This window comes from Triturus cristatus, chromosome 5_2 (genome assembly GCF_964204655.1).
Source record: "Triturus cristatus chromosome 5_2, aTriCri1.1, whole genome shotgun sequence".
NCBI classification, from domain to species: Eukaryota; Metazoa; Chordata; class Amphibia; order Caudata; family Salamandridae; genus Triturus; species Triturus cristatus.
In genome coordinates this window covers 771963421-772107599 of record NC_140588.1, presented here as the reverse complement: position 1 = coordinate 772107599, position 144179 = coordinate 771963421, and positions in this window count along the sequence as shown.

Sequence of the window (144179 nt, the reverse complement as noted above, 5' to 3'; positions counted from 1 at the left end):
GTCTGTAAAGGAACTGTCACAGAGTTCACAACAAGCTCTTCCTAAGCATTTTGAAGAAAGAAAACATGCTGAGCTGACGTTGTTTTTCCTGAATGTTAAAAGTAACTGGACTGTTCAAAAATTCTATACAATTCCTAGAATATTGGGAGTTGTAAGTATATAACCATTATGAAATAAATTTGTGTTTCAATCATGAGTACTCCCTGGGTATCTTGCCACAAAGCAAACACAAGGAGATGATAGACGGAGCGCTGAAACTTTTCAGACAATCACCCCCAGTCACAGATTTGGATTGAATCCATCATCGTTCTTTAGCTCACTTCGCCACCCCAGTTCAGACCCAGCCATATGCAAATCAGTCTTGACCCTGTGCCTCATGGGAACAGTCCACATCGAACTGCCAAGCCAGGCCTTCACTGGACCGGAAACGAGCATCCTGGGATGGGTTTCGGTGTTCCCATGAGGCACAGGGTCAAGATTGATTTACATATAGCTGGGTCTGAACTGGGGTGGCGAAGTGAGCTAAATAAAGATGATGGGTTCAACCCAGATATGTGACTGGGGGTGAGTGTCTAAAAAATGTCAGCGCTCCCTCCATCATCTCTTTGTGTTTACTTTTATCTTGCCACAAGGTCAGTATTAGGTTTTCAAAATTGCATACAACTTGTTTGTTTAATTGGTACTGGTTCTTGTGATTTGGTAGAGGTATTCAATGGGAAGGGAGGGTAAGTGAGGGCAAATGATGAAATATTTTCAATCAACGCATCCTATCAAGTGAGGAAAATGTATCATTGCAAAATAGTTTCCAAATGTCCTGAATTTCTACAGTAATGTGTAGGAAGTAAATATGGGTAATGTTCCTGGCTAGCAAAGAATCCATAAAAACATTTAAAAAGTTTGGCATGGCACTTTATGATACACCTCCAGCTGTTGCTATGTCCTGATCCCTGCTTGAGGCAATGAGGCCCTTATAACGCAGTGAACATAAGGAAGTAGGCATAACCTCACTTCTTCAGATTTTCCTGCCGCATACTCGGTCCAGGTTATTAATGAAGACATGTATCACCTTTCTGCTTAGCCTGTACTTCCCAAATGTCTCTGCCTCTGCTTCTTCAAACATTGGGATTATGCTCTTAAATGTCCTCTAATTCCACCACAATATCCAACTCACCATCACATACACTGCAGATATTTAATACTAAACAAAAATCTCTGCTCACCTTTTCCCCCATTTGGCTCTCTGAGCCATTGAGTTCAATAATTCAAGATATCTTTAATGATATGTGCAATCGAAAAAAGGGGGGCTTTACTACTATTATTGGGCTGGTCTTTGTACCACCAGCCTTCTGTTTGTGGGATTTTTTGTACCTAATAAACACACTGTGCCCCAAACCATCTACAAAATTGGTCTACGTCATTACTGGGTATCCTTACGCCTAATCCTTTTCCTTTTAGTATACTAACTTCAACTACTGATGGGTCTAATACAAACTGTGCTATGACATTCCCTGGTACATTTTCTGGAGCTCCAAATTTAATCCCTGCATTTCTGGCACAATAGCAGTTACATTTTATAAACAGACACCCATTAGTTCAATAATTATAGGGCTTAAATTTACTGTTTCCTGTCATACCAGACTAATGACAAATTGATGTGTGCTATACACTTAATACCGAAGAAAACCCACTAATTTTCTAGCCACGTTTCAGGTCATATTTAAAAGATGACAGATTACTCAGGAAGCACATATGAAGTTTTTAACTCCTCTACAAGAATCCCATGAATTGCATTGATTACAGCAAAGGAACACAAAAAATGAGGAGTGGAATGGTTGAATTAATCTCAACCACTAGTAGTTACTCTGGGCCGCATCACAGTCCATAGTTTTTGCTTACCATGTCGCCTTAGTCAGGAATCAAACATATGCAAATCTGCCTTGGTCCTACTCCAATGAGAACTGGTAGGCCTTGGAATAGAAACACCTTTAAGGTCTCTTACATGATGTATTGCTTATTTATTCTGGCTCAGTACACACTGGACTCACTTTTGGGTATACCCATCACTTTTAATTATAGAGCTCTAAAGGCCAGGTTATGACTTTGGTGTAGCGGCGATGGCACAATGCCGCCTCCACTGAGACTGCCAACCATATTAAATGTGCAACTCGTAATACTGTCAGCGGTTCTTTGGCCTTTTCCATGGCGGTGCCTTGAAAAAAGGCACCACAATGGGAATGGTCAAAAAGGTCCTGCACAGCATGGATGGAGACATCCATGCCTTGCTAGAACTGGGGGGAATACAGACAGGGGGCACATGTTGTGCCCCCCTGAATGTATCCCCATGGAGGGGGAGGACATGGGGGCCCTGTAGGACCCCCTTTGTGCTTGCACCGCCACCTTTCTTATGGTGGAACTCCGCCATGAAAAGGCTAGTGATGCAAGAACTCAAAATATGCTCAGCAGGGCTGCGCCAGTCCCTGCTCAGCATAATGCGTTATGACACTCCTGCGCTACCGTCAGGGAATGACTGTTCCCTGGCGCACCCCCGAGTCTGGCGGTCGCAAGACCACCAGACTCGTAATCAGGTCCTTAATGTCTTTACTGTATGCTATAGGCATCCTTTGCTTTAATCTCTGTGTTTCTGGATCAACTATGCTTTGCTCACAATATTAGATCTCTGTGGAGCCTACAACAATGTGCAAATTAGAAACGGTGATGAGTGGATGATCACTTTTTAACATCAAGTGTGTAATGCCTTTTGGCATTTCATTAATGATGTATTCTAGGCAACTTAGATCAATTTGTGTAGTCTACCTCAATTACTTCTTCATAGGTTCTGCCACTGTACAACAACATTGACATAATGTGAATGGGAATTCTTTCAGTTGTCTCAGGGTAATCAGGGGTAAATGGGAGTGCGTCATTATGTCGAAGGTGCAAATTATGAAATCATAGTCTGACTGACCCCAGGAACGTGTGCTTCCTAAACCTATGAGCTGTGAAAACTACAGACATTCCATATTGTTGTAGTCTGAAATATCGAGCACAGGAATATCACGTCACGATCTCTTAAAAACATAGCCAAACTATCGAAAGGTGAATTCATTTAGGGAATTACAAATGTACTATTTTTTCCTGAACCTCTACATACCTTGAAGATGTATATAATCAAGGTACATATATGTGGAGTTAGATATGGAAAATCTATGCATACTTACCTGTCGATATTTTGTCCCTTTATATTGTGTCTGCGAGATTAAGGAATAGCCATAATCTCTACTTGGAATTCAGTAAGCACACCTGACTTTAATGTCCTGTTTTTTATTTTGATACCAACGATAGACTAGGAAACTAACATGGGAAAGGAGATGCTCTATTCTCTAATTTTGAAACCGAGAAATACTTCAAAGCACCCTTGGTTTAGCACATACACATCAACAACTGAAGCGCTTGTGCAGCAATTTAAGAAAGCAATTCGATCTATTAATATCTGCAAATGGTTGCAGGAAAAGGCCAGACACATGGGAGATGGCTTTTTGTACCATCACAACAAACTGTACATAATAACAGCAATTTCTTCTAAAATGGTACAATTATTCACAAGGTGCAGGTCATGCAGGAATAAAAAAAAGATATGATTTTTTTCAGTCACTTCTTTACCTAATATTAAAGTCTCATATCTAGGCCCCCAGTTTTCCCTTAAGTTTCTGGTGAACCTTAATGACATTGGTGGGAGTACAAGCATATAAATCCAACAGTTCCCATTCTTATTTGATGAACACTGAACATTATCCGCAATATTTCACATCACAAGGGGCATATGTATAAGAAAGTGGCAGAACAGGGGTTAGCTCCAAAATTGATAACTCCATGCTCCGTCAGTTTAGAAATGCATGGGTGCGCCGTATTTGTAATAAAACGGTGACCCCTGTGTTTCTCCCTGCGCTGCCTAGCACCAACACAGGCACTCTTGCACCATAGTGTAAAGGTGCCTGTGTTGAGAGAATGATTGTTTATGTGCAGGAAGGCGTCCTTCCTGTACATAAATAATCCAGAATAGAAATTTGTAACTTCTATGTGTGCTGCATTGTGCAGCACACATAGAAGTTGCAAATCATCATTTTTTAAATGATTCTTTATTTGCAGGGAGGGAAACCTTCCTGCACATAGACAATCATTCATGGCAATTTCCTGTTTCTGTGTGTGCTGCACAATGAACCACACATAGAAACAGCAAACATTAGGAGAAATAAAGCATTTCTCATTGTTTCACTGTGTTAAGACCATTAACTGCATAGTTCATTTCTTTGTTCTACCACACCTATGACTTCATGTCTGTACACTTTCATAGACATTCCTTTTAATGCTATTCTATTGGCCAACGTCCATGTGTCCATAACCAAGGCCTTGCACAAGATACATTCAGATGCCACACTCGTGCTTAGTCTGACATGCTTAGTCTTACATAGAAGGTGGGGAATTCTTTATAACTCTCAACTCAACATTCATATTTACCTAAACATCATTCTAAGCTCAGGCCTTGATTTGTAGGACTTTTTTGAATCTCCAAGGTTATCAATCCTCTGGCTCTTTACCTTCTCTTACCCACTCATAGGTATAATATCCATCCCGTATTTAATGTGTCCTTTTTGAAACCACATCCAGCTCTACCTCTTCGTAATCCTCCTTCCCTCCTCTGATGATCTAACGTGAAGATCCTGTGTCTGATGTCCATAGTATTTTTGATTCCAGATGAGTGAGAGGTAGCAAAAGGTGGGTACCAGTAGTTGAGGAGTGCATACAATATGTCAAGTATTACCACAATTATATCTGTACAAGCATTAATTATAAGTGGGCATCATCATGCCAAAAATGCCCACCCTATGTCAAGAATTACCACTACTGTGCAGTGTGAGATTTTGACTATCATTCGCTAATATTATTATTATTATTATTATTATTAGTTCGATTTATAGCGCGCATGGCTGCCCCAGCAACGGGGCGTCCCAGCGCGGCCCTGACCCAGAGCAGACAACCAACGACAGACACAGCAAAATACACAATCTATAAAGGCTTAGCAGGACGAGAGAACAACCAAGTCTTTATCGCTTTACGAAAAGGAAAGTGCTGTTGAATAGATCTAATAGAAAGCGGTAAGGAGTTCCAGAGTTTGGCGGCCAGGTTCCGAAAGGAACGACCTCCAGCTCTGGCCTTATGGATACGAGGGACACAGACCAGAGCACAGCCCGCCGACCTCAGGGGGTGGCTGGGAGTGTAAGTTGTTAAAAGATTGGCCAAGCTCAAAGGGGCCTGGCCCGCTAAGTTTTTATGGGCCATACAGAGAGCCTTAAATTGAACACGCTTTTCCACCGGAAGCCAGTGCAGTTTAGGGAGCAAAGCCGTCACTGAGCTAGACCTAGGAAGCCCTACCAGCAAGCGTGCAGCCGCGTTCTGAACCCGCTGCAGACGTTGAATGCTGGTTCTGTTGGTACCCAAATAAAGTACGTTCCCATAGTCCAGTCTAGACAGGATTAAGGCCTGGACTATGGTTTGTCGTACCTTTGGAGGAAAAAAACCAATCACGGGTCTCAGGCCACGAAGGAGCCCAAAACACACCCCAGCAACAGACTTAGACTGCGCATCAAAGGTCAAACCTTGGTCGAACCATATCCCAAGGTTTTTTACGACCTTCTTAGGAGAGGGTGCAGGTTTAAGGCGATCCGGCCAGCATCCATCGGACAATACATCTGGGTCCTTCCCGAGCAGTAATATCTCGGACTTACTGACGTTAAGCTGCAAAAAGTTACTCGTCATCCAGTCCGCAACTGCTAGGAGATCCTCCTTAAATTTCTTTACGTTATCATTACAATTCTTAGAAAAGGAGATCAGCAGCTGGGTGTCATCAGCATATGACACCAATACAAGGCCTTTGCTCTTCGCTACCGCAGCCAGGGGGCGAACATAAAGATTGAACAGCAGAGGGCTAAGAACAGAGCCCTGTGGAACGCCCTGCGGCAGGGTATGCTCCTGGGAGGAAAACGGGGGCATAGACACTTGAAACGACCTATCCTTCAGAAAGGAGTGGAACCAGTCCAAAGCCACACCTTCAACACCAATTTCCCGCAAGCGAGTAAGTAAAATCGCATGAGAAATGGTGTCGAAGGCGGCACTGAGGTCCAATAGGACCAAAGCCACGGAATCACCCCTATCCAGACTGTCCTTGATAGCCTCCGACACTGTTAATAGGGCAGACTCAGTCCCATGATGTTCACGAAACCCATGTTGCGAAGGGTCAAGGATAGCATTATGCGCTATGTACTCTGAAAGAGCAGCATTAACGTGGGACTCAGTCACCTTGGCCAAGAATGGAAGAAGGGAAATAGGCCTGTAGTTAGCCGGTTCCAAGGGGTCCAGGGAAGGCTTCTTAAGCAGTGGCAGAACTTTTGCATGTTTCCACGCTCTGGGAACTGTTGCAGAGGAGAGACACAAGTTTACCAATCCCCGAGCCCAGGGAGAAATCACAGAGTGAAGTTGGCAAAATATTCAATACATACTGATATTTGCACTATCACTCAATAAAACTGCCACATTCGATTAGTGACCCCATCAACAAAAACTCCACATTTGCTAAAATTGCAATACACATTTTCAAAACCAGATGAAATGTGTTCATGCTGATGATGCTACATCTCTCCAACCTTATCAACAGAAATGTTATTGTCTGACTCTTCATCATTGTACTACAAAGGTCTCAAAGGTGTGGTACCAAATGGTGTTACTAATTCCCCTCTAAAGTCAGCAGAAAGGGTACTGTACCTGAGGTCTTTAATAGAGTTCTCTCGATAAATCAGCGGAACCATATAGTACCTTGAGTTATACTAGAGGCCTCTTCAAAGTCACCTAAAGAGGTGTGGTCTTTCATGTACTGTAGTTGGATCTTTCTGAGTGTTACTTAATATGCACAACTTCACAGCTAGGTGATGGCATGTGTGGAACTTTACGACCCACTTAATTCAATAATTTTATAATGTAGTGCAGTTCACTGGGTTTTTGATTTCATGAAAACATTGCTAGATGTAGAGTCATCTCAATAGAGAGTCACTGTCTTATGCAGTAGTGCTACTATGATGTCTTGATTTAATCTTTCTGTTCTTGTGATTGCATTGTTGATCATTGTGAAGTGAGACGTGGATTTCCTATACTTAAATAACAGAGTTTGATGTTGAATAGTTTTAAATCAAGACAATTGAAAGCATCTCTAAATAAATAACATATTCTCAGATTGTGACATGGGATCCTTTTGTCTACCACTTTGGGGTGGTGGGAGTTGCAATATAGTTAAAATCTGCTCAGGGTGAGTAGTCAGGTAAGCGCCTCTAGATCCTAGAGGCAGAATGTTGATGGCAGTGCTAAAGGTTCTGGTAGGGGTTAGGTTATGATATCCAGCATTTGTATACCATATGTCAACAACTCATCTGAAAGTTACGAGGTAAGTTCAGCTTTGCCTGAGGTTTAAGGTCCCTATGTGGTTATATATTGAAGATAGTAACTTCCCAAGATCAATGAAAGAACTGCATCGCATTTGGGGATGCAGTGCACGCAGCGAAATTCGTTTTATTAATTTATATGTTAACTTACCTGTAAACCTCAGTAATCCATAGTTTACTACCCCCCACCCTGCCCCTCCCCCTCCCCACGTTACCGCCCTGCAGTTACTCCTACTACCGACCGCGGCTGCAAGGAACTCTGGGTCATAATTAGAATAGAAGGGGCAGAGTGCGGCGTTAGCCTCCTTGGCTTAACGCTGCGCTCTGTCACTTCTGAAACGAAGGGCTGCACCATATTTACAATAATATGGCACAACCCTATGTTTCACACTTCGCTGGCGCTAATTTTAGCAGCTTAGCGCCAACGCAGGCACCCTTGCATTGTAGTGCAAGAGTGTCTGCATTGTTTATGTGCAGGAAGGTGTCCTTTCCTGCACATAAACAATCTTTAAATGTGGTTTTGTAACTTCTATGTGTGCTGCTTAATGCAGCACACATAGAAGGTGCAAAACGTCATCTATTAAAAATAAACAATCAATGGCGTTTTGCTGTTTCCATGTGTGCTTCACAACGCAGCACACATGGAAACAGCAAAAACATGGAGAAATTCAAATTTTTTCCTCGTTTCGCTAGGTTAAGGCCAGGTATTTCCTGGTCTTGATTTTTGGCACTGCCGCATATTTATGACACCCTTGTAAATATGGAGCAGCGTCAAATTCAATGGGTGATGCAGTGGAGCACCCGCCACATCACCCATTGCCCTCCCCTTTCATGCTAAGTATAGGTATGAAAGGGTGCCTTATTTACAAGGCAGTGTTAATCCACGTTAAGTGGCTTAATGCTGCCTTGTAAATAGAGCAATGCCCCTATCGCCACCACAACATCTAAAAAAGTGATGTTGTGGTGGCGATAGGGGCTTGTAAATATGCCCTTCTGTTCCTTATCTAGAAGATATTTGGTGAAAGAAAGATCCTTTTCAAGGTGGCATGTATAATCACATACTGATATTTTTTATACACTTTAAATGAGTTGCATCAGTCTGCAATATAAGCCTTTGTCACTGTCTCTAATGTGCTTTTATTTTTTATTTATTTGCTTATGTATATACTTTTGTTTCCACTGTAGGTCAACCCACCCCGGAGGGAACAATCCCATCAGGGGGCTGTGATGTGAAGTCAGATCTCACCTCAAGCAAACAGCTCTTTAAAGGGCCTCATATGTCCTTAGGCCTCGACGTCTGCGGCATTGTGGTAGCACATAGATCATAGTTTGTGTTACAGTAAATGAGACTGTTAAGTCAGGCTTTAGTTGTTGGAATGAATCTATTGCCCCACTGTAGTGCTAGTTCTCACTTAGCTAAAAACAAGGCAATGGCTACAAATCTTTGCACTTGTTTTGGGAAATTATGGACATATCCCAATAGGGCTATCTCTGGCATAGGGTTAATCTCAAGTTGTATAATACATGACAATATTGCATACACTGCCTTCCAATATGCCCCTACCTTAACACAAGTCCAGGTCATGTGGGTGAAGTCTGCTTGTTGTGCTCCACATTTCGGGCATAAGTTTGATCGCAAGGGATCTATGGAATGAAGTTTGGCTGGTGACATGTATGTCCTCCATAGATATTTAAAAGGGATTAGTTTATGTTTACTGTTCAAGGAGACTTCCTTAGTCTGGGTACAACAGAAAGCTTAATGTTCATCTTCTATTGGGTGGTATTGGTCGCGTTCCTAGGTCTCACGTATCTTGGCGTCTCTCCTTGGAATTAATGCCATGGAGGCCCTATACAGCTTGGAAATGAGATCAGCCCCATCTTGATTTGTAATCAAAGGGGTCAGTTGTGGAAAGGAGGCAGGCTCTAGCGGGAACTCAGTTATTCGTGCCCTCAGAGCACTACGGAGTCTCCTGAATATGAAATGGTCCATGAAGAAGGCTTCACTAAACCTGTCTTCCTCTGTGCTGGAGAAGACAGGTCCTCCTGGAAACAAATCGCCAACCTTATCTAATGAGTATGCACTGAGTGTACTCTGTACAAGCTTTTCTTCTGTAATGGGCAGCCATAGGCTGTTAACTACCGGTAGGATTGAGGAGTATAGAGGATGTTGTCCAGTCATTCTCACCAGTCTCTTCCAAGCCCAGCTGGTGGTGGATACTGTCTGCATGTCCTGTGAGTCTCTAGGGAACCCCTTCGGTAGGATCATTCTGAGTGAGGCAAGGAGCACTAGATCAGCCTCCGGTCTAGAATAGGGTATTCTTGCATAAGGGTGGTACCAGGAGTGCGCAAAACTACATTGCGCTACTAAATAATAAATGTGGAAGTTGGAGATCCCCAGACCACCCCTCTCACACGGCAGTGTCAGCGTGTCCCAGCTAATCCTCGCTCTGCGGCCACCCCATACCAATCTTATCCAATGGGACCATATCATACGGAAGAAGTTGCTAAGGAGTGGGATGGGGATATTATGAAACAAATATAAAAATGTTGGGGGTACCACCATTTTAATGAGAGCTGCTCTCCCATCAAGCGATAGGTGGAATTAATCCATCATTCGACCTGTTGCTCCAGCATGTTAAGTGTGGGACCATAGTTCAGTAATATATTCTGGTCGACCTCCCTATGTAGCTGTATTCCCAAGTATCTGGTGGACTCATCAGACCACGTCAAGGGGAATGTACATTCCCACCTAGTCATGGATGTTGTCAGCGGAAAGATTTCTGATTTTCCCAAGTTGATGCCCAATCCCGAGATCCTCCCAAAACGAATAACCTCTCTGATTAGCGGATCAAGATTCTCCTGAGGGTGATGCACATACAGTACAATGCCGTCAGCATAGAGGGATATAAGTAGGGGGCCAGTATTGAATTGGAGTCCCCTGTTTAAATGCTTTTCCTGTAGATGTCTAACCAAGGGATCCAGTGCCATGATAAAAAGTAGGGGAGACAAGGGTCAGCCCAGTCTGGTTCTGCAGGAAAGCTGTAACTGGGAAGACAAGGTACCGTTTAGTCGAGGCCTGATCGTCGGTGAGGTATATAGTAAGGCAGTGACGTTGACAAACCCCTTCGGCATGCCAATTCTTTGCATTATCGTGAAGAAAAAAGGCCACTCCAGGGAGTCGAATGCCTTTTCTGCATCGAGTAACACAGCGGCGGCCGGTACTTCCGGGGCTATCCTGTGAAGGACCGCAAATAACGTACGGAGGTTGAGGGCAGTTGACCTGTGCGGGACGAATCCCGATTGGGGGGGTGTACTGATCTTATCCATCAGTAGTGCCAATCTAAGTGCTAACATTTTTGCCAGGATCTTGTAATCAAGATTTAACAGGGACAGCGGTTTGTACAAACCACAAAGAAGCGGGTCCTTTCCGGGCTTGTGGAGCAATATGATCACGGCTTACCACAGTGTGGGAGGGAGTATTTGCTGTTCAAGTGCTTCATTATATACTTCTAATAGATAGGGAGCTAGGGTGCTTTTGTAGGCCTTATAGAAATTTCAGTTGAAGCCATCGAGGCCAGGGACAGTTGCACCATTCACGGCGTCAATGGCGCTAATAATTTCCTCTGCAGAAAATGGTTCCGCTAGGAGCTGCTGCATAACATTATCTGGCCACACTAATGGAATTTCTTCCAAATATGCCGTCCGGGTCTCATCACTATGTCTATCTTGCATCATGTACAGACTGGAGCAATGATCTACGAACTCGTCCTGGATATTTGGGGTACCAGTAATTTTCCTTCCCTGTGATAAGCGGAGACTGGTGATGTATGCCCAACTCGAAGGGGGCCTCAGGAGTCGTGCCAATGTGCGACCCGGTCTCTCCCCTTCTCCAGAACAATGTGCAATGGAGTACCTGCTCAAGAAGAGTGCCTCTTGCACCGCCGCCTCTTTAAATTCCGCCAATAGTGCTAGACGGCGTGCACCTGTTAACTGATCAGGGTTTCTGGCCTGTTCCTGGTCTAATAAGGTTAGCTGTCCTTCGATGCTTGTGAGTGTGAGCCGTAGGTCTCTCAGCACCCCGGCATGCTTTGAAATGCACCCCCCCCTAGCATAGGCCTTAAATGCCTCCCAGAGTATAGCCCAGGACTGGACCGACTCCACATTCAACTCAAAATATTCATTGATTGCCTCCTGCAATTTAGCATGGAAGACCTTGTCCAGTAAGGCCTGGCTGGGGAATCTCCACTGTCTTTCAGTACCCTCCGGGCGTGGGACTTTGCGTGTCATTGTAACTGGAGAGTGGTCAGATAGCGTTCTAGGCAGGTGCTGGGAGTCTTCTTACCAGGCAACCAAGTTAGGAGATACCAGCCAAAAGTCCAGTCTTGTCAGCGTGTTGTGTTGTGCTGAGTAGTGCGTGTATGCGCTGTCGCCTAGTCGGCAGTGCCGCTATATATCTATCAGACCGAGCTCATCACATAGGGCCAACAGCGCACGCCGAGCATGAGGCTTCATGGCTGAGGATTAGGATGTGCTATCTTGTGCGGTATCTAGCAAAAGGTTAAAGTCACCGCCCATGCAGACATAGTCCGCATCTAACTGTAGGATCTGCACGTGTAGGTCCTGGAAGAACTCTGGGTCATCTGTGTTAGGTGCATGCACACATATAAACGCCATTGGTCTGCCCATAAGATTTCCCACTACCACTGTATACCTGCCCCCTTTGTCGGGTCGAAAACTGATGACTTGAAAGGGTAGGTGCTTGTGTATCAGTACGGCCGTACCTCTTGCATACGTAATGTAATTTGCAAAATATCTGTGAGACCCCCATGCTTTGGCAAAATGTGTCTGTGCTGATTTAGGCAGGTTTGTTTCTTAAAGAAACGCTACCTCAATCTAGTGGCACTGTAGAAAGTTTAAAATTAGCTTACACTTCTTTGCATTATTTAATCCCTTAACGTTCCATGGTCAACGCTAACCTGGAGTGGAAGGTCAAATTACCCCCTGTTGCCATGTGACGTACCCTGCAACATGACTGTCTATGCATTGCAAAACCACTGTGCAACTGCCACGCTGAGTAGAAAACAAGAAATGAATGGTAGTCAAAATAAACAAACAATCCCCTCCCCCAACCCCCACCCATCCCTGCACCCACAACCGCAGGGAACTGCCCTGTTGCCCAATACACAGAGTGTACCATGTATGTCCCCAATTGTGATGAGCAGTGGAATAGAACATTAAACAGTCAAAGTGGTATAATCCAATCAACGTGATACACACATGGGGTGTGGCAACGCCTCGCCAATCCACCCGAATTTGCTAGGATAAATATATCAATTAAACAACGACATATGTAATTCCAGCATATTAACATATCGATTAGCCAAGACCGAAATAAATCCCAGACCAATTCAGACGATATGCACCACTGAATCAAAAGTTAGCATTATTCTGTGGAGAATAATTCCACACTGGCCACTGAGCCACTGCGTGGGGGGAGGCCCCAGCCGGGTTTTCTGTTGGGAGCCTTGTTCCTTTTTACTTGCGGCAAAATTCTTTGACATACGAGGGGGTATCAAATCCACGAGTTTTCCCTGCCACGTCAACACGCAAGCGAGGAGGGTATATCATGGCTTACATCAATCCCAGATTTCGGAGCCTGGCTTTCACGCCTGTGTACTTCCTTCTTGCCTCTTAGACCATGGCCGTGAAATCCGGGAACAGCGTGATCGTAGAACCCTGCCAGGATAGGGTACCATTTTCTCTTGCCAGTCGCAGTGCTGTGTCCCTATCTTGGAAATTGAGTAGACGGGCCAAAATAGGTCTTGGTGGGGCGCTTGGGATGGGGTGAGGGCCAGTGGTGTGATGCGCCCGCTCTACAACAAAAGTGGTGGTAAAAGGTTCCCTACCAAATAGGGCCGTCAGGAGTGACTCCACAAAAATGTCCATTCTACCGGTGCTTGTAGTCTCCGGGACCCCAAGAATGCGCACATTGTTGCGCCTACTCCTGTCTTCTATGTCTTCGTTTTTCATGGCGACACCCTTCAGTATTTTCTCCACTTTTTCAAGTCGTTTAATAGCTTGTGCAGCACCGTCCTCTAAATCGGACACTCTACCTTCAACTGTGTCTAAGCACAATTCGTGTACGTCTAATTTAGCCCCCATGGTGTCCAAGTGTTTTTTCAGAGAGTCAAAGCGTCCATCTAGAGCCTTGAATCCTGCTCTCAATTTACTCATCAAGGCATCTAGGTAAGAGAAGGTGCCCTCCTCAGGTCTGGTTGCTTCCGCACCCCTCTCCGCTATTTCTGTGGCCGGGTTTGTCTGTGCTACACTTGGTGCGGAAAACTGCAATACCCTTTGTTTAGAGTCTTTACACCCCATGACCTCCCGGTCGCAATGGAGTGAGCTGTACCACCAGTATAGGAAGGGTGCCCAGTGTCCTTTCAATCGTTTAATCTGCGCCTTCTTTGATGACAATGGCCTCTCTTAGCCCAACTGTGTGCTGGATTCACTTCACCTAAAGTAGCGGGAGAGTCTGAATCTCTGCCTCGCCGCCACGTGGTATGCACCGGCCCAGCACCTAAGCAAAAATCAGTGTGACCTGGGCCCCCCCACTCAGCAGTGCGCTACAATGTCCATGGGGTCTGCTGTGCACCACACCCCACCCGGCAGCCAATTTACCCAGGGCCAGTGCGCACTCGAGTACGGTGCGGATTAGACTCACAGCCTCACTTCAGCGGCGTAGGCCTTCTGTGTCACTCCTGCAGCTCATAGTCTCCCGGGATCTCCACTGCTCACATGCGCCTCCCGGCCCCGAGCCCACTAAGGCCGGACAAGCCAGTCAAGTGACCGGCCCCCAGGCTCACCCGTGGCTCCTCTCGCCGTGGGGCCTCCGGGGCTATGCGGTCGGCTTACCTGTGGGTCCGGGAGCTGGCGGAAGCAGTGCCGGGGATCTTCCTCACGGCGGAATCTCTTCCCGGCAGACCCTTCTTCACCACCGCAGGCCAACAAGCGATTCCTCCATAGGTTACCGAAGTGTTCTGGATCACTGTGCACAGGCCTCAGTAAATGCACCTCCAGTCTCCGCTCGCACGTTCACGGCTCCTGCAGCAGCTGCAGGGGTTGGGACGCCTCCATTCGTCGTGGGGTATCTTCCAACTTCAAAATCTGTCTTCTTGAGGTAAGATAGCTGAATATTTAAGTCGAATGAGACCCAGGATGTCTCGTCAGATGGCGGAGCTGCAGTGCTACGCGGCCATCTTGGTCGGTAGCCTGGACACGCCCCGTCTCTAATGTGCTTGATATTAATCGGGAGATAACTTATAAAAAGGGAGAAGGAATGGGCCTGCACCCAAAACTTACTACAGGGTCCTGAACTCCTAGAGTGATCATCACTAAAGATCCTTGTTTTTGTTTTTTGTTTTTAGGTCGAGCATTCAAGACTTCTTGTATATACTTTAGTATATTCTTATTATATACTTATATGTGTATATACTTTGTGGGCTCTGGAGATCAGCCCTAGGACTTGTCTGCTTCCGCTTAGGGACTTTTTTTCTGTTCAACTGCCTCTATTTAACTGTCTTGCTAGAAAACGACCAGCAGAGGTTATTAAAATACCAGAATTGCCTTCCTCTGAGAGATTTTCTTTTAAAAAAAAATTCTGACAACTGCCTCTATTTAACATTCTTGATAGAAAACGACCAGCAGAGATCAATAAAATACCAGAATCACTTTAGCATTCTCGAGTTTGCAGTCCATAGAAATTGTCTTCCTCGAGAATCCGTGGGCAATAATATTTTTTAAAAATCTTGTATTTTCAGTGATATGACCACCGAAGGCCCTGATGTTATAATACAACTAGAGCTTTGGACTATACCATTTTCTGCTGAAAGGCACTATTTCTCTTCATGTGTTCCCATACCCCGTTTTGTCATGCAGTTTGGTGCTTACTTTACCTCCATGTTAAAGAACAGTAGATGTTTCAGCACCCAGGCTAATGTGCGGCATAGCTAAATACATATAAGGTCTCAAAGGCGAGACCGATTGCATTGCAATTGCTTGTTTTAATAATTAGGGCTCGACTGAACTGAGGGTTATTAGAACACTACTAAGGCATTTTCCTGAGGGTTATTCTCTCAGTTGCAGGTAAGGTAGGCACTGCTACAAAGGCGATAGAAGCATAAGGAAAATCCTATTGATGAGATACTTCAACTTGAAAGGTGCCATGTAGCTGCTAGGTCCGCAAATCATAGAACTTTTATTTTACATAGGTATTCTGCGATGCCAAAAGGAACTTAGGGACATAGCATAAGGTAAGATAACTCATGTGACTGAGTCCAGTTAGGCATTATGAACGGTCAGAAGACTGTGTCCAATTGCTTCCCATTCAGACTAAAATGCAGGATTGTCATTCTAGTAAAAGGAAACTGTGGATAGTTGACAACATATGCTACGATGTGGCAATTGCTCATACATTTGGTGTGTTTCATTTTAAGATCTACAAGACAGAAATTATTTTAATATGCCATTTTTGAAGATTTAATAAAGGGTTATAAACTGACTGCTTGAGTCAGCATGGCCAAACTGCATCTGGCTATATGATGCTTGAAAAATGCACATACGTCAGATGGACTCCCTTCTGAATTGTTTAAGACATTCTCTGTCACGCCCAGGCCACTTTTACATGAATATTCTAAATGATGGTATGGATTCCAGAAAAACCCTGGTAGAGGATGAGATTATTATATCAAACGTCAAAAAACGAGGAAGTACATTTGGCCACATGTACAAAGATAATCATTTGCGATTACCAAATAGCGAATTTTATGCGATTCGCTATTTGGTAATCGCAAACACCAATGTACAAATGTGTCTGTAACCTACATTATGAATATTAATTAGGTAGGTCTCGGTTTGCGAAGCATTGGGAATTGCTGAAATTACCGGAGTGGTGGCCTGCTGGTATCAGCATACCACCATGTCTGTGATTGCTTTAAAATAGAGCGATCTTTTTGGGGTAAATTGAGCCCGTTTTCCATTAAGGAAAACGGGATGCATTTTTTTTTCTTTAAAAGAAAAGTTTGCTTTTCATTTTTGTAGAGTAGGCAGTGGTTCATGGGACCACTGCCTGCTCTTAAAAAATGTTTTTACAAACTATGGGAGTCCATTTGCGAATGGACTCCCATATACTTGAAGTAGGTGGTAAAATGTGAAGGCTTTGCGACCGCATTTTATTCGTGAAACATTCACACATACCACTGCGATTTGATATTAGGAATTGATGCCCTAAACACACCCCTTCCTAATACTGAATTGGAAACCCAATTTGTGATTTGATTATAGGTTATCGAGTTGCAAATAGGGCTTTGTACTTTAAAAAAAGCCTTTAAGCGTTCACAAACGGGTCGATTCTGCAAATCAGCTTGCTTGCGACCACAAAAAGCCTTTGTACTTGCGGCCTATTGTTCTTTTTTTCAGCCTAGATGTTTGCTGAATTGGGATACCAAGATCTTTGCTGACAACTTGTTGATGTTGATGTCTGGAGGGAAGTGTTTTCCCTGTCCTTCGGCGGATGTTAGTGACCTTCGATGGACCATTTGGATAAAAGGTAAATGCAGTAAAACTCAAGTTTTATCTTGGGAAATAAATAACACAGATGTTGGACTGTTTACCACAAGAGCTAAGCATTTGGGGATTATGATCCATTCTGAATATATATATTCAATATTCTCAAGAATTATGGTCCAAAATATGTGATATAATTAGTAGAATCTTCTGCCTTATTGTAAAATATAATAATCCTGCCAATCTCACTCCACTGGGTGTTTTTTTCATATGGCAAGTGATTATGAAAGTAGAATCAAAATTAAATTGCTTAATTGGGAGCAATTAACGCGTACACAGCTCCTGTAAAAAGATGTGCCACAATTGTTCACAAAACATGACTTCAGAAGTACGTCTGAGTGTCGCTGCTTATGGCAATTCATTTATGTTGGCTTCTAAGATGTCTGCATGACCTTGATAATATCAACTGACTTTGTGTCATCCTCATCCCCAGAGGAATTTTTATATACGTTTGATTCATCATTGTTTTTATTTATTTTTATAAAGTGAGACATAAAAATAATGAAGAATCCAAAGCACCTAGTGAATTATTATGGCTAGTGAATTCCTTTTTAATCCAAGAATGATACCGACTCCAATCATTGAGTTGCTGCAGAGGGAGAAATTATTCAAGGGTTTGTGGTTTCTTTGTTTTGATCTACGATCCAGTCGTGGCTATGAGAAAAAAAACTAAAAAAAATAACACATTTCTCATCTCTATGGTGTGAAACCTGGAGTTTTATGGTCTGAGATAAAACATCATTATCAAGTTGTGAACCAATCTTCCAATCAATCGCACAGCAAGGCTTTTCAGCAAAATCACGAGACGCGCACACATACATGTATCTTATCACAGAAACCAAAGGAGAACTTCTCCTTCACATCTGTCAATTGCAAACTTCTTCAGACTGCAAATACACAAGACTGGCATCCAGGTAACTCGCATGCACTCACCCCAATCAGACATGGAGCCACTTCACATACTATCAGACCCATGAGCTATTCTGTGAGCAATGAGGCTTAACCGCACCTCTGTTGCATAGGCAAACAATGACTATGCCCGCCACTCTCATGTCATACGTGACATATTCCTATCTCTGTACCAGTCATACCCCCTTCCAGACAAACTAGATAGGCACAAAGCATAAGTATTCTAAGGAGAATCTCTGTGAATTAGTGGGACTTACATCAAACCCTTCACTGCATAGCAAGACATATTTACAAAACAATTCTGTCGAACAATTGGCTATTAATTAAAGTCTCTGTTGGGCATTCACACAAACAGTAATTCATTGTTTCAGAACTCCTGTTCCTTAATAGACAGCAAGAGATTACAATTATTTTACACGTTTCATGCAACAGTCAGCACAAGGCTACATTCATCTCATACACACCGGTCTGAAGTCGATGCATTAACCCACTATGCTATAGTGCCAGCCTCCCGAAGCAGGAGGAGGAGGCTTTACTATGCTTCCTCAGCATTTGAAAGGTGGGATTAAATCCACGGGTTTCAAGTGGCTTTTAGTAGGACTTCGATGGAATCACCCATTTTGACTGATTTTTGTTCAATATGACATGCCCTCAAATGCCATTAGCCGTGCCTCATTGCTTTAGCCTGTGGGGGAAGCTTGACTAATCGAAGCACACGAGTCACCATTTTAGAAAAGCTTGAGCGGAGATGTGAGGAGACATTTTCTTTTGCTCATTACATTGGACGGAAGGGTGCAGTTCTTCTGTGGTGTCAGTTAGTAGAGCGAAAATAATCTTGTAATGTACTCGGTGCCACTGAGATAAATGCTGCTGCACTGACAGCTTGACAATTGAGTCCAGCACATTAAAGTGAAACAAGGGAACAGGGCTGAAGGTCAAGTACCTATTTTAAGAACTGCAGCACACCACAACCCAGTTGTAGGACTGTGCATTATCAGATATTTATTCCCTATTACTGTGTGACCATTTCAGCATCGATGCCATATAATTTATCCTTAACTCCCTACGGAACGCTTGCATGAATATTCAGATGAAAGTTAAATCGTCAGAATTAATAAATTTTCCAATCTAAGCCCACAAAATCAATACTTGTTCACACTCTGGTTGAAAAGTGGATAACATCTTCACGGTTATAGACCAAGGGGTACTGGGAACAGAACTGTCAGAATTAAATGAATAACCATGAGTACAAATATAGAACCTAATTTTCTGTGAGGCAAAATTGTAATAATAAACATCTATCTCCTATGCTCAGTGCAATTTGAATCGCACTACGGCGCCAAATGCTTTATGGTCAAGGTCCTATATTAGAATGTACCTGATATTGTCGTTTACTACTGGGTTAAACTTGCCTAATCATGAAAATGTGTGAGCTTTCATGAAAGGTTATTATTTAAACAACTTGTTTCTAAAACCTGTTTTCAAAAGAGTGTTAACTGAAAATCAGCAACATGGAAAAGAGAGGAAAAAAGAACACTAGTCAGTAGTGTTCTTTACAAAAAACGCACAGGGGCTCTTCGAGCCTGACAGTTTGTTTAACAAATTTGCATCGGCCCCCACTTTAGTTTAAATGGTTTCTCTGCTCTTACTTATTACATGTGCTACTCGGTGTTTCCAAATAATCACTTTGAAATTGTACTTCTCATATAAACATTCTATATGTTTCCTAGGGGGAAGGGAAACAAATGAATATAACATCTGTATGCTAATTTCCTACAGGCCTCGTTTTTGGATGACAGGTCGCCTAAAAACATCCTGTGGCTTCTAGCAATTTCATCCTATTTGTTAGTAATTGGGTTTTTGGTTGGCTGCGGCATGCACTCTGTGGGAGTAGGAAGCACAATCCTAGTCAGGGTAAGTCAGATACACACCCTAAATTAACCTGTGCTCACCCTCTGTATATTGGAACCGAGTAGTCAGGCCTAACTTAGGAGGCAATATGTAAAGTATATGTGCAACTCTTAAAACAGAAAAACAGTGTAAACACCACACAAAACTATACCAGAATAGAGCTTAATTTATTGAACAGTACAAGACCAAATCAACAAAAATCCAATAAGTAGAACCACAGTTAAGAATTTTGAAAGAATATGTTGATATATAGTGCTTAAAAGCTTAAGCTTAACGCACCAACCGAGGATATCTGGTTGCGACAAATCCAAAAGTTCAGGTTAACCATGATGGAGCATGGGCTGGATACAGGGACCAGCTTTGGCCCGCTGAAACAGTACCTTGGTTCAGGGTTGCATCAATGTCGAGGGCGAAATATGACGACCAAGAGGGGCACTGCATCGGCGTAGATCCTGGAGATGTAGGCAATGCAACAGGTATGACTGGCGCAGATTGGAGATGCGCTGTCGTTAAACCCCTCTGATGTAGGCGAGGCGTCGCCGTCGAGCCACGGAGCCAGTGATATGTTGTCCTTGATCCTGACAGCAGCAGCGATGTGTCAGCATTGAAGTAGATACACCAGTTTTGAGCTGCACAATGAAGGTGATATGTGGGTTTTGCAGTTGCAGCACTTTAAACCCATTTCCAAGGGTCCAGGACTGGATTGGAACCTCCTGGCAGGGCAAGAGTCTCAGATGGCAGAGTCCAGGTGCTGGTCATGAGTAGAGTGAAGTCTTTGATGTCCCTGAGACTTCCAACAGGAGGCAAGCAGACAAGCCCTTGGAGCAACTCTGGGTTCAAGTGTTGGAGAGATGCTGGTCCAGTCCTGCTCACTCCCAGGCAAGAGGGAAGCAGGCAGCAGAGCCCAGCAGAGTGACAGTCCTTTCAGCAGCACAGCAGACTTTCTTCCTGGCAGAGTATCCACAGGTCCAGAAGTGTAGTGAGCTGGTGGTGTCAAGGGTCCAGTACTTATACCCAGTTGTGCCTTTAAAGCGGGGGAGACTTCAAAGAGAGGCCTTTGAAGTGCACAGAGTCCCTGCACTTCCTTCCCTGGCTCTAGAATCACAACAGGGGGTATTCAGCCCTTTATGTGAAGACAGGACACAGCCCTTTCAGGTTTAAGTGTCTGCTCTTCCCTCCCATCCTGCCCAGGATGGCCCATCAAAATGTGGACGGCCCATTAGTCCAAGCTCCCTTTGTGTGTGGCTGTCTGGAGGGAATGTACAAAGCCCATCTGTCACCCACTGCAGATGTGTATTCAGAGACAGGCAGAAGGCACCAAATGGTTAAAGTAAGAAAATGCAACCTTTCTAAAACTGCCATTTTAAGAAGTAAAATTTAGAATCTTACTTCACCATCAGTTAGGATTTTAAATTGTGATTCCAGAGACACCAAACTTGGGGGTCCCCTCTCTTGCAGTAGTGAACAATGAATTTAATGAGTTTTTCTCTACCAGGACATGCAAAACTTAAAAATAAATGTCCTACTGTTTAAACGCACTACACCTTGCCCTTGGACTGTACAGGGACTAACCTAGGGATGCTTTCTATGTGTTAAAAAGGAAGGTTTGGGCCTGGCAAGAGGGTTAACTTGCCAGATAGACATGGCAGTTTAAAACTGCTCACACAGGCTTTGCAATGGAGATGTTTAAAGGGCTTCTGAAGTGGATGGCACAATCAGTGCTGTAGGCCCACTAGTAGCAATACCTTTAACGGGGAACAACCTTTACAACGCAACTTTTACAACGCACTACCTTTACAACGCATTTTTTACAACGCATAATCCATTACAACGCATGACATTACAACGCATGACACTACAACGCATTTTTAAAAAATACCTTTACAACGCATTCCATTACAACGCATACTACCATTACAACGCATACCATTACAACGCATAATATTACACTACACTATCCAACACTTACCCTACTGTTGCACCCCCTGGAGTTAGAATAGTAATTTTTACCCCTATACTATCCAACACTTACCCTACTGATGCACCCCCTGGAGTTAGAATAGTAATTTTTACCCCTATTCTATCCAACACTTACCCTACTGTTGCACCCCCTGGAGTTAGAATAGTAATTTTTACCCCTATACTATCCAACACTTACCCTACTGTTGCACCCCCTGGAGTTAGAATAGTAATTTTTACCCCTATACTATCCAACACTTACCCTACTGTTGCACCCCCTGGAGTTAGAATAGTAATTTTTACCCCTATACTATCCAACACTTACCCTACTGTTGCACCCCCTGGAGTTAGAATAGTAATTTTTACCCCTATACTATCCAACACTTACCCTACTGTTGCACCCCCTGGAGTTAGAATAGTAATTTTTACCCCTATACTATCCAACACTTACCCCACTGTTGCACCCCCTGGAGTTAGAATAGTAATTTTTACCCCTATACTATCCAACACTTACCCTACTGTTGCACCCCCTGGAGTTAGAAAAGTAACTTTTACCCCTATACTATCTAATACTTACCTTAAATGTAATTTAATATTATGCGTTGTAATGGTATGCGTTGTAAAGGTAGTATGCGTTGTAATGGAAATGCGTTGTAAAGGTATTTTTAAAAAATGCGTTGTAGTGTCATGCGTTGTAATGTCATGCGTTGTAATGGATTATGCGTTGTAAAAAATGCGTTGTAAGTGCATGCGTTGTAAAAGTGTGCGTTGTAACGTCATACATCCCCTTTAACAGGCCCTGGGTACAGGTAGTGCACTTTACTAGGGACTAATAGGTAAAATAAAATTGCCAATTAAATATAAGCCAATTCTACCATGTTTTAAGGAGAAAGCACAAGCACTTTAGCACTGGCTAGCAGTTGTAAAGTGCGCAGATTTCTAAGGCCAGTAAAAAAACAATGTCAGCAAAACAGGAGGTCTGAAGGCAATAACGTAGTAGGTAAACTGCTCCAAGGATGCAAAGTCTAACACATGTCTCCCCAGCTGAAAGTAAGCAGAACAACCCAACCATCAGCGTTATCGAGGTCTGTTCCAGGGCAATGTTCCAACGTAAAGTCTATTCCCTGTAGGGAGATGGACCACCGGAACAGTTTGGGATTCTCACCTCACATTCGGATGAGGCTGAGACAAGCAGGATCTATTACGAACCTGCACTCAATTTTGAGGTGAACCCGTTCAAGTGGTCGGGTCGTCTTTCCTTATCTATGAGGCCTTCCACCCCACTCCTGGGAGGTGGAACGTCAGTTCAAGAACCCTAAATTTAGGGCATTGTTATTCAGAAGGGTAGATTACATCCTTTGTCTGACCATTGAAGGTCATTACATATAGACTTCTACCCCTCGGTCCTGAAGAAGTGTCGCTCTATCTTGGAGCACTAATACACGAAACATGTTGACCCAAGTCAACTAAAGGCTACCTCAATACCTTTACTCATTAACGTAGCCTCACTGACTTTTAATTAGTCCCAACCTTGAACACTTATTAAAGAGAATCAACAAGGTTTGGGCCTATTTTAAATCACTTTCCGCACACATCAGAAAATATTGTCTTTCTAATAGCCCCACACACCTCACTCACAAAACGGCGTACCTCAGATCAGAAGATCTCCGCTAAAGATGCCACCAGGCCCGTTGGACATTGCAGCGCCGGTCCGACGAGGAGCGCCCAATGATGAAGCATGACACCCTAACAGGTGTGTGAGGGCATTATGATCTGAATTTGAGATCTCCCCAGATACCATTTATAATCGTGTAGAAAGCCATTGATACTCTCTACTTAGGCCCCAAGAGAGGAACTGTTCCCTTCTGATGTATATTGGTCTTCTCACCCATCATCTGCATTAGCCATCTGAAGGGTCCGTGGTCTGTATGAAGCCAGGAGTGAGCACCAAACAGGTATGTTCTCAGCTTCTTCAGTGCATAGACCACTGCAAAGGATTCCCTTTCTATTGCACTCCACTTCTGTTCATGGGGAAGTCACCTCCTACTGATGAATGCTACAGGTTGATCCAGGCCCTCTTCATTCAGCCGTGAGAGCATGGCCCCTATGCTGTGTTGTGAGGCGTCTGTCTGTACAATTAACTTCTTAGAGCGGTCAGGGGTCTTGATCACTGGTGCTGAGCACATGGTCTCCTTCAGGGTGTCAGAAGCATTCTGGCACGGGAAACAACCTTTACAACGCAGTCATTGTATCGCAACATCCTTTACATCGCATGTCATTACAATGCAGCCATTACATCGCATGTCACTACAACACTTGTCATTACAATGCATGTCACTACAACGCAGGCATTACATAGCAAGTCATTACAACGCATACCATTACAACGCATAGTACCCTTACACTATCCGACACTTACCCTACTGTTGCACTCACTGGAGTTAGAATGGTATTTTTTTTACCCCTACACTATCCAACACTTACCCTACTGTGTTTACCCCTACACTATCCAACACTTACCCTACTGTTGCACTCACTGGAGTTAGAATTGTAATTATAACCCCTATATTATCCAACACTTACCTTAAATGCGATGTAATGGTATGCATTGTAATGGTATACATTGTAAAGATATATTGTGATGTTCTGGAATGCGTTGTAAAGGTAATTTCTGAAAATGTGATGTAATGGCATGTGATGTAAAGGAATGCATTGTAAAGGATGTTGCGATGTAAAAACTGCGTTGTAAAGGCAGCACTGAAGTTCTCCAATCCATCCAAGACTTGATTAACCAACCTCTGGATGCTGGCAGGGGTGTTCTTCAAAGCAAATGGCATTACCCGAAACTGCTAGTACCCTTCTGGGGTAGAGAATGCAGATCTCTCTTTGGCCCTCCCTTCAGTCAAGGCAATCTGTCAGTACCCAGATTTCAAGTCAAACGTGCTGAGAAACCTGACAGCATCCAACTGATCTATGAACTTGGCAGCTCAGGAAATGGGGTGTGCATCAGTCTTGGTGACCGCATTGAACCCCCGGTAATCCACACAGAACCTACACTCTGGGGTGGCAACTGGAGGAGCAGCCTTGGGGACCAACACCACCTGGATCAAGGGCTGTTTGAGGGCGCAAGACCCCCTAACTCCAGCATTCTGGAGACTTCCTCCTTAATACTGGCTCTCACATTAACAGACTGCCTGTAGATTTACTCTTCACAGGCATGCAGTCCCCAATACTAATATCATGGGGGCACCATGTAGTGAGCCCTGGGGTAGGGAAGAAGAGTGACGTCATGGCAAGAGAACGCCCCATTTCCACCTCCAGGGTTTCGAATAGACCCATGATTATGCCGTTTAGGGTCTTGTTGAACTTCTCCACATGCCATTAGTTTGGGGTAGTAAGGATGAAGAACTTGGTCACCCAACACTCCTTCCACATGGACTTCATGCATGCAGAAATGAAGTTGGTACCACGGTCAGACACCACCTCTTTGGAGAACCCCACAGGGATGAAAATCCCCATCACTGCCCTGGCCACCATGAGTGCAGGTGTATGGCCTCTGTGTAGCGGGTGGCATGGTCCACCAAAACCAGGATGAACCGGTTGCCAAGGGCTGCCTTGGGGTCCAGCGGCCCAACATTGTCGATGTCCACCCATTCAAAGAGAGGGCAAATGACAGTGAGTGGCTGTATGGGAGTCTTGCACTTCCTGCCTGACTTGCCACTGATCAGGCAGATAGGGCATGACCTGCAGAACGCATCTGAGGCCACCCTCATCTGGGGGCAATAAAGGTGGGTGACAAGCCTTTCAAAGTTTTTTTCCTGCCCTCGATGACCTGCAAGGGGAACATCATGAGACAGCTCCAGTAGGAAGGCCCTGTAGCACTGTGGGAACACCCACACATGGTTTGCACTAGGCTCAGAAACCTTAGGCTCACTATCCAGGAGACCATTTTCCCAGTAAATCAGGTGATTACTAGGCCTCTGACAGTTGTCATGCTGGCTCCAATGTCTTTTAGAGCTGCCAACCTCTGCCAATTGATGGTGACCCACTGCCTGTATTTCCTAGAGTTACTAGGCATGGGATTTTTCTGCACCATCTCTTTGTTACCCAGGGACACTAGGGTAACCTGTATGCTGTACTATACACTATCTGAGGCAATCTCTTCTCAAAACTCTACCCCTACCAACCCCATTGTCTGCCCACCTGTGAGGGCTGTGCCTGCTTGGGACGCTTGGCATCCCCCTTGTAGATCCCAACCTCTTGACACTAATAACACTTATGAGGTTTCTTCTCTGAAGGCTCACTATCAGGGAACCATTTCTTCAATAGTTCAGGTGGGGATTGGGGCTCCTAACCCTTAAAACTAGTTTGGAGACTTTTAGAGAACTCCCTCTTTTTATGTTTGTCTCCTCCCTCCTTCTTCTGCTAGGACCCTGCCCGCCATTGTGGTGATCTTCCCAGATACCTACTCATGGACCCTGGTGCTTAGCTATTGGTCCCCCTCCTTGGCAAGCTCTCTGGGCGAATAAGCTTGCTATTAATAGGTGTTGGCACAGATCTACAAAATAAAGACTGAACATGTGCTTTCTTGCAATCAATTTCTACAGCCCCTGACAATCCTTAACTTCATTGACCTTCCCACAATCATCCAGTGCCTTGCAAAACGAGCCAAAAAATACAACTAGGACTGCTGGTGCAGATTCTGGCTGTCCCTAAACCTCTGCCTGCGCTTCCCAGGGTTAAGGCCATACTTTCTGACTAAGGTTTCCTTCATGGGGGTCACCATATTCTGCCCTCCCTTATCTATGGCCAGTAGGGCATCCCTCTACTCACTCACGGAGCCTATGAATCTTTAAAGCCACCTCATAAGCTTCAAACCATTTGTTGATGGAGTCATTAACAACAAAGTCAGGAACTTTGGTAATATGGACCCTCTTTTCTCCAGAGGGTACGTAGGAAATGCTGCCACCATGATTGCTGGACTCTGCTTGCCCAGCCCTTATGCCCAGCTCTCTGAGGCTCCTCTTGAAAGCCATTTTCCTTTCTTCTGCTTCCATGGGCAAGCTCTTTTGCTCCATCCTGATTTTGGCCATCTCCAACCTGTAATCCCTTTCTGCCTTCCTGTCCACCAGCACCTCTGGGGACAGGACCTGGGAAGGCATGCTACTCTCTTTTCTGTCAAGGGGTACATCATCCCTCAGTAGACTGCTGCCTCTCAGGTCAGGGATTCAAATCCTCTTCTTGCCTGTCCACATCATCATCTCCTTCCAGTGACTGGTGGACTTCCGCCCAGGCATTCCACGCCTTTTGGAGCGCCACTTTCACAGTATTGGTCTTGACTGGAAACCCCCTCTCTTTGGAGAATTCCATAAGCTGGGAAACAGTTTAGGCATCCATGTTGGCCAGCTCAAAATCCATCCTTCGGGTAGACTGAGGCACAACAGTCAGAGAGAGAATCTAGGAAAATCAAAAAGGTCAATCAGGGAGAATTTAGAACTCAGATTGGTCTCAGATATGGGATGGTAGTGTAGCATAAACTCACTCTATGGCACTGCCCAAACACAAGTACAAACCATCACTCTGATCACCAATGTAAGAAAATGGGTTGTTGGTTGACTGGGGTGTGAGCCAAGCTCAAGCAGCAACCACAATCCTTGTCATGGTGAGGCACAAGCCAACCCTTAATTAACCTGTGCTCAACCTTCTGGTAGCTTGACACAGAGCAGTCAGGGTTTACTTAGACACAATGTGTAAAGTATTTGTGCAATATTTCAAACAGTAATAAAGTGAAAAACATCACACAAAATGGATCCCACATCACGTTAGAAAAATAGAGTGATTTTAAATCAATAACACAAGCCCAAAATGACAAAACTCCACTAAGTAGAACCGGAGATGTGCTATTCTAAAGATTTCAGCAAAAATAATGCCAAAAGCTCTGCAGTGCCAAAGGGCCACCTGTGGATATCTGGTTGCTCCGGGCTGGGAAAAAGTCTGAGTTCAGGATGACCATGATGGAGCGCAGGCCGGCTGCAGCAACCCAGTAAGGCCCACTGAACAAAGTACCTTAAATCCTGGTTTATGGAGCATTGTGAGGGTCTGCAACAATAATGCATTGCGCAGTCGAAGAGAGGCATTGTTTCTAAGATGAGGTGAAGCTGTGGTGCAAGGATCTGCATCTCCGTCGAAGATACCGTTGACGGGGGCTTATGATGCGAAGACCGGTGTCAAGGATGTGTTGTGCAGTCAGGACAATGCATCGGTTCTGTGGAGCTTTGCTGCGTAGTTTGGCGGTGTTATGGAGGCTGCCGTCGATGATGGATGCACCGAGGATGCATTGCACATTGGCAGTTCCTGTGAGGCTTGCGATGCGATGTCAGACACTGTGACGGGGAAACCCCCAGCGCGGTGATGATGTGTCTGTTCTGCTCGGGGTTGCACTGCGCAGCAGAGAAGATGCATCATTTCCACTGGATCCACTGATCACTTTAGGCCCACTTCCAATGGTCCAGGATTTGGGTGGCACTACTTGGCAGGGTAGACTCATGGATGGCAGAGTCCAGGTGCTGGGGACTAGGTTGTTGGAGTGTTCTGTCCCTGAAGCTAATGCCAGGAGGCCAGCCAACTAGCCCTTGGAGTCAGTCTGGGGTCCAGGGTTCAACAGATGCAGGTCCAGTCCTTCTCACCCAGGCAAGAGGGCAGCAAGTCAGCACAGCAGGACAGCAATCCTTCGCAGCAACAGTCCAGTAGACTGTCAGTCCTTTCGGCAGCGCAGTAGTCCTCTTTTCTTGCAGAGTATCCCCAGGTCCCAAAGTGTACTGAAGATTTGGTGTCTGAGGTCCAGTATTTATACCAAGTTGCACATTTGAAGTGGGGAGAAGCTTCTAGAGGCATGCCTTGAAGTGCCCTGCCTTCCTGATCCTGGCTCCAGACTAACTAGAGAGGGTATTCAGCCTTTTGTGTGGAGGCAGGACACAGCCTATTCAAGTGTAAGTGGGGATGTCCACAGCTCCTCCCTCTCATCATGCCAGTGATGGCCCATCCACGCACACCTAAGTTCCATAAAGCGCGTGACTGCATAAGAAGACTACATAAAACCCACCAGTAAACTACACCCAGTCATTTGACCCAGAGACAGGCTGCAGGCATCAACTGGCTAAGGCAGGACAATGTCAACTTTCTAAAAGTAGCATTTTCAAAATGTTAATTTAAAATCCAACTTCTACATAAGTTAAAATTGTTCATTATTATTCCAAAGATTCCAAAGATGAACTGGTTACCTGCTCCAATTTGGAAATTACAGCTTACTAAATCTAATAAGGTAACCCCAATGTTGTCCTATGGGAAAGGTAGGCCTTGTAATACAGAAAAAACAAATGTAAGTTTTTCACTATCAGAACATGTAAAACTGAAAGGTACATGTCCAACTGTTAGAATCCGGGTTCTCTGGTTGGCACAGGTAGGTACTTGTGACAAGCAGGGAACCTTTCCTCTAGTCAGGGTAAGGGGTTACACTCCTAAAATAAACCCTGCTCACCCTCTAGGTAGCTTGGCGCGAGCAGACAAGGCTTATCTCAGAGCGTTATAGGTTAAGCATTTGTGAACACATACAGTAACCAAGTGACAACACTACAAATGGACACCACACAGGTATTTATATTAAAAATAAGGATTCTTTATATAGGATTATCACAAGACCATTAAACGATTAAAAATGCACAATATGGTTGCTTAGTTGGTAGAAGATTGCTTAGTTTCTCTTAAGTTCTTAAATGCGACACTTTAAGTCAATGTACCTTAGATGCGACACGCAGGGCAACAAAAGTGTTGCAGTGATGCAGATGCGTTGAAGTTCTTGGTGCAAAAGAAATAAAGACGGGATCTTCCAGATGCATTACGCTTCTCCGATGTTGCGAGAAGGCTCGACTCGATGCGTCAGCTACAGCGGTGTCACCTTTGGCGAGATGCGACGACAGCGGCCTTGGCAGCGGCACTCTTCTCCGACGTTGCGAGACGCTTCCGCTCGATGCGATGCTGCAGCGGCGACACCCCTTATGCGAGATGCGACAACAGCGGCTCCGACAGCGCTGCACGCTTCTCCGTGGATGCAAGGCGCTTTTCTGGATGCGGTGCAATGCGACAGCTATGATGGCTGCGATGGCGACACGCTTCCTCCTCGATGCGAGACTCTCCTCTCGATGCGGTGCAATGCGACAGCTACGATGGCTGCGATGGCGACACGCTTCTTCGGCGTTGCGAGACACTTCCGGAATGATGCGAAACGCTTCCGCTCGATGCTGCAGCGGCGACACTCTCTGCGAGATGCAACGGCAACTGCTCCGACGGCGGCACGCTTCTCTTCCTTGCGTCGCGCTCCCAGCTCCTTGAGACACGCAGTCCCTCAGAAGGCCCAACAACAGCAGCAGGCACTTCCAAAAGACTCTGGGGAGCTTGGGGTGAAGTCCACTGCTCCTTGGACTTCGTTCAGGGGGCAAGCTCAGTTCAAGCCCTTGGAGATCTTTTCAAAGCACAAGTTGAAGCAAAGTCTTTAGTAGTCTTTCTCCTCTCCTTCAGGAGCAAGGCAACCACTGCAGGCCAATTCCCCAGGTCAGGCACAGTACTCCTCCTACAGCTTTCCCAGTTCCTTCTCCTCAGGCAGAGGTTCTTCTTGTTTCAGCAGGATCTAATTTCTTGGGAGCAGGGTCCCAATACTTATACCCCTACTTCCTTTGTTCCTCTGGGGTAGAGGGCCTTTGCCCAGTCCAAACCAGTTCTTGAGCACTCTGTTGACATGACTCTGCCTTTCTATTCAGGGTGCAGGGCAGAGACATCAGCCGCTCCGCAGGAGGTGGAGCCAGCATTGTGGTATCAGAGCACAACCCTATTCAGAGCCCAGGTGTACTCCTCCCACCCATCTGACTGCCAATCTTCCTATTCACCACCAGGCTACCTAGCCCTGCCCCTCTGGGTTTCCCCAGGCCTGTCACTCACACATCCAGACAGGCAGATACACATCATAGCAGAGGCGGGCTGAAATGGTCAGGCAAGCAAATACCAACTTTCTAAAAGTGGTATTTGCAAACACAGAATATTAAAATAACCTTTACTAAAAGATGTATTTTATTATTCTGAGTTCAGGCATACTAAACTCGAATTTCTACCATGTTCCATGGGTCTGTTAGGATCATAGGATGTAACAATTCTAACAGCCCATTCTGGCCTATGGAGAACAGGTAGCCTTACAATAGTGAAAAACGAAAATGGCTGTAATTCACTATTAGGACATGCCACACACATCAGGGCTTGTCCTACCATATGCTTACAATGCACCCTGCCCTTGGGCCTACCATAGGGGTGACTAATATGAAGTTAAGGGAAAGTTTAGGGACTGGGAAGTGGGTGCACTTACCCAGTCAGCATGACAGTACCAGACTGCACGCAGACCTTAGATACATTTTACCAGGCCGCTTCTGTGGGTGGCACAACCAGTGCTGCAAGCCCACCAGCAGCATTTGTATTTACAAGCCCTGGGCACTCCTGGTGCACTTTACTGGGGTCTGACGGTAAACCAAATAAGCCAATCATGGAATCCAACCAACATATACATTTTAAATAGGGAGCACTTGCACTGTGGCCCTGGTTGGCAGTGGCACAGTGCTCTGAGCAGCTAACACCAGCAAAACACATGAGGCACAGCGACAAAAAGTGGAAGGGAGACTCACGCCAAGGTGCCAGGTCTAACAGGCGTCCCCTCCAGCTGAAACATGGGGAGAACTACCCTACCCCAGGAGTTCCTCATCACTAAGGCGGAAAAATCTGGACAGACCGTCAGCATTGGCGTGATCTGTACCAGGGCGATGTTCCACCGTGAAATCCATACCCTGTAGGGAAATGGACCACCTCAACAGCTTTGGATTCTCACCCCATATATGCATCAATCATCTGAGGGGCCTGTGGTCTGTCTGACCCCGGAAGTAAGACCCAAACAGGTATGGTCTTAGCTTCTTCATTGCCCAGACCACAGCAAATGCCTAACGCTCAATAGCACTCCATCTATGTTCCTATGGTAGTAACCTCCTGCTAATAAAGGCTACAGGTTGATCTAGGCCCTCTTCATTAATCTGTGAAAGAACAGCCCCCACACCATGCTCTGAAGCGTCTGTCTGAACGATAAACTCTTTGGAGAAGTTGGGAGCCAAAAGCACGGGCGCCGTGCACATAGCAGCTTTCAGGGGCTCAAAAGATTTCTGACAGGTGTCAGTCCAGATCACCTGGGCTGCTTCCTTGAAGTCAGCGCTGTCAAGGGGGCAACAATGTTGCCATACCCCTTGACAAACCTCCTGTAGTACCCGGTGAGACCTAGGAAGGCTCTCACCTCTGTCTGGGTTTTGGGCGACTCCCAATTCAGGATGGTTTCTATCTTGGGTTGAAGGGGTGCCACCTGGCCACTCCCAACTTGGTGCCCCAAGTACACCACTGAACCCTGTCCGATCTGGCACTTACTCGCCTTGATCGTGAGGCCTGCCCTCCACAGCGCCATCAACACTTCCCAGAGGTGGCGCAGGTGTTCCTCCAACGTGGAGCTGAACACTGCGATGTCATCCAGGTAGGCGGCACTGAACAAATCCAGCCCAACCAACACCTGGTTGACCAACCTCTGGAAGGTGGCAGGGGCATTTTTCATCCCAAAGGGCATAACCCGGAACTGGTAATGCCCATCAGGGGTGGAAAATGCTGACCTCTCTTTGGCCCCCTTGGTCAAGGCAATCTACCAATACCCAGACGTTAGATCAAACGTGCTGGGGTAGTTGGCAGCCCCTAGCCGATCTATGAGCTCATCAGCTCTGGGGGTGGGGTGTGGTCAGTCCTGGTGACTGAATTGAGTCCTCTGTAGTCCACACAGAACCGGAGTTCGGGTGTGGCTCCCGGCGCTGCAACCTTTGGGACCAAGACCACTGGGCTGGCCCAAGGACTGCTTGAGGACTCAATTACCCCAAGGGCAAACATCTTGGAGACCTCCTCCTTGATGCAGGCCCTTACCCTGTTAGTCAACCTGTAGGCCTTGTGCCTCACAGGTGTACTATCCCAGTGTCCACATCATGGACGCACCAATCAGTGACACCGGGAACCAGGGAAAACAGATCAGAAAATTGTCCCAGCAGCTGGCGACAATCATTCTGTTGCTCAGGGGTCAGGGCGGAAGAGAGGATGACACCATCCACTGACCCATCTTGCTCCTTGGCTGACAGGAGATCAGGAAGAGGCTCGGTCTCCTCCTCCATCCCAGCATCTGTCGCTAAGAGCATGCCCACTTGCGACCTCTCCAAGTGGGGCTTGAGGCGGTTGACATGTAGGACCCTTAAGGGGTTCCTAGGAGACTTCAGGTCCACCAAGTAGGTAACAGGACTCTTGCGCTCCACAACCTCAAAGGGACCGGTCCATTTATCCTGGAGCGCACACGGCTCCACGGGGGCCAAGACCCACACCTTCTGTCCAGGCTGAAGCTCTACCAGAGTGGCATTCTGGTCGTACCACCGCTTCATCTCCTCCTGGCTGGCTTCCAGGTTTGCCTCAGCAAGTTCCCTGAAACGCCTAGTCTGGTTTCTGAAGGCCAGCATGTAGCTATATACATTCTGGGGAGGTTTCCTGGGAGATTGCTCCCAGCCTTCCTTGACCAGACTTAGAGGTCCTCTCACTAGGTGTCCGTACAGAAGCTCAAAGGGACTGAACCCTAGAGACTTCTGTGGCACCTCTCTGTAAGCAAAGAGAAGGCATGGTAAGAGGACGTCCCACTTACGCCTCATGGGTTCCTCAAGACCCATTATCATGCCTTTTAGGGTTCGTTTGAATCTCTCAACCAACCCGTTTCCTTGGGGGTGGTAAGGTGTGGTGAACTTGTAGGTTACACCACACTCTTGCCAAAGGGATTTCATATATTTAGATATGAAATTGGTATCTCGGTCAGACACCACCTCTAGAGGGAATCCCACTCGGGAGAAAATTCCCATCAGCGCACGTCCCACCACGGGGGCCGTCACTGTCCTCAGAGGGATGGCTTCCGGGTACCGGGTGGCATGGTCCACCAGGACCAGGATGAACCTATTGCCCATCGCTGTCCTGGGGTCCAGTGGCCCTACAATGTCAATCCCCACTCGCTGGAATGGGGTACCGACCACAGGGAATGGTTGGAGTGGAGCCTTCTGCTTCCTTCCACTCTTCCCACTTGCCTGGCAAGTTTGGCATGTTCTGCAGTGAGTATCTGAACTCCTGCGCAATTGGGGCCAAAAGAAGTGGGTGACAAGCCTTTCAAAGGTCTTTTCCTGCCCCAAATGTCCTGCTAATGGTACATCGTGAGCCAGCCCCAGTAGGAAGGCTCTGAAGCGCTGGGGTACCACCAGCACACGGGCTGACCCAGGCTCAGCAACCTTAGGCTCAGAATACAGGAGGTCATTCTCCCAGTAAATGAAATGTGTTCCGGACAGATCACCGTTGGCCTGGTCTGCAGCCTGCTGCCGCATACCCACAAGAGAAGGGCATTCTTTCTGCTCCCTGCAGAACTCTTCCCTGGAGGGTCCTCCTTCTTGCTGCCAATGGGTCAGCTCAGGCAGGTCCCCCAGTTCAGCTATCTGTTCCCCTGTAGGTTCCAGGGCATCCCCCTCAAGGTCTGCTTCCTCCTGGACCGTGGGAACTTCAGGAGCCAGTTTCCCGCGCCCCCTCCTCCTTCTCTTTAAGGCCGGTCCCTGGGCCTACCTCTCAGGCTCCAGGACCTCTTGAGTACCTCTACTGGCTGCCATGGACCGTGTGGTGACACACGCCCAATCCGGCATACCCAACTTCTCCAGGTGAGCACTCCGCTCCACCTTAGCCCAAGGTGAGCTCTCCAAGTCATTTCCTAACAGACAGTCTACAGGCATGGTGGGCCTCACAGCTACCTGAAGAGTACCAGAGACCCCCGCCCCACTGAAAGGGAACCTGAGCCACTGGGCAGTGACTCTCGGTGTTGTCGGCGGCAACAACCGGATAGAATACTCCTGGGACAACCTGCTCCTGAGACACCAGGTGGCGCTTGACAGCCGTCACACTGGCTCCTGTGTCTCTGAGAGCTTCAACCCTATGGGCATTTATGGTCACCCACTGCCTGTATTTTTTAGTGTTCTCAGGCAGCTGGGTTTGGGGGACCACTTCACAGTCTCCTAATGAGACAAGGGACATCTCTGAGGGACCCCACCCACCTTGGACACCCATCTCCTCCCCCAGGGCTACACTAGTCACCTGCCGGGAGGGAGCACCAGTGGGTGCTGGTTTACCAAACAATGGACACTTCACATCAGAGGCAAAATGCCCCATGTTACCACACCTGTAACATCTGATGGGCCCCTTCTGAAAAGGTGTACCTGTCGGGGCCCCGGTCGGCTTCTGTGGTGGGGGAGGCTGAGAACCTTTCCCTTGGTTCCCTTGGGGATTACTTTGGGGCCTCTTCTGGAACTCCCTCTGTTTACTCTTGTCCCCCCCACTCTTCTGCTGGGGACCCTGCCCACCTTTGGCGGAATCTCCCACTTGACCCTTGTGGACCCTGGTACTGACCCAGCGGTCCGCCTCCTCAGCAAGCTTCCTAGGGTTAGTCAGCCTACTATCAATCAGGTGTTGGTGTAGCTCAGGAAAACAATTACTAGACAAGTGCTCCCATGCCATTAAATCAAGAAGCCCTTGAAAATCATTAACTTTGCTACCCTTCACCCAACCATCCAGTGCTCTGCAAAAAAAAGTCACATACTCAACATACGTACTGTTTGGAATCTTGGTGCAACCCCTGAACCTTTGCCTATACAACTCTGTTAGACTTGGGGGTCTCTGGTTGGCGCAAGGTTGTCCTTGTGTCAAGCAGGAACCCTCTCCTCTATGTCAGGGCGCAGGATAACCCCCTTGTGAATGACCCTTGCTCACCCTCTAGGTGCGTGGCGTGAGCAGCCAAGGCGATTCCTCAGGCGTTGTTGGTTAAGCACTTACAATCGTACACACAGTAAATACATCAATCCCCCCAGAAACGGACACCAGACTTGGATATGTAGAAAAATACGCTTCTTTATGTAAAAATAGGTATATATATCTCAGCAGACTTATCACAAGACCAATAACGTTTTCGCTATGCCACCAGGTTGTAAAGCAGGCAAATGTTCTTTGTTCGTAGTTTCAAATGGATACTTTGTAGTCTCTCGCAAATGTTACTTGTGGTTCCAGTACTTACAGAGATCGGCTCCGGCGAACGGGGAAATAAGGCGTTGCGGGCCCCGAGCCCGATACTGGAATTCTTAAGAACGTGTAGTTGCTTTTGGGAGTCGGCACGGGAGGGTGCGACTCAGCAGTGATGGGGCACCTTTGGATCCTCTTGAGCAGGTGCGTGTAGTCAGGCAGGCGCGGCCCACGACCCTCAGCATGGCAGTGCGGGGGTCTCCTCAGCGGGGGCGGCGCGGCCTGGTCTCAGGGCGAGATCGCGAAGCGGGGTCACAGGGCACGGTCCGTGCAGCTGGGGACCCGGCGGGGATCACGATCGTCGGACAAGAATTCCGGCGGGAGGGGTGATAGCGCTTCAGCTCCAATAGCAGGCGGTGGCAGAGGTGCCGGCGGCCTAGCCCGGGGTAGAGAGCGACTCCGGTCGGAGCAAGGCAAAGGCAGGCAGGCTCCCGAGTGTCACAGGCCTAGGAGGGGCGATGAGGGGCGCAGTCTTCCTCAAGCGGGATACACACACGGCTCGAGTTTCAGGACGAGCAAAGGCACAAAGAACCCACTGGTCCTGGGGTTCTGTTCAGGGGGCAAGCTCAGATCAAGCCCTTGGAGAATGTTTAAAGCACAAAGCAGCAAAGTCTTTTCAGTAAGTCTCTTCCTCTCCTTTCTCAGCAAGGCAAGCAGCAGGCCAGCTCCTCCAGCGTCTTCTTCTCCTTCTAGTCGGGCAGAGGTTCTTTGTGGTAAAACAGGATTCTGATTTCTTAGGAGCCAGGCTCCTACTTTTATACCGTGATTCTTTTGTTCCTTAGCGCCAGAGGGCCTGGGCCTGGCCCAGTCCAGTTCTGGAGCACTTTGTTATGGTGACTCTGCTCTTTCCTTTCAGCAGCAGGGCAGAGACATCAGCCGCTCCACAGGGGGCGGAGCCGGCTTTGTGGTGGCAGAGCACAGGTCTATTCAAGAGTCAAGGTGTACTCCTCCCACCCATCCTGGTGTAATCTCTCTACCCACCACTTGGCAGCCAACCTGTCTCTGGGGATTTCCCAACCCTGCTCCTTACTGTTGCTAGGCAGAACACACACACACAGCAGAGGCGGACTGAAATGGCCAGGTCAGTAAATACTAACTTTCTAAAAGTAGTATTTACAAACCCAGGATATTAAAATAAACTTGACTACAAGAAGTATTTTATTATTCTGAGTTCAGGCATACTAAACTTGACATTCTACCATGCTCTATGAGTCCACTGGGGTCACAGCGTGTAGTGACTCCAGCAGCCCATTCTGGCCTATGGAGAGCAGGTAGCCTTCAATAGTGAAAAACGAAAATGGCTGTAATTCACTACTAAGACATGCCACACACATCAGGGCATGTCCTACCTTATGCCTACAATGCACCCTGCCCTTGGGCCTACCAGAGGGGTGGCTAATATGTAGGTAAGGGAAGGTTTAGGGACTGGCAAGTGGGGGCACTTGCGCAGTCAGCGCGACAGTCCCAGACCGCACGCAGGGTCTGCGGTGGCAGACCCTAGACACATTTTACAAGGCCGCTTTCCGTGGGTGGCGCAACCAGCGCTGCAAGCCCACCAGCAGCATTGGCATTCACAAGCCCTGGCACCCCTGGTGCACTTTACTGGGGACTGACAGTAAATCCAATAAACCAATCATGAATATCAATTACAGGTACACTTTACCTAGGGAGCACTTGCACTGCGGCACGGATTAGCCATGGCGCAGTGCCCTGAGCGGACAACACCAGCAAAACAGTTGAGGCACACCATCAAAAAAGTGGAAGGGAAACTCACGCCAAGGTGCCAGGTTTAACACGTGTCCCCTCCAGCTGAAATGTGGGGAGAACTACCCTTGCCCAGGGGGTTCCTCGTCACTAAGGTGGAAATACCTGGACAGACCGTCAGCGTTGGCGTGATCTGTACCAGGACGGTGTTCCACCGTAAAGTCCATACCCTGTAGGGAGATGGACCACCTCAACAGCTTTGGGTTCTCACCCCTCATTTGCATCAACCATCTGAGGGGCCTGTGGTCCGTCTGAACCCGGAAGTGAGACCCAAACAAGTAGGGTCTTAGCTTCTTCAGCGCCCAGACCACAGCAAATGCTTCTCGCTCAATTGCACTCCACCTACTTTCCCGTGGAAGTAACCTCCTACTGATGAAGGCTACGGGTTGGTCCCAGCCCTCCTCAGTCATCTGTGAGAGAACAGCCCCTACACCATGCTCTGAAGCGTCTGTCTGCACTAGGAATTCCTTGGAGAAGTCAGGGGCCAAGAGCACGGGTGCCGTGCACATGGCAGTCTTCAGGGTGTCGAAAGCTTTCTGACAGGTGTCAGTCCAGATCACGTTCCTGGGCTGCTTCTTGGAAGTCAGCTCTGTCAAGGGGGCAACAATCGTTCCATAGCCCTTGACAAACCTCCTGTAGTACCCAGTGAGCCCCAGGAAGGCCCTCACTGCGGTCTGCGTCTTGGGAGGTTCCCAGGCCAGGATGGTCTCAATTTTGGGTTGCAAGGGTGCCACCTTGCCACTCCCCACTTGGTGTCCCAAGTACACCACGGAACCCTGCCCGATCTGGCACTTGCTTGCCTTGATCGTGAGGCCTGCTCGGCGCAGAGCCATCAACACTTCCCAGAGGTGGCGCAGGTGTTCGGGCCAGGTGGCACTGAACACTGCGATGTCATCCAGGTAGGCGGCACTGAACGCATCCAGCCCAACCAGTACCTGGTTGACCAACCTCTGAAAGGTGGCAGGGGCATTCTTTATCCCAAATGGCATGACCCGGAACTGGAAGTGCCCATCTGGTGTAGAGAATGCTGACCTCTCTTTGGCCCCATCGGTCAAGGCGATCTGCCAGTACCCAGACGTTAAATCAAACGTGCTGAGGAACCGGGCAGCCCCTAGCCGATCAATGAGCTCATCAGCTCTGGGGATGGGGTGCGCGTCAGTCTTAGTTACTGAATTGAGTCCTCTGTAGTCCACACAGAACCGGAGTTCAGGTGTGGCTCCCGGCGCAGCAGCTTTGGGGACCAAGACCACGGGGCTGGACCAAGGACTGCTGGAGGACTCAACCACCCCTAGCGCAAGCATTTTGGAGACCTCCTCCTTGATGCAAGCTCTGACCCTGTCAGTTACCCTGTAAGCCTTGTGCTTCACAGGTAAGCTGTCTCCTGTGTCCACATCATGGACGCACCAATCTGTGACACCAGGAACCAGGGAGAACCTATCTGGAAACTGCCCCAGCAAGTGGCGGCAATCTTCCTGTTGTTCGGGCGTCAGGGTGGGTGAGAGGTTAACTCCATCCACTGACCCATCTTTCTCGGAGGCTACTAAGAGGTCAGGAAGTGGCTCGGTCTCCTCTTCCATTCCATCATCAGTGGCCAGCAGCATGCCCACTTCGGTCCTCTCTAAGTGGGGCTTAAGGCGGTTAACATGTAGGACCCTCAAAGGGTTCCTGGGAGACTGCATGTCCACCAAGTAGGTGATAGGACTTTTGCGCTCCACAACCTCAAATGGACCTGTACACTTATCCTGAAGTGCACAAGGCTCCACTGGGGCCAAGACCCACACCTTTTGTCCAGGTTGAAGCTCTACCAGAGTGGCATTCCGGTCGTACCACCGCTTCATCTCCTCCTGGCTGGCTTCCAGATTTGCCTCAGCAAGTTGCCTGAAACGCCTAGTCTGGTTTCGGAAGGCCAGCATGTAACTGTATACATTCTGGGGAGGTTTCCTGGGAGATTGCTCCCAGCCTTCCTTTACCAAACTCAGAGGTCCTCTTACCGGGTGACCATACAGAAGCTCAAAGGGGCTGAACCCTAGAGACTTCTGTGGCACCTCTCGGTAAGCGAAGAGCAGGCATGGCAAGAGGACGTCCCACTTATGCCTCATTGGACCGTCTAGGCCCATGATCATGCCTTTGAGGGTTCGGTTGAATCTCTCAACCAACCCATTTCCTTGGGGGTGGTAAGGAGTGGTGAACTTGTAAGTTATCCCACACTCCTTCCACAGGGATTTCATATATGTGGATATGAAATTGGTCCCCCTGTCGCTCACCACCTCTAGAGGGAATCCCACTCGGGAGAAAATTCCCATCAGTGCTCGTCCCACCACGGGGGCCGTCACTGTCCTCAGAGGGATGGCTTCAGGGTACCGGGTGGCATGGTCCACCAAGACCAGGATAAACCTGTTGCCCAGGGCTGTCTTGGGGTCCAGAGGCCCCACAATATCAATACCCACTCGCTGGAATGGCGTACCGACCACGGGGAAGGGCTGCAGAGGAGCCTTGTGCTTCCCTCCGCTCTTACCACTTGCCTGGCAAGTCTGACAGGTTCGGCAGTAGGAATCTGAATTCTTGTGCATTTGGGGCCAGTAAAAGTGGGTGACAAGCCTGTCATAGGTCTTGTCCATCCCCAAATGTCCTGCTAAAGGCACATCATGAGCCAGCCCCAGTAGGAAGGTTCTGAACTTCTGGGGTACCACCAGCACACGGGCTGACCCAGGTTCAGCAGCCTTAGGCTCGGAATACAGGAGGTCACTCTCCCAGTACACGTAGTGTGTTTTGGCCTGAACACCATTGGCCTGGTCTGCAGCCTGCTGCCGCATACCCACGAGAGAAGGGCATTCTTTCTGCTCCCTGCAGAATTCCTCCCTGGAGGGACCTCCTTCTTGCTGCCAATGGGTCAGCTCAGGCAGGTCTCCCAGTTCGGCAATCTGTTCCCCGGTAGGCTCCAGGGCATCCCCCTCAGGGTCTGCTTCCTCCTGGGCCGTGGGAACTTCGGGGGCCGGTTTCCCGCGCCTCCTGCGCCTTCTCCCTAAGGCCGGTTCCTGGACCTCTCCCTCAGGCTCCAGGACACTCTCAACACCCCTACTGGCTGCCATGGACCGGGTGGTCACGCACGCCCAGTCGGGTAGACCCACCATCCTCAGATGCGTGGTCTTCTCCACCTTTTCCCAAGGGGAGCTCTCCAGGTCGTTCCCTAGCAGACAGTCTACAGGCATGTCAGTTCTCACAGCGACTTGTAGAGTACCAGAGACCTCCCCCCACTCAAAGGGAACCTGAGCCATTGGACAACGACTCTCTATGTTGTCAGCATTGACAACCCTACAGTAGGCATTGGGTACAATCTGCTCTTGAGACACCAGGTGTTGCCTCACCGAGGTCACGCTGGCTCCTGTATCTCTAAGAGCCTCAACCTTCTTTCCATTGATGGTCACTACTTGCCCATATTTCTTAGTGTTAGAGGGCAAGTAGGTTTCAGTGACCATCTCACTGTCTCCTAGCGAGACTAGGGTCATATGCGCGGGACCCCCACCCCCCTGGACTGCTACCTCCTCCCCAAAATTAACATTAGCTACTTGCCGGGGTGGAGCACCAGTGGGTGCTGTCTTACCAAACAGGCGACACTTAGGATCAGAGGCAATGTGACCCGGGTCACCACACCTGTAACAATTGAAGGGCCCCTTTGGAACAGGCCTACCTGTCGGGGTACCGTTCTGCTGCGGGGATGGGGGAGGCTGAGAACCCTTCTGCTGGTTCCCTTGGGAATTACTTTGGGGGCCTTTTTGGAACCCCTTCTGTTTACCCTTGTCCCCCCCACTCTTCTGCTGGGGACCCTGCCCACCTTTGGCGGAGTCTCCCACTTGACCCTTGTGGACCCTGGTGCTGAGCCAGCGGTCCGCCTCCTCAGCAAGCTTCCTCGGGTTGGACAGCTTGCTATCAATCAGGTGCTGGCGTAGCTCAGGAAAACATTGACTGGACAAGTGCTCCCATGCAATTAAATCAAGCAGCCCTTGATAATCATTCACTTTGCTACCCTTCACCCAACCATCCAGTGCTCTGCATAAAAAAGTTACATACTCCACATACGTACTCTCAGGGATCTTCTTAGTCTCCCTGAACCTCTGTCTATATAGCTCAGGAGTTAACCCATACCTCGTCATTAAAGCTTCCTTCATATGGGGGTATGAGGTCTGGACTTCTAGGGGCAAATCTAACAGTGTGTCACGCCCTTCAGCAAGGAACCTTCCCCACAACCCCGCTCCCCAGTCTTTCTCAGGGACCCGGTGTGAAGACATGGCCATCTCATAGGCTCTAAACCACTGCCCTATGTCATCCTTTCTAAAATACTCCTTTACTACATCTTTGGGGATGTACACCTTGGACTCTACCTGCACCGGTGGAGTGCTGCCACCAGAAGGAGCGGTGTCCAAACTTTTCGCCTTCAGCTCCAACTCCTTCAATCTGATATCATGATCCATTTGGCGTTGTTGTGCCTCCAAGGCCAACTTCTGCTTTTCCATTTCCATTTGTCCTGCCAACTTTGCCATCTCCATTGCATGCGCCCGGTCTGCTGCCCTGTCTGCCAGCTCCTCTGGCGACAGGACTCTGCTGGGCTCCCCCAGGTTGTCGGGTGGAACGATGTCCCCCGCATTCTGTGGGTCTCTTGACTCCTTCCAGGCTCTCAACGCCTTGGTGTACTGGACCTTCCTCTTGAATCCAGCATGGGGAACCCGGAGTTTCACACTGTAGCCTTTCAATTGCTCTACTGTGCATCCCTCCAGTCCCTCCCAATCCACCTCATCTATTCCAGAAATCACAGAGAGTGCTCTTCCAGCAGGGAGTGAGCCAGGCATGGCTGTCGCAATGGTCGATGTCTCAACAAAGTTCAAAAAATAAAAACCTGTGGCTGCGTTACTTGGTCTGCTCTCACTATCTGGTGATTAATAATTCACTGTATGCAAATTACAAATGCAAATCCGAAATCCCAGCCGCTGCCAACAATGTTAGACTTGGGGGTCTCTGGTTGGCGCAAGGTTGTCCCTGTGTCAAGCAGGAACCCTCTCCTCTATGTCAGGGCGCAGGATAACCCCCTTGTGAATGACCCTTGCTCACCCTCTAGGTGCGTGGCGTGAGCAGCCAAGGCGATTCCTCAGGTGTTGTTGGTTAAGCACTTACAATCGTACACACAGTAAATACATCAATCCCCCCAGAAACGGACACCAGACTTGGATATGTAGAAAAATACGCTTCTTTATGTAAAAATAGGTATATATATCTCAGCAGACTTATCACAAGACCAATAACGTTTTCGCTATGCCACCAGGTTGTAAAGCAGGCAAATGTTCTTTGTTCGTAGTTTCAAATGGATACTTTGTAGTCTCTCGCAAATGTTACTTGTGGTTCCAGTACTTACAGAGATCGGCTCCGGCGAACGGGGAAATAAGGCGTTGCGGGCCCCAAGCCCGATACTGGAATTCTTAAGAACGTGTAGTTGCTTTTGGGAGTCGGCACGGGAGGGTGCGACTCAGCAGTGATGGGGCACCTTTGGATCCTCTTGAGCAGGTGCGTGTAGTCAGGCAGGCGCGGCCCACGACCCTCAGCACAGCCGCTCCACAGGGGGCGGAGCCGGCTTTGTGGTGGCAGAGCACAGGTCTATTCAAGAGTCAAGGTGTACTCCTCCCACCCATCCTGGTGTAATCTCTCTACCCACCACTTGGCAGCCAACCTGTCTCTGGGGATTTCCCAACCCTGCTCCTTACTGTTGCTAGGCAGAACACACACACACAGCAGAGGCGGACTGAAATGGCCAGGTCAGTAAATACTAACTTTCTAAAAGTAGTATTTACAAACCCAGGATATTAAAATAAACTTGACTACAAGAAGTATTTTATTATTCTGAGTTCAGGCATACTAAACTTGACATTCTACCATGCTCTATGAGTCCACTGGGGTCACAGCGTGTAGTGACTCCAGCAGCCCATTCTGGCCTATGGAGAGCAGGTAGCCTTCAATAGTGAAAAACGAAAATGGCTGTAATTCACTACTAAGACATGCCACACACATCAGGGCATGTCCTACCTTATGCCTACAATGCACCCTGCCCTTGGGCCTACCAGAGGGGTGGCTAATATGTAGGTAAGGGAAGGTTTAGGGACTGGCAAGTGGGGGCACTTGCGCAGTCAGCGCGACAGTCCCAGACCGCACGCAGGGTCTGCGGTGGCAGACCCTAGACACATTTTACAAGGCCGCTTTCCGTGGGTGGCGCAACCAGCGCTGCAAGCCCACCAGCAGCATTGGCATTCACAAGCCCTGGCACCCCTGGTGCACTTTACTGGGGACTGACAGTAAATCCAATAAACCAATCATGAATATCAATTACAGGTACACTTTACCTAGGGAGCACTTGCACTGCGGCACGGATTAGCCATGGCGCAGTGCCCTGAGCGGACAACACCAGCAAAACAGTTGAGGCACACCATCAAAAAAGTGGAAGGGAAACTCACGCCAAGGTGCCAGGTCTAACAAACTCAGGGGTCAACCCATACCTAGACATCAGAGCAGCCTTCATATGGGGATAGGAATTATAATAATCTGAAGGCAAATCCAGCAGTGTATCCCGCCCCTCGCTAAGGGACCGTCCCCACAACCCCGCTCCCCAATCTTTCTCAGGGACCCGGTGGGAAGACATGGCTACCTCATAGGCCTTAAACCACTGCCCTATGTCATCATTCTTGAAGAATTCCTTAACCACATCCTTGGGTATGTACACCCTTGATTCTGTCTGCACTGACGGTGTGCTGCCACCATAGGGAGTAGACTCTAAACTCTTAGCTTTCAGATCTAATTCCCTCAACTTTGTTTCATGCTCCATTTGTATTCTTCTCTCTTCCAGAGCCAGCTTTTTGCTCTCTAGCTCCAGCTGCCCATTCAATTTGAGCTTTTCCATTTCGTGCATCCTACCCTCTCTTCTATCTGCCAGCTCCTCTGGAGATATACTTTTCCTAGAAACACTGCTACCAGCAGGGGAAGGGCTTCTCCTTCCTCTTGGGCCCACTGGCCCATCCAGTTGTTCATCTGCATTATCATCATCAGTGGCCTTCCTTGCTTCTACCCAGGCCCTCAGTGCCTTGTAGAGCTGTGTCTTGTTTTTACATCCAGTTGTAGAAACATTAAGCTTCTTGCAAAAGAACTTTAGCTGCTTGGCAGTGTAATTATCTATTTCCTCTTCTTCCCATTCGAATTCGGTACCAACAGAGACTATGGATGCTGCTTTCTCCACCATGGTAAAGCTTGGCAGTGCTAAAAAATAGACAGTCCCAAAAGAAATCTACCAGCAAGTATTGGTTGCGTTTAAGGTCTGCACTCACTAAGTAGTGTTCACCAATCACTGTACATGAGTCACAAATGCAAGTCCAGAATCCTCACCGCTGACCACCAATGTTAGAATCCGGGTTCTCTGGTTGGCACAGGTAGGTACTTGTGACAAGCAGGGAATCTTTCCTCTAGTCAGGGTAAGGGGTTACACTCCTAAAATAAACCCTGCTCACCCTCTAGGTAGCTTGGCGCGAGCAGACAAGGCTTATCTCAGAGCGTTATAGGTTAAGCATTTGTGAACACATACAGTAACCAAGTGACAACACTACAAATGGACACCACACAGGTATTTATATTAAAAATAGGGATTCTTTATATAGGATTATCACAAGACCATTAAACAATTAAAAATACACAATACGGTTGCTTAGTTGGTAGAAGATTGCTTAGTTTCTCTTAAGTTCTTTAATGCGACACTTTAAGTCAATGTACCTTAGATGCGACATGCAGGGCAACGAAAGTGTTGCAGCGATGCAGATGCATTGAAGTTCTTGGTGCAAAAGAAATAAAGACGGGATCTTCCAGATGTGTTACACTTCTCCGATGTTGCGAGAAGGCTTGACTCGATGCGTCAGCTACAGCGGCGTCACCTTTGGCAAGATGCGACAACAGCGGCCTTGGCAGCGGCACTCTTCTCCGACGTTGCGAGACCCTTCCACTCGATGCGATGCTGCAGCAGCGACACCCCTTCTGCGAGATGCGACAACAGCGGCTCCGACGGCAGCACGCTTCTCCGTGGATGCGAGGCGCTTTTCTGGATGTGGTGCAATGCGACAACTACGATGGCTGCGATGGCGACACGCTTCCTCCTCGATGCAAGACTCTCCTCTCGATGCGGTGCAATGCGACAGCTACGATGGCTGCGATGGCGACACGCTTCTTCGGCGTTGCGAGACACTTCCGGAATGATGCGAAACGCTTCCGCTCGATGCGATACTGCAGCGGCGACACTCTCTGCGAGATGCGACGGCAACAGCTCCGACGGCGGCACACTTCTCTTCCTTGCGTCGCGCTCCCAGCTCCTTGCGACACGCAGTCCCTCAGAAGGCCCAACAACAGCAGCAGGCACTTCCAAAAGACTCTGGGGAGCTGGGGGTGAAGTCCACTGGTCCTGGGACTTCGTTCAGTGGGCAAGCTCAGTTCAAGCCCTTAGAGATCTTTTCAAAGCACAAGTTGAAGCAAAGTCTTTAGTAGTCTTTCTCCTCTCCTTCAGCAGCAAGGCAACCACTGCAGGCCAATCCCCCAGGTCAGGGACAGTACTCATCCTACAGCTTTCCCAGTTCCTTGTCCTCAGGCAGAGGTTCTTCTTGTTTCAGCAGGATCTAATTTCTTGGGAGCAGGGTGCCAATACTTATACCCCTAATTCCTTTGTTCCTCTGGGGTAGAGGGGCCTTTGCCCAGTCCAAACCAGTTCTTGAGCACTCTGTTGACATGACTCTGCCTTTCTATTCAGGGTGCAGGGCAGAGACATCAGCCGCTCCGCAGGAGGTGGAGCCAGCATTGTGGTAGCAGAGCACAACCCTATTCAGAGCCCAGGTGTACTCCTCCCACCCATCTGACTGCCAATCTTCCTATTCACCACCAGGCTACCTAGCCCTGCCCCTCTGGGTTTCCCCAGGCCTGTCACTCACACATCCAGACAGGCAGATACACATCATAGCAGAGGCGGGCTGAAATGGTCAGGCAAGCAAATACCAACTTTCTAAAAGTGGTATTTGCAAACACAGAATATTAAAATAAACTTTACTAAAAGATGTATTTTATTATTCTGAGTTCAGGCATACTAAACTCGAATTTCTACCATGTTCCCTGGGTCTGTTAGGATCATAGGATGTAACAATTCTAAAAGCCCATTCTGGCCTATGGAGAACAGGTAGCCTTACAATAGTGAAAAACGAAAATGGCTGTAATTCACTATTAGGACATGCCACACACATCAGGGCTTGTCCTACCTTATGCTTATAATGCACCCTGCCCTTGGGCCTACCATAGGGGTGACTAATATGAAGTTAAGGGAAGGTTTAGGGACTGGGAAGTGGGTGCCCTTACCCAGTCAGCATGACAGTACCAGACTGCACGCAGGTTCTGCAATGGCAGACCTTAGATACATTTTACCAGGCCGCTTCTGTGGGTGGCACAACCAGTGCTGAAAGCCCACCAGCAGCATTTGTATTTACAAGCCCTGGGCACTCCTGGTGCACTTTACTGGGGTCTGACAGTAAACCAAATAAGCCAATCATGGAATCCAACCAACATATACATTTTAAATAGGGAGCACTTGCACTGTGGCACTGGTTGGCAGTGGCACAGTACTCTGAGCAGCTAACACCAGCAAAACACATGAGGCACAGCGACAAAAAGTGGAAGGGAGACTCACGCCAAGGTGCCAGGTCTAACACCAACATTATAAATATACTGCACCCTACCCTCTGGGCTATCCAGAGCCCCCTACAGGGGTAATTTATATGTATTAACACAAAAGGTTTGGGCTTGGCCAAAGGTTCACACATGGGCTGCAATGGTAGGCCTGAGATCTGTTTAAACTGCTACTTACATGGAAGGCACAATCAGTGCTGCGGGCCCACTAGTAGCATCTAATTTACAGGCCAAGGGCACAGGTAGTGCCAATCTACTGTGGGCTTACAAGTAAATTAAATATGCTAATTGGATATAAGCCCATTCTACCATGTTTTAAGGAGAGAGAACAAGCACTTTATCGAGTGTTAGTAGTGGTGAAGTGCACAGAATTCCAAGGCCAGCAAAAACGAAGTCACCAAAACAGGAGGTCTGAAGGAAAAAGTAAGGCATGCCAAGGATGCCACGTCTAACACTAACACTTCTCCAAAAACCTAGGACTTAGAACATTTTTCTCCAGAAAGTGCTGTCATGTGCTTTCTATGTGCGGGCACAGGGAACAATAGAAAACTTTGCACTGAAGTAGGCTGGAGGCTGTGGTGCTCTAGCCATCGTGGTGTCCTATTCATGGCCCTGTTTCCGGGTCACCACATGTTATGGAAACATCTTGACGGAAAATTGACTTTCATGTGCAAGGTGGTAAAACGACATATCTTGAGCCATTTCTGGTGAGGACATGACAACCTAGCTTGGTAATCTCTGCATTGTTTATGGTCAACAACTCACCCACCCACTACCTAGTGAAAAGTGGAAGGCATCCTCAAGATCGATGATGCATATCCTATTTCTTGGGGGAGGCTGCAATTCAGTTATTCTTACTCTCATATTACACCATTAATAATGTTGAGGCTGTTTCTGATACTTCTTCATGCTGAGAGTTTATGGAATCAGTAGCCAGTTGTCCAAAGAACGTTTGCAGTCTCAAACCCTGAGATCCACAAAACCACAGGATTTACAAGCGCAAAAGGACTTTCTATATTGTACAAAAGGACTTTTTTTAGTTGAATATCTTTTTCTGACTCCTAAAAGGATTTTTGCAATCCTTTCTAAATTGGAAGTAGCGGAGACATGAAAGGAATGATTCCCTCTGACTTGTGATTCAGAGAGGAATGTAACAATGGTTTGTGACAGTAATCGCTGACAGAAAATGTTGATGAGTCGACAACGACAAAGTAGACTGATACATCTAGCCCTTGAGTAGTAAAAATACACATAACAGAAGATTACAATAGTGAAGATGGTCATTATATAGCAATAGATTGCAGAGCTAAGAAGGGCAAAATACTTAAATTGTAAGACACATCCATTAACTTTTCAATTTTTTTAATCACTTTTACAATTTGAAAATATAATTTTACATCAGGTCTCTACATCTCGTTAAGAAAGACACGCTTTCTATGTCTCTTCAGGGATAGCTTTTTAATAGAATGCAATGGATTGTAAATGCTATAATTCTCCATAAAGCACATGCATTTTTTACACATTACATGTTTAGTTCCCTCACTAGGGCATTCTGGGGCACAATTCACTGCCCTTTAGTTATCCTATCAGTGGCAGGAATGAAGTAAAACGTGGATGCCATGCTGGAGTCTCTGCAAAATATTTGAAAATGTACCCCCATGTTTTTTTTTGTCTTTTGGTAGTTTACACATAAGCACTTTGTTTTTGCAACTGAATGCATGTTCAAGGATGGTCCGTGCTTCTAAGTTTGTTTTTAAAATTGTCAGGGGAGGGGTTGGAGGTTCTACTTACCGTTAAGTCTGATCCAAGTGTGAGGAAGCAGTACCTTGAATCTATGCCATTCCGTGAAGTAAAGGTTGTTAGTCATTTCGGAGTGCTAGTGCTAACAGAGTTTAGGCTCCGCATGGAGAGAACAGGCTATGTGGCACAGCACCAGGAGAGAACTGCTCTTCTTCTTAGGCCACAAACATGTGTGTGTCTAGAGAGAAGTCAGCCATCTTGGATCTTCATGCTACAATGTTGATGAAGCCAGAACCTTGCTACAGGGATGTTGGATTTGAAGTGTCAAGACCTCTTGCTTCCTAAAGGATTGCACTATGGACATGTTGGTTTGCAGTGAAGTATCCTAAAGTTGTGTGTGATTTAAAACACACTTTGAACTATTTATTGTGCATTTTTTTGGAACTCTTAACTACTGTGTTATATGTTTCTGCACTCCACTCTTATGACGAGGGTTGTATGTTTTCCTAAGAGTACATGTGAAGGTGCTCGATGGACTCTTAAGGGGACCTTGCACGTAAATGCACACGGTGTACAAGCTTTTAGAATTCTAATCCGTGTATACATTTCTAACAGTAGGGAACCACAAGATGTTAATGGCATTTTACAGTAGTACAGAAGTCACATAGAAACTATGTTGATCTTCAACAAAAAATATATATTGACAAAGCTTGAAGTAGTTATTACACATAGAGAGAAGTGTGAGTGTACATGCATTTTGCAAGGTATTTATGTTCTCTTGTGTTTAGCTTTCAGGAAATCCTAATTACCTATCAAAGCATAGAGAGTTGGTTATACAAATATGTTGTCAAGATATATCTATTCACATCTTCAGTTGTCTTTAGTATTCCAGTAGTAGGTTACTTAAGACATTTATTTATCTTGTACAGGTTCACTATAACCTGTGCACCTCCTTGACCCCACATGTGACAAGACAGAGTGGTTTTCTTTCTTACTATCAGGATTCTACGGGATTCTCACAACAGTTACCCTTCTACTGTAAATGTCCTTGCCAGTGTACGTAAATTCAGAACATCACTTGTCAAGAGAAACATACAACACTGATGTACACACAACATCTCTTTACTACAGATTGTATGCAAGAGTATTGGCATTTTTCTTATTTGATCATGTTACTTTTTTGCTGGTTTCAAGGTTTCTCAACCTGTTAGCATGTTTCACTTACTCCTGTATAGGATGTCCTGCTGATTCATTCTGCCTGTAACGCATCTACTCAGCGGCAGCCGGTGACGTTTGAGAGTGGTGAGGCTGGGCTTGGCAAAGGTGGTGGTGGAGAAATATGAAATAAGAGTGACATGGGAGCATGGTAAGTAAAAGTAAGTTATTGGTAGGTGCAAGCGCTGTGCAGGCGAAACCTAAAAAGTTTATTTCCTTCTTGTGGAAGAACAATCTGTAAAACAATATTTTAATGGACGTTCGCAAGACTATTTTAGACCCATGCCATGTACACCTTTACTTTGCATGAGTGACATGATGTATAACTGTACAATGCCATGGGCCCGCACATACTCTCACTTGTCCACGTACAGTGTTATGTGACAAAATAGTGTCAAATATGCTTCAAAAAATGGCAAGTGCCCCTATAGAGCCACATACTCCTGTGCTTTGCCTTGAATAGCACCATAAGTTCTCAAAAAGTGCCACACGCCCCCCATATCATCACACAATCACACTACGGTCTGCCCTGCCATGATCCCGCTTCACATACAGGTCTAGTGCACATGACTCCCATACAGTGCGATGCGCCAACGTGAGTCCACAAGCCCCTATACTTGTATTATACTACCTTTTGGGGGCTTTAAAAGGGCACAGGGGCCGGTATATTGTCAATTTCAAGCCATGCCAGGCAGCACCTGGCCTCACTTGTGCTTGGGCATAGCCATGAGAAATCCAGCACCAGTCCTACATGCTATTAGAGGACACCCCTCTGTGGAACAGAAAGGGAAACATACGGAGTGAGCCAAGGGAAAGGCCAAAATATCATAGGCTGCATAGGGAGCTATGCTCTGCACTCATGAAAAACATACAGGGCCATAATGAAATGTTAAAGCCCTCGGATAACTTGACATTTGTGATTAACAAGCACCGGCAATTAAGAAATATGAGGTAGCATTGATGCCATGTACCGCATACATGTGCTGCAAGGCCTTACCATGAGAGCTGTATAAATCACTACAAATCATTAAATAGCACAAATGGTCAGTATTTAGACTCAACTATCTGTGCACATACAGCTTTTACTGGTCATACACGGGGCTCTTTGGACAGGAAAAACACATGTGGACTGTGCAGAGCTCAATTGAGGCTTCCTGCAATCAATACTCCAAGCCCATCACACCCAAACTGATCTTAAATCTGTTTTATCCACTGAAGCAGTTTTAGGCAATATTAACATTATTAATACTTTATATTTAATGATTGGAGTTTATTAACCAAGGCAATGCTCCTTATAATATGGCCACAACAAGGCTGAGTCAGCCTTGCCGGGCCTCAAGCATGTGACACACATATCTACACCTAAACCCTAGATCAGATGAGCCAAGACTGCCCTGGTCCCACACAAGGCAAGGCTGCTCCAAGTCATGCTTCAGGAAAGTGCTTCTGAGTCCTTACCTGTGGCGTGAAACCATCTGTGGTGGTCAAAGATGCACGCCATGGTTCCTGGCAACTCGGCGGGTGGTTCAGTTGGTAAGTGGGGTTGAGGGGTGCATTTCAATGGTGAACACTACAAGCCACCATCCCACTTGACTTAGATTCAAACACTACTGTCACTAAAGCCATATTTTCGGCTGTCACCTGCAGTGGATCACTCAATAAACTAATGCAGTATTTTATTTATTGTGTTGCTCTTGGGCACGGAGTGATGCGTTGGAAACTGCTGGGTCACCTGTAACTCAAGAGCAAGATAGTATCCTCCCGGGAGCACAAATTCAAATTAACCATCACCCCCTGAGGCAATACATTAACATTAACCTAGATAACTCTTCATATTGCCGGCCAGCTGGGCCCAGCTTCTACATTTTGTTTTTATTTTACTTTCCTCACATGGTGATGGCCCACTCACTGGGTAGGTGGGCTGCTGAGAATCTTTGGAACTGTCACTCGACAGAAGCTTCACGGTGATGCCAACAACCATCTGTAGTGCACAACACCTGTACAACACGCAGCTGTAGCGTGCTCCTCAACTCCTGGCTGCCAGTGGCAGTAAAACACAGACACCAAAGCTGGAGCTCAAATGATGGCACCCATATGGTCTTGCAATTAAAGAAGGACTAACTTCACCCTGGTGCCCCTGAATTTCCCCATAAATCTTATCACAAATATATATGAAGTCCCTCTTCTACCTCCCACCTCATAATTAGAAACCGAATTAGGAGTACTAGAACACAAGCTTCTCTTCTACATCTAGATTTGGTGGGTATCTTGGAGTGAGTTGGTGCCAACCTAAACGGAACTATATGATCTACACCATCTACGTTTGCTAAGTGCTTCCCCTTCTACTCACTACAGAAACCTCTGAAATTACTAAGTTCCCATCTACTATGTCTATTTTATACCATTATATAAGATCCGAAGAAGTCACTCTGCCCCTACCCTTACTATCCTCACCAGCCCTCGACTGCCTCTTTCATGCCTGCAGCTCTCCTCCTGTATCTCCTTAAACCTGAGCTCCTCCCGCACACTCTGATAGCATCATAGATGTACACCCATCCCAATTAGGACCATTGCATTAGAAATTTGACTCCACTCCACACCCTCCAAAACAGCAGATACCCTGGTTATGAGTGTTTTCCTTCCAATAGCACCTGTCCTCCACTCTTCCGCCACCAAAATCTTATTAATTCCCCCATTCCTATTATACCAGCTCCCACCTGCCCAACAATATTTTCATCATGGTTTCCACTAAGACAACGATCCCTCTACTATCTCCTGCCAGAAACAACTCACTCAAAATTGAGTATCCACCAAACGTAAACAAATGACCGCAAAAAAACAAAAACACAAAATGCTCAAACAGAACACAGAAACACTCATCTTATTCTCCTACTTCTGAGTCAACAGGGACTCAATATTAAATCAACCATCACGCTTAAGGGAGGAAAATCTTATCCTCCACACTCATGGTCTCCTACTCCAAGAATATACCGCATGACCTCATGCACCCTCTTCAGTATATAATACAGAAACCTCCATTACCATCTATAACAACAGCACTGTAGACAATCCTCCAACAGCAACTTGGAAAACTTTGAGGAAGCAATTCCCATACTCCCTCCCCACCCCTACTCCTTCCCCACAGAGAGATCCCCATATGCTTCTAACTACTTCCCTCACCTTCTCAAACCCTTCTATTGGACCTCCCACCATTGGCCCCATTCCTTCCCAGAGTCCCCCTCACCCTCTGAGATCAAAGACCCTATTCCAATTCCCCACTTTAACCACCTCCTTCTTCTTAACATCCCCCCTCCCAACACATGAATGAACCGAATATTAATCTTGACCACCGTAATGAAATTAGTACCTTCCCACACGATCACTTATCTGACATTGTGAAGCTGCTCACCACAACCATTAATACCAAACCCTGAAAACACTAGATCCCCCCACAACAGCACTCTCCCCACTCGGAACTCAAGTCAACTCAACTTACTTCCCCATACCCACATCCTCCCTACATCTAACCCGCGAGCCACGCAACATCACATGGTCCTTCATCGACATCCCACCCCATACCTTACGATTTTCCCAATCCACCTTTATTCCCACTATCTACCATTACCTATCACACATCCCCTCCATGCCAGTCCCACTACACCTCCACTTGCTCGTCTACGCTCCACAAACTAAAAACTGAATTACAATTAATGAGGTAGACATCCAGGGGCTTATTTACAAGCCCCTTGCCCAGCTGGTGCATCACTTTTTCCCATATTAAAAGGGATGCATCGGTGGCGCAAGGAGCTTGTAAATAAGCCCCCCAGAATCTAATTTATACTACCTCTAATCTGGAACACAAATATCTAAATCTAAAAAAAACATTATGGGACACGAAATACCCCCCTCAAACGCCCTACTAACATTTGCCCTGTCAACACAAAAATCCCTATTCCTGAAGGGAGCTACAAACTGAACCTTGACTGCTCCTCCTGACCCAATAGACGGGTCAGTACCATATCGAACAATGATATCCTCTCCCTACTCACTTCTATAACCAGGCACCCATGAATCACTCCTCATCCCTAGGGAAAATCCAAACCATCCAGACAATCAACAACTATCCATTTAGGGACCCCATCCCACATTTAGGACCATCACTAAATCCAGTCTCACACCAGTCCCCATCTTTCATTCACCCACAGCTGTTACGAAAACCAACCTTTAATGCGCTACTCAATTGCTGATCTGCAATGAAGCATGCTAATGATATTGCCCACCTTTTACTTACTCATGATCTGGACCTCTTACTACTCACTGAAACATGGCTCTTCAACTCCTCATCCCTTGTTAGTTCCTCCCAGCTAAGACATTATCCGCTTGGGTTGCTCTGACCGCATGGGCGGGAACATTGCCTGTAACCATCAGAACAATCTCTTAATTAAAGAATCTAATACTCAACCCTTGCCCTCATTCGAATAACTAGGGATAAATATCTCAACTAATGATAATACTGTATGAATGTTACACGTGACCTATGCCCCTCCTGGTGATAATCACTCATTCATAGAACAAATCATGGAGATCATCTCTACCAGCATCAGCTCACACTATAATCAGATTTTCCTTGGTGACTTTAAAATTCACTTGAATGTCATAAATGATCCTCTGGTAAATAGCTTCAAATCCTTCCTCCACAAACTCAACCAGGCTCAAACCTGCCACTGCCTGACGCACAATAAAGGGGCAACTCTAGACCTAATAATAGCACAGGAACATACCATCGCAATTGAATCTGTTCTCCAATGTGATTGGACAGACCACCATTGCATCCTATTCTCCATAGCAGAAAATGTAATCACCTCTAAAGGTCAACCAGTGAAACTACTCTTAATAGCAACATTCTACGTCCACCCACTAACATCTTATACACACAAGACCTCACTAATCATTACATCAACTGCATGTATAATATCATGTATGCCGCCGCTCCCAATCAACTGAAATGAATCCAGATCAGAATATAAAACCCTTGGTTCGACCATACCCTTAATAATTAACGCCGTTCACTAACAGCAGCTGAAAGAACTTGGTGAATGTCTTCCCCTCTGACTAACCTTAATTTACTGAAACTAAAAAGGAAAGCCTACAATAGGCATATCAGAAGTTCCACGGCATCATTCTTCAAACTACAACTTGATAGAGCAGAGACAGTCTTAAAAACAGTTTGAACTTGCCAAAAATCAAACCAATGGACAACTCAATCCCCTTTCTTCCTCTACAAACATAACTCCACCCAGTTGCGATCTTTTAGCCTCCTTCTTCCTTGAGAAAACTAAACAAATTGACACGGAACTCAAAGATGCTCTAAAGCTTCTACCCATCACCTGCACACCACCACACCCCCCCATCTCTCAAGGTATCCACCCTGAATGCCCATCCCCTACACCATAAAACAACACCTCTTGGTCCACCTTTTAGACATTTAAAGAATTAATATTGAATTATTATTGAACTGGCCACCCTATGAGGCAAAGAAAAGAAAAGTAAACCAACTACTATTGACCAAATTCCACCCCAATGATGTTACAACCTCTCCAATGTTACTCTATATATTCTTTAAATGACTACCTTGATTCATACAACTTATAGTGACCCTCTTCCGCACTTACTACCTTTTTTTGTTTCCTCGCATTTATATATTCAAAATTTGTTTATTTCTCCTATTGTACCGCCCTCTGATTCTCAAGCGGGTCATTTGTATATGCTTAACTAACTGCCTCCATATTGTACAGCGCTCTGACAGCCGAAAGGGTCATGTTCGCGCTTTATTAAACTCAATAAATAAAATAAAATAAATCCTGCAGTGCTGGAAGCTGACACCTTGAATCTACGCAGTGTGTCTTCAAAAGTTCTGATGACGAACTGCGCAGACTCGCTTTCTCAGCTTCCCGCAAGCCTGCTGTCTTTATCCCACACTTTCCCAACTTGTTACAGGGTGGAACCAAGCCCTACCCCATGTGACTAATTGGAAAAGGGTGGGGTAACCCTCCTCTCCACTCCGTGATTGATGTGAAGCCCCACTGCTACAGGGATTCATTCTTAAACACCTGGGGCTACTTTTACTCCCACGTCATCAGGGGTGAAGACTGGTCCTTAAGGCTATGACTTTGCTGAGCTGATGACTTCACAGGCCTCAGGGTTGTGAGATCATCATCCCAGGAAATACTGTAGACTCTGGGCATGCCCACAGGCAGCAGGTTTAGGGAATGCATCAGCGTCGCTGGCAGTGTGCCATGACTCATCACAGCAACAGCAGCCCCAGCCCCAAGCAAGAAGTGTGTGTAAATTTTTTGGGAAACAGATTTAAAAGAGTTTGCTTTCATTTTGGCAGTGGCCCACCCTGGAGGAAACAGTAAAGGGGGTGAAACCTTGATGCCGTCGCTACGAAACCACCACTGCCTCCAGTGGATCTCATACATATGTATTCTATTTGCTTTGCTTCATTGTACAATATCAAGATTAATCGGTTCGCGTGAATCCCCAGGTGGAATTCATGTTAAATAACTCTCAGGAGAATTTGCAAAAGATGTTATCATTCTAATGCACTTATGTATTTCATCTGCAGATGGCCCCTCTATAATTGACTCAGGCCGGTGTTCCATCAGCTAAAGCCCTGGTACTCTCACTAAAACAGATACCTAAGACCATTGTTCAATATCTACAGATGACAAAGGCTGCATACAAGAACTATGCAGATTGTCATTGCTTCCCCTCCCTGCTAGAAAGTGGGGGAGTCTCTTTGTTTATCCACACACTTCCTTTGTCTTCCTAGTTACCATGAAAGTTAAAATCTTGTTCAAACCTTGTTTCGTTTGGTTTCAGAATCCCTTTAAGAGGGCTATATGGCATGCATGGGCTACTGGACCCAACTGTGGGAACTGAGACCTTTTGCTTCTCATTTCCTAGGGGTCGGACTATTATGGATCCTAAGTAACTTGCCCAATTGCTCCTTCTGTACTGGACTGTCAGTAGAAATTTGGTAGAGCAGTCCAAAGCTCCCCCAGGGTGACGTGGATACAAGATAGAGAACACAGGCTCACAATTCAAAATGCACGCAGCAGCAGCAATAAATCATCGTCCACCCAAATACTCACTTTTAAAAAAAAAGAGAAGTGTTTTATTTTTACTACTAACCAACACAAATGAAAAATGACATTCACAAACAATCACAAGGTGCCGTCTGAGGTTGGGGCTATAGAGTATCCTTGGTGATCCCCTGTCACATTCACTGCTTTATCTAGTTATATTCCTCAGTCACTACTGGTAACATATATAGTATGCCCACTAGTAGTCCGAGACTCAAGAGTCCACTTTGACTCTAATTTAAAGTCAACAGTTTTCCAGCACTGCAGTGGTAACTAGCAGAAAGTTCCCCCTGGGCCGACAGGCCTGAAATCAGGGTTTTTCTAAAAAAAATGTTATCATCTGTTTTTATTGGTTTTTTTAACACAGTTACAGCAATTCGGCTTACTTGCATATGAGTACCTTTGTCATAACAACTTTATACATTACACATGATAGGGACATAGTTGGGTTGCAGAATGGTAACTCTACCCAGTGGCTCTGAACCTCTGATAAAGTGCAGATTTAGGCCTGAAATCAGTGTTACCTGCACATGCAGGCATGAAGCATCTGGAGTTCCTGTGTGCTCCCTGGCCACAGTTGCTGATGATATCAGGCAGCAGCTGATTTCAGGTGACCTTGCTGTGTGCAGCCCTGGTAGGCTGCATTCACTGGGTGCAGAGTTTCTCTGACATTGTCGCTCTCCCAAAGTGCCCAGAGGTTCTTTATGGTTCCTCTTGCGGGGTATCTGATCTGTCTCCCAGTGGGGCTTGTTCTGATGATCTTGACGTGAGTCTCTCACCTGGTTGTTGGTGTGCAGGCGCTCCCATGGTGTCCTCACTTCTTTGATGGGGGTTGAAGATCAAGTTGCTGGTCTTGATGCTCCTTTTGACCCGCTCTGGCATACGGGGTCACTGTATCCTCACAGTGCACGGGCTCTTGCCCAATTAGCACAGTGAAGTCTTTGACAGCAGCCTCTCCTGACATACATGGTCATGTCCCACTACTGCATAAAGTTACAGCCCTTCACACCCTTATCATGGCAGCCCTGGCATACGTGGTTCCCTTCTCTTTTTTAACATCAATCAGCCCCGGGGGATAGTGTCCCTGGGGCCTACAAAGGCTTGGGGAGGAGGTTGTGCACGCCCCTCCCCTCCTCTTTTTGGATGGGATGTGGTCCCCGAGGCACACATCAGCTCAGGAAGGGCACCCACTCAAGCCCCCTCCCCAAAATATTGCACAAAATGGTGGGCTGACATTTTCTTTTTGTGAAGCAACCAAAACATTATTCTCATTTTGCTGGCAGCCAGCCTAAGCGCTCGCTCATGCGGGAGTGAATTGGCCCAAGGGAAAAAGGCTTCCTGGGCCAATTAGAGCACTCAATTTTGGAATTGGCGCTCCCTCAAGACTCTCGTGGGAGTCCCTTAGACCCATCCATCTAGATATACAAATATTTCTAAACCTTAATTTCTCAACAACTACTCAAAAACGGTTTTACACCAAATCACAAACAGCACAATCTGTGATGACTATCTAGCTTCCTGCCAAAGTTGGTGTGATTCCATTCAGCAGTTTCTACGGCAGTGCTTTGTAAAGATGTCTATAGAAAATGCATTGGGATTTGGCTGTTTGGGCCCTCATTTTTTTCTCTCCCCCTCCACTTAACGGATCTCCCCAAAACTTTCCATGCAAGGTTCATGAAGATTTGTCAAACGGCGCCAAATTTATTAGCAAACCAATAAAGGCAGAATAAGTGCTACAGACCCACTAGTAGCATTTAATTTACAGGTCTTGGATATATGGCATACTACTTTCCAAGGAACATACAAGCAAACTAAATGTGCCATTTAGGCGTAAGCAAATTCTACTATGTTTCAAGGAGAGAGCACAAGCACTTTAGCACTGGGTGGCAGGGGTAAAGTGCATGGAGAGCGAAGGCCAATAAAAACTATTTTAGCAAACAAAGTGGAGAATAAAGGCCAAATGTTTTGGGAGTGAATGCGTAGAGGGCCAGGTCCAACAGTGGGCTTGGTCACATTTACTAACAGAGAAAGGTAGAGGGAGTAGTTGATTCCATTTCAAACCTCTTTCACCAAACCATGTGAGCCCAACTACTTCACCACCTTTCAAACTTCATTCATTTTCAAAACCTACTTGTCATGCTGCCTGGCCTAAAAAACTTAAACTGTGCCCAACAACATAAACTCTAACCATCCTGCACATACATTGATATACAAGAATAAGGAACACAGACCATCATACCAACAACTGAATTTTGAATGGAGGGCAATTATTTGCTTAAATTCAATTTGGAATACTAATGTAGCACAATACTACCAACATCCAAAATGAGATAAGAAAATAAACTAGCCTGCAGCAATGAAGTTTAATAAGTAATAAAAAAACATTTGACACACACATTTGCAGCCACATGACAATGAAAATAAATAAAAAACTACATAAGAATTAAAAGTACGAAGTATTGTCATTATCACGTCATTCTGAAAAGCCTACCCGAGATTGAATAACTTGCTCATTTGATCCTACAAATGAAGATATTTTGAAAACAAATATGTTGGACACATACTACCCAAAGTGATGTCCATTGTTAGAGAAACTATGCCTTTATGAAGTTGCTCAGTTCTACACATACAGTAACATTGTGACAGTAGATATCAACACTGGTAAATTTTGAGTAAAAGGTACCAATGGTTGTTTAATACATCATAGTAAACCTGCCTTTATTAATTATTGTAAACTAAGTTGTGACACAGGAGAAAAGAGTGAATTTTAATAGTTATGTACTTCTTCAACTATTTGAAGATGGGCTTAATATTTATAAAACTGGGATTGCAATGTCTGAATTTCAAACATACGTACAAATGCTAAATCAAGAAATAGAAATAGAAAGCAATATTAATGCAGAAATTCAAAGCAATACCCCATCTACTATTAATGCTCCTACTTCCAGGACTGCTGACCCACTTGGACAACCAATTATTGATAATGAAGCTGTGTTTGCCGTGGACGAGGTACAAAATGCAATGAATGAAGTCAAAAAGGATGTAAATATTTTGCATAACTTAGTATCTCAATTAACTAGTGTGAGAAACTGGGTTATTGGTTGGCTGGGGTGTGAGTCCTAGTCAAGCAACAGCCACCTTGCTGGGTGAACCACAAAACATCATTAAATTAAAATGTGCTTAAACCTGAGTAGCTAGGCAAGAAAAGCAGGCAGGCTATGTGTAAGTATTTATGCAGCACACAAACAGTAATAATGTGAAAACACTACACAAGAAAAATCCTAAACTGATTTAGAAAAATTTAGTACATTTTAATAAATTATTTGACACCCAAATGATAAAAATCCAATCATTAGAACTGGAGTTATGAATTTTTTCTGATAACAAGTGCCTAAAAGTTCAAAGTGCCTATTGCAAAATCTAGTTGCGCAGGCTGGGTCAAAGTCGAAAAATATGACAAACTGCGATTTGGTGAGACTCAGATACAAGAAGTGGATTGGGCCCAGTCAGCCCTTACCTAGGGACTTAAAAGAAATTCTGAGAAAAAGTGTCTTAGAAGGTCAAGATCAGCATAGCAAGGGTGCAGGAGATGTCCGAGGAGGGAGCGTCTTTGTCGGATGGCCATGGGACGAAGCTGCAGGGAAGATTTCTACGTTCAGACTTAGTCACTGAATTGTCGAAATTCTCCAGCAGGATGAGGGATGTATCCGAAGTCAGTTCCATGAGGTCGGATACCCCTTTGGCAAAGGACTGCTGAAAAGGATCTGCTCCTTTAGTAGCTGGAGAATGTGTAAAGTCAATCTGACAGGCGATGCACCTTGGGCGGACAGGCAAGCAGGTTGATCCCAGTCTCCTTCTGGTTCTCAGAGCACTTTAGGACCAAAAGTTGTCTTCAGTTTTGTTTTCTTGCCATCTGGGCATCTTTAGCACCACAATCAAGGGTCCAGGACGGGTGGGACACCTCTTAGGGGTTCAGGACTCACTCATACTGGGTCCAGGTGCAGGTTCAAAATGGAGGGAACCTTTTATGTCCCTGTGGCTTTGAACAGGAGGCCAGAAAATTAGGCCTTGGAGTTACTTCTGGTAGGCCTGGGAGCAGTTGAAGATGATATGCTTGGCAGCAGGGCTGACGTCTTAGGGTTCAAGGCAAGCTACAGGAAGGCACAACAGTACCTCCAGGTACAGCAACAGGCTGGCAGAGTGAAGAGCAGGTCCCAGCAGCAGGCAATCCTCTGGGAGTCCTTCGGCAGATCCAGTAGTGAACTGAAGAGTGAGCCTGAAGGTTGTTTATACCCTGGTGCCCTTCTGGAAGGTGGGGGAAGGTTCTGGAAAAGTTATTTGAAGTGCACGGAATTTAGTGACTCCCCTGCCCTGGCTCCAAGCTGAATGCAGTGACAATACAGGGTCCTTTGTGTGACGGTAGAACACAGGATATTCAGGTTTAAGTAGGGCTGTGCTCAGCTCCAACCCTATTTTGCCAAGCAAACCTAATCCCTCTATTGTCTGACTGTCTGGTAGGAATTCACAAAGTCTAACTGTCAGCTATACCCAGGCATATGACCCAAGACAGGTGAATACACAAAGGGCTATATGCTGGAAAATGCCAGCTTTCTAAAAGTGGCTTTTTCAAAATTTTATGAAAAATCCGATTTTACCATTAAAGAGGGTCTATGAATGCAATGTCATAGGTCCCAAACATTTCATATCTACTTGCTTCCAATTAGGAATTACAGCGTATTAAATATAAAAAGGAATCCCCAATGTCATCCTATGGGAGGGGAAACATGAATGTAGGGCTTTTTCACTAACAGGACGAGTAAAACTTAAAAGTACATGTCCAACTGTTTAATTGCACACCACTTTAGCACTGGTTAGCAGTGTTAAAGTTCTCAGAGTTGTAAGGCCAACAAAAATGAATTTCAGCAAAAATGGGAGGTAGTAGGCAAAAGGTTTGGGGGAACACCACCCGAAGGCTGATAGGTCTAACAAATAGCAAACAACTAGAAATTAACAAATACATAAAAGAATCAGTAGATCAACATGAAAAAGGAATAAATGAATGCGCTACTTATGAACCTACATTACAAGATGTTAGTGGAAAAGCAGGCACATGGTAAAGCTTTCCTATTAAAGTAATTACTGCTTATGTGCATAAAGTTACTAGCTCTAGTGTATCTTGTATAGTTACTGCACCTACTGACTTACCAGCATATGACATCAATGGACTTGCCTTACATCGTCTAGTCTTACTACCTGTGGAGCATGGTAACAAACTTGAACACTTAAAATGGCAAGAACTTGGAAGATCCTTAAATAATTAAAAGTTTGTGATGATTACTACCATACGATCATCTTATACTGTGAATGTTCTAAATGATGATATAGTAGTGTAACAGAAATGGTTGTTTTGTCTGAAAACACACAAAAAGGAAAACAGTGATGGATTGACTTTGAGTTATGTTTATTAACTACAATTAGATTTCACTGTAGTAGTCTATCTTTAACTTACCATTAACTATGAAGCCACCATAATGCACATTTTTCATTTTCCTCACACTTACCATTTATCTCTATATTAATTACAATGTAGTATGTCTGATAACTGAAAAAATATGATTAATATTGGTAGAAGCTCTTTACTTTTAGAGACATGTGGTTAGTTCTGAAAATAACTTTTTTCGAAGATAGTTTTTTTGTAATTTGTAATTGTTTTACAAGGTTAACATGACCAACCAAAACAATAGTCTCAACAGGAAACAGGAGGAAAACAAAGTTAAAAAAAAACATAATAAGGCTGTTGGGGAGGACGCTAGTTAGCCATGACAAGCTCCCAATGGCTGGCCATATCTTTCTCTCCCGCTACAATGACAGTATGGCAGAGGAAACAGTATGTCACTGTACTGCCATGTTGCGCTATTATCTTGCAATTCTGCCCCTAAAGATGGATTTAATCAACGATCTCTGTACTGGAGTGAATGTTTGACATTGTTCAACATTCTGTTCATCAATCATTCTTTTTGCAGTTGCCACCCAGAGTGGGACGGGTATGCCTAAACGTGGGTCCTGTCCTCTCTATGCCACTGGAGTCAAGCAGGCCTGGCTGATGAGGGGTGAAACCCTGAAACCGGTCCCTTGATGCTTGTTTCCTGTCCAGGGAGGACCTGGCCTGGCAGGTTGGGCTGGACTGCTCCCATGGGAAGCAGGGTCAAGACACATTTGCATACAGCTTGGTTTAAACTGGAATGGCGTAGGGAGCAATAGAACGATAGATTTAGGCCCAGATCTCTGTACTGGGGTGAATGTTTGCCATTGTTCACCATTCTGTCCATCAATTGTTCTTTTTGCAGTTGTCACCCCGAGCGGTACGGGTATGCCCAGACGTTGGTCCTGTGCTCTCCATGCCACTGGAGTCAAGCTATCCTGGCTGATGAGGGGTGAAACCCTGAAACCGGTCCCAGGATGCTTGTTTGTGGTCCAGGGAGGAACTGGCCTGGCAGTTCATGCTGGACTGCTCCCATGGGGAGCAGGGTCAAGACTGATTTGAATATGGTTGGGTTTAGACTGGAATGGCGTGGGGAGCAAAAACACAATGGATTTAGGCCCAGATCTCTGTACTGGGGTGAATGTTTGACATTATTCAACATCTGTACATCATTTGTTCTTTTTGCGGTTAAAATATATATTGGCATTGTGGTACCAGGTACTTCTAGAGGGATAGATGCACCAGTTGTTGTTGGAGGTGCTGATTAAGCACAAGAAGTAGATGGTGCGACTCGAGGCACAGATGCAGCAGGTATTGGTGGAGGTGCTGATGACGTAGAATGCGAAGGTGTTGCAGTAGCCGAAGAAGCCGATCTTCCTCTTTCAGCCTCTTATGCCGCCTTCTTATGCCTCATTTTTGCACATGCCAACCTGATGGAATTAATTATCTGTGGGTGTTTTCATGTGATTCACAAACACAACCTACAGTTACAATACTAACACATATAGCATTAAATAACAACACTACTCATTAAACCCTGGTTTCATATTTGAAATATAAAACAATTATTTGGTGAAAATATAATTTTTTTACTGAGGTACAAGGATACTATCGAGGAACCACTATTGGAAGCAAAATAACCACACAGACGATGTTGATAATGAATTTTGACCAGCCTCGAAAGTACTGCGGTATCAAAACAAACAATTACAATAACTAATAGCATAATAAAGAACATAATCTGATTAGAAACAATAAAAAATAATACACATTCAATGAAAATAACAAAGGCTTAAGATATGTTATAGTTAGACAAACATAATTTATTATTTCCATACAAAACCATCTTAAACTACACAAACTTTAAAATTTCAAATATATAGTTATAACTTAAAGTTATAATTTGCACCCTACCCAAAACTGACTATAACTCACGCACCTCCCTACAGAGTGTTTTGAACTCAATAGCCAGAGTAAATTAACTATAACTCATGACTTTCCCATGCACTGCTTATACCCTTCCATATGACATCACTCATAGCATTTAAATCATACTATTTATAACACCATTTATAACCTCTCTATTGACATCAAGGGTCAGGTCGAGTCTTCTTCCTTAGTGAGCATGGCAGGCCTCATTCAGCAGTAATATCCACAGGTCCAGGAGTGTCCTGGAGAGTTGGTCTGAGGGTCCAAAATGTATTATTTGCACCAGCTCTGGACTGAAAGAAATGCCTAGACTTCCCCCACATCTGATTCTTGAATTTCCTTCCTTCCCCATCCCAGGCCTCAAGGGAACTGTGGTAACAATAGGCTGGTGCCAAGTTCTTTGTGAGTGTACTGGAGGCAGCCCCTTTGAAATGTGTTTGTGGCAGTGAACAGCTCCGCCCCTCAGAAACTGACAGGATGGCCCATCCTGCCAAAAAATGTGTCTTTCTTTGTCTCCCTCTCTGGAACGGAATATACAAATGTCAACTACACTTAGTCATGTGATCCAGGATACAGGCTGCAGGAGCCAAATGGTTAGGACAAGAAAATGTCAACTTTTTAAAAGTGCAATTTTCAGAATTGTTACTTAAAATGTGTCTTAATCTTTAAAATTATTTTAAATTATAATTCATTTGTGTGTAAACATAATATTCCTATCTGCTATCAATCAAAAGTTATCACCTATTAAATGTAATAAGGTATTCAAATGTTATTCTCTGAGGGAGGTCGGCCTCACAGTAGTGAATAATAAATTTGGGAGTATTTCACTACCATGATATGTAAAACTTATTAGTACATGTCCAACTTTTTAAATACACTGCACCCTGCCCTATGGGCTGTTTAGGGCCTACCTCATGGGTGACTTATATGTATTAAAAAGGAGATTGAGACCTGTCAAAAGGTTTATCTTGCTATGTCAAAACTGCACAAAGTCTGCAGCGGCAGGTCTGAGACATATTAAAGGACTACTTAAGTGGATGGGCACATTAAGTGCTGCCGACCACTAGTAGCATTTCGTTTACAGACTCTAGGTACATATTGTACCACTTTACTAGTGACATATGAGTATATTAAATATACCAATGAGGTGTAGGTCTGTTTTACCATGGTGTAAGGAGTGAGCTCAAACACCTTTACACTGGTTAACAGTTTTAAAGCCCACATGTAAAACCAACAAAAAGAATTTCAGTAACAGGAGGTAAGTAGGCAAAACATTTGGGGGAAGATTACCGTAAAGGGCCGTCAGGTCTAACAAGTGTCAGTTCCATTTTGTGTGCAAACCTGCAACCTTCCCAGGTTACTAAATTACAGCAGCCTTTGTCTTGTCATATTTATGTTGGTATGCAGCCATTTTGATTATTCCATTTAAAGAAATAAATAATACTTTATTTTAGCATTTTTCAGCGTTTTGATGTGGAAGTTGTTTTATATGACATTACATAATGTTTCCTTAGATACAGGGTTGTTTAATTTTAAATAAGCCCATCAAGATGTACTTAGTCATGTTACCTAATTCAATTGATTGATAGTTGAGTTTGCTTGGCCAGAATTAAAGAGGGCATCTTTATTTTATCAAGACTCTTGAACTGAGTTGAAAGATGTCTTAGCACAGGTGGGTAATCCTCCTACCCAATGTGATGAGTTTACAGAATTAGTGCACAGTTGGATATTTCATCATAACATAAGTCAGAAAAGATAAGAGAATTACTAGTCTGGCCGAAAACAGAAATGAGTAGAATTTTGGAAACTACTGAGCCCTTGCAGTCACTACAGGGGTTATATTCGAAGAAGAGAGAGAAAGAAGAAGTGTTGATGGTCTGTGTTTGTACTGAGGAAGTTCAGGACATTTTGTAATAGGCTGCAAAATTAAATTCAATAATTTTAAAAGTCAGGTGATGGCAGTGGAAAAATAGATTCTATGACAATGACTGCCTTGCCAAGCAAAGTCCTTAAGTCAATTCCCAAATAGATTATTCAGTGAATCATCAAGAAAATAATTGGTAATGGTCTTATAGACGCCCCTCAAATACATGTAATTCTGGGTATCCCATAGTTAACCCTATATATTCCTTTTATTGATTTTGCAGCCAGGAGAGGTGGTTTCAATTTATTCTGAGGTGTACTGAATGTTGCTATGATTCCGCTGCAAGAACAGTTCAGTTGAATTCTGATTATTGTCAGAATAGCTGATTCCATGTCCATCAAGAGAAGATTGTTCATCCATGATTCTTGCAGGACTGGGTAGTTTAAAAGCTACTGTGTGCGCAATTGCTTTAACGTATTCTTACGAAGAATTTAGTGATACATTTGATGAGAAAAAAAAGCAAACTTTTTAACTCCGCACAGAAGTTATGAGGGAAAGATAGATTTAGACCCTAAAGCACAAATTCTTTGTAGTTGAATGTTTGCATTCACAGAGTCAGAAACAGAATATCTCAGAGATAATCTAGATGAGGTCTAGCTAATGGCTTTATTAGACCTTTATAGTTTGCATCTTCTTCACTATTTGTTTTCAACAAAGAACAGTGGACAGTTGAGGGCATGTATAGAGTACAGAGCTTGCAGTAGAAATGCTGTGAAGACCCATTACCACTTGCCCTTGATACCTGTTTTCTTAGATCAGATCAGAAAAGCTAAAATATTAATTAGGTTGAACTTAAAAGGACTTACCATGTAGTCAGAATCAGAGGGTGATGAGTGGAACACTGCTTTCCTAGCTAAATTTGCATTGTTTGAATACTCATTCTTGCCTTTTGTACTCCGCAATGCTACTTCAGCTTTTCAGTATTTTATTGATAAGACATTGAACATTTTTTGGATGTGTTTTGCTTGTCTAGCTAGATGATATTTTCATCTACTCTGAAAGCTTGGAATCTTATATACCACATATTAAGGCAGTATTGCAACATTTAACAATAAATCACCTTTTTACAATAATGGATACCTGCCTTTTTCACATCACTTCTATGTAGTTTTTGAGGTACATCATTACACCTGGAGGCATCATGATAGATACAAATAAATTAGCAGTAATATGTAATTCCCCACATCACTTTAGTTAGGCCAATTCTGAGATTCTGAAATTTAAGGCCCACTTCTATGTTGCTGCAGAAAGGAGTAACAAAATGCTGAATGTATTGAACATAGAAGAAGCATTATTAGTGCACCTGGAGTATTGCTGTGAAAACAAGCAATTAATTAAACACCAGTGCCCACAGGTGTGACACATAATTTACAGTAAAAAGAACAATTGATGGACAGAATGAAGAACAATGTCATACATTCACCCCAGTACAGAGATCTGGGCCTAAATCCATTGTTTTCTTGCTCAGCATGCCATTCCAGTTTGGACCCTGCCATGTGCAAATCAGCCTTGACCCTGTGCCCAATGGGAACAGTCCAGCCCGAACTGCCAGGTCAGGTCCTCCCTGGACTGGAAACAAGTATACTAGGACCGGTTTCGTGCTTTCAGCCCTCATCAGTCAGGATAGCTTGACTCCAGTGGCATGGAGAGCACGGGACCCACGTCAGGGCATACCCATCCCACTCTGGGTTACAAATGCAAAAAGAACAATTGATGGGCAGAATGCAGAACAATGTCATACAGTCATCCCAGTACAGAGATCTGGCCCTAATTCCATTGTTTTTTTGCTCACCATGCCATTCCAGTTTGGACCCAGCCATATGCAAATCAGTCTTGACCCTGTGCCCAATGGGAACAGTCCAGCCCGAACTACCAGGCCAGGTCATCCCTGGACTCGAAACAAGCATCCTATGACCGGTTGCGGGCTTTCAGCATTCATCAGCGAGGATAGCTCGACTCAAGTGGCATGGGGAGCACGGGACCCACATCTGGGTACACCCGTCCCACTGGGTGACAAATGCAAAAAAGAACAATTGAGGGAAAGAATGCAGAACAATGTTATAAATTCACCCCAGTACAGAGATCTGGGCCTAAATCCATCTTTTTTTGCTCACCATGCCATTCCAGTTTGGACCCAGCCATATGCAAATCAGTCGTGACCTTGTGCCCAATGGGAACAGTCCAGCCTGAACTGCCAGACCAGGTCCTCCCTGGACTGGAAACAAGCATCCTAGGACCAGTTTTGGACTTTCAGCCCTCCTCAGCCAGGATAGCTTGACTCCAGTGGCATGGACAGCACGGGACCCATGTCTGGACATACCCGTCCCACTCTGGGTGACAAATGCAAAAAGAACAATTGATGGACAGAATGAAGAAACAATGTCATACATTCACCCCAGTACAGGGATCTGGCCCTAATTCCATCGTTTTTTGCTAACCATGCCATTCCAGTTTGGACCCAGCCATATGCAAATCAGTCTTGACCATGTGCCCAATGGGAAGAGTCCAACCCGAACTGCCAGGCCAGGTCCTCCCTGGACTGGAAACAAGCATCCTAGGACCGGTTTCGGGCTTTCAGCCCTGATCAGCCAGGATAGGTTGACTCTAGCTGCATGGAGCACACGGGAACCATGTCTGGCCATACCCGTCCCACTCTGGGTGACAAATGCAAAAAGAACAATTGATGGGCAGAATGCATAACAATGTCATACAGTCATCCCAGTACAGAGATCTGGCCCTAATTCCATTGTTTTTTTCCTCACCATGCATTCCAGTTTGGACCCAGCCATATGCAAATCAGTCTTGACCCTGTGCCCAATGGGATTAGTCCAGCCCGAACTGCCAGGCCAGGTCCTCCCTGGACTGGAAAAAAGCATCCTAGGACCGGTTTCGGGCTTTCAGCCCTCATCAGCCAGGATAGCTTGACTCCAGTGGCATGGAGAACACAGGACCCACATCTGGGCATACCCGTCCAACTCTGGGTGACAAATGCAAAAAGAACAATTGATGGACAGAATGCAGAACAATGTCATACATTCACCCCAGTACAGAGATCTGGACCTAAATCCATCGTTTTGTGCTCACCATGCCATTCTAATTTGGACCCAGCCATATGCAAATCAGTCCTGACCCTGTGCCCAATGGGAACAGTCCAGCCCGAACTGCCAGGTCAGGTCCTCCCTGGACTGGAAACAAGCATCCTAGGACCGGTTTCAGACATTCAGCCCTCATAAGCCAGGATCGCTTGACTCCAGTGGCATGGAGAGCACGGGACCCACATCTGGGCATACCTGTCCAACTCTGGGTGACAAATGCAAAAAGAACAATTGATGGACATAATGCAGAACAATGTCATACATTCACCTCAGTACAGAGATCTGGGCCTAAATCCATTGTTTTTGTGCTCACCATGCCATTCCAGTTTGGACCCAGCCATATGCAAATCAGTCTTGACCCTGTGCCCAATGGGAACAGTCCAGCCTGAACTGCCAGGCCAGGTCCTCCCTAGACTGGAAACAAGCATCCGAGGACCGGTTTCGGGCTTTCAGCCCTCATCAGCCAGGATAGCTTGACTCCAGTGGCATGGATAGCACGGGACATACGTCTGGGCATACCCGTCCCACTCGGGGTGACAAATGCAAAAAGAACAAATGATGGGCAGAATGCAGAACAATGTCATACATTCACCCCAGTAGAGAGATACTGTTTTTATAATCTTTTGTTCTCTCCATTACGTGCTATAATACATGGGCTACGTGTGCACAGGCCACCTGCCTATAATTTGTTACAGACTCCGGTCTATTTGGGGGGTTCAGGGTTTTTTCCCCCTGCCTGTTGCATCGTCATACTTTGAAACTATTTGAAATTTTACGTACACACAAGTGGGCGCCATCGCATACCGCATTTTTCAAATCCTTCTCTGTTACTCATTCTAAAAAGTTGTGTTTTTCCACAAATGAAGACATTGTGCTGTCAGAATTGTGTCACAAATGTAAAATTGGAACAATGAAAATAATTATATGGTAGGGAAATTGTAAGTTTTTTTTCCTATATTATTCATATGAAGAAGCTTTTAGGTATTTTCTCCCATTATATAATGACAGATATCAGTTGCTACTCATGGTCTTGTGAAAAGGCGAGAGACTGAAAAGTGTTTTCTGGATCTGTTAAATGCGGCCCAATAACACAGGTTATTTAGAGCAATTGTACTAATAAACACACATTCAGACATTAAGTTCTACTGTGCAAAGGTCAAAATCGTGTTTATTACCACAGTACAGCAAATGTATGACATTACAATGCATACATTTACAATGCATGCCTTTACAACACAGTTTTTACATCGCAACATCCTTTACAACGCATTCATTTACATCGAATGCCATTACATCGCATTTTCAGAAAATACTTTAACAACGCATTACTTTACATCGCATTATACCTTTACAACGCATACCATTACAATGCATACCATTACATCGCATTTAAGGTAAGTGTTGGATAGTATCGGGGTAATAATTACTATTCTAACTCCGGTGAGTGCAACAGTAAGGTAAGTGTTGGATAGTGTAGGGGTAAAAATTACTATTCTAACTCCAGTGAGTGCAACAGTAGGGTAAGTGTTGGATAGTATAGGGCTAAAAATTACTATTCTAACTCCAGTGAGTGCAACAGTAGTGTTGGATAGTGTAAGGGTACTATGTGTTGTAATGGTATGCATTGTAAGGACTTGCAATGTAATGCCTGCGTATTAGTGACATGCGTTGTAATGACATGCGTTGTAGCGACATGTGATGTAATGGCTGCGTTGTAATGACATGTGATGTAAAGGATGTTGCGATGTAATGACTGCTATGTAAAGGTTGTGTAATGTAATGACTGCATTGTAAAGTTTGTTTCCCCAGTACAGCAAATGTAACATGAGGAAAGGTTTTATCACCTCACAGACTACATTTAACCATCATTTTGCACAACTCTTCTAATAGTCACAATATCTTTGAATTTATTTACCTTGCTGCACAAATATAACCGCTCAATCAATAAATCAATCAATCAAACCATTTATAGAGCGCGCTACTCACCCGTGAGTGTCTCAAGGCGCTGAGGGGAGGGGCGTGTAGCTACTGCTCGAATAGCCAGGTCTTGAGGTGTCTCCTGAAGGTGGGATGGTCCTGGGTCAGTCGTAGGTGTGCGGGGAGGGAGTTCCATGTTTTGGCTGCCAGGTAGGAGAATGATCTTCCTCCGGTGGTGGTTCTGCAGATTCGTGGGACTGTGACCAGGACGAGGTTGGCGGAGCGGAGCTGGCGGGTGGGGGTGTAGAACGAGAGGTGGCTGTTGAGGTATTCGGGGCCTTTGTCGTGGAGAGCTTTGTGTGCGTGGGTGAGGAGCCTGAACGTGATCCTCTTGTTGACGGGGAGCCAGTGCAGGTTTCTCAGGTGGGCGGATATGTGGCTGTGGCGGGGGATGTCGAGGATGAGTCGTGCGGAGGCGTTCTGTATGCGCTGTAGTCGTTTCTGAAGTTTGGCTGTGGTTCCTGCGTATAGGGCGTTTCCGTAGTCCAGTCGGCTGGTGACGAGGGCTTAGGTGACGGTCTTTCTGGTTTTGGTGGGGATCCACCGGAAGATTTTTCGGAGCATGCGCAGGGTGTTGAAGCAAGAAGATGAGATGGCGTTGACTTGCTTGTTCATCGTGAGGGAGGAGTCCAGGATGAATCCCAGGTTGCGTGCGTGGTCCGTGGGTGTAGGTGCGGTGCCCAGCGCTGTGGGCCACCAGGTGTCGTCCCAGGCCGATGGGGATTGTCCGAGGATGAGGACCTCCGTCTTGTCTGAGTTCAGCTTCAGGCGACTGAGCTTCATCCATTCTGCGACGTCTTTCATTCCTTCCTGGAGGTTGGTTTTGGCAGTGGCTGGGTCTTTGGTGAGGGAGAGAATCAGTTGGGTGTCATCGGCGTAGGAGATGATGTTGATGTTGTGTTTGCGTGCGATGGCGGCGAGGGGGCTCATGTAGATATTGAAGAGGGTTGGGCTGAGCGAGGAGCCTTGGGGTATGCCGCAGATGATCTCGTTGGCTTCTGAGCAGAAGAGAGGGAGGCAGACTCTCTGGGTTCTGTCGGAGAGGAATGAGGTAATCCAGTCTAGGGCCTTTCCTTGGATCCCGGTGTGGAAGAAGCGGGTTATTAGGGTGCTATGGCAAATTGTGTCGAAGGCTGCCGAGAGGTCTAGGAGGATGAGAGCGGTTGTTTCTCCGTTGTTCATCAGGGTCCTGATGTCGTCTGTGGCTGCGATGAGGGCGGTCTCGGTGCTGTGGTTGGCTCGAAATCCGGACTGGGATGGGTCGAGCAAGTTGTTTGCCTTGAGGAAAGCAGTCAGCTGTTTGTTGATGGTCTTCTCGATGACTTTAACCGGGAAGGGAAGAAGAGAGATGGGGCGGAAGTTCTTGAGGTCTTTGGGGTCCGCTGTAGGTTTCTTTAGGAGGGCGTTGATTTCTGCGTGCTTCCAGCTCTCAGGGAAGGTGGCTGACGTGAAGGAGTTGTTCATGACTTTCCGGAGATGGGGTGCGATGATGGTGTTGGCTTTGTTGAAGATATGATGGGGGCATGGGACAGAGGGGGAGTCGGAGTGGATGGAGTTCATGACGTTGGTGGTGTCTTCAGTGCTGGTGGGGGTCCAGGCGCTGAGGCTGTTGGTGGGGGTTGTTGGTTCAGTGACTGGAGGCAGAGTCTGGGGTCCGAAGCTGTCGTTTATATCTGCGATCTTTCGGTGGAAGAACGTTGCAAGGGAGTTGCAGAGGTCTTGTGACGGTGTGATGTTGTTGCTGGCGCTGGGGTTGGAGAGCTCTTTGACGATGTTGAAGAGTTCCTTGCTGTTGTGGGTGTTGTTGTCCAGCCGCTCATTGAACGATGTCCTTTTGGTGGTGCAGATCAGCTGGTGGTGTTCGCGAGTGGCGTTCTTGAGGGCTGTCATGTTTTCTGTTGTTCGTTCTTGGCGCCAGGTTTTTTCGAGGGTGCGGCAGGATTCCTTTGAGTGTTTGAGGGTATCTGTGAACCATGGGGTTTTCCTGTTGCCGGTCTTGCCTGGGTGGTTCTTCAGTGGAGCGAGGTCGTCGGCACATTTGGTGATCCACTGTGCGAGGTTGTGGGCAGCGTAGTTGATGTCAGCGGTGTCGGTTGGCGGGTTCTGGCTCAGTGATGCGAGGAGCTGGTCTGTGGTGATTTTGCTCCAGCATCTGCGGGGGATTTGTTGCGTGCGGTGGTGGGATGTAGTCTTTTTGAAGGTGAAGTGGATGCACCTGTGGTCGGTCCAGTGTAGTCCGGTGGAGTGGCTGAAGGAGACGTGGTTGCTGGCGGAGAAGATGGGGTCAAGCGTGTGGCCAGCGAGGTAGGTGGGGGTGTTCACCAGTTGTTTGAGTCCGAGGTTGGCAAGGTTGTCGAGCAGGGTGGTGGTGTTGTTGTTGTTTTTCCCCAGGTGGAAGTTCAGGTCCCTTAGGAGGATGTATTCTGGTGAGGCTAGGGCGTGCGGGGTGACGAAGTCGGTGATGGTTTCGCTGAATTGTGTGCGTGGGCCCGGGGGTCTGTAGATGAGCGTTCCTCTGAGGGTGGTCTTGGGGTCGGTGTGAATCTGGAAGTGTAGGTGTTCGGCGGCGGGAGTGTGTCTTCGGCGTCGGTCGTGATGTTGATGGTGTTTTTGTAGATGATGGCGATTCCTCCTCCGGTTTGGTTGATGCGGTCCTTCCGGGTGATCTTGTAGCCGTCCGGGATGGCTATTGCGATATTGGGGGTCGAGGAAGCGTTCATCCAGGTTTCCGTGAGGAAGGCGACGTCTGGTGCTGTTGTGTCGAGGAGGTCCCAGAGTTCGACGGCGTGCTTGTGGACGGAGCGTGTGTTGAGGAAAATGCACTTTAGGTGGTTTTTGTTGATGTTAGGTCCGGGGGGGTGGTCTGCAGGTTCGGAGGCAGGTGAATTTGCAGGCTTGACAGGTGAAGGGTCCGTGTGTTTGCTTCGGGGTGGCTTGGTAGCTGGCGGGTGGTCATCCGGTATTGAGTGCGTTGAGGGCAGCGGTGTCGTATCTCAGTCGAGGTCCTTGGCTCCGTCGGGGTCCAGGAGTTCTGGCGCTGGGCGCGGTCCAGGCACGGACGGGCGCAGATGGGCTTGCGGCGCGCCCGCTGCGCACGTTCGCTGCGCACATCCGCTGCGCGGCCACTGCGCGGCCTCCATATGAGGGGCTGTGGGAGGGAGGAGCAGCTGGGAGGTGGGAGCAGGGTGGCGAATGGGAACAGCGGGGGTGGGGCCGCAGGGCCGCAGCGGCGGGAAAATGGCACAGAGGGAGGCGGGGGAGGGAAAGGACAGAGAAGCAAAACGGGGGAGGGGGGCACAAGGGCACAGAAAGCAAAAACTAGGGAAGGGGGCACAGGGGCACAGAGAGCAAACACGAGGGAAGGGGGCACAGGGGCACAGAGAGCAAAAACGAGGGAATGGGGCACAGGGTACAGAAAGCAAAAACGAGGGAAGCAGGCACAGGGGCACAGAGAGCAAAACGAGGCAAGGGGGCACAGGGGCACAGAGAGCAAAAACGAGGGAAGGGGGCACAAGGGCACAACACAGCAGTACAGTGAAATGCGAAATGCGAAATGCAACGAGAGGACAGGCTACACCTGAGATGGCAAGGACTCACGCAACAACAGGCAGCGGGAGCAGGCTACAGCGTCACCGGGGGTCTGTGTGGCGGCTGGGGGGGGCGACCTACCTGGGGACAGGTCAAGGGTCGCTCCCTCTACCGCCGCACGGCCTCCATATGAGGGGCTGTGGGAGGGAGGAGCAGCTGGGAGGTGGGAGCGGGGTGGCGAATGGGAACAGCGGGGGGCGGGGCCGCAGGGGCGCAGCGGCGGGAAAATGGCACAGAGGGAGGCGGGGGAGGGAAAGGACACAGAAGCAAAACGGGGGAAGGGGGCACAAGGGCACAGAAAGCAAAAACGAGGGAAGGGGGCACAGGGTACAGAAAGCAAAAACGAGGGAAGGGGGCACAGGGGCACAGAGAGCAAAAACGAGGGAAGGGGGCACAGAGAGCAAAACTGAGGGAAGGGGGCACAAGGGCACAACACAGCAGTACAGTGAAATGCGAAATGCAACGAGAGGACAGGCTACACGTGAGATGGCAAGGACTCACGCAACAACAGGCAGCAGGAGCAGGCTACAGCGTCACCGGGGGTCCGTGTGGCGGCTGGGGGGGCGACCTACCTGGGACCGCTTGCATCTTGGTTTTGGTTAAGCACATTTTTTTAACCAAATTCCATGGCATAAACAATATATGTAGATTACAGAGCGTCATTTGCTATTTATTACCATTGTGGAGGGAGGGGTGGTTTAATTGAGTCTGGTGATTGAGGTCAGTCAGGATTCCATGTGACAGCCGCCAATGTCAAAAGTAAGCTGAAGGAGTCTCCGAATTGAATTTGGGTGTAAAACGGCCCAGTGCTCAACTTGCTGATCAGCTTAGACAGAATCATATATGTACAGTCTAATTATGTTATGTCAATAATGTGGTAGCATTTTGTGACATCTGGGCATGTGATGAAGGGATAAACTGGTTTGGGTAGATATGGGGGAAGAGTAAGCTAGATTAATTAAACCCATGGCACAAGAGCAGGACACTACAGGATGAGCTTCAGGAAGAATGCACCTATAACATCGAACATTTGAATACCTTTAGGAAACAATTGGATGATCGTAGGTATTAAACCAGTCCAGACAATGGGCAGTCTTTCTAAACTGGTATTAAGAAGACATGACACAAAAGAACAAAAATCTGAGGTGCAGGGACTGAAAGACTCCCACAAGAAATTAGCTATTTGAAGGGCAGAGTTAGGGTCTGGATGCTTGCTGTATCGCCACCTTTGTATATATTTACAAAAATTGCTAGTAAAACACCAGAAATAGTAGAAGAAAGGGAGATAGGCATGCCAGATATTTTAAGTTTTCTCATAAAGCATGAGATGAAGGGATGCTCCAAAAGGATACCTTGGACCGGAGCAGTGCTACCATTCTACCGTTCATATCAGTGGCTGCTGCATCGTTTACTGTTGTAGATTTGTATTCTTCTTTCTTCTCTATACCTATACATCCTGATAGCCAATATAATGTTGTGATATCATTTTCTGGGAGCCAAAGCTAAGAGTCTTGAGCGCCTCAATTGTGTGTAGAGTCACTTTCACTATTTTCACAGACACTCAAAATGGATCTGAATACGCTCCACTTCCCAGAAAGATACTTATTGGTTCAATATCTTGATTTCTTGGTTGCTTCTAGGTCATTGGATCCAGCACAAGGTAGATTCACTGTGTCTGCTGATTGATAAAGGGACATAGCATGTCCAAATAGAAACTGAAATTTTCTTTGCCCTGCGTTTCCTATTCAGACCGTGACATCTCAGAAGGGGAGAGGCACCTGACGATTGCCTCAAAGCTATCTGTAGACTACAAAGAAAAGGATGGTAGATTTTAGGTATGCTAAGACTATCAAACCATGGCAGTAGTTTGCGAAGAAAGATGCTACTGAACCTTAGCCTAAATAGGCTGAACAAGCATTTGTATCTTTGAAACAAGCATGGTCGTTTACACCACCTGTAGGATTGCCTTTTCAGGTCAAAAATGTTGTGTTGTATTGCCATGAGAAGGGTTTTGCTTTGGGTGTCTCATAAGATCAATGCAGCAAAAATAAACTGATTTCTTATTATTCCTTGGCTCTTGATGCCATAGTGGCAGGGCTGCCTCTGTGCCAATGTGGGGTGACCACTTTTAACCATCTAGTTCAAGCATATAAAAACATTGTGTTGGGGCCACCTCTAACTGTTGCTGTATGTCATGCTATGTACTATTGTTGACCACTACAATTCAGCAGCTTTCTGTATCCATGTTATCAAGATATTAAATACTGTTGTTATCTGCTTCTCATATCACATTGGTATGATGGTCTTTGTGGAACCCCACTTCTCTTTTCCCCAGGGATTGCATTGAGGACCCCCATGATTGCATCTTAATTACTGCTCACTTGACCAAGTGTCATATTGAGCTCACTGGTGCCCCTTTACCAAACTGTGGTCCTGTGTATTATGTTGATACACGACATTTGGTGCTGGTTATATCATCTGCACCATGAATGAAGTTGTTGAGAGTTTATATTTACTTCATATGCATTCTGCATGAGTAGCTGAAATCATAGCTCTCACTCATGCCTGTATGGAAGCTGCATGTAAAACGTTAATTATTTTCTCTGATTCGGCATACGCTTTCAGAGTGGTCCGCAATGTTAGGCTCTTCTGAATGCAATAGGGCTCCTCATCTTTGTGGGATCCCTAATCAAAAATGGGTTCTACGTCAAATGGTTGCATGACACTGTTCAGTTACATTGTAAGATTTCTCTTGTTACATATGCTCACCCACAATAAACTACTCGGGTGAAGTCTCATGTGGTAATACCTCACCGGTAAAACTGTGAAAAAGGCTAATTTGTTTTACCTTAGTCTGAAGTTACTCTATATGTGTCTCAGGTTATTGAGCTCCTTATGACCATCCTAAATGATATTCCTGAATTACAAGAATGTGCCCTCAGACAGTGAAAATAAGGTATGGCTAAAATATGTATACTAAAGAGACTCTGATAGATTGTAGTAGGAGAAGAAAAGGTGAAGACTTGCCTCAAGAAAGCTGCTCCCAAATTTAGCCCAGTTAAACCAGCTGCTTATGATAGCCTAGATGGCATTATTCACACCAAACGTACTTACTGAATTGCTCCTTATTGTCCTTCCAATTCCCAATAGTATTGTCATACCTGTGTCTCTTGCAAAGCCTTCAATGGTCGTAAAGATGCCAAGACTACCGTCAGTGCTTAACCCCCGGACCCCTTTGTCCATATGTGTTAAACCCAACAGCCTTGATGTGGTATTCCCTCAAAGATTTTGCCTTCACCTCTCCTCTTTTGCTAATTGTCTTTATTGACCTTAGGACTCTGTGCACTTTACCACTGCGAACCAGTACTAAAGTGCTTGTGCTGTCAAACATAATACATTGGACTACCCCTAACTTTATTTATAGGTCCCTAGTACATGGCAATACTTGTACCCAGGGCCTGTAAATTACTATTACTAGTGGGCTTGCGGCACTTGTTGTGCCACCCACTAAAGCAGCATTTTAAAACATGCCACTGCAGCCTATAATGCAGTTTTGAAATTGTCATTTTGACCTATCAAAGTTATCCCTTTGCCAGGCCTAAACCTTTCTTTCAAATATATATGAGCTGCCCCTAAGGTAGGCCCTGGATATCCAGAGTACAGGAAGCATTGTATTTAAAAGGTAGAACATGGGTATTTACGTTTTACATGTCCTGGCACTGGAAAACTCTTAAAATCAATTTTCACTGTTGTAAGACCTATCCCTCCCATTGAATAACTCTGTGTTGCCTTATTACGCTTAATACACTTAATAAGTGATAACTTTAGATTTGTAGCAGGTAGAAATATACTGTTTACACTTTATACTTTAAAATACTCTTTAGTGGTAAAGTCAGATTTTCAGTCACAATTCTGAAATGCCACTTTTAGAAAATTTATATATCAATATGGAAAACCCAATATACCCTTGTGGGCTTGGGTAATAGAAGTTAACAGGTAATGGTGCCTACAACGGATTGATTTTGTAATCAACTTTGTTTTAATTTGTCAATGATGCTAGATACCTCACCGTGGCATCACAATTTAATTACAACAAATATATGCTGATTGTTCTAAATTAAATGAACTCAAAACACCTGGTGTGTCTGTTATTTCTATAATTATAGCAAAAGACATATGCAATTATGGGTTCAAAACAAAGGAATACTCATTTATATACATTGATAACAGATATTAAAATTCTCATAAGTCAAACTCTACTAGTCATCAATGTAAAAAAGGTTTCCAAATTCATGCGGAACGCCACACAGGACCGCTGCGTTTTTCAGTTTAAAAATACAACGTGGTGCATTCGAATTAAGTAAGACTGCATATCCAGTCAACATAACCATCAGAATATGGGGACAGTGTCTACACCTTATCATGAATGAATGAATATTAGTTTTATAAAGAGCAAACAATGTCCAAAGGCGTCAAGGCGCTGCGGATAGATATCATCAGAGCATGTTGGCCAAACTCCTAGGTAGCTCACAGTGCATCATCCGAACCCCTAACCTTCCAGGGTACCAGATGGTATCTGCAACCTCAGAATATTCCAACTCTAATTCCCCACAAAAATCAAGGAAACAAATCTACACTGTTGTTGTTAATCATGCCTGACCAATGGAGACACTAGAAAGATGCAATTGGCTTTTCAAACATTTATTAAAAAAATTGTATTCTTGTGTAAAAAACATGAGCTGCAATTATTAGGAGGATAAAACAAAGCATTGCAACCAGCATATCAAGAATGGTGAAAAGGATAAACATTTAACATCATAACATTACAGTATGATTACAAATATATTCATATTCCTACCTTATACTACCTACACTATGGAGAGCAGAGTGAGAGTACACTCTGCTAGATCTCTTGGGACAACCCAACTCCCCATACCTGTGTCTGATGTATCAGGAAGCCAATCTGCTGTAGAGCAGGCTACTATCCTTTGTAGGATGAAAGTTAGAGTTAGCAGAGTTGCATCTCAGTCGCAGTGCAGTGTTCCAGAATAATGCCCAGAAGTGCTCCTCTGCCATATTTGGCTAAGAGGTGGTTTATATAATAAAAGAACTGTTCTAATTGCACTGCGTCAAAGGTGTAGTGCTGATGTGATTGTTTGTCTTGAGATTCAGAACTACCTCCAACCGGACAACCAAATGTAAGGGTTTTGCATTCAGTGTTCCTTAGCATTAGACAGAGCATACAAACAACATTATAAAATGTTTACTAAGAAATGTGCTGCATGTAGAATAATTTCTAAGTATATTATTGTGTAAGTGCAAAACATGTCAAAAATTGCAATTAGAGAAAAGATGTCAAGTTTAAACGTGTAGTGTAAAATGGAGACTCGTGTTCGGGCCCTGTTGAACCCCACAACATCAGAGTAACTCCAAGGTTCAGTATGCTGACCTCCTGTGTGAAATACAGGGACACAAAAGCTTCAGAGGCCTGCCTGCAACTGCATAGCTGACCTGCTGCAACTGGACTTGCTTGTACTTGTAACTAGACCTGCTTGAGCCCTGCTGACTTATGCTGGAGTGAGTCTCTGGTCCTCCAGAGATACCTCCCTAGGTCCTGGACCCTTCACTCGAATCATAATGTAGTTCGCTGCAAGAAAAAGTGAAAGTCCTGAAGTTTGTGGCTCCTTGTGATTGTGAACAGGCCCATTGTCACTAAAACTCTGCCTCCTGTGATGATTGCCAACGCACAGTTCTGGTGAAACCTGGACCATCACTCTGCATTGACAGCTACCAGCAACTCGAGACCCAGACTTCGTGCACAGCAGAGACTGCTAACACGAAGCTACAGCAATAACCATCTGCGACGCTTGACCTGCTCGTGCTATAGTCATGGCCATCCATGATGTTCAGCCTCCTCCTTGCGGCCTACTCGAACACGAATGCAACTATTTGCACCAAACTTTGAAGGTAACTTTTCAGCGGGACTAACTGGTCCCTGTATACAACCGGTTCTCCATCGCAGCCAGCCTGAACTTGTGACTTGCCCCCAGTCTAGCGCAATCAGAGGACCCTGAGTGGCGCTTTGTGCTTTTGGGTGCTATTTTCACTAAAAACATTGGAATTGAATATCTGCGGTTCTACTTATTGGATTTTTCCATCCTGGTATAATTTTATTAAATGTACTCTGTATTCCTAATTGGTTTGGGATGTTTCTTTATTGTGTTTCACTTTATTACTCTTTGTATGAGGCATACAACTTTTCAAATTGCTTGTAAGTTTAGCCTGACTAGTTTTGTTCGAGGCTACCAGAGGGTTAAGCACAGGTTAATTTAGTGACAGTTGTGCTTCATCCTGACAAGGATTAAGGTTGTTGCCTGACTTGGGCTTCTATTCCCCTCAACCAATAACCCAATTTCTTACAATCTGTAAATAGGTACCATTCAAATGCCTCAATGTTGCTTTGATGTTTTAAGATTCAGTCTCAGTGTGCATTTTCTTTGGATGGGTTAAAGCCTACCCCTGTGCCCAAGTTGACACTATCACTCTAGCTTAGAAGATTCTCTGAGATTTCCTCGAATGGGTCCTTTGTAGTCCCAGAGATATGTAAAGCTTTAAGAATTAAACAGCATGTTTATTACACTCAGCACCCTGAGTCCTCAGGAAATGTTGAGTGTTTGAATGGGATCTTGAGAAACAAAATATGTAGGTTTGTGCAGTAACTGGGATCAAGTGGCCCAATGCTCTACTTTTTTTGTACTGTAGTTATTCCAAGCCACAACCAAAAGACTAACTTGAGTGCTATTGAAATTGTTTTGGGCTTTCCAATGCTGCTTCCTAAATTTGCACTCAAATCATGATATGATTTGAGAGTACTGCAAGCAACTGATTCACTGTCTCATCAGGGCCTGGGCTCAGGTCAAATCTACCTTAACCACCAGCCACACCAAAACCTAGCACCACCTGCAGTCCAATGACTGGAGACATATGGAAATCCACCAATAAAAATCTCCACTCCATCCGTGGTTGCGAGACTCATACCAGGTCCTGTTCATCACAATAACTGCATTGAAGTGACACGGGCTGACTGCCTGAATCCAGACACCCCACTCCAAGAGGACCACCGAACCAACAGACACTAAACCTGCAACCTGAAGCGTTCCTGCACCTCTAAGCCACTTAGCCCCTAAAAACTAAAGCACTCATGACCCTGCTTCTGCTCCTGTGGACCAAAGTTCTTTTACATATGCCACCCACAGTAACCCCAATCCTGCTGTTGCACTCTACTGATCAGGATGCAGGGCTCCTCCTAACCACGAGTCCATCCTGCAACCCCAGCAGAGAGATACCTTCTAGATAAGCCATCCCTCGATGGGTCTGACTGGTCGCTACAGGTCTATTTGTTTGGTGCACCATGTAGATGTATCTTGAGGTAGCAGGTGTGCCGGCACATGTTAAACAATGAACCATGCTGAGCATGCTGACCACTTTCACGAGAAATGCTCCATCAATACTATCAAAATGTTACTGAATTGGTTAGAGCAGTACATGGGGAACATAAAGTTTTCCTCTTGTTGAGTATGTGCCCAGCTGCCCACTGATACTAACAGGAGTGTGACCATGATCTAGTTCACCTTCAACGGAAAACAGGGCCGCAACATGCATATGCAGGGGATTTTCATTTGTGAAAGTGACAACAACACCACTGTTGTTTTGCTCTCAAGCCAGCATCGTCTCCTGCCAGGCCAGAAAATGTTGCCTCTTGCTGTTCACCTTGCTTATACTGCCTATTGACTGGTGTGTGAGATTCAAAATGAGAGTATCTTTATGTGATACATTAAGGGTGTGTTGTGGGGATTCTGCTCATACACCGAACTATGCGCAGGAAAGCAGGACCTCAGTGAATTGTGGTGTACCAAAAAACTCACCTCAGTACCTAGAACCCCTATCTGACTAGCATCAGTGTCTCATTCATTCTCCGTACTACATCGAAGCTACCAATGATTAGACAACCCAGAACATGCGACTTAGGTTATGGAATGGTGGGAATCAAGAACACCTTTTCGTTGTTATTCTCATATCAGTCCACAACGTGAGTAATCAGAGACACGGAAAAGTTTAAAATGTTTACATATCAGTCCACAACGTGAGTAATCAGAGACACGGAAAAGTTTAAAATGTTTATTTTTAACTACATGCTCTAAGATGCAGTATTTTGACTAACATAAGCAAACAAATGATTAGAAATAATACCGCCAGCATTGTTACAATTCCATAGAAAACAAAGGGAGAAATCATATTATAATGATTGTGGAAACAGGTCCTATATTACCTTGTGTACCACCCTCCCCTGGCTAATAAGCTAGTTTTATAATAATAATAGAAGGTCTTTAGGTTTGAATGGGGAACCCCATACCTCCAAGATCAGCTTAGGTGAATCACATCACAGGATCTGCACTGCTCTCTGTGTCTGGAAAGGTTTTCTCCAAGAGTGCCAGCATCATGCATGAAATGCAATATTAAAGGCACCCGAGTTTCAGATATTTGCAGCTGTGTGATTGTTGTGTCTAGAGCGTGGGCTGATCAACCCCAAATCAACAGCATACATTGTTATTTGACCTTGACGGTTTCTGCACACAGTGTTCAGACTAAGGCCGCGGTGCAAGTCTAGGGATGTGAAAAACAGACTGTTCTCATGTGAAGAAAAAGCAAGCAAGCAGTTTTACTTATAATAACAGCTACCTGTAGTGTCGTGTGAGAAATGAGCAAAGTGGCAAGATGGCGTTAACATCTAAAATACTTATGCTAACATAGCAATGTGTGCAGGCAAAACCCTGTCTCCACTACACCCTCCCTTGATCGGACCACGAACAAAATAGGGAAGTAATGTAGGAATGCAGAATTCAAGTTCGAGTGAGACAGAACCAAGGGGCATATGTATCAAACGATTTTGTATTCGCAAACGCTGCGAATCGCAAAAAAACAGCGTTTGCGAATACAAAATCGCAAAATGAGATGTATGAGGCATTTCAGCCTCGCAATCCTAAGGAATCGCTAATTTTGCGATTTCTTAAGTTTGCGTAAGCATTTAAGAAATCGCAAATTGCGATTTCTTAAATGCAATGTAACACGCACCCAAGTTGTGCGATTTCTCCTTAAGAAATCGCAAATTACCACCAACTTCAAGTTGGTGGTAATTTGCGATTTCTTTGAAATATGCACTTTTTTGCATATTTCAAAGTGCCATGTGGCGCACATACATGCCCTTAGGGCATGTATGTGCGCCATATGTGCACACATGCTGATTTCAGGGGTGCATCAGGGTGTCATCATGACACCCTTGCACCTTTGAAAATATTCTCAATTTGCGATTAGCAAATAGCGATTCGCAAATTGAGAAGGACTTCCTATTCATTGCTATGGGCCTCCTGGCCCATAGGAATGAATGGGAAGGTATTCCTTAAATTGCGATTTCGCAATTTGCTAATCGCAATTAAGGAATTTTAAGAATTTGCAAAATTTGTGCGAATTTTTAGATACATCCCGTTTTGCAATTCTCAAATAGCGATTCTCAAAAAATCGCTATTTGAGAATCGCAAATGGAGATGTTGATACATATGCCCCCAAGTTCATATATTGCCAATCCGCCTAATTGGTAGTGAAAGTTCAAAAAGTTTGTCGGGAAAAAAAATAAAAAACCAAAACATCAATCAGGGGCGATACACAGCCCAGTCTGAAGTAAAAAAGATCAAAAGTAAAAAAAATTGAGTCAGTACATGCGGAAGGGTGACAACTGCCAATTTGATCCATCAACGTATAGGCACAGTATGTTGCAACAGCCTCCAAAAGGAACTCATTGTAATCTTCAGTGAATGATGCAGCCATCCAATGTAATAACGTAAACGAACATACATGTTCATCGATTACTGGAGCCTCTAGCACCATCAGAGGACAACTTGCATATTCTTTGAGATAACTTCACGTCTGGAAGTCATGGGCTGCTGCATATATATCCAATTTCCTAGGATTCCGTCCGCAGCTGCACAGTCCATAATCCCGATACCAGAACAGACCAACGCATGAGCCACTAAGGGACTTTTCAGTTGATCATAATCCAGGGCAGGAGACGCCGTGTTTGACAGGCACATATCCAGAGCCTATTCAAATGAACAATCTAGGCAATGGAAAATAGGTTGCACACAAGTAAAGTATGAGAACCAGAAGGACAATCCATAGGCTACGCTCAAAGTGGCCAGAGGTAGTGTTCCATAGTATTCAAGCATCCGGTTGCGCAGTTGGAGCAGCCTGGGCAGCCTGTCGTGTGACACAGATTGTGCATCCATTGCGGAGCAAACAAACCAACAGCAGCACACCAACAGTCAAGGCGAGGATTAACGGAAGCCAGCCGAAGACGCTGGAAAAAATACCGGTATCACACCAAATATTGTTTGGAATGAGGTCACAAGGCTGGAGCCCAGAACTTTGAAAAAATGCACCAAGCCAGTTGTTGACGAGGCATTGAATATAGTGTGAATCAGAGCACCGAAATGAAGTGGGAGATCAATATTTAAAAGAGCATGCACCTCGGTGAGGGTGTTAGCTACATGAAGGACAAATGTTTCATGAGAGGAAGTTAGGGCGACTTCTTTTTGAGACAATAGAGCCCTTATTCTGCTCATCTTGTTGAACTCTGCTTTCAAGGTTGGTATGGAAGGCCAGATGGATACATCAAGTCTCCCAAGCGGGGGTAGGAAAAGTACATTCTTACAACAGACTACTCGTTGGGAGACAGTTACAATGTACGGAATCACTGCTAGCATCCCGCAACACACCTCATTATTTAAAAGCTAATAGCTATCATTAGCTAATAACGTGAAAGTTGGCGTAATTACTGGCACAGGATTTCCCTTCAAAATGCAAGCTAAATTTGTGGCGTGAACGTTGCAAGCGCCATGCAATTGGATCTTCCTACAATCTACTGAGTGATCAGATGTGGAAGTGCACTCCTCTCCTTTTAAATAAACCTCTTTACCCTCTCTCATGCACCTGTATGTAAATGGGAGTGACCAAACTTCATGTAGGAAAGCGGTACATAGTGGTTATATCTGCCTAAGGCATAGTGTTTCATACATGAACTGAACTTAAACAATGGAAAAGGTAGTGTGATTAACCCATGGATAAGCCACACAGCTGAGTTCGATTCATCCACAGAGAATGGTAAAGGTTCCAACTTTTCAATATGCAATAGTGAATATGTTGCATCCTTCATGGACATGATCTGTTGTTTATCAGTCAGATTAAACGGCAGGAATAAAGATGATGTGTTCATGTAGTCCCAGGGAACTTTCCCAGCCTTCAATGTTAGTAAAGACCATGCAAACTGCATTATTGAACGCAATTGATTTTGACCATGGTAAAAGACAGACATGTCATCTTGTACAATATCCACAACAGATGAAACAATATTATCTAATGTGTAAATTCTGGAAGAAAGAGTGTTAATGCTATTATCAATGACAGAAAGCAATTTTTCCAAATTTGCTTCCTCAATTGCTCTCAATCTAGAAGCAGCTTCAATTTGAGATAATTTCCAAACTTCATTGTAAATAGCATATACCCATCTTTTGGACCTGCCACCCACAGGGCCCTAACAAAATCATTCAAATCTAGTTCGTCAGTTAATTTGGACAAATGAAGTTTAACTGACGCCAAGATGGAATGTTTAAGCCAGCTACTGAATAGGTTGTAACAGAATTGGAGGTTTCAAACCCGGGGTCCACCCTAACCTGTGTGTAGCCTGATCTCAGCCCCAAAAAACGATGTTGACACGAGTCTGAAGTTTTTTGCCATATCAACTATCCTTGGGGATCTAAGCTAGAAATATTAAAGGATGTATTAGTATTTAGTGCCTAAATTTCATCAATGGACAGATCTGTGTGATTGTCCCAGTAAGGATAAGCACCCTGCTCAGGAATAGTAGGGGCATTCATCTTTTTAGAAGTAGCCATTCCAAAGCAGGTGGTCTGGAAAATAGTAGAATTCAAAAATAACATATGGTGCGGGATAAGTCATGCATGATGCAGAGCCTAAGAGCCTTGCACCTGCCAGGTTTTAGAACCCCATACAGATTTAAGATCAATGGTATCTTTCCACAGCTCATAGCCCCCTATAGCTAATTCATCCATAAAGGACTTCGAATAGAGTAATTTAGTATGTGTCAGTCTAACTTTGGAAGCTGACCCAGCAGACATTTTAAAATAAAAGGCTTCAGGTTTAGATACACTGAAATCGGTAAAATATGTATTTTTTTTCACTAGAGTTTTAGAACTGCCTTCAATGGGAGCTGGACAATGTTCCCATTGTGTATAATTAACGACATTTCTAAATGTATTTGCTTTATGCAGGAAATGATTGCCATAGTGTTGGTAGCAAAACAACTCTCCATAATTCACTGATTATAAATACAAATCTTCAGCATCAAAAGCAGCATAATATTTCAAATCAGAAAAAAGAGCCTCTACTGCTTGAATATCCCAAACATCAGAGCGTATGTTTTGTCTCACAACATCCCCCATAGAAGGGAAACAACCTAAACAACGAAGTTCAAGCAACGACTTACTTTAACAACGAAGTCTTAACAACGAACCACAACTCTTCAAAGAAGTACAGAACCATGAAGACTTGAACCACGACACGACTCTTCAGCGAAGTCCGGAACTACGAAGAATTGAACCACGACTCTTAAAGGAATTCCGGAACAGAACCACAAAGTCTTGAAGGATAACGCCATGATTGTATCTGGGAAGTAAGTCAGGAACGTCACTTCTCTCTGCCCCCTACACATCACATGAATTTTGATTCGGCAGTGTTGGAGTGTTACGTCACTCATCTCTGCCCCCTCACCAATATGAAATGCACAGTAGAGAAACCGCAAATGACTAATATAATGTGGAAATGGCACCATTTTTGGAAAATCAATTAATTTTCCACCTCCGATGCGTTCGGAAAGGCATTGCTGCAAACATACCGGCGGGGTGTTGGGAAGCAATCTGCATTTATCCAGTTTGGTAGCACAATGTGGGAATAGTGTATATGTGAATTATTGCCTTTTTCTTGTTCATAAGGTAATTTAGAGTATGTCTTTAATTTGAAAAATATGATTATTTAAGGAATCTTCAATTAAAAAAAAGTATAAAATATTTAAAACATTTAAAAAAATGTAAAAGAAAATAAATCAAGAACATGCTCATTTTTTTAAAAGCCTAACAAGTATAATATCATTGATTGTGCTAGTGCAGAGTTGCACATTATGATGGGATTGTGATCGTAACTTGTTAGGTGCTTAAGCAGATAAGCACAGCCTTTCATCTCAATCTGATTAATTGTGCTCGGTGAAGGACACAGCTTGTACATGTTTATTAAAAATAACATACTGGCATCAATTAGTAATGGGTAATTTAATCTTTTTTTCGGGGTTAAGGAAGTCGTTATAAAAAAAGTAGTGGTTAAGTATTGTTTGTTGTTTAGATTTCGTTGTTCAGGAAGGCGTGGTTTAGGCAGTAGTTGTTAAGTCATATAACCCCCATAGAAACACAAAGTACATTGGGGATATTAATCACCTCTGTAGGGCCATGAATTTGAAATTTTACAGCATCCCATACAATCCCATCTAACACAGGCCAAGCAGTAATCTTAACAAAAGTCTGGTCCCTCTTCATGATCTGTGATGAGGAGTGGGGTGCCAAAGTTCCATCAATTAATCTAATTGCACATCTTTCGGTTAGATAATGTCCATTCTCTAGACGAAAAAGGACAACCACAAATCCAATGGACATAAACGAAAAAAATAGATATGAGCACCAGCTCCAAGTCCAAAGGGGAATTAAAAAGTTTCTTTTAAACCAAACAGCAAAAACAGAAATTTTCGATGGGGCACTCGATGTTGTAGAGTTAGTGCACACCATGCAACGACACATCTGTGGGATAGGTATACTCAGTATCTTCACGGGGACCACCAGCCGGTGGAGGCAATAAAGGATTAGTAACTGTATGCATCTTGATGGCAATGTCAGGCATGTTCGTATTTGCCGGAGCCAAAACAGAATTTCTCAGCATTGCTGGACAAGACACAACTGGCGTCATACTAAGAAGAATTGGCCACTCGTTGTAGTTTGACATTGTCAATGGAGATGTACCTGTTATCCTTGCAACCAGGAAGTGGAGGTAAAATGACTGTTCTTGTACCCTGCACGCCAAGCACTGGAACAGGTGCACGATAAGAGGGGCCGGACTCCTGCTTGTTCTCCACCTTCTCCACCTTCTCACGGACCAGGTCACCATCTCGAGGTAGCCAGCCAACAACCGGAATCTGAAGTGCAGCATCAGTTGTGGAGGGCAAGAGTTCCTTTGCAAGACTGTCTCGAGCCTCTTGTAGATTCTGTAACACAGCAGAATGATCATGTACGTCAAAGGGTGCAGCGGCCGCCGCCATGTCTAGACCATCAAGGTCCGGGATGAACATTTTTATGCCAAAGAGCATTTCGTATGGGGTACGCCCACCCAGAGACCTTCTAGGGATATTATTAAGTGCACGTTGAACGCTATACAAATGGGCCAACCAGTTCCTGCCAGTACCTAAAACCCTAGCTGTCAAAGATTGCTTTAGGTCACGGTTCATTCGCTCCACAACAGAATTGCCCTCAGGCCGATATGGAGACGAAAGTTTGACTTGGACCCCCAAAGATCTCATGGCATCCTTGTTCGCCTTAGAGGCAAACGCTGGACCCTGGTCCGAATTGAGGGTACCACACGCAAAAATTCCCACAAAGACACGCAAATCCCTGATGACAGTTCAAGCATCAGCACTCCTTTGTGGCCAGTCCCATAGAAAATATGTGCACGGATCCACCGCAACTAAGATGTACTTATACACAGTATCAGAGGAGAAAGGACCGCAATGATCCAAATAAACACACCCAAGTGGTTTATTAGATATGTACAACTGTGTTTGAGGTGGAAGCGCAGCAGTCAAAGGTTTAATCTGCTGGCAAATGTCACAAGTAAGGACATAATCACAAGTCTGTTTATACAATCCGTGCCACCAGTAACGTTGTTGTAAGATAGTGACAGTCGCTGAGACGCGTGCATGGGCTGAGGCCCTACCTTCGTGAGCGGCTGTTATCAAGGCAAGTCTGCGGTCCGCGTTGGGAATCAACCTGTCACCAACGTCGTTAATTCTCACATAGGGAACTTTATCAGGACTTAAATGATAAGAATATTTAGAAGGGAAATCTCTCTTGCAGCAATGGCTGCCAAGATGTCCCCATCAATCTTACTTTTGGATCTTGTAACTGCTGCTACCAGATATGTTGCCACTGCTGTTTTTGCTGCCTCATCAGCTAAACTGTTGCCAACAGCATGTACCCCTACGCGCTGGTGACCAAGAGTATGAATTACATTCACGAGTAGCAGACGTTGTTTAAGTTCTGCGACTCAAACCCAAAGCATTTCATGTTTGATTGTGCTACCTTTGGAATCACGATATTCATTTTGAGACCAAAAGAATAAATTGTCGTTGAAAGACTGTACACAGTAGTATGAGTCACTCACAATAAGAGTAGTCACTCGAGGATCAGCAAACTCCAGTGCAAGCACCAGAGCCCGTAGCTCTGCCAACTGGGCGGTACAATCACCCAATGTCTGCATATGCACGACATCAGACTTGAATTCTCCATTCACAATAGTACCAGCCACTATCACGCAGGCCGCTGAATAAGCATGCTTAGATTCCGTCGCCGGATGCGCCGAACCGTCAGTGTAAATGATACAATACTGATGAGTTTGCAATGAGGCATCAAAGATGAATGTGACATCCGGAGACGTCAAAGAAGTGGCCCATTGTATCCAACGTGGATGCAAAGCTTTAGAATTTGGTACACTGGCCTTCGTCACTGCCTCAAGGGCAGGATATGGTGTGACCACCAACATGCATTTTCCTTGTGATACCGCTCTTTCTTTCAGAATCGCCATCTGTACTGCAGTTAACACCTTCTCTACTGTGGAAAAGCGCATTTCAGCCGAAGTGTACAAGTGTGACTTGTAAGCAATGGGGACGGTGTCCCCTTCATTAAACGTCAAGTACATGAAACCCACTGCACCAGGCACAATTCTGATTATGAGGTTTATGTGGTTATCACGTGTCAATAAGTATTTAGAAGCAAGAAGATCAGCCTGCAAATAGTGCAGTATAGCTGAATGTTCTGGCAGCCAGCACAATTTGGTAAAAGTAGGTTGTACCAAGGCATATAGTGGCTTCATACGCTGGGCATAATCAGGTATGTACGTACGCCCGAAATTCAAAAAACCCAGATAAGACTGTAGTTTTTTCAGAGTTGTTGGAGAAAGCAAACATGTGCATTTCTCCAGGAAGTGAGATGCTAAACCTTGTCCTTCGTTGTTGAGTTCATAGCCCAAAAACAACACGTATACTCAGCACATGTGTGATTTTGCAAAGTTAAATTTGTAACCGAAGTCCGCAAACATGACAATGATGTGGTCAACGCGACACAGATGCGGCCATAATTCATCGTCTGTGAGATAAATATTATCACCATACGAGTACGCATCAAGGTCAATGCTCTCTAACAGAGAGATTACACGTGCGGCAAAGACTCCTGGACTGTTTTTGTAGACCATGGCCAATCTTCTAAACTGTTTTTGTGTGCCACCAGCAGTAAAGGCTGTCCATTGACTACTAATAGAGGACAGGTTATGGCTATAAAAGCCACTTAAGATGTCAAGTGTGGTCTTAAACCTTTTTCTCACGAGACTATCAACGAGGGCAGAACTGTGGATATTCTCTACAGCGCACGTCCGACAATGAGAGTTCCAAATGCTGATGATCCAAAACTAGGCGGTACGACCCATCTGGTTTGTTTACAGTGAAAAGAGGATTATTCATGGGTGACACACATGTTTCAATTACACCTTCATATTCCAATTGTTCAAGGATTTCTACGACGTGAGATCTAGCTTCTCGGTGCATGGGATATTGGGGTTGGGGCTGTGGCATAGACCGTAATGGAATCTCATGGCTTGGTGATAATTTATCCCACCCAACCTGAGTACGGTACAATGCTGAAGCAAGCACCTGTGCCCACTCCTCTGGTTTTGCTTTGTTCGCCATAAGTTGGCAGGGTATGCTCAGACGTGAGTCCCTTGCTCACTTTGCCACTGGATTCAAGCAAGCCTGGCTGAAGACGGCTGAAATGCCAGAAACCGGTCCTAGGAAGCTTGTTTCTGGTCCAGGGAAGACATGGCTTGGCAGTTCGGGCTGGACTGTTCCCATGAGGCACAGGGTCAGACTGATTTGCATATGGCCATGTCTGAACTGGGGTGGCAGAGTGGGCTAAAGAACGGTGATGGATTAAACCCAGATCAGTTGACTGGGGTTGAGTGTTTGCAATGTTCAACACTCCATCCATCATTTCCTTTGGTTTTGCTTTGTTCGCCATAAGTTGGCAGGGTATGCTCAGACGTGAGTCCCTTGCTCACTTTGCCACTGGATTCAAGCAAGCCTGGCTGAAGATGGCTGAAATGCCAGAAACCGGTCCTAGGAAGCTTGTTTCCGGTCCAGGGAAGACATGGCTTGGCAGTTCGGGCTGGACTGTTCCCATGAGTCACAGGGTCAGACTGATTTGCATATGGCCATGTCTGAACTGGGGTGGCAGAGTGGGCTAAAGAACGGTGATGGATTAAACCCAGATCAGTTGACTGGAGGTGAGTGCTTGCAATGTTCAACACTCCGTGTATCATTTCCTTTGGTTTTGCTTTGTTCTGTGATACAGCCATACCATATACTCTTAAGTGCATTATAACCTCGTGGTAAATGCTAACTTTGTAATGGCTGCTTTACAACATGTCGTGTTTGGGGTCAAACGCTTTGGAATACTACCCCCCACCAATTCTGGTGGCGGGGGTAGCATTCCACCCTTTTAGAGAGAGAGACATGTTCACACTGGCTAAACCCGGTAGGACTTTCCTGAGCCCTGGCATCACAAAGTAGATGCCTCTGCCACAGACACAGGTCTGGCCTCCTGCTGCTGACCAAAACTCCAGCAGGGGAGGCCTGGAAAATAGGTTTCCTGTCGAGGGGAGGGGTAACCACCTCCAAAGACAGGTAGATGTGTATTGGGGCTGGGCGGGAGCACTCTCTGGTGCTTTGAAGTCCTGCACTGGGGGCACACTTGGTGTCCCTGTGCATAGTCCAGTTCAAACCGGTGGCAGGGGCTACCTGCCCCTGCTCTGGCACAAAACTGGACAAAGGAAATGGGTGTAACCACCCCTCTTTCCAAGCCCACCCATAGGTGGAGCCTTAGAGTTAGTCCATCCCCTAAACTTACTATAAGAATAGGAATTCAATCCCTAGGACTTTAGATTACCCTGGACGAACCTCTGCAACATATATCCTGGACCTTCGACGTTCTATCCTGACTAGAAGACAGAAGAAATCTCCCTAGGTGTCAAGGAGCGACTCCCCTGCTTGGCAGGCACCAAAGAAGCAACTGACCAGTCTGCATCACTGAAGCTCCAGCCAGATGCCGAAGTCTTTGCATCACCAGGGGTGGATTTCCAGACTTCCCCAAGGCTACCCTGAGTCCACAGCAAAGCTGAGGCCCGTGGCTATCGTGGGTGATGCAGAACCATGACCCCTGGACACCATGAACTTTTGCAGCAACACTATCTTTCTGGACCTCCTCGAAGCTGTGCTTTGGGTTCTGAATAGCCCCAGCCTTGAGCATCTCCTGCACCGAAGATTGTTGGCCTCCACTCCACAAGTGACCCGTGGGCCAGCTTCAAGTGTGACTACTTGAGGCTCCTTCGCGGTCACTAGCCCGTTGGCTAGCAGGTCTCCACGAAGGCAACTCCTTTTCTAATTGAGCTTACCTGGCTGCTCCAGATGTGCCCTGACTTACCCTTGCTGGGTGAGTCCCTCAGACCTTGCTGGTCTGCACCGCAGTCCTTTCTCTAAATTCCAGTGACTTGCTGTTGCCAAGGCTTGTTGGGTCCTTTCTGGTGGCCGACACCGCAGCACTTGACAGACATTATGGGACAGCTCGAATCTGGCTCGTGGACTTTGGCGACGCCTCCTGGACCTCGTGGCTGAAGAGTCAAGACACCCATCAACTCACCTGAAGTACCCGACATCTGTGGGCATTGGTCCATTCTGCTCTCGGTCACTGGCTAGTGACCCAGACTCAGTCCCCTCTGCTTTCAGATTCCTTCCATCCTAGATCTAGGCTTGGATCTCTTCGGACACTTCTCCTCTTCATGGCAGCAGCAGTTCTTTGCAGGCTTTCATTGGAATCGACGACGCGACCCGACACTAAAAGACACCTATGCACCCGGCTTCCCTGGGTGAGGTAACTCGAGTACTCCGGTGCTCCCATGGGTGCTAGCCCTAGCCCTTCTTAAGTCCAAAAGGGTTTGGTCCTGACTTGATTAGAAGTGTCCCTAATCTTTAAATTTCCAACCGCGACATTGCCCATAGAAGATAACGGGAACCATCGGTTGTGTTTACACACTGCATACAGTCCCCCTAGCCCTTGGAGTCACTCTGGTAGTCCTGGGTTCAGGTGAAGAAGCGGGACCCAACTAGCAAAGCAGGCCTCTGAGGGTATAAGGTGACTTTGCTGTCTGGAGACTTCCAGACAGCAAAGCTGCACTTTCAAGTTAAGGAAAGCAGTCTTGTGTAGTGCACAGCAGTGCACAGCAGCAGGCAGTCCCCTGAGAGTCCATCCACAGGTCCAGAAAGTGAACTGAAGGGTGTGTCACCTTGGGTGGTTCCTTGGGGTCCCAGTGATTCTACAGGCTCTAGGCCTTGTGTGTATTCAAGTTGTGGTTCTTATACCACTTTTTTGGTATATGGTTTGGTACGCCCCTAGGGCCCAAACGTGTATTTGTGCTATTACTGATAATTGTTAACTTGTAAACTAAGTACTTCGAACTCCAGTCTCATAAAGAGACTAGAGGGGTGTGTTTTTTCCTAAATACATATATTTTAAATATATACCTGGTGTGGTTGTCTTTTCATTTGATCATTCAAGAGATTATAGACTGGTAAAACAAGCTGCTTTAAATTCCTTCAAGACAGCTTGAAGGCTGCTCTCCATAGCTACCACTAGGATAGCTTTCAATGAAGGTTATCTTTAACCTATCACCATAAGGGGTTGTTTGGACTGATACAAGGTGCCCACTAGAACTAGTGAACAGCATATATCAGGCCACCTTCTCACAAACAGCATCTCCCTTGACGTTAGCAAGGATGAGATCAGCAACTACATCGAACACACCAACAAGCCTCATTTCCACCTCGACCGCCGCCTCCGGTCCGTGCTCATCCTGAACACGCTTAATCACGGAGGGCAATACAGTTATAGACGGTGTGCCGAAGCACTTTGCGTAGACCACTGCAAATACTTTACCCCAGTTCTCACAATCTGTCATCTCAGGGACTAAGTCTTTCTGAAAACTAATTGTAAGAATCCTGTGTTTTTCCACAGGAGTAGAATTAGGAAATACTGCTTCCAGCTGGTCAGATTTCTCAGCAAGCCAATAAGGCATATCGTCCTTATTCTGGGAGCGCTTGCCCATTACCGAATTGGCCGGTCCAACTGGTTGCATCGCAACTCCAGGTGTCCCCACCTGGACATTGCGCGAGACGTATTGCACCAAAGCCCTATGCACCGCAATCAAGGCGGTATGTAGCTGACGTAAGTCATCCACCGGGGCTTGCAAATATCGTGGATGAGGTGTGAACCCGGCCAAGACAGGCCAAGTGGCCCCAGGAATAGACAAGGGACCTAACCGAACCAGAGTTATAGTGTGGGGGAGGGTAACATTGAACCAAATACGATGCTGCCAAGCGGAAATCAGAATTTCCTGTGTCCTATAGGGCATGTAATTCGCTGGAACTGTCGTAGGAGTGTATGAGGGGAACGTCTTATCATCCGCATTCACCCCCAGAAAAGTAACCCAAGAGTAAAAAAGCTCATAGGGGAACAATGCATCGGCACTCACTACAAAGATAATAGACATTCGATCGTCTGGCACCCCGAACTGCGTCAAATGACGCCGAGAGGTGCGCGACTATGTGCTGCAATAGCAACTTCAGCCATAAGGACGCAGAGAAGAAAGGCAATCTATATTAAACCGTAGCACAAAAGGGGTCAGTAATTCAAAATGAAACCTTTTTAATTTTTAAGCTTGAATGAACCTATAAGGCAACTATATAGGTAGGTTTAAACCGTCACTCCCATCAACCGGAAACAAGAGTGAGGGTGTCGTGGACAAATATAAGTAGTGTGAAGGGGTCTCAAATATAAGACCAAAAGGTTAGGTGCGCCATGTTGCGGGCATTCTGCTCATGCACAGAACTATACGCAGGGAACCAGGACCTCAGTGAATTGTGGTGTACCAAAAAACTCACCTCAGTACCTAGAACCCCTATCTGACTAACATCAGTGTCTCATTTATTCTCCCTACTACATTGAAGCTACCAATGATTAGACAACCCAGAACAAGCGACTTAGGTTACTCTCAGGAATGGTGGGAATCAAGAACACCTTTTCGTTGTTATTCTCATATCAGTCCACAACGTGAGTAATCAGAGACACGGAAAAGTTTAAAATGTTTATTTTTAACTATGTGCTCTAAGATGCAGAATTTTGGCTGACATAAGCAAAAAATGATTAGAATTAATACCATCAGCATTGTTACAATTCCATAGAAACAAAGGGAGAAATCATATTATAATGATAGTGGAAACAGGTCCTATAATACCTTGTGTACCACCCTCCCCTGGCTAATAAGCTAGTTTTATAATAATAATAGAAGGTCTCTAGGTTTGAATGGGGAACCCCACACCTTCAAGATCAGCTTAGGTGAATCACATTAAAGGATCAGCACTGCTCTCTGTGTCTGGAAAGGTTTTCTCCAAGAGTGCCAGCATCATGCACGCAATGCAATATTAAAGGCACCCGAGTTTCAGATATTTGCAGCTGTGTGCTTGTTGTGTCTAGAGCGTGGGCCGATCAACCTGAATTCAACAGCATACATTGTTATTTGACCTTGACGGTTTCTGCACACAGTGTTCAGACAAAGGTCGCGGTGCACGTCCAGGAATGTGAAAAACAGACCGTTCTCATGTGAAGAAAAAGCAAGCAAGCAGTTTTACTTATAATAACAGCTACCTGTAGTGTCGGGTGCAAGAGCAGTAAAGTGGCAAGATCGCGTTAACATCTAAAACGCTTATGCTAACATAGCAATGTGTGCAGGCAAAACCCTGTCTCCACTACAGGTGATATGTTATTGCAATAACTGATCACTCTTCTCCTATTCCTATGTGGAACTTCCTTCTGGAGTCCTGTTCACCCACAGTGGTGTAGCTGATCAACTTGGAACTTTTTATGTATGTGGGAATAAAGCCTATGCTTGGCTCCCCAAGGACTAGTCTGGATCCTATTATTCCGGCCCATTAGACACTTCAAGTCACTACCCCCTTCCTCTAAGCACAAGGCTGCGTAGAAGTGTTTCTGAGTCTCTATGGATGTTTATCATCCTGTTCCTTAGTTATGGAATGGTATTATCCATCTATGATATATGTCATGTGGCCAAGGTATTGGAGGAGGCAGCATATTCAACTGCAATTGCATTAGGTTTGATCTCTGACCAGGTAGAGGGCTGTGATTTTTCCAGATATAATGGTTCAAGATATTTTCCTGGCTGCTAAATGTAGAGTTTGTTCAATTTAATTGTAAGTCTAGAATGCTAAACTTCAGAGTGTCTCCTCTGTAGGCATACATGAGCAGATAGATTGTATGTGTGAAAATGGAAAGGTCTTGCATGCCCTAGATGATACTACTGCTTGGTCACGTTTTAAAACTATCCTGTTCCTTAGTTACTGAATGGGACTATCCATCTATGAGATATGACAAGAGGTAGCAAATTCAACTGCAATTGCCTTAGGTTTGATCTCTGACCAATTATAGGCCCAAATATAATGGCTCTAGGTGTTTTCCTGGCTGCAAAAGGTGGACTTTGCTCAAGTCAATTGTAGGTCATTTTTTATTTAGTTCTAGAGATTTATATAGCAGAAAAGCTACCCAGTGAGTGGCCTGGTGCTTAGGAATAAGATATGTTCATAAACTAACCAAGGGTGCTAGAAAGCCAACCCGAAGAGCCAGGTCTTAAGGAGTCTCTTGAAGGTATGAATGTCCACGGTGGCGTAGAGCTGTAGTGGAAGTGCTTTCTATTCCCTAGTAGAAAGATAGGAGTAAAAACTGCCACCCCACTTTTTCCTTCTGATTTGAGGAATTACAACTGGCAAGGAGTTCAAGGACCATAATGACCTGGCCGGTTGTTATGGGGTAAATCCTTTGGACAAATACTGGGGACCTTTGTGGTAAAAAGCTCTGTGTGTCAGAACTAAATCTTTGAACCTCACTCAATCTTTGATGGGCTGCCAGTGCTGGGCTTTTAGGGCAGGATGGATGTGAGCTCTCCAAGGGAGTTGCAGCAGAAGGCTGGCGGTGGCATTCATTTTCAGGAGGGGGGCAGAAAGACCCCAGTAGAGTAAGTTGGAGTAATTCAACGTAAAGGTGATCAGGGTCTGGATCACTGTTTTTTGCTGCGGGAAAGGAAGAACGAAGCAGGTACCTAATACCCCTGCCACTTGGGGTGCAAAAGAAGCAGTGTTATCAAATTTCACCCCCAGATTACATGCCACATCTGCAGGAGGGGTGGCACGGGGACATCCTTTGGCCACTAGTCATTGTCTCAGCTGGGTAGAGGAGACCCAACAAGCAGAATTTCTATCTTGCTTGTATTACATTAAAGGTTGCTATTGCGCATCCATTGAAACACAGCGGTCAAGTATGCTTTGAAATTACTCAATAAACAACAACAGGAGCATAACCCGTAGACCAGGTTGAGAACCGGGTAAGTAAGCAAAAAATAATAACAATGTCTCAACTGGATTCAATGAGAAAGGCAAGTATTTAAGCATGTACAAGACATTGCAAAGGAAAGAAAGGGAGACTCCTGATTGTTTTTATGAAGGTGCTCATGGCATCATATATTTTAGAAACCACAGTTTATCCATTACAGTTTCAACAGCACTGTGAGTATAAATAGTAGTGGCAATCAAGGTGGCAAAGTGCACGTTGTGCTCATGGCAAGGAGAATGACGGCGCAAGTGACTAGTGCAGAACACAGCGGGCGGCGCAAAGTGACAAGGTGGCAAAAAGCTATATACAGTGATCAAAGGTTCAACACGGGTAATTATATACAATGACTGTACAAAATGTCTTAATTTTGGAAGAACCAAAGAAAAAGGATGCGCCGTAAGTTGCGCTGAGGGAGAGGTCGACGGCGTTTTGGTCCTATTCCTTCAGGACCATCATCAGGACCAGATTGCCCAATTTAAGGAAGTGCTGAAAAGAGGCCAGGGTTCATCGAGGCTGGAGAAGGCCTGTTCGAAGTGCAGTCGAAGTAATGCTCGATTCAATTAAATGGTTGTGCTGCCAGGTAATGAAAAATGGCCCATCGTACAGTGTCGGAGCCCCGATCGACTGCAAGGGTCAAGGGTTGATTCAGAAAAATTCCTGGACAGAGTCAATGGAGGAGTATGGGTAGAGCCTCTGAAGCAGTCTGTCTGGGCTCAGGGTGTGAGAGGGACGACCATGGTTGATACAGCACACGTCCGTGGTGGTCCCTCTCACACCCTGAGCCCAGCCAGACTCCTAGATTCATTCCTGCTGGCTTCACATCACCCAAACGATACCTTCCCCTGGATCTCCGCAGCGGATCGGGAACCCGACCCTTCTTCAGCGGCTCTACCCGTACTCTTCCATTGACTCTGTCCCGGATTTTTTCTGAATCAAACCTTGACACTTGCAGTCGATCGGGGCTCCAACACTGCATGCCGGGCCATTTTTCATTTCCTTAACCTCTTCAGTGCCCATGACGAGATAGTCTCGTCATGGAGCACGGTTGCGCTGTGCCCATGACGAGACTATCTCGTCATGAACCCCACCCACTAGTGCAACGCCCGGCACGGGAGGGGGAAAGGGCGTGGCACTGAAGGGGTTAAATTGGGCAATCTGGTCCTGATGATGGTCCTGAAGGAATAGGACCGAACTGCTGTCGACCTCTTCCTCAGCGCAACTTATGGCGCATCCTTTTTCTTTGATTCTTCCAAAATTAAGACATTTTGTACAGTCATTGTATATAACTACCTGTGTTGAACCTTTGATCACTGTATATAGCTTTTTGCCACCTTGTCACTTTGCGCCGCCCGCTGTGTTCTGCACTAGTCACTTGCGCCGTCATTCTCCTTGCCACAAGCACAACGTGCACTTTGCCACCTTGATTGCCACTTCTATTTATACTCACAGTGCTGTTGAAACTGTAATGGATAAACTGTGGTTTCTAAAATATATGATGCCATGAGCACCTTCATACAAACAATCAGGAGTCTCCCTTTCTTTCTCTTGCAATGTCTTGTACATGCTTAACCCCTTGAGTGCCCGCCCCTTTCCCCGCCCTGTGCCGGGCGTTTCATTAGCGGGCGGGGTTTATGACGAGCTGGCCTCGTCATGGGCACAGCGCAACCGCGGCCCATGACGAGACCAGCTCGTCATGGGCACTCAAGAGGTTAAATACTTGCCTTTCTCATTGAATCCAGTTGAGATATGGTTGTTATTTTTTTTAATTACTCAGGGCATTGGGTGCTTTTTGGTCTAGAGTGAGGAGCAGTTGTGTATTATTAGTGCAGAAAACAATTTGTTGGCCAAACAACACTATCATAGCCACCAGAGGGGTAATTTACATATTTAACAATGTGGAGCTCAGTGCAGACCCCTGAGGAACTCAAGACCCAAGGGTTTAGGTTCTGAGGTAAAAGAGGCCATCCAAAGTGATTGGGATCTATCTACCACAAAGGAGCGAAGCCACGCCAAGCCTGAGCCACAGATGCCTATGACACAGAGACTCTGCAGGAGTGTGAAATGTGAAACTGTCTCAAAAGCCACGGATAAATCAAGGAGAATTAGTGCAACCTGCTTTCCCTGATCCCCTGCTAGCCTGATTGTGTCTGCCACCTCCAGCAGCGTAGACTCGCTGCTAAAGCCCGGGCGGAAGCCCGACTTCGAAGGGTGAAGTAACTTGTTGTGCTATAAGAAGGCAGAGAGTTACTCATTTATAAGCTTGTCCAATATCTTGGTGAAGACTGGCAGCAGAGAGATAGTATGAAAATTGGGGATGTTGGATTTGTCTGCAGAAGGTTTCTTAAGGAAGGAAATCAGCTTGGCTTATTTGCAGCCAAAGGGCACTGTGGCTAGTCAAATAAAATGATTTAATAGCTGAATTAGAGGGGGGGGGTTAATAGCGGCGCATTTGGAGACAAGTATATGAGGAGGACAAAGGTCATCTGGTGACCCGGATTTGCATGTTCTCAGAGAGTGGACAGAGTCCTCAAGCAATATAGGGTCAAGTGTCAGCAGTAATTGGCCACCAAGTGGTGTCTTCCTCTGAGCTGTAGGGCCACCAATACTCATATTTTTATATTATACTATGCTATACTTTTATTCTTAATGTCTGCTCTGTAGGCATTATGCATGAGCAGATAGATCTCATTCGTGAAAATGTAAAGGGCATGCATATTCTCGGTGATACTACTGCTTTTTGATGTACTTGGTCATGGTTGAAAAACATTTTTGGAGATTGGGGAACGATGATCAAAGATTAGTCATGATTTGTCATTTTCAGTGTCCTTTTCTATTTATGGTCTTGTCAGAGTCTGCATTCCTTCCTTTTTTTAAAATTGAAAACCTCCAATTGGACGAGGCAGGAATCTATAGTCAACAGGAGTTTCAGGAGGTCGCATAGCGCTTTGGAGATGGACCATTCAATAGGATTTGCAGCTGCGTAGAAGACCGTAGTAGGAGCAGCCGCGAAGTCAGTCCGATTGGCGATGCACCTTGGGTAGATAGATGAGCAGGTTGGTTCTGATTACCTCTCAGTTCTCAGAGCAGTGTTTAGCCATAAAGTCCCAGGTTTGGGATTTTGGCTATCTAGACACCTTGTGAGATGGACTAAGCCACGCCCTATTTACAACACTAAGTTAGCATAACCGAGATCATAGTTAACAAGCAAGCTTGTCGTTTCTGCTGCGCTGCACACGACACTGTTGTTATGTGTTATTCATTTTGTAAAATGCTGACTCGTCTTTGCCCTACAGAATACCAAACGGTTGTTATACATTCTTAACCGTGAAATGTGCCCTTGGTCTGTACATCATGGACGCGCAACAGAAGAAGGTTTGATCTGCTGGCAAATGTCACAATCAAGTACATAGGCCCGCGCTTGTTTATACAAACCGTACCACCAGTAACGTTGCTGCAAAAGAGAGACAGGTGGAGTCCTAAAGTTAGGACTCCTAACTTCTGGGAATACCGAAATGAGTAAGTGCCTTCTGTGAATACCAAAATGGTAGATAGTTTAGGATTTTGTCTTAAGTTAGTTCTGTGAATTGGGCCCGACATGCTTACCTGTTCCCAATCAAAAGTTATCACTTGTAATAAATGTAATGAGGCAACCCAGTGTTATCCTATTGGCCAAGTAGACCTTACAGTAGTGACATTTTCCCTACTAGGACATTCAAAACTTAAAAGTACACGTCCAACATTTTAATTACAATGCATCCTGCCCTGTGGGCTAGCTATGGTATACCTTGGAGGTGACATATGAAATAAAAGGGGAGGTTAAGGCTTAGCAAGAGGATTATACTCCCATGTTGAAGTGGCAGTTTAAAACTCTATTCAGGCTGCAAGGCCAAACCTGGGACATGCTTTAAGGGCTACTTAAGTGGGTAGCACAATAAGTGCTGAAGGCCCACTAGTATGGCAAGGTGAGCAAAGAAAATGATAGATGTATCCCAGATCTGCTACTGGGGGTGAATGTTTGAGCTGTTTAGCATTCTGTCCATCATCTATTCTTTTTGCATTTGTTGCCCTTAGTGGGAAGGGTATGCCCAGATGTGGGCCTGTGCTCACCATGCCACCAGATTCAAGCTAGCCTGGCTGATGAGGGGTGAAACCCTAAAACCGGTTTCAGGATACTTGTTTCTGGTCCATGGAGGACCCGGCCTGGCAGTTCGGGCTGGACTGTTCCCATGGGGAGCAGGGTAAAGACTGATTTGCATATGAATGAGTCCAAACTGTAATGGCATGGCGAGCAAAAAACAATGTATTTAACCTAGATCTGTTACTGGGGGTGAATGTTTGATTTGTTCAGCATTCCATCCATCAACTGCTCACTTTGCAGGCCCACTAGTAGCATTTAATTTACAGGCCCTGGGTATATAGTATACCACTCTACAAGGGTCTTATAAGTAAATTAAATATGCCAATTAGGTGTAAGCCAATTTTACCATGTTCAGGAGAGTGAGCACAAGCACTTTATTACTGGTTAGCAAAGGTAAAGTGTTTAGAGTTATAAGACCAATAAAAATGAATGTATGTGTATCAATCAATCAATCAATCAGCACATTTGTGAAGCGCACTACTCACCCGTGAGGGTCTCACGGTGCTGGGGGGGGGGGGGATGCGGCTACTGCTCGAATAGCCAGGTCTTGAGTAATCTTCTGAAGGTTAGCAGGTCCTGTGTCTGCCGTAGGAGGATGAGGAGGGTGTTCCAGGTCTTGGCGTTGAGGTGGGAGAACGATCTGCCGCCGGAGGGCACTCTTCGGATGCGGGGGACTGTGGCGAGGGTGAGGTCGTCGGAGCGGAGCTGGTGGTTAGGGGTGTAGAAGGTGAGTCGTCTGTTGAGGTATGCTGGTCTGGTGTTGTGGAGTGCATTGTGTGCGTGGGTAAGAAGCTTGAAGGTGATCCTCTTGTTGACAGGAAGCCAGTGCAGGTCTCTCAGGTGGGGTGTAATGTTGCTGCAGCAGGGGATGTCGAGGATCAGGTGTGCAGAGGCGTTCTGTATGCGTTGTAGTCGTTTCAGGAGTTTGGCCGAGGCTTCTGCGTAGATGGCGTTTCCCTAATCCAACCTGCTGCTGATGAGGGCCTGGGTGACTGCTCTTCTTGTTTCGGTGGGGATCCACCTGTAGATCTTGCGGAGCATGCAGAGGGTGTTGAAGCAGGAGGACGAGACGGCGTTGACCTGTTTTGTCATGGAGAGAGTAGAGTCGAGGATGAACCCCAGGTTGCGTGCGTGGTCGGTGGGTGTTGGTGCTGTTCCTAGTGTGGTTGGCCACCAGGAGTCATTCCAGGCCGATGGAGGGTAGCTGAGGATGAGGACTTCTGTCTTGTCCAAGTTGAGCTTCAGACGGCTGTTCTTCATCCACTCAGCGAAGGCATTCCTTCGTGGAGGTTGGTTTTGGCGGTGAGGGGGTCCTTGGTGAGGGAGAGGATCAGCTGGGTGTCATCAGAGTAGGAGATGATGTTGAGGTCGTGCAGTTGGACGACGTGGGCGAGCGGTGCCATGTAGATGTTGAACAATGTCGGGCTGAGGGAGGATCCCTGGGCTATGCCGCAGATGATCTCGGTGGCTTCAGATCGGAAAGGGGGGAGGCGGACGCTCTGTGTTCTGCCGGAGAGGAAGGAGGTAGTCCAATCCAGAGCCTTGTCTCGGATCCCAGCGTCATGAAGGCATGTGGGTAGGGTGCGGTGGCAGACAGTGTCGAAGGCGGCTGATAGGTCCAGGAGGATGAGGGCCGCGGTTTCGCCATTGTCCAGCAGGGCCCTGATGTCATCGGTGGCGGCAATGAGTGCAGTTTCGGTGCTGTGGTTGCTGCAGAACCCGGACTGGGACTGGTCCAGGATATAAATGTATGCATTCATATAGATGTATGTATGCTAGAAGATGAAAGATGACAAGAAAACAACACCTAGCCAGGGCAAAAATCTGGATCCCCAAAGATACCATTAGTCACACAGAAAATAAATATCCAAGAAAGAAGTAAATTAAACAGATAAACTCACCAAAGAGAACAAAATTATATTTCCACTACAGTGTTTTGGTGTCTGCCTTTTTCAGATAGGACAAGATGGTCTGCTCAGTTGCTGCATAGCCGGCACTGCTGGAGTTTCAAAAAACATTTGCCCGTGGGTAGTCAGGATCATGCACCCATAGGAAGTGCCTTTTTAAGTTGCTAATAACTTTGGAGCTAATCGATGAATCTCCATGAAGCTTTCCAATAAAGTGCTACTGTTTGACTAGTTTGTGCATGGTGTGTTTCAGGGGGATCCATTCAGCAGAGGCCATGAAAAGGAGGTGTCACAACATGTATTTTCCCTATTCTTTTTTCCATTGGAACTTTAGACACAGTTACAGCCCAAATCACTGAATGGATTTACACCAAATTTGGCAGAATCTAGATTCATGTCCAGAAGTGGTGCTTTTAGTGATTTGGTGTAAATCCGTTCAGTATTTTGTTAGTAATTAATCCTAAAAACAATTGTATATATCGTGCCATGGTGGACCCACGGACCCAACAGTTCTCTTCCAGAGATTTTATTGGCTGAAACCACATCAACAACGATGTGGCAGCATCCATCTTAGGACTTAGTCCTGAGGTCTAAAAAAAGGTGAATGGTAGATATTGGTCGCTGGGGCCACTATTTGCTCAGGGAGGGGAGTTGGGCTCCCCTCAAAGGCCCCAGGGGTTGGGTTTCCCCATGGCACCTTATTGTTTGGGGAGGAGAGCCATGTGCCCCCCCTCTCCTTTACAAATATCGTGTAGCACCAGGAGTCGTGGACCCTAGAGCCTGAAGTAGCTTGGGCAGGAGAGCCATGTGCCCCTCCCCTTTTGCTGCACGCGGTGTTTGGATGTAGGGCCTAGCCTCAGGCCAAACCCTGTAGCCAACCCCACACCGCACACTGCCAAAGGCTGTGCGTGGTGAGGGTTGGTTGCCTGAGGGAGGTTGGCAGCAGGGACTGGCCACAGGCTTTATGTATAGTAACATAATATCACTTTTTATTAAAAAAACTGAAATTCGCTGAAAAAAACAAAGATTAAAGTGATATCAAAGTTCTGAATTCTAATGATATTTTATTTTAAATTTAAAAAAATGCAAAAAATTCACAGAAAAAAAAAAAAAGGTTAAAATCGACGTTTTAGTTAGGTGAAAATGTCAGTTAAAACATACTGTTTTGAGCAAAGAAAATCACTGTAATTTCCCCAGTTCTAGTTAGCTCAAGTATCTATAACTCATGCCTTAAGGTAACTATAACTTGGATCCTCTCCAAGCACTGCAAAGTTCCCCACATATTACATTACTCATGATATGTTCTATTACATCATTGATAATATCTCAGGAATATTTGCAATGACATTAATGACATTAATGATGAGAAAACTGTGCATGGCAGAGGTAGGGTTTCACATTAAAACCAAGAAACCATAACTTGCACAACAAACATATTACATTACTCATGATATGTTCTATTACATCATTGATAATATCTCAGGAATATTTGCAATGACATTAATGACATTAATGATGAGAAAACTGTGCATGGCAGAGGTAGGGTTTCACATTAAAACCAAGAAACCATAACTTGCACAACAAACAAGGTAACTTGCTCACATGACAAATGTTAGGTTTATGATCTCACTAATGATGTGACAGAGGACAGATGTAATATAACTGTTGTAAATAATCTTAGCAATGAGATTAAATGTCATAGTAACCTTAAAACTGTGAAAAAGACTGCTATAAATGTAGTGCTATTTATTGGTTTGAGTATGTATTAATACTTAATTGGGTTGTGCTTTTAGCTTTCTCTACATGTTGGTATAAGTATTCTTAGGTCATAAACATTGCATTTGATGTGCGATGTATGGTTTACATATCTGTTGTGATGCAGGTCCTAATCATAACTTGTAAATGTAAGTGTTTTTTTGGTAAATACACAGTAACTGAGCTTTTCAATGATTTCTGAAAAGAAATTACATCCAGGAGTTACAACCAAAGCTAACCATATCTCAATTAAGTTATTGGAACTAACCAATACCATGGCATAGGCTACCCAGCCAGCAAATTTTTTGAGCCCCCAGTAAACAGATACATCATAAAAACAGATATCAATTACACTATTAGTAGCATAGAAAAACATGCTACATTGATAAAAAGACTCTACATGCTTATAGTCTCATCATTTAAAATATTTTATATACACTACAATTGTAAAGTACAAAAATGTTTAGGCAATAGACTGCAATATCTAATACTACATAGCATGAGCCTAAAGATCCGATGACCAGAATACTGAAAAAATCTAATTTTAATAACATATAAAGACAATGTGGTAATAGAGTGCAATAGTATTTCTTCAAAGGGCAGTACAGTAACTAAGGGATCATAAGATAACCCTACTGATCAAGTCAGAGATCGTCTCAATTTAAATGATAGTTGAATATATTTAGCCACGGCCGGGCAAGCCATGTAGAAGAACGTCACTGCAGAAAAATGAATTCAGATCTTCACTACCCAAGGCTAGCATACTTCAAAATAGAGAACAGCAACCACATTTCTAGAACTGTATAAAATATACAATTGACCACAAAACCCCACCAATCTGGGATCTTACACTTGGTACCCAAGCCTGCTATGGACGTTCTAAGAAGCAAATTTATATGCAACAGAGGATTGAGTTTGTGAGTAGAAGTTCTAGTGATGGACAGTGGGCCATATTCTTACACTTACAACAGTTCAGAGAGTCTATGGGTACAGGTGCAGAGCAAAATTGCCCACTCTTTGCAAACCACTAAAACATAAATGTAAACAATACCTGGCACATGAAATGAACGTGCACATTGCACATGAGACCTACGTGTCATAATGATTCATGCACACAGTGCTTACTTTTGTATGTTTAACTTAGGAATCGTCCTTACTAATAAGAGATGCATTTAACAAGATGATCTAGAAATAATCCTTGATGTTGACAAATACGGTGACTGACATGCACTAATAAAACCTGTATGCTTCATTGCAACTAAATGGATTTACAGTTTAACGTATACTACCATGCAAAGAGGAAAACAAGTAATGTGTAATTGTTGCAAGAATCATGCTCTTTTCTTCTTTGCTGATATATTGCTCGTAATTTCTAAATGTATACTATATTATTTGTGTAACTGTTAGGGATCTCGTTCTCAGCTCTCAATGATCCTTAGACATGAAATGTTTTAACATAGGTTAAACAATAAATTATATTCAAAGTATGCATCAATGTTACACACATGTACTTTCAACGTAGTTCTCATCTGTACCAACCATTGTACGGTTTGATTGCTTATTGTGTGACCTATGCAACATGAACTAAAAGTACTAAAGAAATATTACATTCATATATGTTTAATTATGCACACACAACATTAATGTGCATCATTGATTAATGTATTAAGTTAGCATTGTTCTCAAAGGCCTGTACTTCACTGTATGATTTACTGTGCTCCCGTATTCTGCTGATTTGGCTTTCTTGCAGGTATTCTCATGCATTGCTAGTTTATAATAGATGCATTTTTGCAACAACATGCCTGGGAAAGGAATTTTACTACGAGCACATGAGAAACCTGTGGATGAATAAAAGGCTATTGTACTCTAGTCTGAGTGTGTGGCCAAGATGGTGGTCCCATGTCCAGAGTGGGATTTTTCTCTACTGTTGTAGCCTGCAATGTATGGCTTTTATGGACAATGGACTCCTATTGATGATGCAACCAAAGGGGTGTTTCCCCACGAACTTGCAGACTACAACCTATAAACCACCCCGCTGAGCCAGAACTCAGCTGATGGTTCTTCAGACTTACCCTGAATTCTGTAGATGACTTCGGACCTTCCTTGCTGAACCCCCTTTCTGCAGACCCTATGCAAGACCTTCCTTGAACTCCTACCCGAATCATGCCCCAAATCCCCATTGCCTTTGGATGGACTCTTTAAGACATTTCCCTATGTCTTGTCAGTTTTCCTGAAGTGTGAATTAGACCGACACTTATTTCCGACTCATTGACGACTCCTGACTGAGCTTCTGCAATGCTACTGCTGGTGTTGCTATTATTAACCTTTTTCTATAGAGATATTTAATTCCTGAACTCTGAGTATTTCTGTGCCTAGGTCTGTGCTGGGAAATTAGATTGTGAATGCATGGAAAAGACAGATTGATATTATTTACTGAGCATCAGATTCTTATGTTATTGTTTTGTTTTGCAGCAACCGAGCTCCTCGTTTGTGTAATTTTAGTTCACCTTATTTTATTTAGGAGGCTTGGCCTCCCTCTCGCAATCTTGTACTTATATACTATGGTCTTGAGAGTGATCTATTGAATCTGATTACTAAATTGTAATACACACCCTTGAATTTGGCTGCATATTCCTGGTCCTAATTGTGTAGCCAAATTTCTTGCGCTGTAATTAAATTGAACATTGATTGGACAAGTGATGCTAACTCTGTTTCCCCGCATAAAAGATCCATTAGATGACCAAGATAGAAAATAAGCCAGTGATTTACTGATCCAGTGTGGAGGGGACCTCACTCCCCCACCCCCGATACCGTGGGCCAAGAAACGCTGAATCAGTACCAGGGCAAGGAGAACACTTTGGTGTAAGTGGCTGAAGGTGTAGATAGACCCTTTTGATGTGTATATATATTCAATTCAATTCAAATAGCTTTATTTCGACAGTTTGTCATAAAAGCACAACCATACAACACATAACACATATATAAATAACACATAATATATACAATTACAGATTAAAAAGACCTATTAAATTCCATATACTGTCGGGTATCTAAAAAATTTAAGAACAGTTTAAAAAGAAGGGGAAGAGGCAGTCACATAAACAGGTCCTATTAAAAAGATACATTTTATGTTAAAATAGCAGCAACATTTTTATTTAAAGTGCGAGTGCGGATAACCCATGTCCAGCCCAGGAATTTGGCTGTTGCTATGGCTGTACTAGGGCTACAGTCAGACCCTAAGATTCTCAACGCAATGGCACATCTCCGGACACCCATCAGGCTGCAAATCGGCCTCAGCCATCTTCTCCGTGGGGCAGCATAAAGTGGACAAACAAAGAAAATATGGGGGATGGTCTCTGCCATTGTCACACAATGGTGACATTTATCATCAGTTCTAGATGCCCATTTACACGTAAAGGACTTTATAGGCAAACTACCTACCCTAAACTGAAAATAAAGTTTTCGATCAAAGGGCCTCTCGATCAAGTCCCAGTAAGCCTCACACACAGGCCATGATTTAAAATCCAAAAAACGACCTGTTAGGCTAGTTGCAATACTGGCATGACCTATAGATGAATAAACCATTTCCCAATATTTCTGCTTCAGTTGTACCTTTGTCGGAAACACTGCCGTCTCAGGGTTATTCCAGAGTATCTCTAAATCCAATTTAATTAGTAGGGCCCTAACCTCCTTTAACCAACCTACTCTGTGGAAACAATCCCGCAAGATCACATCCTTGAAACCCATAGCGTACTGCACAAGTTCTGGGGTGACCCAAAGACGCCTCCAATAAAGGATTGGCCGTAGCTTTGCTATGTCCACAATGTTCTTCCTCCCTAGATCTAGATGGAGCGGGAGCCTGGGAGTACTTTGCGGGACACTTGCAAGGTTGCGTAGAAATTTATTTTCTAGTCTTACTAGGTGTGTTAGGTCGTTGAATCCCCAGAGCTCAGCACCATAGAGGGCCGAGCTCACTGCTTTGGCGTTATAAATCTCTAGGGCTGGAGTGATTGGTTTGGTAATGGAGGATTTATATTTCTTGGTCAGACACCCTATGTGTTGATGTAATTTTAGAGCTGTTATGTCCAAGTGGTGTTTCCAGCCCAAATCCTTTTGGAGAGAGATGCCAAGATACGTGAACGCACTCACCTGTTCTAGGGGCTCATTGTTTAATAAAATACTGCCTCTAAACGATTTGTGCTGGTTAAAAGCCATAAACTTGGTTTTCGAGATGTTTATTTCTAACCCTCTCAGGGAACAAAAATCCACAAATGCATTAATGGTCTTCTGGAGACCACTCGGGGTCCTGGAGATGAGCAAAGTATCGTCCGCAAACATGAGGACAGGGACATGCTTGCCAGCCAGAAGGGGAGCATCGGTAGGGACCGCTGAAAGATACTCAACTACCCCGTTGATATATAGAGAAAATAGGGTAGGAGCCAACACACACCCCTGTCGGACGCCCCGCCCAACAGGGAAAGAATCGGTAACCTCTCCCTGTACCCCCCATCTGACTTTAGCAAAATTGCCCTCATGCAGGCGGACGAGAAGTGTTAATAACTCTGGAGCCATCCCCATATCGCCGAGAACACCCCATAGTTTCCTCCGCGGTACCAAATCAAACGCTGATTTGAGATCTACAAAGACAGCGTATAACGACCCCTCATTCAGGAGCACGTTCCTCCAGTAAATAGTTATAAACCGAAAGATTTGGTCTATGGTACTGGTGCGAGAGCGAAATCCCGCTTGAAGTGGGGACAAAATGTTAGCATCCTCAACCCAGGTCTGTACTTTTCCTAACACTAACCGGCCCATAACCTTTTGAATTGAGTCAATAAGACTTATGGGCCTGTAATTACTGGGGAGGGATTTGTCACCTTTTTTAAAAACAGGGATTATCTCAGCACCTTTCCATGATGGGGGTACTGGGGCCCCATTAGCCACTGCATTAGCAAGAAGGGCTATGTACTGGCACCAAGTTGGCTTGTCACTTAAAAATATATCGGCCGGGATTCCATCCATACCTGGAGCTCTTCCCTTTGCTACACAGTCTAGTGCTGCCTCGACATCCTTAATAAAAAACACTGGACCAGAATAAAATTTTTCAGAGAGGGATGGTGGGGTCTGTTCGTTAATTGCGCTACAAGCATACTGGGGACCAAAGAATTCAGTCCATTTTACCTGGGGAACATTATTCTGTGGGGGATCGGGACGCCCTCCCCTATCCCAGTTAACAATGCTCCAAAAGGTTCTCGAATCCTTCGCATCACAGGCATTTCTTAAGTCCTGCCACCATTGTTGGTCCCAATCTCTTTTGGCTTTTTTCTGTGCCTTTTTTCATATATATTCATGAAAGGCCACAAGGCAAAAGAGTTAACTAAGATGAATTGATTGTGAGTAAAGGTTTTCTTTCCAGTTCGTGTGGCAATCTTTGAAATGCTCATTGTTCTTGTACAAGAACTCACCTTAAAAGGTGACACTTGCAGAGAACTGGGATATCACTCCTACAATGTGGCCCTATCGGCTCCACTGAGCATCACTTTCACCTGCTTAAAGCCAACTGCTCTCCACGCTGCACTGAGCTTGGCACTAAGGAGCTCTGTTACTGCATATAAAGCGAGGGTCCTCTTCACAGGACAGGACTAGGGGCTTATATATATTTCAAAGTAAAGCCTTCCTATTCAAGTCTATTAGATTAAAGAACATGGGTGAAAATCAACATTTTTATGAAAAAAGCAGACAGAAATAATGTCAAAAACGTTTAGGTATTTTTTTTATCAAACATTTCCATAGCAAATGTAATGTGATTAATTGAGCTAGACTTAACAAAAAGCCTCTTTCGGCACACTGAGAGTTGGCTTTATAAGTAGATTGTCGTTTGATCTATTTTAGACTAGTACGTTTTAGTCAAATGTTAAATTAAAATTAACGGGGCCTATCCAAACATCGCACCGCCATTAATGCAAGACTTCAGCTGTCGGTGGGAACAATTATGGAAAAAAACAGTTTCGTAAGCAGTCTGTCACATTTCTCTGTGAAGGGTGCATGCCTATCACGATCGCGTCCTGCGTCTGCGCTCTGGTGCAAAAGGGAGATGTGTTCCCATTTTTAACCTCGCTGCCCAGCACTTGCACTATCTTAGTAACTACAGTGTTCCCCAAAAATAATTCAGTCAAACGGATCAAAAGTACAATTCCGAAGTTATTAACAAAAAGCTAAAGGGCAGATTTACCACCCCTTGCGCTGTCAGGGCGTCACTTTTTGTGACTCACCAGCAGCGCATTTTCCTGCCCCATATTTACAAGGACAGGAAAAGCTACCCTGCGTGGCTTTTCCTGTCCTTGTACATACGGCCCCTTTACATGCAACACTTTGCGTGAAAGGGGCGTTCCATGGAACCAGACACATTTCCAGATTTACAAGAAATCGTAAATCTGGAAATGCGTTTGAATGCTACGCTTCCCCAGGGGAGGTGTAGGGAGCCGCAACGAGGAGAAATGTATTCATTTCTCCTCCTTTTTTTCCTCTTTCTATGCGTGCTGCATTCTGCAGCACACATAGAACAAGGAAATGACCTCTAATGATTGTTTATGTACAGGAAGGTGTCCCTTCCTGTACATAAACAATCCTTTAAATCAGTGATGTTTTGAAAGTTCTATGTGTGCTGATGCAGCATACATAGAAGTTGTAAAACGCCATTTCTGATTGTTTATGTGCAGGAAGGGAACCCTTCCTGCACAAAAACAATTGTCCCCGTGAGGCAAGCATTCTTGCACCAGGGTGCAAGTGTGCCTGCATCAGCACATGGCAGCAGCTTGTGCCCAGCGCAGGGGAAAGCACAGAGATGCGACATGTCGTTGTAAATATTTTGCATCCCTGTGCTTCAAAAATAACGCTGTGCGGCGCAGCAAAATGACTTGCCGCACCGCGCCTCGTTTGTTTATTGTAAATCTGCCCCAAATTATTTAATTGTGAGCTGTGGCAGATCCTTGATTATACAGTGAAACTGACATACCCCAAGAGGCATATGAGGGGGTCAGGTGTAAGGTTGTCAGCTGTAATGTCACTTATACTGCGGCATATGTCCTGCCAAAAGGTTGCAATCTTCGGGCAACCCCAGGCCAGATGTATAAATGATGCGTTGGGGCGGAGTATCTTGCGCAGTTGGCGTCTTCCGCTAGGCCCATTTTGTAGAGTGCCGCGGGTGTGCGATATAGTCTGCGTAAATATTTTAAATGTATCAGGTGTAGACGATAGTTGGCAAGTTGGGGGAAAGTTTTTGGGAGTGATTGCAGCAATACTGTCACTGCTCTGGCGTGGGCTTGTCCGCTAAGTCAATGATCCAAGCGAGGCACGCCAGTTCAGTAGCAGCCGGAGAGGCTGCAAGCGTCAGCGCATATGGCCTGGTTACCAGTTTGTGGGGAGAGGTCATTGTATGAATGTATTCGAGTGCAGCGTTTGGTGGTGGAGGATTGGGGGATGTGGCATGTGTATTCTTGCAAGTTGCTCTTATCTGGGATGGTTAGAAATTGGCCATTGGGATATAAGTCAGCATTGGTGCGTATGCCAAGCGCAGCAGCGAGACGCACCTGCAACGGAGGAAAAGAGGGGTAATTGGCCAGCTGCAGTGCTGGGGCGTATAAGGTCCTGGTACCTGTGTGCCTGCGAGTCCCCTCCCAAGCCCAGCGTATACATTCTACGTTGTCCATTTTGCCCCTAGGAGCAGTGTATGGGAAGAAAAGCGCAGTTTGAAGAGGCCAGGGTGAAGCGAGATCCGTCTCGACTGCAACGTGTGGCTGGTACGGCATGGGGTGTGTGTGTATGGGCGGAATCTGCATGGAGTTTTAAATTAGGGGCGCCCATCCCTTCCACGAGAAATAGGTAGTGTGAGGGTTTCATTTGCAATGCGCGGTTGATGACCCGCCCATAATATTGTAATCATGTTTGAGCGCAGTCTTTTGAAGAAGCGAGATGTGAGCGGCAACGGAATATTTAAAAATAGGTGGAGGAACTTGGGCAGGATCACCATTTTGGCGATTGCAAAACGTCCCGCAAGAGAGAGTGGAAGATTTTTCCAGGTGATGATCTTGGATTCAAGCCAGTCCATAGCCTTGCCATAATTCGCTCTCCACAACTCTTCAGTGTCCCTAGTTATCCAAATGCCCAGGTATTTGGTCAGGCCAGCGGCCCACTTTATCGAGTATTCTGTAATGAAGGGGCGAGTCACATTCATGAAGGGGAATAGGACAGATTTTGCCCAGTTGACTTGTATGCCAGAGTAGACTCCAAACCTGATGACCTCTCTGGTCATGGGAGCCAGGTTGTCTTGGGGTTTTCTGGATGTATAGTGCCACATCATCTGCATACAGAGAAGTCACTAGGCCGCAGGACGAGAACCCGATGCCACACTGCTTGTGATGTTGTTGCAACCAAGCGGCAAGCGGCTCCATTGCTATGGCAAAATGCATGGGTGATAGGGGACAGCCCTGCCTGGCGCCTCCAGTGGTGCTTATTGGCTCGGTGATTTGTCCATTTATACGGAGGCATGCAGTGGGTAAAGTTTATAGCAACTTGACTTTGCTTATGAAGGCTGGGCTGAATCCCAAGCGTTTAAGCAGAGCAAGGAGAAACGGCAATTCTAAAGAATGAAATGCCTTGGTGGCGTCCAGCAGGGCCACCACCGCCGGCAAATCGGGGTTTATCTGATGCATTATGTAAAAGATGGTGTGCAAGTTATTTGTAGTGGCACGGCCTGGGATGAAACCGGATTGGTCCGGGTGGGCAATGAGAAACATGAGGGGAAGAAGGCGGGTGGCTAATAATTTTGCATACATTTTGTTATCAGTATTAATTAATGAAAGTGGGCAATACGAGTCGCACAACTCAGGCGGTTTATCAGGTTTGAGGAGAAGAGTGATGACAGCCTCGCGGAGAGTGGCAGGGAATTGGCCGATCGTAACAGACTCGTTGTACATTTCAGCAAGATGAGGAATGAGGATAGGCGCGTACTCTTTATAGAAAGCAGCCGTCAGCCCGTCTGAACCGGGCGCCTTGTCACCGGGGAGGCCTGTGTGATCTCCTCATAGGAGAAGGGTTCACCTAAATATTCATGATGTGCATTGCTGAGCCATAATAGCTCGATAGTGTTGAAGTATTGTTCGAAAACCTCCGAAGGTGTCTGGGTCCCAGCGGTATACAAGTTAGCATAGAAGGAAGAACATTTTGTCAATGGTATCATGGGGAGAGGTAATTCTGCCCGCTGTTTCGTTGTATAATTCTGTTATGTAGGAGGAGGCATGGGGCTTCCTCAGTAGATTTGCCAGGGTCCTACCAGGGCGATCTCCCTCGCTATAGCGGCGCGCTTGCGCTTTGCGACCTAGATGTGTGACCTCCCGCTCAGCCTCTGCCTGATACTCAGTCATCTTTACGCGTATATCGGCCAACAAAGCGGGGGAAGGGTTACTGACATAACTAAGTTGAGTTGCTTGAGTTCTGTTTTCAGCCTCTCCAGGGTGCCCCTAATGGATCGGAGTACCCCTGCTTGTCTCGCGATGCATTCTCCGTTAACTACCACTTTGAAAGTTTCCCAGAGGGTGGATGGGGAGTCCACTGAGCCGGTGTTTAGTTAAAAAAATTCCACAATGGCTACGCAAAGCTCTTCCTTAAATGCAGCGCCCTGAAGTGCTTGGGGAGGAAGCCACCAAGCAAACATGCGCTGAGGTGTCCGAGGGGGTCAGATAGTCCAACCGGTGAATGGTCAGATAGGGTGCGTTCAAAGTGTGTAGTGGAGGTGGCCCACCCCAGTGTATCCAGAGTGACTAACCAAAGGTCAATGCGGGACCATGAGCTGTGAGTATTAGAAATGCAGGTGCCCTCACTGTTGTCAGGGTGAAAGTGCCTCCAGCCATCAGACAAGCAGTTGTCCTGTATGATGGTATGTAGTGTGGCAGTTGCCTGTGGGTGAAGTACACGTGAACCAGAGTGGTCTAAGATGTTCTGTGGGGCAATATTGAAGTCACCTCCCATATCAATGAGATTGGGCCAAAGGAAGAGATGAGTTTCCATATTTGAGTGTAAAAATCTGGGTTATCGGTGTTCGGGCCATACACCGCTGCCAGAATCAGGGGTTGGGCATAGAGGATACCCGTGAGAATAACATACCTCCCCTTGGTGTCTATAAGGGAGTGCGTGAGGCGCCATGGCAAGCCTTTCCGAAATAGAGTCGTGACTCCCCTGGCGTAATTTGAATAAAAGGAAGAGTAGATGTCACCCCAGTGCCTTAAGCGGAGTCTGGCGGCATTGTGAGCTGTCAGGTGAGTCTCTTGAAGAAAGCAGACGTCAGTTTTATGTCTGGCCAAATAAGCGTGTATAAGTCGCGCTTTACGAAAATCGCTCATGCCTCTAATATTCCATGTCATAAATGTTGTGTCAGTCAGAGGGTCAATTTTTAGGTGTGAACTTGAGTACCTGTCTATAGTTATTCGTCCTGTTATCAAGCCTTGATGCAGCATGAAATACAAAAACCGTACAATCAAAGGCCATCACATTTGAGTTTGAATTTAAAGTGTGTGCAATTCTGAAGTGTAGCCATGGGATGCAAAACTACAACAACACCCATTTCAGGAGCAATCCCCCTTCCCCCACCCACTCTAACCCCCCAACATAGTTGAGATGCAGACCTCCCCCACCCAGGGAACCCCAACTTGGAGGGTACCAACTTGTTATAGGACTTATCCCAATGGGGCATGTGGGCTCAATCAGACATCCCCGTGCATGTGAGGCAGGGTGGCCGAGCACGGTGTGTCGCAGTAAGAGGGAACAATGAGAATGGTACAACACAGCAATGAGAAAGAGCAGGAATGCAATGTGGAGGTCAGTATTCAGACTGAAACAATAGCGGCGTATTGCCAAAACGGTGCTGCCATAAACGTTAACTATCCTGAACAAGTTCAGTCATTGTCATAAGCGTGGCCATCTTCGGAGGGTGACTGACGATCTTGGGAAAGTGATTTCTGCAGTTGTTTTGCAAACACCAGGGCAGCCTTGGGGTTGGTGAAGTAACAGGGTTTGCTTCCAGAGTCTATGCGCAGCTTAGCAGGGTACATGAGCGCATATGTAACATGCAGTTGCTGGAGTATGCGCTTAGTAGGGAGAAAATCCCTGCAGGCAGCCTTCACAGTTAATGTAAAGTCAGGGTAGAAAGATAAGGTATTACCTTGGTTTCTGACTTCCTCCATCTCTCTTGCCCCCCGGAGAATTGTGTTACAGAAGTTCAATAAATGGGCTATTATTGGCCAAGCGGGGGCTCCCAGTGGGGGCCGTGGGCCCAGTGATCTGTGCGTACGCTCAACAATGAAAAGGTTCGACAAGGCCACGCCAAACAGTTCCCGCAGAAATGCTTCTTGAAAGGTTTCCATTTTATCAATGGCGGTGGACTCTGGAAGTCCCACGATGTGTATGTTTTTCCTGCGGTAGCAGGTTTCGAGATCTTTATTTTTTACCTGGATGATTTCCAGAACCTTGTCCATTTTCAGGAGCCGCTGCCTATTCTCAGCCCCGGTGTCATCGGCGTCCAAAATCCTTACCTCTAGTTGTGTAATGTGGGTATCATGAGTATTGACTCATTGTTTGACCTGGTTGAGGCCGGAGGTGAGGTTATTAGTCTTAGAGTCAATGGTCTTCAAGCTAGATTTAACTTTGAGGAGCAGGGAGCGTATGCTGTCCTCCTGGACTTTCAAGTCCTCTGTCTGCGTGGCCCGCTCACCAGCCTCCTGAGGTGTCTCCTCTGTCCTGCCTGCTCTACGACCCTCAAATGTGAGCCTTGATTGTTTGGCATCCGCCTTCCCCATCTCCAGCTGATAGTAAGGGGTCAGGGCTCCACACCAAAAACAGCAAGGGAGACAGATATTCGTCTGCGTTAGTCAAGCGCGGAATGAGTGTGTCAGCTTGATCTGATCCCCAACTCGATCAGCGACTGTCAAGTGAGATAGACAGGGTTGGTGCACGTTCAGCCCAGTATGCTTGTACGGGCAGCCGGAGGGCCACGAAGTAGATAGGTTCAGCAGAAGTCCAACTTCTCAGCGCCAAAGAAGGTGCCTCTACCAATAACAGATGGGGGCCAGAGTCCAGGCAACAGCCAAAACGGCTCCCGCGAAAACCCCACAGAGCCCCGGCGCTGGTAGCGACCAAATGCACCAAGCTTCCTGTGTGTAGACCGGCACGGCTAGATCCAGCACTGCAGCAACCAAGTTATCCACCACCAGGCCAGTAGGCAGTTACTGTGGCGGCAGCAGGCTACGGGGGGAGTCACGGAGAGACCAAGAGGCACGGCCGGGCGGCCCGCGCTAGTGCAGGTGTTCGCCTCCCCCGACTCAACTCCTTACCCCACACTCAATAGGTCTCACCGGGAGCTTAGAGAGTCCCTCCCGCAGCACAGCCAAATCCTCCTGGTGCAGGCTATTGACGAAGGATGGGGCCGGGCCTCTGGACCACAGCGTCCGCTCGAGCAGCTCCAACACAGGGGTCTAGATCAGACCTCCCCCTGGCCCTCACGTATCAGCGCTCCCGAGGCAGCTGTGCCTCCAGCCAGGCGGGTGTTTCCCCCAGGGAGATCGATCGGAAGGTCGAAGGATCGCACCATTCACCCCCCAGCCAAGAGGCAGAGACTGCCTGCGGCAGGAGGACCACAGTGCGCTCGCGGGCAAGATGGCATCCTGCACAGCACCGGTGGGCTTATTTCCTGGTGATTTCTGTACCCTGGATTAACATACAGCAGCGATGTCGGTGCCCAGGCCGCTGAGCCTCCTGGGCATGCCTGCTATGCGAGTTTGCCCTCTCGCCGCTGACGGATGGTGAAGGATTCTTTTGCTCCACCGGCAGAACTCGCCTACAGCGCTGCCATCTTGCCGCTGGCGAGACCATGCCCACCCTATAGTTTTAACTTTCAATGCTGCCCTTATGGATTCACAACGCCAGTATGCATAGTGGTGTTGGCTGCAATGCCTGCATTTGTCGAAGTTATTATGCATGATATTAAGCCACTGGCCAGCTATGTTTACATTTTTTACAAAATCATCATTCACACATAAAACCAAAGTAAACTTTGCTCACATATTTTGAGGTTCAGCCTTTTATTCACATCATGCATTAAAACTAGTACTGACCAGTCAAATCATTTAGTTTATTGTGTAGTGGTAAGTTTAATGCAGTGCTTCACTTCACAACATAGGTATAAAATGGGAATGGGCATCATTTAGGAGTTGCCATGGGTCAAAAATGCGACCCCTAGCTTGACTCTTGTGACCCCTGGCACTGACATTGTGACCCCTGGACTCAAAGATGGGAAAATCAATGCCAAGAATAGAGGGGCGGTTCCTCATTCCTTATTTTCTGCCAGTTTTTCCTTATGCTGTTAGTGAATAATATTGTATTATTAACTATTAGTGTAATGAAAAATGGAGCACGCTTACCTGGAACAGAGAACTTTGGCAGCAGCTTTGGTAAGTAAAAATGGTTTTAAATGTGGATTGTGTGAGCACGCTTGCAGGTGAAAGTGTGTTGATGTTAGAGATTGTGTCTGTATGTGTAAACATGTTTGTCTGAATGTGTAAGTATGTGTGTGTGAGTGAAAGGAAATGAGAATCAGTGATAGTCAGTAAGTGAGGTTGTTTGCGAGTGAGGCACGGATTTACTATTGTGTGATCAAAGTTGCTGCCCTGCATTGTGTCACAGGGAGAGAGAAAGAAAATGTGCCATATTTACTATAATATGATGTCTTACTTCTCTCCCTTTGTGCTGGTGCACCTCTGTCAGATATGTGCCAATGCACCCAACCCATGCGCTATAGCGCAATGGTGTGAGCATTCTCTGAAGCATAGGATTTGTACTGGAAAGAGCCCCTACTGGTACAAAAACTATTCTTTAAGGCATTATTCACTTAGTATGTGTGCTGTGTGTGTGCTGTAAAACAGTTCCCCTTGTTATGCCTGCCTTGAGGAGACATAAGATTTTGGCACAAATTCTTGTATTTCAATGCTGTAGACAGATATTTGCACCAAAACCCATGGGTGCTTGCATGAGAACGCCCATGCACCAGGGAGAGTAGCGTCGCCCCACTGCTCTTTGAGCAGGAAAAATAAAATGATAATAACATAGTTATTATCATTTTATTTTTCAAAGGATCGGACCAGGTTGGGCAGGGTGGGGCTGGAGGCACAGGGGGAGGAGTGGCTTGCACACTCCAAGTGTGCATGACTGCTTGGCAGGCCGTCTCAGGCCAGCCGAAAAGTCATGCGCACTTTGCACTGCAGCGTCGTGATTGGCCATGGGGAGCCTGGGTGCTTCCTTGTCTGAACTCGCCGGAGTAGCGATGAGAGATGCGGCTGGGGAAAAGGTAAGTGGCATTTTTATTTTGTCCCCCCCAAAACCCCTATCCCCCGTCTCTCTACTCTCATTCCCTGACAGCCGCTACTGCAATGCACCACCCATGGAATGCCCCTTGACACAAAGTAACGCAGAACAGTGGAAGGAGTAGTTCAGTTCAGTTCAAAACCACTTTATTCGATTATTAAAAATCATAAAAGTATGCTATACAGATACAAAGATATAAAAGACAAATGATAACAAAAATACATAAAAATATACAGTTTCATTTATAAGGATAAAATTCAGGAATTACCATAACCATTTAGATAATCAATACAGATTCAGGAGTCAACTATTAGAGGGGATCAACATCATGGACAATTCTTAGTCTGACCCTCCTCTCTCTGACAGCTGCTACTAAAAAACTGGCAACACAGAACATAATTAATGGAGACTCTAACAAGTTTAAAAAACATAGAGCTGGCTTACACTGGCTAAAATTCATACTTTTTAAGAGAGGAATAATAAACCTTTTCCTGGCATGTTTAAAAAATGTGCAGAAAAACAAGAAGTGCGTGATGTCTTGAGGGGAGAAGCCGTCGCACTTGCAAGGTGCAACGTCTTCTAATCTTCTCCAACCCTCCACGTCCCAGAGATCCATATGTAATTGGTTGAACCGTAATTTGGTTAACAACCATCTGTGGAAAGAGTTAGAGACTATTGTTAGATATGGTGGGATCCCCGAAGACGGAGTTAGCAAAACATGCGCCCTGACCGATGGTTTACAGATTTCAAAACCCTCTCGCTCTGCCTCTTTTAGTTTCTTGAAGTTAGATTTTACCCACTCTAGATCTGCCTTACATAGGGATTCGGGGTTAGAGAAAATATCTGGTCTCCCCACGTATGCAGCTAGCGTCTCAATGTTAGACAGCCACTGGATTTTATTTCTATAATCTAAACTTAGGCAGTCCTTTAGGATTTTATGGTTGAGCGAGAGGTTCGGATTTAGCCATGTTTTTATCCATAATAATAATGGTGCTAATTTAATGATGTCTGTTATATAACCAATCCCAAGTTCCAAGTGAACTGAATAGGAAGCTGTAGATTGTGGGAGGCCAAGAAGAGAGTGCAAAAATTTGTTTTCCTCCGTCTGAATCGCATCATGCTTAATATAGCCCCAGATTGATGCCCCATACCTAACAATAGAAATAGTTTTGGCCTTGTAAATGGTTAAAATTGCCTCTACTGGTTTCCCACCCAGTCTTTTTGCGAAGCCCAATACTGCCCCACCAGAGTTTCTCGCGGAGTTTACTTTTAATAAAAGCTGGGGGGACCAGGAACTATTGTCATCGAAGACTACTCCTAAGTAGGTGAATACTCTCACGCGTGAGATTTCTTCTCCCCCACAAAAAAAGGGCTTAACCTTATTTTTTGCCCGGCCCAGTGACATCACGTGAGATTTGTTGTTATTAACTACCAGGTCCAGGTTTTTCATGAACTCCCCAAACGAGTCCAACAGTTTCTGCAGGGCCAAGGGGGTCCTGGCCAGGAGAACAGCATTGTCCGCGTATAGGAGGACCGGAATCGGGGTACTTCCCATACGCGGAATATCCGGCGTTGCTAACACCAGGCTATGTTCCAGGGCGTTAATATATAATGTAAATAGCATAGGGGCTAAAATACATCCCTGTCTCACCCCTCTGCTAGATTTAAAACTGGACGTACATTTCCCCTCAGCCGTCATCCTAATGGAGGCGTTTAGGTCTTTATGGAGCTCAGCTAAAAAGTACACGAGCGACCTATCAAGCCCCAATTCCAGCAGCATTGTCCACAGCTTAGACCTATTAACAAGGTCAAAAGCTGTGGACAAGTCCATAAAACCCAAATAAATTGAGCCACTAGCCGCCTTGGTATACTTGGCAGTGGAAGGAGTAACTTTACGTTACTTTGGGATAATATCTGATAGTGCCGTAAGAGTCCACATTTTTATTTCCAGTACCAGTTCAATTTGTGACAGACAAGAAATGTGCTCAAACTCTGCACCAAACGTCTTCTCCTAGGTGACAGATCGTGTTTTGAATGTGGCTTCTCACCAATAAGCCACACCCAATCCCTGCACTCCCACCTGGGAGGCAAATATACTACTACACCTTTGAATAATATACACTTTTGAGCATGTCTTACCACCCCTGGCACAGCAATACTGCAACACAAAACAAACAGCACCTTTTGAAAATGGGTTTTATTTAACAAAATGCAAAGACTCTATCACTTTTAGAATAAGGCTTGGGGTTTATTACATAATACTCTCTAAGCAAAGGCTATCTCAGATACCAAATGCATAAGATTCAAATATATGTAGCAAACTTATAATCTAAAGGCATGAATCAATAACTGAGCAAACTATAATACTGATTAATAAACAAGCAATAACTGATATAAGATAAGGTACACTGGCCGTCCTGCAAGAGATCAGAAAGATATACATATATAGAGAGCAGAGGAGTACTCTGGATGTGCACCTCCCACACCACAAAGAAAACACCTCCAATGATCAAAGAACCACACAACTCAATACATCACCTGGTGCATACACTGCCCACTTTTGACTGGGGGAATTACAGCCGGGGATCAGAGCTCAGCAAGCCAGGGTTCAATCCGAGATAGACACGTCTGCCCTCGCTCGGAATCCAAACTCCCAGTTTCTCAGCCTGCAACCCTCAGCTATAAACACACTAGAGGATTCGTGAAAGACCTCCTCCCACCGCCAGAGGAATTTTACTAGAACTGGCCAAGTTCCAAGCAAGCATCTCCATGGCAGTAAGGAGCTGTCAAGTCTCTTCCTCCATTCGCACTTCTTCCAGCCTCTGTCTTGACGAAGCTCTCACAAGGCCTTCCACAGTACACTAAACAAAAACAATCGCTCAGGAAAACACCAAGACCTTGAATGTGAATAACCCAAACAACTTGCAAGCACGGCTGTGCACGCAGCAGCAAGGCAGAGTCAGACATGAGGCCCTGTCAAAGGCAATAGTCCGCACCTATAATTCTCATCCACACAACTTACAAGCACCACTGTGCACACAGAAAAGTTTGAAGCAAGGTAAAGTCAGAAGGCAGAAGGCAGAATGACATTAGACTACATCAAAGCCAATAGGTCAAAGTCATAATTCACCTAACCCAAATGACATTATACACTTAATCCCTCAGTATACAACATTGAGCACAAGTGTGCACCACCACCCACAAGACTGCACCTCAACATCCCATACCTTCTATTCTTGGAAAGACTATTCCACTAAAAGACAGAAGAAAAGCAGGCATATGCAAACCCATCCTACATTAAGGCTAAGGTAACATAACACACTTAAGTCAGTACAAAATGGTGGTGGTTGAGGGTCATCATAGGGTGTCAGACCACAAAAGTGGCTCATTCACCACAGATTGTTGTCACCATTTTTGAATGGAAGCTAAATCAAATCATATCAATCAACATTAAAATGTATCAGGTCTTAAGTTTAGTCAATAATGAGAGTTTTAAATTGGTTTCAAAACCCCTTATTTTCATAAAGAAATTAGTAACCTTTTTCTTTTTATTCAATTAGTAAGTAAGTATTCAATTTTACAGAAATGTATCAAGAAAAATTGGTTAGAATCAATAATAATGCAAAATGACAAGCATGTTCCGTAAATGAAATAATACCTATTCTAAATGAATGTCCAAATCAAACGTTAATAGAATCCATAAAGAATTCAGGAAAAGGGTAAGATCAAAGTAGCATAAAGTTCAGAATCAAATTAAGTAAGTAAACTCCCAATGAAGAGTAGTTCATAAAACTCAGCCGAGTCTCAATATCCAAAAAGCATTGACATACAGTTGCAGTACCAATCTTTACAGATAAAGCCTCAACAGGGAAATATGGGGCAACAGATTCAACAGTAGTTGCAATCATCAGGGACCAGAAGAGTGGTTAAAAGTCTCCAAGAAAGCCTAGGAGCATCTTTTCAAAAAGAAGCCTCTTCCTAAGCCTCTAAAATGCCTAAAACTTAACCAGAAGTACTCACTAATATAAAAGACAAGAACACATGTAAACAACATTGTTGCAGATCAGATCACTCCGGTCCAATGGAAAGACATCTTTCCATGGTGAGCTGGCTTCATTCTTCCTTTCCCACGGTAAACATATGAAGTTGACAACCTACTATCAAATATGTAACAGACATTACTATACATTTGTGTTTCTGGAAGCGTTAACCTTGGTTACCACGGAGCCTTAATTCAGAGTCTATTCCATCATTTATTCAATGTTTTACTGCCTGACAATGAACCATACTAAAGACAGAAACATTTACTTGCAAATTTCGAGTTTGGTAATGCTTTCCATATTTTATGTAAGTAAGAGCTATTGTTAAAATGTACAATTCTCTGTTCAACATTATATGAACACAAGATGGATAGGAAGTTCAAGCTTTGTGCAAACTGGAACATATAGCTTACAGAAGATAATACCTGATAGGATATTTCCTGCCATCTCAAAAGGAAGGATTTGGAAAAGTAATATCCACATTGGCTGTCCCACTTAGGGGTGGTGCTAGATGAATGTGGCCACACCTACTAATCTTGCCTATTTTCCTGCCTATCCTCATCCTAAAAGTGGAGCAAGATGGGGGTTGGCCTGCCCCACTATCTGGGGAAGCTGTGATGCACTTCAAATGCGACAAAGCCTTTGAAGCTTCCCGCTCTGGATGACCATTCCTGCCTGGAGGAGGTGTGCCTAGAGCAGGCTTTGGATCGGCCCTCTGAGAGCATGGGCCCTCACTCTATGAGGTCAGAAACATGTCTGGTGGTGACATACTGGCTATGACTATTCAGAGACCACAACAGTGTTTGATAGATTTTCAGGAAACCCTCTATAGGGTCTCCTATGTGCAATTGTTAATAAATCCAGCACTGACATCAGTGAGGCTTTATTAAGACAAGATGTTTGGTACCAAACATCTTAGGGTACAGTGAAGCCATCATGGAGTTGGAAACTCGTGATGACAAGTATCCAGCCCATATACTTTCTATGGCTTCCCTGTCCACTTACAATATCCAAGAATGGACTTGGATATTATAGGGTCATATCTGCTCATGCAGATATGTCCACACATGGGATATAGTGCATCCTGCCTTAGGGCTGTACGGTTGCACTAGGCGTGACTTAATTGTATCACATGCAATGCCTGTGGGCATATCACCCATGTTGACTCATCAGTTTTTCCTGCACCAAGGCATGTAGCCTGCAATGGCAGTTTGCATGGTCTTGATCAGACATCCAGAGGGTGGCATATTTTGTGCTGCAGCCCTGGTGAACCCTCTTCTGTCCAAATGCCCTAGGTACCAGGAGTACAATTTACTAGGGAATTATAGGGGCCACTGAAGTTGTGCCAATTGTATTACAGTTTTAGAGAAACAACACTGGTACTGGGGACCTAGTTAGCAGGGTCCCAGTATACCTCAGTCAAAGTTGAATCAAAAACCAGGTAAAAAGTGGAGGAGGCACTGAAACAAGAACCCACTTTATCATACTTAACCATCACACTAATTGAATTTCACATGTGAGTTTGTTCAGGGAGTGCACTCATCTTCTGCCGAGTCTCGCCTTTTTCTTTTCTGTCCTCGAAATTTCAATGATTTCATGAAATCATCATTTATCAAGCGAGTTAATTCTACTTCTTTTTCAAATATCTTATTTTGTTCTCTTTCTTTTCTCTTGCATAAAATAAATCTACATCTCAGGAATAAAGTATAAAGAAAGAGCAGACAAAGCCCTATGATTATTACTGGCATAAACACAGCCTTTAAAATACCTTCTCCTACTGTAGCATACCAATTTCCAATTGCACTAACTCTTTTTCCAAAGTTTTCAAAGACACTAGGAGGTCCATTAGGATGTAGGGCGGAAAAACACCCCGACCGCCATGGAAGCGGAAAACAACCGCCCGCCGGCCCCGTGGGAAAACCGGCAGCCAAATTAGCATTAACCGCCCAAAAAATCCAACCGCGGCGGTACGAGGCCCAGAATAACCGCCCGTAGCGGGTGGAGATGGCCAAAATCCGTCCGTGGCGGTCGGAATCGCGGCGGAAAAACAAAAACCTGCCGCAAGTATAGTGGAGACACCCCCCGGAAATTAGTATATCCCCGACGGTCCCGCGGTACGTACCGCCGTCTCTGACCGCCGCGGTCGTACAATGGGATGAATGGGAGAGCCAGCAGAAGAGCTGAAGCACAGCCACCGCGACGGACGAACCGTCAAAAATATGGCGGACAAAGCCAAAGCCCCACAAGAAGGCCAAAAAGTGCACACAGAAAACTAGACATGCCTCCCAAATACACAAAACACACCCCAATGACACAACCGCATGACAAAACAAAAAATACAAATCCCAGGACTACACACCTGTCAGCAACACCCCAATTGGACACACCCACATAGCTTTGTATAAAACCAGCCCTTCACTGACCACAATCCCTTGCAAAACTCCAGGAGAGAAGGGACACATACCCCACCTGACAGGAGAGGCAAAGGACACAACATCACCAGCCACACCACACACAACACCACTACCACCTCCAAACCAGCACAACTAACCCCCCTGCACAACACACACCATACACAGCACAACCACAACCACCACTCACACCCCTGCACCCACAATCACTTTGCACCACACACCCTGGCCACACAGAAAATGCCCAAATTCACTGAGAGTGAGTTGAAGGTCATGGTAGATGAGATAGTCATAGTGGAACCACAGCTTTTTGGTACCCTGGTCCAACAGACACCATTAGCCACAAGGACACAAATGTGGGCTAGGATAGTCCAAAGGGTCAATGCAGTAGGGACCACCCCAAGATCAAAAAAGGAGATCATGAAGCGGTGGCATGATCTGAAGATGGTGGTCAAGGAGAGGAGGAACAAGAACCGTGAGCTGGCTCAGAGGACTGGTGGTGGCCCTCCCATTCCACAAAAAACATTCACACAATGGGAGGAGAAGGTGCTTGCCATACTGCATTCAGAGAGTCTCACAGGTGTAGCCGGGGGAGTGGAGGTTGGTAAGTACAAACAAATGACTACCGCTACTCTGCTATGTACTGCCTTGCACAACTACAAAGCTACACCACCTAGGACACACACCATCCATCTGCACCACACACTCACAAAAACATGGCTCACAGATCCAACATTCACCCACTCCCATTCACCACAAACATAGCTAAAAACATAACCATGGGGGCATGTGTACAGGCAGCCAGCGCTACAACAACCACCAGGCCCCCTTGCCCACACCTGAGCAGGATGGATCCCTCCCCCACCCCACCCAGGAGCAGTTGGAAGCCATTGCAGTACACCAAACAAACTTAAAGGTAGGTAGCCATCTTCACAATGAGGGTGTTTGTGTCTGGGAGGGCTGCACTACTACTCCTACCATGCCCCCTGTCCCACAGCCTAGCAAGATGGATCCCTCCCACCACCCCACCCAGAAGCATGTGTCAGCCATTACACAACTCTCATCAAACTTACAGGTAGGTAGCCATCTTCCCTGGGAGGGTGTTTGTGGCTGGGAGTGCTGCACTACTACTCCCAACATTCCATGTGCCCCACACCTCAGCAGGATGGAGCCCTCCGCCCCCCACCCAGGAGCAGTTGGAAGCCATTGCAGTACAACAAACAAACTTACAGGTAGGTAGCCATCTTCACAATGAGGGTGTTTGTGTCAGGGAGGGCTGCACTACTACTCCCACCATGCCCCCTGACCCACACCTGAGCAGGATGGATCCCTCCCCCACCCCACCCAGTAGCAGTTGGAAGCCATTCAAAAATGCGACCCCTAGCTTGACTCTTGTGACCCCTGGCACTGACATTGTGACCCCTGGACTCAAAGATGGGAAAATCAATGCCAAGAATAGAGGGGCGGTTCCTCATTCCTTATTTTCTGCCAGTTTTTCCTTATGCTGTTAGTGAATAATATTGTATTATTAACTATTAGTGTAATGAAAAATGGAGCACGCTTACCTGGAACAGAGAACTTTGGCAGCAGCTTTGGTAAGTAAAAATGGTTTTAAATGTGGATTGTGTGAGCACGCTTGCAGGTGAAAGTGTGTTGATGTTAGAGATTGTGTCTGTATGTGTAAACATGTTTGTCTGAATGTGTAAGTATGTGTGTGTGAGTGAAAGGAAATGAGAATCAGTGATAGTCAGTAAGTGAGGTTGTTTGCGAGTGAGGCACGGATTTACTATTGTGTGATCAAAGTTGCTGCCCTGCATTGTGTCACAGGGAGAGAGAAAGAAAATGTGCCATATTTACTATAATATGATGTCTTACTTCTCTCCCTTTGTGCTGGTGCACCTCTGTCAGATATGTGCCAATGCACCCAACCCATGCGCTATAGCGCAATGGTGTGAGCATTCTCTGAAGCATAGGATTTGTACTGGAAAGAGCCCCTACTGGTACAAAAACTATTCTTTAAGGCATTATTCACTTAGTATGTGTGCTGTGTGTGTGCTGTAAAACAGTTCCCCTTGTTATGCCTGCCTTGAGGAGACATAAGATTTTGGCACAAATTCTTGTATTTCAATGCTGTAGACAGATATTTGCACCAAAACCCATGGGTGCTTGCATGAGAACGCCCATGCACCAGGGAGAGTAGCGTCGCCCCACTGCTCTTTGAGCAGGAAAAATAAAATGATAATAACATAGTTATTATCATTTTATTTTTCAAAGGATCGGACCAGGTTGGGCAGGGTGGGGCTGGAGGCACAGGGGGAGGAGTGGCTTGCACACTCCAAGTGTGCATGACTGCTTGGCAGGCCGTCTCAGGCCAGCCGAAAAGTCATGCGCACTTTGCACTGCAGCGTCGTGATTGGCCATGGGGAGCCTGGGTGCTTCCTTGTCTGAACTCGCCGGAGTAGCGATGAGAGATGCGGCTGGGGAAAAGGTAAGTGGCATTTTTATTTTGTCCCCCCCAAAACCCCTATCCCCCGTCTCTCTACTCTCATTCCCTGACAGCCGCTACTGCAATGCACCACCCATGGAATGCCCCTTGACACAAAGTAACGCAGAACAGTGGAAGGAGTAGTTCAGTTCAGTTCAAAACCACTTTATTCGATTATTAAAAATCATAAAAGTATGCTATACAGATACAAAGATATAAAAGACAAATGATAACAAAAATACATAAAAATATACAGTTTCATTTATAAGGATAAAATTCAGGAATTACCATAACCATTTAGATAATCAATACAGATTCAGGAGTCAACTATTAGAGGGGATCAACATCATGGACAATTCTTAGTCTGACCCTCCTCTCTCTGACAGCTGCTACTAAAAAACTGGCAACACAGAACATAATTAATGGAGACTCTAACAAGTTTAAAAAACATAGAGCTGGCTTACACTGGCTAAAATTCATACTTTTTAAGAGAGGAATAATAAACCTTTTCCTGGCATGTTTAAAAAATGTGCAGAAAAACAAGAAGTGCGTGATGTCTTGAGGGGAGAAGTCGTCGCACTTGCAAGGTGCAACGTCTTCTAATCTTCTCCAACCCTCCACGTCCCAGAGATCCATATGTAATTGGTTGAACCGTAATTTGGTTAACAACCATCTGTGGAAAGAGTTAGAGACTATTGTTAGATATGGTGGGATCCCCGAAGACGGAGTTAGCAAAACATGCGCCCTGACCGATGGTTTACAGATTTCAAAACCCTCTCGCTCTGCCTCTTTTAGTTTCTTGAAGTTAGATTTTACCCACTCTAGATCTGCCTTACATAGGGATTCGGGGTTAGAGAAAATATCTGGTCTCCCCACGTATGCAGCTAGCGTCTCAATGTTAGACAGCCACTGGATTTTATTTCTATAATCTAAACTTAGGCAGTCCTTTAGGATTTTATGGTTGAGCGAGAGGTTCGGATTTAGCCATGTTTTTATCCATAATAATAATGGTGCTAATTTAATGATGTCTGTTATATAACCAATCCCAAGTTCCAAGTGAACTGAATAGGAAGCTGTAGATTGTGGGAGGCCAAGAAGAGAGTGCAAAAATTTGTTTTCCTCCGTCTGAATCGCATCATGCTTAATATAGCCCCAGATTGATGCCCCATACCTAACAATAGAAATAGTTTTGGCCTTGTAAATGGTTAAAATTGCCTCTACTGGTTTCCCACCCAGTCTTTTTGCGAAGCCCAATACTGCCCCACCAGAGTTTCTCGCGGAGTTTACTTTTAATAAAAGCTGGGGGGACCAGGAACTATTGTCATCGAAGACTACTCCTAAGTAGGTGAATACTCTCACGCGTGAGATTTCTTCTCCCCCACAAAAAAAGGGCTTAACCTTATTTTTTGCCCGGCCCAGTGACATCACGTGAGATTTGTTGTTATTAACTACCAGGTCCAGGTTTTTCATGAACTCCCCAAACGAGTCCAACAGTTTCTGCAGGGCCAAGGGGGTCCTGGCCAGGAGAACAGCATTGTCCGCGTATAGGAGGACCGGAATCGGGGTACTTCCCATACGCGGAATATCCGGCGTTGCTAACACCAGGCTATGTTCCAGGGCGTTAATATATAATGTAAATAGCATAGGGGCTAAAATACATCCCTGTCTCACCCCTCTGCTAGATTTAAAACTGGACGTACATTTCCCCTCAGCCGTCATCCTAATGGAGGCGTTTAGGTCTTTATGGAGCTCAGCTAAAAAGTACACGAGCGACCTATCAAGCCCCAATTCCAGCAGCATTGTCCACAGCTTAGACCTATTAACAAGGTCAAAAGCTGTGGACAAGTCCATAAAACCCAAATAAATTGAGCCACTAGCCGCCTTGGTATACTTGGCAGTGGAAGGAGTAACTTTACGTTACTTTGGGATAATATCTGATAGTGCCGTAAGAGTCCACATTTTTATTTCCAGTACCAGTTCAATTTGTGACAGACAAGAAATGTGCTCAAACTCTGCACCAAACGTCTTCTCCTAGGTGACAGATCGTGTTTTGAATGTGGCTTCTCACCAATAAGCCACACCCAATCCCTGCACTCCCACCTGGGAGGCAAATATACTACTACACCTTTGAATAATATACACTTTTGAGCATGTCTTACCACCCCTGGCACAGCAATACTGCAACACAAAACAAACAGCACCTTTTGAAAATGGGTTTTATTTAACAAAATGCAAAGACTCTATCACTTTTAGAATAAGGCTTGGGGTTTATTACATAATACTCTCTAAGCAAAGGCTATCTCAGATACCAAATGCATAAGATTCAAATATATGTAGCAAACTTATAATCTAAAGGCATGAATCAATAACTGAGCAAACTATAATACTGATTAATAAACAAGCAATAACTGATATAAGATAAGGTACACTGGCCGTCCTGCAAGAGATCAGAAAGATATACATATATAGAGAGCAGAGGAGTACTCTGGATGTGCACCTCCCACACCACAAAGAAAACACCTCCAATGATCAAAGAACCACACAACTCAATACATCACCTGGTGCATACACTGCCCACTTTTGACTGGGGGAATTACAGCCGGGGATCAGAGCTCAGCAAGCCAGGGTTCAATCCGAGATAGACACGTCTGCCCTCGCTCGGAATCCAAACTCCCAGTTTCTCAGCCTGCAACCCTCAGCTATAAACACACTAGAGGATTCGTGAAAGACCTCCTCCCACCGCCAGAGGAATTTTACTAGAACTGGCCAAGTTCCAAGCAAGCATCTCCATGGCAGTAAGGAGCTGTCAAGTCTCTTCCTCCATTCGCACTTCTTCCAGCCTCTGTCTTGACGAAGCTCTCACAAGGCCTTCCACAGTACACTAAACAAAAACAATCGCTCAGGAAAACACCAAGACCTTGAATGTGAATAACCCAAACAACTTGCAAGCACGGCTGTGCACGCAGCAGCAAGGCAGAGTCAGACATGAGGCCCTGTCAAAGGCAATAGTCCGCACCTATAATTCTCATCCACACAACTTACAAGCACCACTGTGCACACAGAAAAGTTTGAAGCAAGGTAAAGTCAGAAGGCAGAAGGCAGAATGACATTAGACTACATCAAAGCCAATAGGTCAAAGTCATAATTCACCTAACCCAAATGACATTATACACTTAATCCCTCAGTATACAACATTGAGCACAAGTGTGCACCACCACCCACAAGACTGCACCTCAACATCCCATACCTTCTATTCTTGGAAAGACTATTCCACTAAAAGACAGAAGAAAAGCAGGCATATGCAAACCCATCCTACATTAAGGCTAAGGTAACATAACACACTTAAGTCAGTACAAAATGGTGGTGGTTGAGGGTCATCATAGGGTGTCAGACCACAAAAGTGGCTCATTCACCACAGATTGTTGTCACCATTTTTGAATGGAAGCTAAATCAAATCATATCAATCAACATTAAAATGTATCAGGTCTTAAGTTTAGTCAATAATGAGAGTTTTAAATTGGTTTCAAAACCCCTTATTTTCATAAAGAAATTAGTAACCTTTTTCTTTTTATTCAATTAGTAAGTAAGTATTCAATTTTACAGAAATGTATCAAGAAAAATTGGTTAGAATCAATAATAATGCAAAATGACAAGCATGTTCCGTAAATGAAATAATACCTATTCTAAATGAATGTCCAAATCAAACGTTAATAGAATCCATAAAGAATTCAGGAAAAGGGTAAGATCAAAGTAGCATAAAGTTCAGAATCAAATTAAGTAAGTAAACTCCCAATGAAGAGTAGTTCATAAAACTCAGCCGAGTCTCAATATCCAAAAAGCATTGACATACAGTTGCAGTACCAATCTTTACAGATAAAGCCTCAACAGGGAAATATGGGGCAACAGATTCAACAGTAGTTGCAATCATCAGGGACCAGAAGAGTGGTTAAAAGTCTCCAAGAAAGCCTAGGAGCATCTTTTCAAAAAGAAGCCTCTTCCTAAGCCTCTAAAATGCCTAAAACTTAACCAGAAGTACTCACTAATATAAAAGACAAGAACACATGTAAACAACATTGTTGCAGATCAGATCACTCCGGTCCAATGGAAAGACATCTTTCCATGGTGAGCTGGCTTCATTCTTCCTTTCCCACGGTAAACATATGAAGTTGACAACCTACTATCAAATATGTAACAGACATTACTATACATTTGTGTTTCTGGAAGCGTTAACCTTGGTTACCACGGAGCCTTAATTCAGAGTCTATTCCATCATTTATTCAATGTTTTACTGCCTGACAATGAACCATACTAAAGACAGAAACATTTACTTGCAAATTTCGAGTTTGGTAATGCTTTCCATATTTTATGTAAGTAAGAGCTATTGTTAAAATGTACAATTCTCTGTTCAACATTATATGAACACAAGATGGATAGGAAGTTCAAGCTTTGTGCAAACTGGAACATATAGCTTACAGAAGATAATACCTGATAGGATATTTCCTGCCATCTCAAAAGGAAGGATTTGGAAAAGTAATATCCACATTGGCTGTCCCACTTAGGGGTGGTGCTAGATGAATGTGGCCACACCTACTAATCTTGCCTATTTTCCTGCCTATCCTCATCCTAAAAGTGGAGCAAGATGGGGGTTGGCCTGCCCCACTATCTGGGGAAGCTGTGATGCACTTCAAATGCGACAAAGCCTTTGAAGCTTCCCGCTCTGGATGACCATTCCTGCCTGGAGGAGGTGTGCCTAGAGCAGGCTTTGGATCGGCCCTCTGAGAGCATGGGCCCTCACTCTATGAGGTCAGAAACATGTCTGGTGGTGACATACTGGCTATGACTATTCAGAGACCACAACAGTGTTTGATAGATTTTCAGGAAACCCTCTATAGGGTCTCCTATGTGCAATTGTTAATAAATCCAGCACTGACATCAGTGAGGCTTTATTAAGACAAGATGTTTGGTACCAAACATCTTAGGGTACAGTGAAGCCATCATGGAGTTGGAAACTCGTGATGACAAGTATCCAGCCCATATACTTTCTATGGCTTCCCTGTCCACTTACAATATCCAAGAATGGACTTGGATATTATAGGGTCATATCTGCTCATGCAGATATGTCCACACATGGGATATAGTGCATCCTGCCTTAGGGCTGTACGGTTGCACTAGGCGTGACTTAATTGTATCACATGCAATGCCTGTGGGCATATCACCCATGTTGACTCATCAGTTTTTCCTGCACCAAGGCATGTAGCCTGCAATGGCAGTTTGCATGGTCTTGATCAGACATCCAGAGGGTGGCATATTTTGTGCTGCAGCCCTGGTGAACCCTCTTCTGTCCAAATGCCCTAGGTACCAGGAGTACAATTTACTAGGGAATTATAGGGGCCACTGAAGTTGTGCCAATTGTATTACAGTTTTAGAGAAACAACACTGGTACTGGGGACCTAGTTAGCAGGGTCCCAGTATACCTCAGTCAAAGTTGAATCAAAAACCAGGTAAAAAGTGGAGGAGGCACTGAAACAAGAACCCACTTTATCATACTTAACCATCACACTAATTGAATTTCACATGTGAGTTTGTTCAGGGAGTGCACTCATCTTCTGCAGAGTCTCGCCTTTTTCTTTTCTGTCCTCGAAATTTCAATGATTTCATGAAATCATCATTTATCAAGCGAGTTAATTCTACTTCTTTTTCAAATATCTTATTTTGTTCTCTTTCTTTTCTCTTGCATAAAATAAATCTACATCTCAGGAATAAAGTATAAAGAAAGAGCAGACAAAGCCCTATGATTATTACTGGCATAAACACAGCCTTTAAAATACCTTCTCCTACTGTAGCATACCAATTTCCAATTGCACTAACTCTTTTTCCAAAGTTTTCAAAGACACTAGGAGGTCCATTAGGATGTAGGGCGGAAAAACACCCCGACCGCCATGGAAGCGGAAAACAACCGCCCGCCGGCCCCGTGGGAAAACCGGCAGCCAAATTAGCATTAACCGCCCAAAAAATCCAACCGCGGCGGTACGAGGCCCAGAATAACCGCCCGTAGCGGGTGGAGATGGCCAAAATCCGTCCGTGGCGGTCGGAATCGCGGCGGAAAAACAAAAACCTGCCGCAAGTATAGTGGAGACACCCCCCGGAAATTAGTATATCCCCGACGGTCCCGCGGTACGTACCGCCGTCTCTGACCGCCGCGGTCGTACAATGGGATGAATGGGAGAGCCAGCAGAAGAGCTGAAGCACAGCCACCGCGACGGACGAACCGTCAAAAATATGGCGGACAAAGCCAAAGCCCCACAAGAAGGCCAAAAAGTGCACACAGAAAACTAGACATGCCTCCCAAATACACAAAACACACCCCAATGACACAACCGCATGACAAAACAAAAAATACAAATCCCAGGACTACACACCTGTCAGCAACACCCCAATTGGACACACCCACATAGCTTTGTATAAAACCAGCCCTTCACTGACCACAATCCCTTGCAAAACTCCAGGAGAGAAGGGACACATACCCCACCTGACAGGAGAGGCAAAGGACACAACATCACCAGCCACACCACACACAACACCACTACCACCTCCAAACCAGCACAACTAACCCCCCTGCACAACACACACCATACACAGCACAACCACAACCACCACTCACACCCCTGCACCCACAATCACTTTGCACCACACACCCTGGCCACACAGAAAATGCCCAAATTCACTGAGAGTGAGTTGAAGGTCATGGTAGATGAGATAGTCATAGTGGAACCACAGCTTTTTGGTACCCTGGTCCAACAGACACCATTAGCCACAAGGACACAAATGTGGGCTAGGATAGTCCAAAGGGTCAATGCAGTAGGGACCACCCCAAGATCAAAAAAGGAGATCATGAAGCGGTGGCATGATCTGAAGATGGTGGTCAAGGAGAGGAGGAACAAGAACCGTGAGCTGGCTCAGAGGACTGGTGGTGGCCCTCCCATTCCACAAAAAACATTCACACAATGGGAGGAGAAGGTGCTTGCCATACTGCATTCAGAGAGTCTCACAGGTGTAGCCGGGGGAGTGGAGGTTGGTAAGTACAAACAAATGACTACCGCTACTCTGCTATGTACTGCCTTGCACAACTACAAAGCTACACCACCTAGGACACACACCATCCATCTGCACCACACACTCACAAAAACATGGCTCACAGATCCAACATTCACCCACTCCCATTCACCACAAACATAGCTAAAAACATAACCATGGGGGCATGTGTACAGGCAGCCAGCGCTACAACAACCACCAGGCCCCCTTGCCCACACCTGAGCAGGATGGATCCCTCCCCCACCCCACCCAGGAGCAGTTGGAAGCCATTGCAGTACACCAAACAAACTTAAAGGTAGGTAGCCATCTTCACAATGAGGGTGTTTGTGTCTGGGAGGGCTGCACTACTACTCCTACCATGCCCCCTGTCCCACAGCCTAGCAAGATGGATCCCTCCCACCACCCCACCCAGAAGCATGTGTCAGCCATTACACAACTCTCATCAAACTTACAGGTAGGTAGCCATCTTCCCTGGGAGGGTGTTTGTGGCTGGGAGTGCTGCACTACTACTCCCAACATTCCATGTGCCCCACACCTCAGCAGGATGGAGCCCTCCGCCCCCCACCCAGGAGCAGTTGGAAGCCATTGCAGTACAACAAACAAACTTACAGGTAGGTAGCCATCTTCACAATGAGGGTGTTTGTGTCAGGGAGGGCTGCACTACTACTCCCACCATGCCCCCTGACCCACACCTGAGCAGGATGGATCCCTCCCCCACCCCACCCAGTAGCAGTTGGAAGCCATTGCAGTACAAAAAAAAAAACTTACAGGTAGGTAGCCATCTTCACAATGAGGGTGTCTGGGGGTGGGGGCCTGCACCACTACTCCCACCATGCCCCCTGTCCCACAGCCTAGAAAGATGGATCCCTCCCACCACCCCACCCAGAAACATGTGTCAGCCATTACACAACCTCATCAAACTTACAGGTAGGTAGCCATCTTCCCTGGGAGGGTGTTTGTGGCTGGGAGTGCTGCACTACTACTCCCAACATTCCCTGTGTCCCACACCTCAGCAGGATGGATCCCTTCCCCACCCCACCCAGGAGCAGTTGGAAGCCATTGCAGTACACCAAACAAACGTACAGGTAGGTAGCCATCTTCACAATGAGGGTGTTTGTGTCAGGGAGGGCTGCACTACTACTCCCACCATGCACCCTGTACCACACCTGAGCAGGATGGATCCCTCCCCCACCCCACCCCACCCCACCCAGGAGCATTTGGAAGCCATTGCAGTGCAACAAACAAACTTACAGTTAGGTAGCCATCTTCACAATGAGGGTGTCTGGGGGTGGGGGTCCTGCACCACTACTCCCACCATGCCCCCTGTCCCACAGCCTAGCAAGATGGATCCCTCCCACCACCCCACCCAGAAGCATGTGTCAGCCTGTCCCACACCCGAGGAGGATAGATCCCTCCCCCACCCCACCCAGTAGCAGTTGGAAGCCATTGCAGTACAAAAAAAAAAACTTACAGGTAGGTAGCCATCTTCACAATGAGGGTGTCTGGGGGTGGGGGCCTGCACCACTACTCCCACCATGCCCCCTGTCCCACAGCCTAGAAAGATGGATCCCTCCCACCACCCCACCCAGAAACATGTGTCAGCCATTACACAACCTCATCAAACTTACAGGTAGGTAGCCATCTTCCCTGGGAGGGTGTTTGTGGCTGGGAGTGCTGCACTACTACTCCCAACATTCCCTGTGTCCCACACCTCAGCAGGATGGATCCCTTCCCCACCCCACCCAGGAGCAGTTGGAAGCCATTGCAGTACACCAAACAAACGTACAGGTAGGTAGCCATCTTCACAATGAGGGTGTTTGTGTCAGGGAGGGCTGCACTACTACTCCCACCATGCACCCTGTACCACACCTGAGCAGGATGGATCCCTCCCCCACCCCACCCCACCCAGGAGCAGTTGGAAGCCATTGCAGTGCAACAAACAAACTTACAGTTAGGTAGCCATCTTCACAATGAGGGTGTCTGGGGGTGGGGGTCCTGCACCACTACTCCCACCATGCCCCCTGTCCCACAGCCTAGCAAGATGGATCCCTCCCACCACCCCACCCAGAAGCATGTGTCAGCCTGTCCCACACCCGAGGAGGATAGATCCCTCCCCCACCCCACCCAGGAGCAGTTGGAAGCCATTGCAGTACAACAAACAAACTTACAGGTAGGTAGCCATCTTTACAATGAGGGTGTCTGGGGGTGGGGGCCTGCACTACTACTCCCACCATGCCCTCTGTCCCACACCTGAGCAGGATGGATCCCTCCCCCACCCAACCTAGGAGCAGTTGGAAGCCATTGCAGTACACCAAACAAACTTACAGGTAGGTAGCCATCTTCACAATGAGGGTGTTTGTGTCCGGGAGGGCTGCACTACTACTCCCACCATGCCCCCTGTCCCACACCTGAGCAGGATAGATCCCTCCCACCACCCCACCCAGACGCATGTGTCAGCCATTACACAACCCTCATCAAACTTACAGGTAGGTAGCCATCTTCACAATGAGGGTGTCTGGGGGTGGGGGGCCTGCACCACTACTCCTACCATGCCCCTTTCCCACAGCCTAGCAAGATGGAGCCCTCCCCCACCCCACCCAGGAGCAGTTGGAAGCCATTGCAGTACACCAAACAAACTTACAGGTAGGTAGCCAGCACGTGCACCCACCCATTTATCCCAAATTAAATGGTGCCATATGACAACACCAGCCCTCACATTGCACAAAGAGCCATACCTACCCCATTGCCAAGCACAGTGTGCACACAGGTAAGCCAAGGAAACTGTCACAACCACCAAAGTGTGACACACCAAAGCACAAGTAGAAGAAAGCCTGGGCACATTCATGCACAGCAACTAGTTACATGTGCATCACCATGGGGCAAGCACAACAAGGACCATTCTCAAAATATGAAAGCATGTGTGGTGGCACAAATCAAGATATGCACATGACAGGACCAAGGGATGCAGGAGTTGACAATGGCCAGTCCATGGCCAGATGCGATGTCTGCTAGGTCAGACAACTAAACCATGAGTCCACAATTAAACACATGTTGTGCCAGGCCCTAGATAGCAACAAGTCCCAGTAAACCTCAATTGGACACGGTTCGCATGGTATGCCCTGACACCTCGCACCATGGACAAGTAATGCTTGTACCGCTGTATCATGTCAGGGAACACAGTACTGCACACAGTCAACAATGTGATGATATGTCAATTGTGCAGTGTACAAAATGTGAATGACACACAGCTAACCCAAAGCTTGCCTGGTGCACTGCAATGACCATTTCCCATCTGACCCACAGGTGACCAAGAACTCACTGCAGAGGACAACACCAGCAACCTGCAGAGCCAGTTTCCACCCCCGGTACAAGGACTCTCGGATGTTGACTCCTAGGATTCCGTAGACGATGAGCTTGAGGCCGGCCCATCTGGTGTGCCAGGGAGCACAAGGTCCCAGGACCCTACGTCCCCCCACCACATCTGCGGCAACAACAACTCCACAGCAGACCCCTGTTGTCACGGCCTGTGCGGCCACCGCCACCACCACCACCACCACCTCCACCACCAGTGCTGCCTGCAACACCCTCCCTGTCCCAGAGGATGCACCGCACACACCACCCATGGAGGAGAGCAGGGAGAGGATGCGGGTGCCCACAGTGGTGAGGCAACAGGTCCGTGGCAGCAGGGCAGGTGGGAGGGGCAGGGTCACCCTGGGACACCAGGAGGCTGGGACCCACTCCCTGGAACACATCACCAGAGTCCTGGGAGCATACAAACAGGCCCAGTGATGAACGGGCCGGTCGGACGATCTGTTGCACGAGCTCATCCTGCTGATGAGGTCCATCGACAGACGCATGGGACAAATCGTGGACCTCTTGGGCCAGCAAGTGGTGGTACTGGGGGATAGGCATGCGCCCCAGACAACACCTCCGCCTCCCTGTGGTGGGCTGCACAATGACAGTTCACCATCCTCCTCTGCGCCCATAGAGAGGGGTGAGTCCTCAGACCCCACTGGCCCTGCAGCAGGCCCCCCCCCTGCCAAACGACAAAGGGGTCGTCGCAAGAAGACCCTGAGAGTATCTGGAGGTAAAGCACCTGCCATACGCAAGTCATGGAGCCAGCCATGATGGCAACCCTCTCCACCCCTGCATTGACTCTTTGGACTGTCCTACCCCACACTGCCTTGTGAATGGCATCTGCCTGTTGGACTGGGTCACCACAGCAATGTGGTGACTACTCGACCATCTCATTTACCACGACTGTCAACTCACTCCCACCCATGGAAATGTACACCCCCCTTGCATCTCACCATAGTAAATAAAATATCCTCACACACATGTTGCTGTGTCTGCTCCGTCTTATTTGCAGGGTGTACAGTCTTCAACATAATCACAATGTACCAGGACCATGGGCTGTATGTAGGCAAGGAGAAGTCGAAGGCACTTAGGGAAACACAACAGAACAACTGTCACTGGTCTGGGTGTGACATCACAGACATCACACAAGCCCTAACACCAGGATAACCCAACATGCACATGTCACAATGGCCCCCATACACGTCCCGTTGATGTTCCCAAATGACATGTCCTAGAAACATTTACAACCACCACTGAGTCTACAACTGGCTGATGCTACAATTCTCACATGCCCCTTCACGACAACAGCAATCTCATCAGACAATGGGTATGCTGCATATTGCTACCCACCGTCAAGTAAAGTAGCGGGTGATGAGCTGTTCACGCAGGTCAACACCTTCCTCCTCTCCACTGTCCCCATCACTGGACACGGCTTGGTTTGCAGGATGGGGCCTTGGGTCCTCACCATCATCCAGGAGCAGGGGAATCTCCCTGCGAATGGCTAGGTTGTGGAGCATGCAACAACAATCTGACACACCTTCCCGGGCGAGTATGCTAGTGCACCTCCGGTCTTGTCCAGGCACCGGAAACATGACTTGAGCAGGCCAAAAGTGCGCTCCACCACACAACGTGTCCTCCCATGGGCCTCATTGTAGCTGACTTCAGCCGGGGACCTGGGATTCCGCAGTGGGCTCAGCAACCAGGGACGGTTGGGATATGCAGAGTCACCTAGTTATGAAAAACACAAATAGACATTGCAATGTCGCAGAGTCTCAGGGGAGAAGGTCACATACACAGCACGCCACACGACTAGGCATACTCACCCACAATCCATGCACGCTCTGGAAGAAGATTAGCCATCAGCTGGGGCACTATGCTGTTCCTCAGGATGTAGGAGTCGTGGGCCGAGCCTGGGAATTTGGCACACACCTGCAAGATGGTCATATCTGCGAGGCACACCACCTGCACATTGATGGAGTGGTAATGCTTGCGATTGCGGTAAATGTGCTCACTTGCCTGTGGTGGCACAAGAGCGACATGGGTGCAATCAATGGACTCAACAACATTGGGGATGTGTCCAAGGGGATAGAAGTCTCCCTTCACAGCTGGCAATTCAGCACCCCTGGGGAAATGGATGCATATGTCCTTGTATAGCATCATGGTGGACAGTACATCACACAGCACCATGCTGAACATCGGTTGTGACATCCCACCAGCGCTGGCCACAGTCTCCTGGAACAATCCTGTGGCAAAAAAATGCAGGGCTGCCATCACCTTATAAGTAGGGGTGAAAGCTGTTGGATATGTCCTGTGTGGCTGCAGGTGGGGCTCCAGCAGATCACAAAGGGTCTTCAGGGTGGCTCTGTCCAGGCGGCATTTGCGTATGATAGCAACATCCTCCATGTCCTCCAGCACCGTCAAGTGACAAATTTGGCCTCCTCCTATTGGAGTTGATAGTGGACACATGTCAATACAATAGGCACAGCATATCACGTTCTGGATGACACAACGACAACAATGACTGACATCTAGAGTGACTAACAGACCAGCTTACATGGAGGGACACCTTCAGCTACACAAAGGGCACACGTGTCAACTTACACAAGACAAGTACCTCAAAACCACCTTTGGCTATGTGAATGCACATAGGGATATGGCCACAGTACACATGTGCACACCTGGGAGTCTAGCATACAGCATGTGTGTAACTAATCAAAACCACTGTCTCCTACCTAGGCTGCTGTACCGGTCACACCTTGATGCGTCATTACAACCTGGCACACATCCACCACACAATGACCAAAGTCAGCGCTGGAATGATGAATGTGTTCATGAACAGACAT